The 139,150-nt window shown below is 41.3% G+C and overlaps 1 protein-coding gene across 6 annotated transcripts; it reads left to right on the top strand.

The window, feature by feature from the left end:
• Window positions 1-20,275: 20,275 nt before the first annotated feature.
• Window positions 20,276-101,981, top strand: KLHL13 (kelch like family member 13). Of its 6 annotated transcripts, none has more exons than XM_015626611.1 (9): window positions 20,276-20,338; window positions 23,819-23,912; window positions 37,708-37,766; window positions 77,112-77,253; window positions 78,468-78,600; window positions 78,855-79,051; window positions 85,179-85,974; window positions 93,132-93,245; window positions 95,175-101,981. In XM_015626611.1, exons 2-9 carry the CDS (start codon window positions 23,868-23,870, stop codon window positions 95,660-95,662), a joined length of 1,974 nt encoding a protein of 657 aa, XP_015482097.1. In that variant the 5' UTR covers window positions 20,276-20,338; window positions 23,819-23,867; the 3' UTR covers window positions 95,663-101,981. The 6 variants fall into 6 exon arrangements, with proteins under 6 accessions (XP_015482097.1, XP_015482102.1, XP_015482101.1 ...); XM_015626615.3 differs by lacking the exon at window positions 20,276-20,338 and adding an exon at window positions 30,442-30,506 and having other exon boundaries at window positions 23,891-23,912; XM_015626616.3 differs by lacking the exon at window positions 23,819-23,912 and having other exon boundaries at window positions 20,320-20,338.
• Window positions 101,982-139,150: the final 37,169 nt, after the last annotated feature.

Genomic DNA, 139,150 nt, shown 5'->3' with positions numbered 1-139,150 from the left:
CCGGGCATGGACCGGCTCCGGGCCTCTGTCACCGGGCATGGACCGGCTCCGGGCCGCTGTCACCGGGCATGGACCGGCTCCGGCCGGAGTCACCGGGCATGGACCGGCTCCGCCGGGTGTGCGCTGCCCTGGGGTGCCCCAGAGCCTTTAAGTGATGCACAGCGGCTGCAGAGGACTCCACAGAGCCTGCCTGGCTCCCTTCGACTGAGCCGCACAGGGAAGCCCCGGTATCAAATCCTGCTGGAGGCATTGGGACCACTACTTCCAGTGCGTCTATATGGGTTTGATGCTCCAAGGGGAGAGGTACCATGTCTTGCTGCTGTATCCAACAGCTAAAGCCTTCCTTAGGGGTAAATGAATCATGCCCCATCTCTGGAAGTGCTCAAGGTCAGTTTGGATGGGCCTTTGAGCAACCTGGTCTTTTGGGAGGTGCCCATGGCAGGCAAACTGGAACTCAATGGTCCTTAAGGTCCCTTCCAACTCAAAGCATCCTGTGATTCTATGTCTCCCTTCAGGGATCTGCAAAAGAATCAATTTAAAGCCATTTATTTGCCTCTGCATGAGAGCTGAGCTTAAGCATGCTCACTCCCTTGGGACCTTTTCACTTGCTTGTCTGCAGCAACTCTCAGAGATTGTTTTGATCTTCTTTGCAAGAAATAAGACTCTGGTGGCTTTCCCCAGCTCCTTTTCAATAGTTTGGTTCTTGGGTGCTCATTGAAATACTGGATATAGCGTGTCTGCAATAAAGCAAGCTGAGATCTGCCCTTTGCCTGGTTGACTTGGCTGGTCTCTTTCCTAATTGAAAAATGCAGAAAGCCTCCAGGCTCTCCTGATATTTCACAAAGGCTGAGAGGCAAAATCAATTTTAAATGGATTAAATCTTATGAGTGTACCTCTGTTTTCTTGAATATATATCACAGGACAATTTAAATAGATTAAGTCCTGCAAGTTTAGCTCTGTATCCTGAATACCATGAAATTAAGGAAATCATGTTTTATAACATCTCTGGGAAGGACACCGATTCATTGCACAAAGCAGAGGTCTAGTATAGGCCAGTGTCTATTGGAAAGAGCTTGCTGTGGTTGCTTGCTTAGGTTGCTGTCTTGTGCTTATCTCCCCTCACTGTGTTTTGAAGTAGAGCAAACAACAGTTCACTGTCCCCTTCCTCAGGCAGCAGTGGAAGGGCATTCTGGTACAACAGAAAAGCACTGTTGCTTCTGGGGGAATGAGCTGGATGAACATAATGCTGTGGGGAAACAGCTGCAGTTTGGGGCAATGAAAACAGATCCCCCCTTCCTTGGTGCTGGGGCAGAGCAGACCCTGGGTACCAGGGACAGGAGGGTGTCTGGTATTGGGTGCTGTGCTGAGGATGGCACCCACAGCTCATCTCCCACTCCTGCCATCGGAGTTTGGGGGTTTCCATGGCACATGGCACTGCTGCAGGGGACCATGCATGTGTGAATGCAAGGGTCACTCTGCAGGCAGGGGGATGTCTGCTGCTAGACTCCTGCGGTCCTGCTGCTTCCAGAGCCAAAGCAGCATAAGGCCCCCAAGCATTTGGCACACAGGCTTCTGAATACCTGGTTTGAAAGGCAGTTTGCAAAGCCATGGAAACCTGTCCCTCCCTGGCACAGTGCTTGCAGGGTGATGCTGGCACCAGGAGACTGGGCACTGCTGCAGCCCATGGAGCAATATTCCAGCTGTCCTATTAGGCAGATAAGCTTGCCTGTGCTGGCCTGGATCTGCAGCTGCTGAAGGCAGCGACCCTCTCGCACTCACAGCTCCCTCTGGCCATTGGGGCTACCAGCTCCAATAGGGGCCTGCTCACTCAGTGCTTGCAAACACAAGACAGGATCTTCCTGTCTTGCAGATTTAAACTCCTCATTTGTTTTTACAACAGCCAAATGAGCAGCTGACTCTACCAAGGCAATAACAAAAGACTTGCCCGTTCTGCTTTGAGTATATATCCCAGACAGAAAAGCTCCATGCATGCAGCACAAATAAATATGCCGAGGAACAGAAGAAAACAGTTTAAGAGATATGTGTGTATAAAAAAAGCCCAATGACTAACTGCTAGCATAAACTTTGGAAAAAAGGAGTCAGATCCTTATTGGAGGAGCCATGGCTGGATATGCAGGGGGCAGCCCCCCAGGACATCAGCCCCCAGAAAGACTCTCTGAGGACTCAGAAACACCATGTGGACACTGAGCAGTTGCAGTTTGCTGTGCTATTCAGCAGAAAGGGTGATGTACCCTGCTAGCTTGCAGTAAAGCAAATATCGACATTTTGGAGACACTTGTAAATAGCATCTTGGATAAAACTTCATTTAAGCAGACAGGACCTTTATGCTCACAAGCAATGTGGAATCCAGTAAAGACCAAATGTCAGACCATAGCCTTTAAAGAACAAGACAAATGACCACAGTAAAGCATGCATTACAGTAAGTAAATCTGAAATCAGCAGCAGCCCTCAGAGCATTTGGAGGAAATAGAAGCTCAGCCAGCACCGCCATCTCCCCCTCCCCAAGGTGCGAGGTGCAGGCTGTGCAGCAGAAGACAATTTAGATGCTTGTGCTACTATTGGTAGCCCTGAACCAAAGGCAGAAGATTCCTCCTCCTTCTCCAGTCTGTGGCAGTGCTGTCATGGTGTTGTCTCACAGCTGCACCTGGGGCATTTCCCACTGAGCTGCTCCAAGGCAGAAAAGCAGCATTCCCTCAGGTGTAGAACCATGGGGCTCGCATACCAGCACTGAACACAGCAATGTATCCCCTGGCACTGGCTGAGAAAGGCAGGCACTCACCTACACAAGGGGGGTCTGAGCTGGAAGGAGCCTCTCCTTGTGAAACAGGAATTACAGAACATACTCTAAATGAAAGGGGGCAAGGGAGAGCATGGCATTAAGGCTCTTGGCATCCTTTATGCCTGGGTGGTGCAGTACTGGCTGGATGCACTGGCAGGGCAGGGAAGTGCACTCCATGCTTTGCCAGCCATTCACTTGTGCCTCTAGCTAGCACTAAAAATAGTTCACTTTCATCAGCCTCAAGTTCATCACCAAAAGACAGCATACAGATTTAATTCATTTGAACACAGCTTCGTCTAGTCTTTCAAGGGGAAGATGTGAGGCTGGCTTTTGCATTTATTATTTATCCAAGTTGGAAACCTTTGGGGTGCAGTGGCAGGGCCAGGTGGGGACGTCTGATAACAACTGTGACAATCTGTCCTTTTTCCTGCTAATGAGGATCAGGCCAGATCCAGCCCAGTCTGTGTCAGCAGTTCTGCTGAATCCAGGGATTGCACCAGTGTTCAAATTACTTTCCATTAGTTAAAAACTGAATAAAGGAAGCTCAGTGAGGCTAAAAGCCCATGCAAAACCCTGCACAACATAGGGAACTGTCCACATTACAGGTAGAAATGACTATTTACCTCCATATAGGTGATAGCCAAGTCAGAGACTTTCACCGGGGGTGGCTGTCCCAGAGCTGTGGTCTCAGCAGAAAGCATAGGTCAGTTAGTGTTTTAAAGCATTTAAGTCGGGTGCTGGAAAAAGCAGCTTGTCAGGAAACACAGAGTTTTCACTCTTGTTGGATGCATCTGTCCCTCAGCAGATTGAAATTCAGTCTCCGGTGTCATCTCAGCCACTTGCATTTGATTTACTCCTTGGCCAGGAATGGTATATAAGTTTCTACCTATTGAAGTTCATTAGTTCTAAATAAGAACCATCTTGCTTCAACCTGAGGGCTCATCCATCTCTTTATGCTGATGTTCTCTGACACAAAGTCAGTCAGGAATGTGAAACTATGGCAATATTTGCTTTGAGCCCACTGATGTGAAGTGCTCTGGCATGGAACTGTGCCTGGCTGCTCAGCCCAGGGCTCTCTGGTGCAGCAGTGCTGGGCACAGGCACCCCTGGTACAGCACCATGGCCCTGATCAAGGGGAACATCAGGGCTCTGGCTCAGGGACCAGCTGCTGCTCCTGTGCAGATAACACCACAGTCCTGGCTCCGAGGAGGCTGGTGTGGGAAAATGCTAATGGGACTTTGGCTGCTTATTTGCTGTGGGCCAATACAGGCAACAAGAAACCACAAGTTATACCTGGCTGTAGAGAGACAAAGGCAGCTCTGCAGGGTGACTGCAGGAATCACAGACCATGGCCCACAGATTTTCTGTAATATAACAGTGTACAAAGGTATCCATACCCTCTTCCAAATGTCCTTCCAAATATCCTGGTGAGCTGGCACCCACCCGTCCCCAATGCCACCACACTCTGGGCCTCACTGTCCCTCAGCAAAGCTCGAGCCCCAGTTTGTAGGTTCAGCCTGAGCAGCCCCATGGGAGCTGAGAGCTGTTTCAGGGTATGAAGCATGGGCAGCTCTTTGCCCAGCAAAACTCAGCAGTGATGGGCACAGGTGACTGGGTACATGTAGTGCCTTTGTTAAACGTCAAATTAAAGAGAAAGAAAGAGTACATTGGGAAATGGCAAAATTCTCCAGCACTGCTCTGGGACAGAAATGGTTACTTCCCAGAGCTTGCTCAAAATGAAGTTGCACCATCTTCTCACATATGTGTAGATTTGTCTTGTACTCTTGAAATTGCAGCTTTTAAGAGCAAGTAGAAAACTCAACATGACTGAGAAAAGCAAGCAAACAAACAAACAACCCCCCCCAAAAAATGAATCCTGTCTGGTAACTTGGAAGCTGCTGCTCTGGAGAGGAATGACTCGTCTTTATCTACAGAGGAACAGTTTGCCCTGGCCCCTGGCCGTGGGGATTACAGAAACTCTGGTGATGCTCAGGGTGAATTAATCTGCCCTTCTGGTTGGGAGGTGTGTGTGTGTGTGTCCCAAAGTGCACCAGGAGCAGGTCAGCCCTGGTGGCTGGAGCTTTCCTCACAGTTTGGCTCCTTGTACATCCCCGTGTCACTCTCTGCAAGGTTTTCAGGTACCAGCTGCCCTGGCATCTTTTTTCCCCTCCCACAGCGAGAGGCAGACCTGGCCTTAGACCACAGCCTTGTCAGGGGACTGTGGTGTCCATCCCACGAGGCTTGGGGCACGGAAAAACCCCAAACACTCAGCATCCACGAGGAGCAGAGGGAATTGCTGCAGGGAGCATACTGGTGCCTGAACCCTCCCATTCCCAGGGGTAACACTGGCTTTGATAAAAGACAATTTCCCACACATTCTGCAGTTTACATAGTGATTAGCTTCTATGCTAATTCCCAGGGGAAGGCAGCTGAATTATAATTGGATATATGACGTAGCAAGGGAGTAACTTAACTCCTCAGAAGCCTTTTCCGAAGCAGATGAGTATCCTGATTACGCTGCCTGCATTTCTAGCCAAATGTTTGTTGAACGAGGCGTATTTCTTATCGAGATGCAATGCCCTCCCTGGTGCTGCGGGTGCTGAGGCAGCAGCTGTGAGCGCCGGGGGAAGCCAGGCCAGGACAGGCGGCTCCGGGAGCGGCTCGCCAGCCCCGGGCGTGCAGCTTGCGGCCACAGGAATGCACCGGGAAACAGCCAGGCACAGCTCTGCTCCCTCAGCCTGGGCACAGGCGTTGGGGTTTGAAATATGGACAGCTTTTTTCGGGCTTTTTAAAGTGTGTTCTTCTAAAAACCCTACACAATACCGTGGGAGTTTTAATTCACGTTTTTCTGATAAATTTACCAAGTAATGTAATCAGTTGGGTTTTTTTAACCATGTACAATTTCAATCAACCTTTGCATATATTCTGAAGGGAGAAATGTAGGAAAAAGAGGAAGGGGAAGATTTGAGGTTCACTCTCCCAGCAGCTGCAGAACTGTTTTGCCAGTGGGCAGTGTTGGGGGACAAGCAGGCACAAAGCAAGGGTGGGATGGGAACATCCCCCGATTTTTCCTGGCCTGAACTGGAACTTCCGGGCCCAGAGATGACCACCCCAGACAGCTCATCCCTATTCAGAGGAGACATCACTCAAAACAAAACCCAGTGAAGGCGGTGGCGGCTGCGCTCAAAGCACAGCTCTGTACCCCAGAGCGTCCGGGGCAGCATTTCCCTGCAATCAGGGAGAGATTAACGTGGGATGGAGCACTGAGCTGCGGTGTGGAACAGCAGAAGCCCTTTCCAAGTGCTGGGTTACATCATAAAAGCTTTAATCACTGAAGAAAACAGGGAGGGATAAAAATAGCACAGTGTGTGTGTAACATACTGTGGCACATCTGGTTAGGAGCCACTTTTAGGACAGACTTGTTTTTGAAGGAGTGGGACTTCTAATGTTTTTGTGAATCCTTTGCAGACAGGCTAATAGCAAGGGAAACAATGAGAAAATCATCTGAATACAAGTGGGTATAAAGAAGTATATATGCTACAAATACGTGTATTTTGGCAGTGGAGATTTAAGGGAATCGCATGGCACATCTGATTTCCAAAGAATTACTAAGTACTTATTTTTGTCAGCCAATTCTCCTTAGGGAATCGTTAAGGGAAAAACATCCAAGGGGCAGCAAAACAGTATCTCAACAAACTCCTGAAAAGACAAACTGGGATTTCAAAGTTAGAGGAAACATTTCAAAAGGCGCAGTAAGTACCTGCCAAATGCCCAGATGTATCTGGATTTCCACCAGCCTCTTCTCCCTTTGCTCCCTTGGGGATCCCTCCACAGCAAAGGGGTTCACACCAGCCAGGAGACTGAGATATGTCCAACCCATAGTGGCCACACACAGGGAGAGCTGCAATAAAGGCAGAGTTGGGTGTGACCTGACCCGGTGCTGTCCCCAACATTTGAGGCTCTTAAACGGTTTGTTATCACTGTGCTCTCAGGTGTCAGCACATCTGGTGCTGAAAATGGGACCTATGTCCCCAAAGACATGGACTATTTTGCTTTGAATTAAGCTCAGATAAACAGAATTAAAGACCATCTGGCTGAGGGATTGCAGGGAGCAGTCCAGCAGAGAAAACAAAAGTGAGGTGTTAATGTTAGTGACAGCTTTTGAGCGGAAAAACCCCGAAGGTTGTGTCTTTGTCCTAATTTTACACTATTGGTTTCATACCCTTCCTTGTATCCTGAGGAGAGTTATTACGAGATAAATAGCCGTGGCTGAGAACAGAGCAACAGCTTTGTCTCTTTGGCAGCAGAAACAATAGTTATGGAACATTAAGTAAGCAAAAACCAAACCACGTGAAATAATAAGCAAAACTGATGAGTTTCATTCACACTTGTAAACACAATTACATTCTATGATGGTACCTGTACTTTCAAATGAATCTCAGTCTAAAGCTGATGGGAATGAGAAGGGGCCACTCTTCCCTGATGTCCCTGTGAGCCCCATGCAGATGCCCAAAGCAGCAGATCCCAGCCCTTGCTCCATTCTCCTCAAAGTGGGGCAAATGCTGGGAACAGAGATGTGAAAATATGAGAGTAACTGAAAACACTTCAAATTAATACAACCCCCCAGTATGGATGGAGCTCAGTGCTGGTGGATGGCTGCAGGGCAGGGGCATGTTGGTGCCTGTGGCCATTGGCTTAGCCATGCCTGAGATGAACAGGACAGAGGGAGCAGAGATCAATGCATATTCCAGGTCAGAATCCCAAGGCTGACACTCTACATCCTGTTTCTGATGTCCTGCATTTTCCTCCATAGCCTTCTCCCTGCTTTTGTTGGGCACATCTGTCCTACTTGTTGGACTGTGAGCTTTTAACTCCATTTTCTTTTAAAAATTGCAAGGAATTCCTACTTGAGAGCATAGCCCCAAAAGCTGAAGCCATGGCATAGGAAAAAAAAACACAAAAAAACCTTTGTAGAAATAATTTTTAAAGTGTTCTTTTACAAGCCAAGGCTGTAGAAGAAGCAGCAGCAAGAATTAGCAATGTCCCTGGTGGAGGCCTCAGCATAGTCTATAAAGTTTCTTAATGATTAGCCAGCAACTGGAAAAATGGTTCCTGTTCCAACAGTGAATCAAGATATACTGAGCAAGTTTTGCTCTTTAATATAAGGTTCGTTTTTATACCATTATGACTATTTAAACCAGGAAACAGGAAAACAGGAAAAACCAGGAAAAACAGAAAAATGGCTAGAAAATGTTTTGCAGTGGCACTGCTGGACCTGTAGTCTTTTGAGAATGGAAGTGGGGCAAAGTTTCATGAAGACACAACTTCTTCTGTGACATTGATGTGATTGCACAGATAAGTCACACTTCAAGTCTAAAATAGCAGATATAGTCTTCAAATGCAAATGGAGAAGAGGTGTGCTGGGCTAACTGAGGTGATGGGCAGTGGAACTGTCTGGAAGAAGACAGGTCAGTCCCCACAGAGCAGCAGCCCTGTGTGGCAGGAGGTGTGACAGGGCAGCTGTGTTGCTCTGTGGTGTTGCACCCACTCACAATTTCACATGGACAAGTAATACAAACAAAGCCTGGTCAGAGGGCCACATCCCTGCTCTGCAGATGGTTTCAAAGCTTTGGGAAATAACCTTGACTTTTTCCGCAGGGAAATTTGACTGTTCCTCCAGGCCATGGGCACAGCTGCCAGAGCCCTTCCTCCTCCTCCTCCTCCTCCTCACCTGCTGTCGCACACAGCTGTGGGTGCAGGAGAAGGGCCATCTCCTCCTGCTGCAGCTTGAGGGGACAGGGATGGAGCAGGGGCAGATGTGGGGACTGTAAGTACACCTTGTGGGAAGCAACTTCTGCAAGCCCAAATATCCCTTATTGCTCCTGGTGAGCAGCAGGTTCACATCAGCTGGTAGGTGTGACAGTGACCTCACTTCTCAGATACTACAGGAATCTTCTGTCAACGGGATACTCTTCTTTCTGGAAAACAAAAGCTAGAGACTATTTTTACCATTTTGATTTCAGGGGTCAGTATATTAAAATACTTATTTGATCTCCACTCTTGCAAGGGTGTGCCTGTTTATTTATAGCTGCTTCATGTTTCTGATTGTGTTTTCTCCTGTCCTTATGTTGTTCCAGCTAAAACAGCAACTTTTACAACCCTCCTCTGCACATTTTCCACGTTTGTGTTACACAGAGTAACTGAGAACAACAGCACTCATGGTGAGAGCTAAATCACTCCTGGAGCAGTGGATGCAGTTGCTGTAGCAGAAATTAATGCTAAATTGCTGTTTGGGAGGGATCAGGTCCTCCACTGCCTCCCACAGTCACCAAAACCTCTTGCATATCAGCAAGGTGTCAGGAGGGCACCACAAGGCATCCTCACTGCTCTTTCTCTGGGGTGCTGCATGCCCAAAAACCCCAAAGGCAAAGGGATGGTGAATCATTTACCTTTTTGTTTCTGACATTTACATTGTATTTGGCAGCACCAGGATGGAGTGACATTACAAAACCTAGGCTTTCTGGTAGATTTGGGTAACACTGCCACAATCCCTTGTTAGACACAGGGCTCACCTGGAAAACCTTGTCCTTACGTTATCCTCACTAAAATATAGGAAATCATGTGGGCCAGCAGTGCAGGCAGTGGTTTGGACATGTGTCAGTGGGACAAGGTCTCTGTGACCTGCTGGCAGCTGTACCAGGCTGCTGGCTGGGTCTCCCAGAACTGTGGTGAATACAGAGGCAGGGGAGAGAGCTGATCAGTTATTTCAGAGCTATGGTGGAACATCAACTCTAGAGTGAAACGCTGAAATTTCATTTTAATGTTTTTCCACTTAGCTGCAGGCTACAATTCAATTAAAATTCAGATGCACTCTATTGAAGTGCAATTCCTCACTACCCCTCAGGAGCTGCATAGTAAAAAGCAGGCAGTATCCAGCATACCTGCTGCATTCCTGGGCATCAGCAGCCCCACAGGCAACTAGGAAAGATGTGGTGAGGCAGAAGCAGTAATTTTTTTTGAGACATCCTGGGCAATAATGTGGTGGGAACAGTAAAAATTGCTGCTGTCAGAAATGTGCATTTTTAATGCTATGTCTGCTGGTGAAAAACATAGTCATGGGAAGTACCTCAATGCCTTTTTTCTCCTGAGAAGCCCATGGTATCTGGGAACTGCCTCTGGGTTACCACACACAAAGAGTTCATGCAAGGAGACTAAAGAAAGGGTTAAGTAGCTCTGCAATGGTGCCTTGAGACAGAGAAGCTCTGAAGATGGACATGATTTTTCTCATTTAATGAGAATACTCATTTCATTTTTTAATAAACTGGCTCTCTGCCAGGAGGAGTCACAGAGAAGGCACAACCCCCACTGGGACACATGGACTGGCCAGGAAATGAAGCTGAATATAAAAAATATTACATGTATACTAAAAATAATGTTAAAACATGCTCTAAATCCCTCCCTGAAATAGGAAAAAAAAAAAAGAAAAAGAAGGCGCATAAACCAAGCTCAGCCCCAAAGTTATTTGGGATCCCTGCATGGCCCAGGATGGCACTGAGCATCCCAGCTGGATGGAAACTGTGCTGCAGTGGCTGTTTCCCCTGGCTTCACATCTGCCCACACAAGGATAATTGACTGTTGCTGTAGCCAGGACATGTGAGTGGAAAGAAACAGCAAGAGCCCCTCTGCCAGACTGTGGCAAGTGTGCCAAGGCAGGGAAGGGAGGCAGAGTGTTAAATGGCTGTGATACAATACACCCAGACACGAAGGAGTGTTCAGCATCCTCAGGAAGGCACCCAGGACCTTCCTGAGGGATCAGGTGATCCTGCTTAGCTGTGGAATGGCAAAAGATCATTAACTGCATCCTTAATCATGGACTAGACAGGACAGCCTGCAAGGCATAGCCTGTGTGCTCTGTGCATTGCAACCTCCACTCCTGAAGGGAAATGGAGAACCAGTTTTCTTTTCTCCTCTCTGCCCAACCACCTGGTTTAAAGCTTCACTAAGGAGCTCCCCCTGAAGGGGAGCTCTGAAGGGATTGCTAGAGAGCAGATATCTGGTGCACTTGAAAGAAAATGGAGCATCAGCCTCGTAAAGCTCCACAAATTCCTAGCTGTGCAGGCTCTAGCCATCGCATAAAAAACAGTCACCGAGCCCAGACAACAAAACCCTGGAGAAAAGACACTCAGGACTCGCTCCTGTGCCTCTGGTTTTTACTGGCACAAAGAGGAGTACTCACTGTACTTGCTTGTCAGACTTTCAACTATTTCCAGGAGCCTTTCAAGGATATTTTGAAAATTATATGGTTCTATATAATTTCACGGAAATAATTTTCAGTGATGTGTTGAGCTAAATGAGGCACAGCTTCACTAACCCCATCTTTCTGTAATGCTTTCAATACTACATTTTCCTGTTTGGTGTAAGAGTTTGCCACTATACCCTGTGGACAGATGCTCTGTGGGATCTCCATCCCATTCTTCAAGGGCAATGTTTAGAGCCATCAGAGCCTGCAGCTGGGACCAGCAGTAAATAAGGAGTTTCAAAAGTGATTGTCTGGGTTCACCTCCACTATTTATCCTGTTGCCAAATACCTATGATTTCCCTGCCAATGCTGATGACCTGTTATTTACAACCCCCACTTTATGCTAATTTCTTTGGTCTCCTTGAAGTGAGACACACTGCTGAGAACTTCTGCCATAACACAGAGAATCAAATTTTGATATTAAAATAGTATGTCCCTACTGCCCCACAACATCCAGCAGGGTTTTATCAGCTTTGGGACACAGCCAGGGGAGCTGATGGTGATCCAGGTTTCTGTCAGTACTGTTACTCTTTGCTGTACCCTCTCTTTCTTATACACAAAATTTAGGATAAGCTGTTGAGGGTTATGGAACATGTATATGCACATTCATGAAACTTCTATGTGGCATTATGCTGTATAGAGGATGCACTAGAAGTAGTGAAATCATGATGCTACACTCTGATTGTTGTTGTTTATGATCAAATATCCCTCTCTAAATGAAGCCCACCTTGGAAAGCTCCTGAAGAGAGTAAATCTCTGTGGTCAGCATGGACATTCCTGGGCAGACCTTGCAGAGGCTGTTCAGGAGATAGGCTGTGAACCTTTCAAGGAACTCAGCCTGTTTGTTTTCCAATACATGTTGTGTTGTATTTCTTGTTTATGAATTTTACTTTCCTTATGCCATTTACTCAGGATCAGTTGCCTCTGTCCACCTTGCTGTAACAGATCTTGGTGTTACCTATTCAGGATGCAGTAGCTGAAATGTTCCTCTGTAGATAAAGTATAGGTCTGGACATCTTTGTCTTCTCTCTGCAGTCATTATCCTTGTGCTGCACAGAAAAATAAGGACACAGACTTACACTGCAGTCATGGCCCAAAACTTAGGATTTATACCCATGCAGCTACTGCAGTAAAATTCCCTGTAATGAGATAGCTGGTGTCACTGGGTTCTGCTGATGCTGTGCACACTGCAGCATCTCAAGCACATTTCACAATTTGTTTATATCCATAGGAATACACCCTTCACTATTGTTGCTGCAGCGTTGGTTAGCCTTACTTGAGGTGCCTGAATCTGCCCAGGGCAGATTACCTTGCCTTCAGGAATATCATGATGAGGCACTACATTTTATCCTGTGGCAATGTGAAACTGTTTTTTTGGAGTGTTGTTTTGAGAAATGGCCACTGGGTAGTCCTGTGTTGTTCTCCTGTCCATATTTTGGCTTGGCTCAGAAGGTTTAGTAAGATGCTTTCTTGGTGGGTGAGCTCAGCTGTTGGAGTCATTCCACACCACTGACAGTCACTAGATCTGTTCCACTTGGAACTGTTGAGCTGCTCTTCCTTGGAGATGGATTTGTTAATGTATTTCCTAACAGTGATCAATAATTTATTTTATATTCATTGTGATCTCTAAATGGGAGTGAATCCTGAAGATTGCTTTGATATAAGAACTATCAACTGCTGCAGAAAGTCCATTTAGCAGCTCACATTGTGGAGAATGAGAGCACACAGTTGCTTTCACAGTTTTTGTGATGTTAGGGGTGGTCAGAGGCAGCTCTTCTGCCAGGACATGGCCAGGCTGTGTCTCACCCAACTTTGATCAGATCCTACAGCTTTCAAATGAGCAGTGCTCCAGAGATCAGCATGAGTGTTTGCAAGAGGCAAGTAAAATCCAGCCTTTATTACCTTTCTTTTTGTGATAGGAAAAATAACACACAACAGAAGTTCATATCTTGTTTGGATATTGTAGTGATAAATGATAACTTACTAAGACATGCAGGAGTTTCTAGAATTCCACATTTTCCATCCTCACTGGTAGTTATAAAAAAACAAAGGTGCACTGCTTTCTTCACTATGGGAGGAAATTCCCAGGTATCAAACCAGCAGATGGGTTATGCCATGTGCAGTGAGCACACGAGGAGTGCAGTGCTGTATTGCAAGGCTCCACTGCCTCATCAAGAGCCACTGCTGTCCCTATTGCTCCAGGGGAAATTGTATATATAATCCCTCCATCTGGCACAGGCCACTTCTCCTGCATCCTGCCTGAATTGTGTTGGCTGAAGCAGTTTCCTCTGCTGGCACTTGCTCCGTGTTCATCCCCACCTGTGGGAAAAGAAAGGAAGATGAAAGTGATGTTATTTATCAGTGTTCCTGGCAGTGCTGCACTCCCATTTCCTCTTGGTGATAAGAAAGACCTGTAACACCAGTTTTATGAGTTAAAAGTAAGCTGATTTTACTCAATTTGAGAATTATTATTAGTGTTTTAAAATTCCTGTCATGTTCTGAAAGCTGCCCTGCAGTCATATGAAAGGAGTTGGAAACATTTGCCAGCAGGGAACAAAAGCATAAGTGTGCAATGACAAATTGTTTAGCCTGGAGAATACAGTCTACAGTGGTGGAAGAGTTATCTGCTGGGGTTACTAATTCTGAGCAAAAAGTGTTGTTCTAGCTGTTGTCCAAGCTTGAAGAAGAGTGAGAATTTGCAGAAGACATTGATTAACCCAGCACTTCAGTTTGCTGTTGGAACTTGTATATGGTGAATGCAAATGTAATTATTTCATGAATCATAAAGTATCCCCATGCTGGCACTTCAAAGCTCAGTGCTGCTGAACAGACATTAAAAAAAAAAAAAGAGATTGATGGGAATGATAGCAAACACCTTATTGTAGTTCATTTTGGAAATGTATTAATGAATATTAAAGAAATTACTGCATTATTCTTTTCTCCTCTGATATTTGTTGGTAGCACTTCCTGACTTGTACTACTTCACTTTTTGCCTAACAGTGAGAAAGAATTACATCTGGCTATTTTTTTCCCCATGACTGTAAAAGCTATGAAACAAGCCAAACTTTAGAAAATACACAATGAAGATACAAATCTGACTTTACAAAAACCCAGATAATTGAGACTTTGGACTTGCTGATAATTTATAACTCAAACTTCAAATTCCTACCCCTCATTGGACTGCCTCAAAATGTGTATAGGAAATCAAGATAAAAGCAACATAGAGAAATAATACAACTAAAATACTGAGTTGATTCACTCTTCTTTATAAATTTGAATCTCAAAAAGAGCAAGCAAGAACAGAATTTACAGAAAAATTCTTGTATTAAAAATGAAAGCTATGTGGAAGAGTACCTGAATTACCAAAGAAATGTCTTGACTGAGTCCTGCACCAAGTTCAGGCACAACCTGCAGCCTGTCCCAGCTCCTAAAAGGCTCTCAACCTCAGCTAAGGAAAAGCACTCTGGTCTTTTGATAGTGATATTTTATTATAACATATAGCATGAAGAAATCTATTTTTAAAATAGCTGTTCCTCTAAATCTGAAATTCTGCTTTGCTGATTTTCTCTGGAGGAAAAACATGATAAACTCCAAAATTACTTTGGAGGAAATGGCAAGTTCCACTGCTATTTATTTTCTGAGTGAAATGCTTTGAGGTAAGGGAAGACTTGGGGCTGGGACTGGCAGACTGCAGCTGGCAAAGGTTGTTATTTGTCAATGCTTATGTTCCCAAGGAAGGCTTCCAAAACAATTTAGCCAACTGAAGATGAGGAAGGCCTTGCTACAAATGGAAATGTTGCAATCATACCCTACAAGACAAAGTGGGTAAAACATTTTGTGTGTCTACCACAAGAGGCTATACCCTGGGCAATGGACCTCTGACTGTCTGATCCCTGCTTCACCCTTTTATGCAAAGCTGCCGTGATAGAGAATGTAAAATCTACTGGTATCTCTTGAGAAGAATAAGTCAATCAGAAATCTTAGCATGTATGAGTTCTAAAAATAGCATTAAAATGTTGGTATTGCTTTTATGTCAGTCCTTCATGGCCCCAAACTGCAGAGGTTATTTCTGCACTGGACAATGTAAGGATGTCAGTGGCGTATTTAGGTCAGATTCTCTCTTTGTAGTTGTTGGGTTAAATTTTAGAACCACTCTGAATCCTTGAGGCATTTAAATCTCTGCCTGCTCTGGATGGCCTCCTTTCTGCCTGAATGCTAGTTACAGACTGTACTCCCTGCAGTCATCTTCTCTGATTTCCCCATCCTTCCTTCCACTCCCTTCACATTTCATTTGTCTTCCTGAACTACCAAGATTTGGATCAATTGTAACCTAAGTGTTTTCTGTCTTTTTCTTTTTCCACATGATGAATTTTAATGCTCAGTGGCCAAAATAACTCCCCCTTCCTACATATTTTAATATTTTAACTATGTCTCTCCGGTGAGATGCTCCATTTGCATTGGAAATGTTTCTCTGAGAGTAGCAATGCCATTTATGCTGATTTCTTCCCTGTTCTACAGTGAGCTTGCCTGGTAGAGAAAGGCAGGCAGCCCAAGCTGTCTGTGATTCTCTGCTGCCCCAGTAATTGCCATTTCAGTGGTGGGTACATGGAGGGCAAAGAGAGACAAATCATTGAAAGGGCAAAGAGAGATGAAGCATTCAAAGTGGTATCAAGAAAAAATAATAATTTTTACACTTCTGAAAAGGGCTGTGGATGGTGAAAAAGGTTGAAAATCAAGGCTTGCATATGCAGGATTTATTGATATTATAATTTAATTTAGAATGCTTTTGTGTGCCGGCACATACCAGGCAGAAATTTCCTCTTCCAAGCACTGGAAATAGTACTCTAATATCTGGTACTTTTGTAATGCAAAGGCACTGACTGTGCAAGGAGAGACATTTCAAATACCTTTTTGATAAAGCTTTAATATATATTTTAGTGTCATTAGTTTTTGAGGGCTGCCTGCAGCTGTCTGGGGAGGCATGGCTGTGTCTCTGTCCACCTCAGCTGGCTCTGACCTGACCAGTGCTTGGGTGGTGAGGAAGCTAATACCCATTTCTCTGCCCTAAAGAATAAATCTGGAAGGTGAAATTTCCATTTTTCCTGCTGGACACTGAAAGTGTCTCATGTTTGCACCTCAGGACAGGGAGAGAGGTGGCCAGGCTTTCTTTCTTACAGGAAGTATGTGAAATATTGGGATGTTTTTCTTACTGATGTTCCTGGAAAGTGGCTGGTGCGTCCTGGGCGCTGTTGGAAGTGGAGTAGAACAAAGATGTAGAGCACTGCTCTGCCTTCTAGGATTTTTATTATGAAAACTTTCTGGGGGAAATTTCCCATTCACACCATGGGGAAACACCAAGGACAGGGTGTAGGTACACTCGACTCTGAATGAAGACTTTTTGTGAGGCTTCACCAGCCTCATCAGACGGGGTGTATTGGTGCTCAGATCCCTGTCTCTGCTGGAGCTGTGCTCACAGAGCCCCTCCAGATGGTCAGAGTGCTCTGCCTGCACATCCCAGCCTTTGGAATGGGGTGGCAGCCTGCAGGGAGCTCAGAACTGCCTCTGCTCAGCAGATGTTCCTTTCTACTCCAGATCCATAGGATTTGCCGTGCGTTAACGAGAGCCAGAGTTGTCAGTGAACTTTGGAAATACACTGTAAGTGGCTGGAATCTGTCTTGAGGGGGAAAGTCAGCTTTAAAAACACTTAAAATGAATTATTTTTTTTACCACAAAGCATTTTCAGTGTTTACTGCTTGACAAATATGCACCTCGCCTCTCATTTTAGAATTATTTTGATTTTGTGAGGTTGTTGTTGGCATGAATATGCAGATTTATCCTACACAGAACATTTTCATTACAGAAAAGGTACAAATCCCAAAAGTAACTTTTCTAAATTGTGGAATAAAAAAAGTAAGAGGAATAGAAAAGCATTCATGCAGCAGAGGAGCTCCCTTCACATCTGGAAGCATCTCCACCTGTAGCCCTGCCCTGGGAGAAGGGGTCATGGATGCTACAGCTCACTTTGGCAAGAGGTGCTGGTTGAAAGAGCTGCAGAAATGCTGCCTTAAACTCGTGTGGGTACTCACTACATGTGAGCTGCAGCTCCTCACATGCTCAAATCAAGTTTCACGGTAACTACCTGCAGAACTGAAAATAGTGAATCAATGTTGTCACAAGCAATTGAAACTTAACAGAGCTCAGTTTCTCCTCTACCCAAGTTCTGTGTTCTGTTTTGTAGCAGATTCTGTTACAGTTTATGGCAAATGTTCACAGTGAATTGTTTTGAGCTCAGGTGGCAGTGGATATGTGTTTTCTTTTGAGATAAAATCAAACTGTATAATTTCTGAACAGGAAATACTGTTGCTTAATGGATATTGCTCTCTCTAATCTGTAGTATCAATGCAAAGTGATTGTGAGGTGGATATAAACCTGCTCTGCCTGAACTGGGAACTGTTCATTTTTATACTGTTCTTAGATGCTGAAAAAATGTATTATCACACCAAATTATGTTCAGTATAATTATCAAATAGTACCAGATTTGCCAGCATACTTAGAATGTTGTTTTGAAAAGAACTATTCTGTAAGGAGACTTATGCAGGAATTGCTTGTGAATACTGTCTGAATGTAATATAATATGTAATACATATTATAATTACATATAAAACTTATTTTGCAAATTTCTTTGTATTAGTAATTTTGTGTATTTGTCTTGTGTTGTATTTATACTTTGAGATACCTGACAGAGAGTGTACAGCAAATTTCAGGTGGATTTCTTGCAGAGAAATACATAACAGGCATCAAAGCTTTGTAGAAAAGTATGCTTAGAACAAGTTTTAAATGACAATAGAATATCTAAGCAACCCTAGTACATGTATTTTCAATAAGAACTCCTTAGTGAGAGAGCCTAAGTCTGCTGAAAAGAGCTTTGCAGGTCTCCCCTGCACAGCTGGGCTCCTGGGGGCTTCCAGATGCCTGCTGCAATTTGGTGCTGAGAAGTCCCAGCTAAAGACCAGGAAAACTTGCCTGGTTTTTAAGGTGGAAGAACACTGGACTGCTATAAATACTCGATTTATTTGCCAAATCCTTAGTTAAAAAAAAAAAAAAAAAAGAAGAAAAAAAGGAATATTCAACTGTGAAAGGAGATGGAAGCTAGGCTTTAAAAAAACACTTTTTGCCAGGTAAATGAATAAAGAAGATCAGAAGTTTCTGTGCTGTTGGAAGTGTGGGCTTGAACTTGGGCAAGAGCCCATGTAAAATGTGGAGACATTACTTTGCCTTGTGATACAAAAGAGCAGTAGGGAAAAAGAAGGAATATCTGGAGTGGCATGTGTTTTATAGCTACTGTCCATCTAAATGGCAAATTTCACTTCCTTTTCCAATGGAAAGAAAGAAGGGAAAAGGTGAAGAACCCACTGTTGCAACCTTCTTTTTGTAAAAGGTTGTGACTGAGCACATTCCTATACTGGAGTTATTCTATTTGGGAGCATTTGTGTAATACCTTTATGTCACTCTGTCCATGTCTCTTCTCAGCAGAGATGAATTCTTCCTGAAGTTTTGTAAAGATAAGTCAAGACTGGCACTGGCTCATGTCAGAGGTCATTTTCAAGGACATGAGTTGGAAAAATATACACAAAAAATGTTTTATTCTGCAAGTGAGATACTGATTTTCTTGTCAGCTTCAGAGTAGAGGTGAATTGGTTCCCTGTGCCTGAATTTGCTTCAGTTGCTCTCAATGATGTGAGGAGAACAGAAGTGAACCCAAAACTGCCCATAGCAAAATATGTTAGAGAGTTACTCAACCAGGATATCTTTTGCTCTGAGATTTGCTTTGATAAGCCAATGCCAAAAAAAAAGGCCAGATAAAAATGAGGTTTTAAAGCGAGTGCTGTTGGACATTCACAAGTCTCAAATGGTGTGTTATGGTCTCATGGGCTGTTCAACTTTTCCTCCAGGGTTAAAAGCATGAGGAGCTGGTTGCCGCCTTGGCTGGAAGGTTACTATGGCTTCATAATTAGTTTTGCACCAAGTTCTGCCCTCAACTGCATTGCTAAAATTCCTATAACTTCATTAGGGTTGACTGGGTTTAACTAAGGCATTATTTGCCCTAAGATTACCTGCAGTCAAAAATTTGCTGAATGTTGGGCGTTCAGTAATTAAAGATGTGTTTACAGGAAACAATACAGGCAGAAGGGCAGAAGAACAGCAGTTACCAAATCAAAGAGGTGGCCACATGAAAAAGAGGAGAGGACTGTGAAGAAAATTCAGTGTTATGGGAGCAGGTGAAGCAATTCTGAGCTTTTCAGGAGCCAACACTATGGTTGGGAGAGCAGCTTGGGGCTGGCCTTTCACTTGGTAATCCCAAATGAATCCTCTGGAGAGCACAAGAAGATGTTTTTGTGTATCTGTCACTTGCATTCCCTAAGCCACCAAGGACTTGGCAAGCAGCCTGCCAGTGTCTGAGAGGGGACTACAAGGGAAACAGAGAGGGGCTCTTATTTGGGAACTATAGCGACAGGACAGGGGGAATGGCTTCAAACTGAAAGGGGTAGGTTTAGATTAGACATTGGGAAGAAAATATCTACTTTGAGGGTTGTGAGGCACTGGCACAGAGAAGTTGTGGATGCCCCATTCCTGGAAATGTCCAAGGCCAGGCTGAATGGGGCTTGAAGCAACCTGGTCGAGTGGAAGGTGTCCCTGACCATGGCAAGGGGGTTGGAACTAAACAGTCTTTAATTCCCTTCCAGCCCAAACCATTCTGTGATTTTATGACTGTTGCTGCCTCTTTCTGTCCCTGCTGTTCCAGCAGCTCTTCTGATGTACCAAGCATTTCTTCTGATGTACTGCTGGAGACAAGACCTGCTGGCAGACATGCTACCCCTGTGCATTGTGGCCACTTCCTCTCCCCTCTTTTCTCTCCCCCCCTTCCCCTCCCTGCCCTTCCCTTCCCTTCCCTTCCCTTCCCTCCCCTTCCCTTCCCTTCCCTTCCCTTCCCTTCCCTTCCCTTCCCTTCCCTTCCTCCATCCTTCTCTCCATCTCTCCCTTTCTCTCCGTCTCTCCCGGGGCTCACACAAACCACGCCCCCGTGGCCCCGCCCTGCGCATGCGCGTTGCGCGCCCGCCGTGCGGGTGACGCGGGCCGGGCGGGGCGGGCCGGGCGCGCGCGGGGAGCGGGGCCGCGCTCGGTGCTCGGGGACGCTCCGGAGCGGGGCCGCGGCCGGGGCCGGGCGGCCGCAGCCGCAGGTGAGGGAGAGGCGCGGGGACCCGGCTCGGTTCTGTCCCCCTCGGGGCCCGGGGGCGCTGCGGGGCCTCTGCGGCCGCGGGGGGAGCGGGGCCGCGCTCAGCGAGCGGCGCGGGGGGGCTGCCCCGAGGCTCTCCCGGGCTGCTCGGCGGGGCTCCGTGCGGGCGGGACGGGGCCGGGCTGTCCCGGCTGCGCTTGAGGGGCGGCGGGCGGTCCCCGCTGTGCCGGGGGACGGTGGGGGGACCCCGCTGGGCGGGGAGGGAGGGCAGACGAGGGTGCCCCCATTTCAGCGGGTACCCAGCGAGGGGTGCGCGGTGCCGGGGCAGAGCCGAGGTGCGCCGTGCCCGGCGGGGCAGGACGGGGTCCGGCAGCAGCGGGGTCACCGCCGGGAGTGGCCGGGGACACGGCGGGAGTGTCCCGGCCGGGGTCGCGGCTGGCGGCGTGTGCGGACCGGGCTGCGGCGCTTGTGCCGCTCGCAAAAAGTATCTTTAACTCTCCTTTTCCAGGCTTTGTTGTGCAGCCATTGTAATCGTTCTCTTCCTTCACCCGGCCCGTTCTGCTCGTCAGTGTTTATTGTTCCCTGGTCTTTAAATAGCCTGGATGAGGTCGGGGTGCAGGAAGGGGTTTTGGGGATTAGTTCTGAGATGCAGCCATTAGAAAGGGGACGTAGCTGTAGGTTGTGATTAACTTGTCAGTTTCCTCTTCTCACTGTTCTCATAAAAATTAGGCCAAGCTCTGTTTTTAGTAGGTACTGTTCAGGACTTTTCGTCTCCGAATGAAAAGCGCGATGCCAACTTAGAAACTCTAGGAGTTGGCTCGGCTCCTTTGTATAATTCAGGAGACGCAAGGTGCACATCTTTTTCAATTTTGTATGGCAAAGTGCTCTTCAGTTTGGATGTTTGAGTATTAATGAAACTGATGCTGTCTTGGACCTGCTGTGAAATCTGCATCAGAAATACTTCCCTTACTCATTTAAATACGCCTCATACATTTGAATAGAATGCCACAGAAGAGTTTTCCTTATGCTTTCCCCAGTGAGCTACACATAGAGATAATGCTAATGAATAACCTTCAGGGCACTCTTCCCACTTCTCTGATTTCATGGTAGAGCTTGTTCTGCAGTCCTGTTTAATACTAGAATATGCTGCAGAGTGTTGATAGTAAAAAAAAATTGTGTAGTAACTTGGATTAAATGCTGTCCCGAATGCACTTCTTGTGATCTCTTTGATTCTATAATTTCAAAATTGTGCTTCTAAACATTTTCCTTCACTTTTAAAGTTCAAAAAATTGTAGTGAGGTGCCAGCACAAATTAGCAAGCTGCTCTGCTTCAAAGAAGCAAGACTTCTTCTAGTGAGCCAGTGACACTAGGTGTCAAAAATGAATTAAACTGACTTTGTCCCAGCCAGCTTTTTTATCATTATTACTTTAAAGAATTTCTTCTGCTCTTCTGTAAAAGATTCACTAAACCGAATGTCATCTGAGGCCGTAGTTCAGCTGTACCTGATCTGCAGCAGGAATAGTGGCCTGGAGACTTCTGCAATTCACGGTGTCATTGGCACAACCTCTGGTGATCTATGAAGCAGATCAGCAAATGTACCCAGCCAGAAGAAAAGGGTTATGCCCAGACTCCCTGATCTGGTTTGCAGTGGAGTTCCCCAGATGCCAGCAGAGCACATCTGTGGCGGGATGATGGGCACTGGGATCGTCTCTGGCAGCCGTGGGGGCAAAGCAAGGCAGGGAGTACATGCAGCTGATATCGCTACCGGGGCAGCATGTGAGCCTCAGAGGGGAAGTGAGATGCAGCTGCTGCTGGAAGGGTTCTTTTGCTGGCACATGACCTGTCTAGAGGCACAGTGGGATTGTGCATACAAAGTAAAGCCTTGCCTTTTCCCCCTCAGTTCCAGGCCAGGTTGGATGGGGCATTCAGCAACCTCCTCTAGTGGGAGATGTCCCTGCCCATGGCAGGGGGCTTGGAACAGGATGATCTTTGAGGTCCCTACCAACCTAAATTGTTCTATGAATTCTTGTCATAAGCATGGTTTTATTTTGTTTTGTTTTCCAACAGGCTGAGAAAAAATCTGGAGTTCTTAAAAAAAAAATCAACAAGCTATCTCATATTGAATGTATCTCAGTGTATCACGATACTGGTTTGTGTTTCTTTGACAATGGTGATCAAGCCCTGGTTGTTTCGATCTAAAGGTATAACCTCTGTTGTGTGAAATCAGAGATCACTGAAGTTACCTCCAGGGCTTTATGTTCTTGGTGTGGTCCAGCTGTTAGAAAGGGATCATTAATCAACACTGCAAAGAAAGTGTTGCTAGAGATTCCGAAGGAATCTGCAGTGTGTTCAGTGCTTCTGCTAGCACTATTTCAGCTCCACAAACACCACAAGCAAAGCTGTCAGAAGTGCTTGTGTTTTCCATGGTTGTTGGGTTGCTGAAATAGTTGTGATGCCTAGTATATGGCTTTTTTTTTTTTTTTTTTTCCCTTTACTGTTTTAGATGATATGTCTGTGCTGGCAAAACTTTCTGTGAAACTTCACTATGGCGAAAATGGAACAATTATGAAGTGTTTTAGGAATAGCAGCCTCAGAACATATTCAGTGTTTGGCTGTTTCACTGTATCAATAGTGCAGAACTTTCCTAATGACTCTTAATAGCTTATCAGAGTTGATTTTGACAGCCTGGGGCTGGGTTCACAGGGATGGGTGCTTTTATCACAGATCTGGCATAGTGTTTATGGGTGTCAGTGTGAGTGGGAGGTAAAAGCTTAAATAGACGGGGCAACATATGTTCTGCTTTCCTTTCAAGGTTCTCTACTTTCAGGTTTTTTTTTTTTAATTCTCACAGCTGTATTGTATTGTCAGAGTACTGACTGGAAACATTTTCATGGTTTTCTTTTTAACTATTTGTGATGCAACAGGTTTATTAAAATTGTGAGATTAGAGCTTTGTGGATAAATTAGCAACACTGCTGTAGAATAAATTTTTCTCTGTATATTGGCTAGCCCTAAGCAAAGTGTCTTTGAAGTAATTAAACAATGTTAGATTGTAGTCTCTGGGAGCAAAGGAATGCTTTCAGTGAGCATTCAGGGGAATTGAGAATTTTCCCAGTTTTATCTGAATTATGATTATGAAATTATTCATTATTATGAATTATTTTCATAAAGCTTTGTCTCTGAAGGCCTTACTCAGTAGGAGGTGTTTTGGGGTGCAAGTGTGCCTATGCCAGGTAGTACAGACAGATTATGTCCTGTATCAGGGGGTTCTGACGAGGGAACCAGGCTCTAAGTGCATTGGGGTGGGAGATATAGGGAATTGGAATGTGTGACCTGGTGTTGGTGACAGAAGTGTTTCAGAAGTGGATTTCCTGAAGATAGCTTTTGGATTTTGAGGCTGGAAGGGGTCTGTTTGAATCCAGGAGGAGCTTGAACATGTGACAAAATTTAAACCTGACTCCTTTAATTGGCTTGTGTCTTTCAGAAGCCTAATTAAGAAAATTTGGGTGATTTTCCATGTTCAGTGTCCTGTAATGAATTTGATGTCTTCGATGCCTGTTCTGAGAAGCTGTTTTCAAGTGAGTTGGCTGTACTACTTTTTGAAGAATGCCCCAGCTACTGATTTGTATTATTGATGTTTTTGCTTTAAACTTGCTGTAGGAAATATGTAATTTGATTTCTTTTTGTGGAAACAGTGCTTTGTTAATACTAATGACAATGGTCATATGATTCCTTGGGGCTTTTGTTTTACCTTCTTTGTGACTGATGCAGCTGCTTGGTGTGGTATGTTCTCTAGTTGTGAAATGTGAGATTTGTTCAGCAATGCCAGCTATTCTGCTTGGTTTCTTTAATGTGAAATATTTAAAATATTAACTTGCTTGTGTACAGGAGAAAGTACAAATGAAAATAGCTTGTGAACAGAAGTTTTGCATTTAAATCAGTTCTTAGAGCTTTTGCTATGACTTGCAGTTGCTTAAATTTGGGGGAAAATTTCAGACCTTTCTCCATTTCCTTACTAAAGAGCATCAATCTTACCAGGTGCCCTGTGCCTGCTTGAATTGTCACATTGCACATTTTGCTAGACCCTCTCGAGGGTCCCTTCTCTGGAGAGGGCCCAGTCAGTGATGCACGTGGAAGGCAAAACTGCTGCTGTTGTGTGCAGGTGTGGATGGGACGAGAGCAGAACTGGCTGTCAGTAGGCAAAGCAGCAGGACTATTTACCCATGATGTCAGACACTTGCTTTGGCTCCTGCCTCCTGGCATATGGACTTGTTTGTCCTGCCTCTCAGAAGTCTCTTTATTTGCCTGAAGTGGGAGGTATAAGCTGCTTTAGGACAGAGGTCCTGTCTAAGCTGTTCCACCTCGCAAGAAGAAAAACAGTTGGCACAAAGCTCATGAGAATGTGTTGCATGGATCTCATGATTAAAACTAAGGATGGGGTGATTTGAGCGCCTATCCTTGCTTGCAGGACTTAAAAGTATGTGTTCTAACAAATATTGCAGTGCTCAGCTACTCATCATGTGAGTCTTGTTATGAATGTTAATTTCCATCTTTGCAGGGCAGTGGGGGAAGTACTTTGTTCCCTTTTTCTTGGTGAGGAAAATAAACTCATTTTATCAGTGTATTATTCAGAAATTGCAGACCAGGATTTAACATCTTGACAAGTGAAAACCATGGTGCATGGTAAATGAGCTTAATTCACACCATAACCATCTGGTCAAGTGCAAATTGTTACGAAGAAGGTGCCATGTAATGAAAAAAATCAGCAGAATGAGTGTGATTATGATTAAATATTAGAATCTTATAGGCTGAAAAAAACCCCCAAGGATAAATGTGAATTTCAACCTGGTTCTTTTTTCCTGGTTGTTCTTTGGGGTCTCCATGCGAGTGGTGTATTCTGGTTTAAGTTTTATGTGTTCCACATGCATTTAATTTAGTACTGTGAGAACTTTGATTCCTTTGAATAACTGACCTTATCTGATAATACTAATGGGAGGGTACCCAGCAGTATGTTAAGATGATGATCTGAAATACCCAGCATGTTTTTACTGTACTGGCTTTTCTAAAGTTGAACCTCTGGTTCTGTCATACATCATCACAGTATGCTTTTTACATTTTGAAATAATTCTGTAAGAAAACAATGCAAAATACTGCTTTTAAATTTTAAACTTCCTCATGAACTTGTTAGGGATTGAAAATTAAGCAGAAGATTTACACTTAGACAGCAAAATCTAATGCTGGAGGCTTTGGGGACAGTTTGGTGCTGCAGGTACTTCATCAGATGTGCCTCTGGGTGGTCCTGCCCTGTGCCTGATCTCCTGCTGCAGCTCCGCTGGCAGAGCTAATGCTTGAGTGATTGCAGGATGATTTCTTTCATGCTGCTTAGCTCATGGGAAACTTACCCACTCAGTAATGGTTTTATCAGTTTGCTAACTCACCCTGTGGCTGCACCTTGCTATTGCTGTCACAGGTAGAGGCAGGAATTGTGTTGTCAGGAGGTGAGTGGAGAGAAAGCAGCACGGCTTCTCCCAGCAGATGCTGGGGATGAAGCATCAAACTCAGCTCAGCAGGACCAGGGCATTGCTCCCACTTCAAACTTGTCATGTTTCCAGATGCCTTTAAAGAGCTCTCCCTGGGATTGCTGTTCTCCAATTAGCTTTCCATCTGTGAGGAAGAATGATCCATGTAACGCTTAAATTGATGTTTTCAGGTAAATGTTTATATTAAAGCAGAAATTCTACACTACATTAAGGAAGGGGGAAAACTTTTTCTCAGTTCTGGAGGATTCAAACACTGACCTGCATCCTGGTGACAGATACCTGGCTGTTGAAGGGAGCAGGAGGGAGAAATGGCTTGCTTTTCTGCCTTGTCAACTTCTGGCTTCTCAGTGCTTGACTCTCAACCAGCTTCAGTGTTACAAACCACATGGTTCTGGGCAAGTTTATGGCTGCCCACAGATTTTGAATAGAATTGAGGAAGTGAGTAGCACATCCGTTATTTAAAGAAAGCTGCAAGCAGCACTAGAATCCTACAGACGTGGGCATGTGTTCTGTATATATATATTTCTCTTTTTTTTTAGAAGCTGATTATCCACCATGGTGCCAGAACTGTAGACTTGTGCTAATAGTTTATTCCTACCACCCCCCTATCATCCTTCAGCTCAGTGTTAGTAACTTTTTGAGTAGTAGCAACTATAAGTTACAAAATACATGTGAGGTTGCATTGCTGACACTTAGTAACAACTGTATTTTACTGCATGTTTATGTTGGAAGCTTTTAACAGTAACAGTGTTACCACTTTTGCTCTCAATAATGTTGAATTTATGATATAGCAATGATTTTATGGTTAGAAATTTAATCTGGGCTCTTGTGTTTGCTGTTCTAAGCAAAGCTTGTTTTTATACAGCGGAATTAAAGTATTTCCACCAGGGTGTATGTCCTATGAGACATACAAACAAGAGACTTTGTGAGCTTACACATTGAAGTTAGAAATTAGGAATCAAACGCTTAAACTACAAATGAATTTAAGGATAAATCTAGATAAATCAGCAGTATTAAATTTACCAGGTTGCTTGAGCTGCCTTACGATGCTCCCTTGGTGGCTCTGCAAATCTGACCAGTCTATTGTTGGTTGCTCACATTTGTCGTGGGGAAGTGTCAACATTCACTGTCATTTGTTCCTTATTAGGCTTGGGCAGTACCAAACACTGAAATCTGTAATAATAAAAGGACTATCATGGGGGGTTTTGTGATCCAAATGAGACTTGGTGCCATATTTTACTCCTGAGTCTGAGAATTTAGTCCTTAATGTCCTAACAGAGTTCTGTTTTTTAGAGGATAAGAGTAATGAGATGTTCATTTTATCACCTGTCTTGGGGTTGGTAGAAGTGTTGTTAGCTCATCACTTATCTCAGTGATGTTGATGGTATCACTTGCTACAAGAGAGCCTGGCCTCTATTTTTGCTAATCTTTTTCAGGAATGGTTTAGTACCTTGTCTTACTGTAAATTTTGATATGTGGACGAGTTTGCTGTGAGACTCTAAATGAACCATGGCTCATTTAAAATAACCTCCCTAGCACTTCCCTTTAGAAAGAAGGTAGGGACTCTGAGGTTTTGTGTTCCTACTGCAATTCCTTATAATTTTTTTTTTGTAGTGTTCTAGCTGGTATGTCTGTCTGATGATTATTAAGAGCCACAGTGATGCATCATGACCTTGTTGTGATAGTGCCTCCTGTGTGCAGAACAGAAAGACAGTTTCTGTTCCCAAATCTTGCTATGCTGCTGTAGTCTTTCTTCCACTTGATTATTTTTCTGGTGTTTGGTGGCAGTGGGTGGGGCTGGGTAGGACTGTATAAAGGAACAGTTATCACTGTTGGTAACACCTTAGTAAGCAAGCAGTCTAGCCTGTGGTGGGAATATTTTTCTCTTTCTTGTTGCCTTAGGGTGATGTGGTGGGCTTTACCAGCATCTCTCGCCTTCCTCCAAAGGCACAGGTTTGTGTGAAGTATTATTGTATGTGCTCACCTGGCTGTCCTGTCTCATGAAGCTCAAAGTTACGTCTTTTCTGAGAGAAAGGGCTGAGCAGATGTGCACTGGACTTGCCCTCCTCTTAAAATTGATTTCTTCGGTGATAATGAGTGTGCCAAATGCCCTGGCTTCTTTTGGGATGACAGCAGGGATTTCTTGTCTGCTGCTCTTTCTCTTGCTGTTGGCTATCACTCCTAATTTGTAGGAGGAGAAAATATTTCAGTAAGGGGGTTGTAAACTTTACCTCTGGCAGCTTAGACATTTATGTGAGCTCTTCTGCAGAATGTCAACCAAAATAAGCTGGAGTGGTTTAAACAGCCTAAATAATCACTCTTTGTATTGGTTGATCCTGAGTAAATAGGTTAGAAAGTACTTAAGAGCAGCTCAGCTGGAGCCTTATGGCAGAGAGCAGGGACAAGCAGCCAAGGGTGCTGAGCTTTTCCATGGCACAGCTGTTCCTAGAGGAGGAGATCCAAACCTAGGGCAGAGATTCACAAGCTAAAGGGCTGCTCGGAGGCAGAAGTGTGGCTTCTCCTTGCAAATAACCCTGCGATTACAGCTGAAATAAGAAAATCCCACTTCATCATCCTCATGGGGAATGAGGGTATTTTCTGGTTAGGCTGTAATGATCTGCTGGTGTGGAGTGAAAGAAGTGATTAAATTTAGACATATTTTGTGTGGAAGCAGGGGATGGCAGTGCTGGCACCCTTCTGGTGGTGCTGCCAGGTGCCAGGGCATGTGGTGTGGGGCTGCTGGGCAGCAGTGTCTTGTTTTCCCCATGTGTGTACAGAAGAGTCCATGGTATGGTTGCAAGCAGCTCCCACTACTAATTCAGATTGTTTATTCATTAGTAAAATTAATGGTAGGAGGGAGTTGGGCTGGAAAACGTGAATGTGCAAGTAAGATGTTGCGCGACGATACTTTACAAGGAGTCAGGAATAAATAATGTCAGAAAAAGAAATGGGAGGAGCTAAAAATGAGCTGGTCAGAGGAGAAAATTCTATCTTTGTATTGACTTTATTGTTTCAGTGCCATCCCAGATGTGTCTAACAAGTCTGACGTTGTCTGAGATTGTCATTGCTAAGAGCCCTCCACAAGGCCCTGCAGTGTGGTGCTGGTGTGTGGCACTGGAGCAGCCTGACACGGCTCTGCCACCCTGCAGGTGGGGAAAAATGTGCTCTTAGGGCATGGGGGGAGCTGGATCTTACTCCTAGTTTTAAAGGAAATAAGCCACCAGAAACTACTTTCTAAGTTCATGTCTTTCTGGCCTTCTTCACCAAAACAAACTGTGCAAGAGGCTTCCTGGTGAGCTGTGTGTGTCATTCCTGACATAATGGTATTTTAGTTCTGGAGCTTGAGTCATTCTGATTGATGCCATCCATAGTTGTGCATACATAAAAGCAAAATAATTTGTCACATTTTAAGGAGGAGTGTCAAAAGCTTCATGAATTAAGACTGCCATAGCCTCTCATTTTCAGGTAAACCCTTTGTTTTGGTTAAGAAATTTAAATGTCCCATAGTGCTTCTGATCCATTTTTATTGGTTAACCTGCATTTTCCTACGTGATTTTGTTGTTAATATTGCTTCATTGTTTTAACTGGATGCATAATTTGATTGGCAAGGGCTTGTAATTAAAAAAATACTGTTCCTTCATTGAACTGTAGAAGTGACCCTCACTTACTGGTGCTAACAGTGTGAGAATATGGGTTGCTGAGTGCAATGTTTCCATTTTTCTTCATTTCTGAGAGGAAATGCAGAAGAAACGAAAGCCAGCAGCATTATTGCCAGCATTTCTTCACCCTGCGTTATGTTAGAATGAAAATTAAAAAAATTAATGCCAGTGCAAATAACAGCACTGTTGATTGCTCCTTGTGTTTGGGGGTAACTGTCTGCTGTTTCCATTTCAAATTGGTTGTGCTATATTTTCAGCATTAAAAAGAAATGCGGTGTCTCCTCTTAAATCCCTCTAGCCCATTGTTCATGACTGTAAGATGACTTTTCACTATAACTTTGTGCTATTTCAGCTCTGCTGTGACTGGTGCTCCCTGTGCAAGCCCAGCCAGAGCTTCCTGCTGTGGTAACAGCTGCTGGGGGAATTTGTGAGAAGGGGGCTTGGGGTCACAGTGCAAGGTATTACTTCTGTTAGGACTTTTGTACCTCCTGTGGCTTGTATGCATTTTGTGATTGACGTGAAATGTGGCTGTGATTCTGAGACAGTGATTGCTTGAGTAGCTTCAGAGGAAAAATTAGAGCTGACTTCTTTTCTTTTGTGCTTCTGTTGAAATTGATTTTTATGTGGAGCTGTGATCTTGTGGGATTCTGTATGAAATGTTCCATCACATGGAAAAGAGCAGGATGCCACAGATTTTTAGTGAGTTATGTGAACTTTCCCTTCAGGCAAGAAGCGGGGCTATCCAATTTTCCACTAGCTCTAGAGACAGAGCTCAGAGGGCTGCAGAAGCCAATAGTTAATTCTGTTGGAGATGCTGTACCCTGCAGTTCTTTAAAATAACATGTACAGTAGATAATAGTGTGCAAACGTGTGTGACAATTTTTTTCTCTTCCCAAACCTTGTTCTAGATGTCAAAATTAACCTGGACTACTTGGGAATGGCGAAACATAGCCCTGGGATCCTGCCATGAACAGTAAGAAAGTTGAGATACTTTGTGTATGCAAATAGTTTTCTTTTAGCGACTAAACCCCAGTGGAACCATTCCTGTGGAATCCATGTGGAATTCCAGTGGAATCCATGTTCAGTTAACACCAGCAGGCAATGTGTTGTGTAGCTCGGTGTGGAGGTGCTCCCAGCTCTCCAGACAGAGGCAGCACAGTAGGGCAGAGGGGTGGATCAGCAGGGGAGCATTCCTGGGGACACTGCAGTGGGGAAATGGCTGCAGACAGCATGGCATTGGAGGTGGGAAACTGCTATGGGTGGAGCATTAGGAAATGACTGAGGTGGTAGCTGAAGGATGTTTTCCTGTAATGTGTAATTATACTGTGAGACACAATTGTTACCTGGTGTATAATTATATCAAGACTCCATTGTCATGGGCTATCTTCAGTGCAAATTGGATTGAAATGTGATTAGACAAATTAGTGGAAGGAAAAGAGTGAATTTTGAAGTGCTCAAGGGTGAATTCCTGATGCAGTTTGTGGAAGGAAGTCCCTAAAACCCTGGCAGAGGGAAGCTTCCAGAAGGCAGTGTCCTTTCACTGTCACTGCTCCTGAATTGACTGCTGTTAGACAGGTAGCCTGGCTGATTAGGTCTTCAGTCTGAGCTTTCCTGTCTGACTTTTGTGTGGTGCTTCTCTTATATGAAACTGAGTATGTAGCAGAGGTTGATTAAACAGGTGATGTAGCCAAGAAAGCAAGGCAGCTTTAAAGATATTCTTGAGTGTTGATCAAAATATTCAGATATTTTTGTGTTGTTGGTAGCCTGAGACTTCCTAGTTTGAGGAATACGTAAATATTCATATATGTACATGCTCTGTATTCTTTACATAGCCTTTTCCAGATGTTGCAGTAGACATCCTTAAATTAGCACATTGAAAATTATTCTGATTAATTTTCCCAATACAAAATAGATGACTTGAGAGACTGTGTGGGTGAGTAACACATTTGTGAATTGTCAACAGTGTCTGCAGAAAACTTACACAATTTGTCAGCCTTCACTGGGACAGAAATTAGAAGGTTTTGTATTGTTACATATAATAATTTGGATGTAGTCCATTGGAAATCTCTTGAAAACTCCTGTAATCTAAACTCTTCACAGCAATGTAAATACTTAACGTGCAAATGTTCAAATGAAAAAATATTTGGTTTTGGTTTAAAAAGCTTGTTTATATACTTGAGATATTAGGCACTGTTAATATCTCGAAAATATCAGGACTCTCTTTTGGTGAATAAACTATAATTGTTCAATTCTTGTAAATCAAATGTAGATCATATGTTCTTTATTAGGAAAGCTGACAAAGACACAGGAGACTTAGTGCTTTGTTCAAAGTAGGCTATGTAACTCACACAGATTCTTCTAAGACTGATTACTTTTGGCTTTCTGAGAAGTTTGTTCAGCTTACCTGAAAAAGATAAATTTATATATTTGTAGAATATTGAATGGCTTTGAAATTTTTCCAGAATGCAGCTAAAGCTTCAATTTACTTTTTCTGATTGTGGATTGTCTGAGCTAACAATTTATGCTGTGTTGCTCAGAGGAAAACATTCCTTCATTTTGAGCTGTCTTATTTAGCAAATTCACTACTGTTCAGACATCTGGAATGATCCTGGGTTTTTTGTTCCCTGCCAATCAATTATCTAAAGATTGTGTGGCTTCTCTTCTGGCTTTCCTTTCAAGATGGTTATTGGAGTTAAAAAAGCTGGACTGTTGTTGTACTGGTGTTAAAGATCCTTGTGTTTGGGAGGTTCTTAATGTCCATTTCTAGCATAAGTATCATCAGAAATCCAAATCTCATTTTGCTTTTAAAGCTGTTGTGTTAGAAAATACCTGTGTGCCACTAACTAAAGCTGAATAACCAACATGTGAAGCATATCTTACTCAGATCTCATGTAATTTGTGAGGCTTATGATAAGGCAGTGTGTGGTGTGAGCTGTGTTGTGCTCTGGGTAATTTCTGACCTACTGTGTCCTGAATTGCCAGTTCAGTGTTTGTGCCGTTTCAAGGTCTGCTCAAAAAAGCTTTAGAAAGAAAATAAAACTAATGCCTTTTAAGTTGATCTGCAGCCTGGTACTCCCTTAGCTTCCACCTTTGCCCATAACAGCACTGCAGAATTAGGAAGCTTGCTGACAGTGATTGGTCACTGGAAATCACACTGACTAACTTGATCTAGGAGCATTCTTCTCAGGCCTTTATTTGCATGTGTAGATTTTTCTTCTCCCAAGGATGTAGCTTAGGAGAAGCCTCCAGGTAAAGGACATTGTTGGTGGAAGTAATGGCAGGTGGGAAGGCTTGGAGGAAGACTTGGAAGGTGGAAAGTGATTCCAAGGTGGCTTGCCATAGGGATGCTTGAATGGTAGCAATAAGGGAATACCAAGGATTCAGTTTCTCAGTGATGCAGGTGGTTCTGATATTCTGGTATGTGATACAGGAGAGGGTGCCAAAAGATTTTACAGCAGAAAAAGGGAAAATGGGCTTTAATGTTCTGTGCTTTTTTTGCTGTCATTGCCAGGTAATGTATACTGGCTATCCAGGAGTCACTTGTGAAGACTGGAAGATTTCAGTCTGCTGAAGTGTATGTGCATTGTTTCACTAGGAAGCTTCACAGGCTTTTACTTCCTGTTTTTATCACTTGTTTCCAGTCTGATGTGAACTGGCCTTTTCATTAATGCTTCCAGAGTAGTAGTCAGTGCCTCTAAATCTGTGACACAGACTGTCCAGAATGGACTTCCTGGCAAATGGAAGCAATCCATGGGAGGGTAAGACCCCTGACTGTACTGTCAGCACTCTTGGGAGATAATGAATAAAAACCTTCCTCCAGCTATAAGCACAGAGGCAGAAGCTCACACTGCCTTTAGGAGAGGGGTGGTATGGAAGCTGCTTTACTCTCTGGACATGGGCAAACAGCAGGAGCTGGGCATTGTCACTGGTAGGGGCCTGCTCTGTTGTGGCTGTAGGAGCAGCAGCAGGAGGACAGCAGCATTTTTGGGCAGCTGCCACTGACAGACCATCTGGGTGCTGTGCACAGCTCTGAACAATGCTTGGAGCTGCAGCTGGGGGTGACAGGAGGGTACAGACATTTGAGCCAAGGGCAGAAGAGACAGAGCAGTGCTGCTGTCCAGTGAGCAGAGCAGATGTGAACCCAGGTTAGTCACTAACCTGCCAGGGCATGGTGGCTCTGGCAGGGAGCTGGCTTGTCTCACACTTGCTTTCTTGTGATTTTGGGCACTGATCCCTGCTGCATCCTTGTCCCCCTCTTTGATCCCAGGCTGGGAATGCTGTGTGGGGACATGATCTTGTTAGGGCTCAAGGGAATTGGGAGAGAAGTCCATTCATTCCTTGGGACTGGATTATGCTAAGCTGTAATTGCTGAAGCTCCCAGTGTTGAGAGTGTAATATAAGGGCATTCAGCCTAGGTCTGTTAGGCTTAGCACAGCTATTCAGTATAACACAGCATTTTCTTCTTGCCTATGGTGCCATTTTAAACTACAGGTCTTTTACTTAGGTGTGATTTATTTGTGGTGTATTAATGACTCGATCTGCTTCAGGGAACTGTTTTCTCTTTCTGTATGAGTGAAATGCTATACCAAGAAGCTTGGGTTTTTTTAATACTTGAAGTATTATTGAAGACTTCCAAGTTTGCATGAGCATGCTGAAGCTTGTTTTATTTTGTGTTCTTAAAAATAGGTTGAACAAAACTTTTATCAGACATATTTTTAAAGTACATGAATGAAGGTCATTCTCTAACTGCAGTTGAAAAGCATGGTAACACTGGTTTTGGTGGGTTAGCCTTCTTCACATAATGCAATTGCAAAATTTCCATTAGGATAAGATCTGTTCTGCTACTTAGAGTTGTATTCCAACTCTTGGCTTCCTTTATGACACTGAGTTTTTCAAAATGCAGGACTTTGGCTGACTGAAGCTAATTGGTGGCTTCAGTTGTATTTTCTGTAGTCTATAATATGGGGTTTCTTTTGTGTCTGGACTGGATTTTTATGAAAATTGTTTAAGTACTTATATACTTCTGGTTTGTGGGTGGAAGTCAGTAAATTATTCTACTTGGTAATGATTATCAGGTGATAGTTGATACAGGTTAATGCTGCTCTTGAGTAATGCAACTCTGATGGCTGTTATAAAAACTGGGAGGCTGTACGAAGTTCATGCTGAAAATGCCTACATCAGGCTGGTCTGCATCTAAGATGAAAGTGCCTTTTTAGGCATATATTCTCCATATTTAGAGAGATTCTCTTATTATTGTTTCTTTAGAGGTTAAAGCCATTCTTTTAAGAGCATAGTTCAGTGTCAGATTTGATCAGTTGCTGCTGGAAGGGACAGTGCTGCTTCCTTCTCTCTCTGCACAGTGTGTGCCGGGGATCTGCGGCTGCATCCCGGAGAGCAGCAGCTCCCTGGCCCTCTGGTGGGAGGCAGCACTGCCTGTGCTGGCACTGCTTCTCCCCTCACAGCTCTTGGCTTCTGCAGAAAGGTGGCCTGGTCCAGCACAAGGTAGGCAAGGGGTAGCTGGGTGAAACTAAATAACACGGGACTGTGTCCCTCTGCGGTGTTTCCATACATTAAACCTCTTGCTCCCTAGGATTTCATGAGCACTCTGCTTTTCAGCAGTTGTGTTTTGTTAGTTTTTGGTTCAGGTTGTCTGCTGTGCTGGAGGAAGGACTGTGTTACCACTGAAGGTCAGGCTCAACCCCAGAATCTGCTTTGTGATTTCTGAGAATCATTTAAAGCTAACTTTGCTGCTGTAGGAATGATGTTTGCTGAGGTCTGGCCTCTGACATGACAAGTGTTTCTCCTGTTCCCTGGATGCTCACGTTTGCCCCTGAGGATGTGTGGGCTTGTTCCTTTAAAGGCTTCCTAGGCTGTGCCCTGCACACTTTGGCACTCCTTGGCATGTCTCCTGTCACTAATTTGCTGCTGTTTCTGAAGAGCTGGCTGTAAATGATACAAGTAACCTACAAAAGCAGTTATCAACCCTGAGTAATCTAGAGCTTCCTGACAAATGAATTACAGGCATAAAAATAAATTTCACAGAGCATCCACCACATGACTTGCATTCAGTGGTGTGTGACAATGCATGAAGTATGTTTGTTTTTTGGAGTTGGAGCTAGAAGTAGTTTAACTTCTCATGAATGCTCAGTAATTTTACATGGGTCTCAACCACACCTCTTTTAAATTGTCTTCCTGTATTCAGGCTGAAGATGGTTAGAACAAATGTAATGTTTCATATAGGAAATGAATCCTTATTCATTAATATATGTACTTCTTTTTGCATTTCTGAAAGAATGATGACAAAATATAACAACAGCTACAAGAGCAAACCCTGCAAACCAGAGGCCTTAGGACCTTGCACAGTAGTGAGAAATTCAGCTCCTGGCAGGGGGATGCTGGTTATCAGATTAGTCCTTTCTGTGGCAGAGGTATAAGCAGAGGTGTGAATTTCTGATATTTCTATGCTGGGAATGTAGAATCAACACTGAGGATGATAGAAGCTCTGTTGTTAGAGATGAAAGTTAACTAAATTTTTTCTGAGTATGAAAAATTCTATTTTAACATAGAATTTTTTTTATCCCTTCAAACTGTTGTGTAATGTAGTGGTCTCATTAGAGAAGCCTGTGTAATGTCCACAGAGTGGCAAAACAAGGACTGAGACTTAGGCACCCATCCTAATTGCTGTAACCACACTGCACAGCACATAGGGATTCACAAATAGCGGAGCAGTGATGAGAACAGCTCAGGTGATGTGGCACTTTCTGAATGCTAGTTTTGTGATGGAGGATGGATGAAACCCATCTTTTTTACTCAGCAGACTTCTTTAACAGAGGAGAACCTAGTTTATTTGAAACAAGACAATGTCCTGAGGTGTAGCAACACCAAGAGTTGAGAGCCATTTTATTCTGCCAGCTGCTGTAGTATCAGTGGGGGAGAATGGGCAAGTTCGGTGCTGTTAAACAATTCTGTTTGATGCTGTCTCAGTTGTGGCATGTTTAAAGTATTGCAAAGCACACACTGAATTTATAATTCATGCTTACAAATACTGTGTGCTATTTCCTTCCACTAAATGTCTCAGTCTGCTTCAGCAAAATAAGATTTTAGACAGGCTCTCAAATTAGGAGAGCTTGTGCCTACTCTCGGAAGTCAAAATGTTATTTGTCATGGTACAGAGCAGTTGAAGGTGAGAGGATGATTTGTAGAAACTTTTATTTTCTGTTATAGATAAACTGCCACTGTGACCTTACCTAAAAATTTGCTTTAGTATTTTAAAAGCATTGACTAAGAGAAAGGAATTTCTTCTTTGGTCTGTGAATTAATAGAAATTGCTTTAAAGAAATACCCAAGGCATAGAGGTACTAAGTTTTTGTCATTCAGTTATGCTTATAAATGTAAAATATATAAAAGACCAAAAATCTGAAGGGTGGCTCTTTTCAGTGGTATTGCATAGTTTATATTTTGCAATGTTTGCCAATAAATAAATGTCAGCAAATAGAAATGTTCCAACTTTTTCCTTGTCCCTTCAAGTGGAGGTATGATTTCATAAGCCAGAATATAGTCTGCAATCTTTCATTTTGGTTAAAGGCTGTAAGATACCATACTCTTGAGACACACACACACAAGAAAAAAAGAACTAGGAGTTTGTTTATCAACTGTATTGGATTTTAGAAATGGAAGTCATTAAGATTTTGGCCTCTTCTATACAAATTAATGTGATTACATCTTGCTTATAAATAATTTGAGCTGTTTCCCTCTCTCTTAAAAGGTGGCTTTAATGAGTCACAGCTTCCATTTTAGTAAATTGTTCATGGGATAGGCAGGCTCAGGAACAACTGGGTTAAACCAAGAGATTATTTGGAAAATCTAGGGCATGTGCTCTGTGTTCACTTGATTAGTTTTCATAATTCATCCTTGTTTCCACAGCAAAGAGCAGCCTAATGCATGCAAACAAGAAGCACTTTTCTTGCTTTTGTGCTCCTTCATCTCTGTAATTTTACCAGAGAAAGTAAGTGAAATGGGGAGATAGATAGATAGATAGATAAACAGAAACAGTGTGTGAATGTTTGGAACAAATCTTGGTTTGGGTAGTGAAAGTCCATGGGATCAGAGAGCCAGGTGCTATTTGGGGATGTCTGTCTGTGACTCTGCTTCAGTTCTTTTCTGTTTGACTACAGGTGCATGAAGAACAGAGGAGATATTTCCGCTTATCAGAGATGATGTGGAGAGACTCTTTGTGAGTAACTGACGTGTGTTTTCTAAAAAAGCCCAAAATGCTAATGTGGGAATTATTATTTTTTTTTATTATTCTCCAACTTGGAATAACTGTGCCATTTGTCTAACGGTTTCATTTGGGTCTGCAAAGCTGTGAGTGTAGAGCCCTTCATGGGAACCATGGACAAAGCTCATTGTTGAAGGAAAGAGCTGGAGGACAGAGCAATGTATGGTTTCATAAGTAATTAACCACAATCACTTCTTGTCTGTAGTGATCAGTTTACCAAAGGCTTTTGCTGTTAACTGTAAAACCCCTGACATGGTGGGTATGTGGAACCTTTAGCAGGGTTAACTTGTTACTTACAGAAGATTATTCTGCATGTCAGGTTCTTAACACTTTATAGTCCTTGTCCAATTTTGGATTGGAAATAGTAGCAGACAGTAGAAGCTTTCCTGAAAGTTTTCAGTTCTTGTCTGCTGGAACGAACAATAATATTCTGGGATCAAGCAGCTAAACCACACTCCTGAAATTTTACAGGAAAGGAAGTACCTCCATGATGGAATATAATTTTACCTAAGTACTTAAAGGATTTGCTTTTGTGGAGACAAGGCCATTTTTAGAGAGCACAATTAGGTGATGCAATGTCTTATTTTTCAGATGGAGTCCATAAAAATGCTGTACTTTTAGTGCTGTAGGCTCCTCAGCCAGCTCATTCCTTTGGAGTAATTAGTCCCAGTGTTTCCTTTTTTTTTGCCAGATTTCCAGTAACAGTTGTGAATTAAAGCAGCATGTTATTTTAGGATTTTCCATGATAGTCTTTGTGCTTCTTTTTTTTGTGTAAGTATAATATGAGTAATGTGGTCTTGAGTGCTTTCTTTTAAACCATAAACTTTGATACTCTGGAGCTGCTGCTTTGTTCTAATGATAATTATCTAGGAGAACAGTGCATTTGTGGACAACTTCAGTGCTTTTCTTGGCAAGGAAGAGCTCAAGTTAGAGGAACGGCTTTTACCACAGGCACCTTGATTTCTAAGCTTTCTGATGTTTCTAGCATTAAAGCTACACAGTGAAATTTTTTTCTTTGTTCTTTTCTTAAATTGAAGAAAAATACTTTTATTACAATAGACTAGTAATTGCTTCAACTCCTAGGTTGGAACCAGTTTGGGTTCCTACACATGGTTTGCCTTTCTTCTTACCTAGATCTAAGAGAAAAGTTAAATGGTTTTTAGAGTTCCCTCTTCCTGGAGCCTTTTCGATATTTTTATAGATATGGTTTTGTGATCTGTTTAGTAACTAATTTTTAAAAAGTCACTATTGCTTAATTTCCTCATTCTAGTTTGGCATCTGCAAATACTGCCTGATTTGAAAGCCTGTCTTGCTTTCACTCAAGAGAAAATCAGCTTAAAGATAATATTGGCTTGTAGTCATCTTTCCCTTGGCTTCTTCCCGGCTCAGGAAAGGCTGTGTGAGGATTTCTTTATAACAATCTCCTGGCCAGATGCCGGGTTCTTTATGAAGCAGCAGGAGAAATCCTTGTCCTGATCCAGCTGACTTACCCAGGAGAGAGTGTTGATTTGATTTACTCTGTTCTGTTGAAATCTCTTGTGGACAAAGTCTGTGAAGTCTTAGCTGCAGTTGGCTGAGTAGCAACGATAATATGCAATATTGTTCATTATTTCATTATTTTTAAAATAAGATCTCTTTAATATTATCTGTTTAATAAAATTGGAACTTGATAATTTTTTTTTTCTTTAATTAAACAAGAAATTTAGGCATAAATGTTCCAAGTATCAGTCTATATACCTTGAAGTGTTCTTATGGTAATGCTACAGTTATTGATAATACATATATTTTTCCTGGAGCTTATTTACAGATGTTGACTATATTTTAGTGAGGTCATTTTCAGAGAACACTTTCTGTAAAATAGGCAGCAGTTATTTTGTGGGCCTAGCATTTAATTTGTACAGATGGTCGCTGTTAAGGACCTTTTAGTTGCACAGCAGTCAGCTTTTCATGGTCTTCATCACTGGACTGGGTCAGGTTGTGCCCTGATGCTTGAGTGGATGAGGTTTACAGTCAGTGACACCCAACATGAAGAGTGTTTTGGAATTTTCTTACATTAATACTCCTCTTTGTCAGCGTTACTAGCTGCAATAACAGGTAATATCTTTGTGGACAGATTCCATGAGGTCTTACAGCATTATTGCAAGGGTGAATGTGTACAGAATATAATGGGATAAGTTGAGAATTGAATTTAGTTTTTGGTGCAGGATTGAGCTGAAGGAACTTGTTCCTTTTTCGGTTCTGCATGATCGAACCTTGGCTTTAACCTTTATACTGTAATACCTTGAGAAGTATTTATCAAATTTGTGGGCTGTATAAAGGAAATTTCTATTTGCCTGTTGCTGTTGTTATTTTGTGGTTATTACTGTGTACTTGATGTGTAGAATTTCTGGCGATAAATGGAAAAACATTTCACCCTTTGAATGCTCAAACAGCAGGTTTTAAAGGGCTTGAAATATATACTGCAGCTGAGTCCATTAAGTTAAAAAATAGCTTTGCTCATAAAGAACAAATGTACAATAAAATCTTTTCCATGTAGACTCCTGAAATCATAAACTTCAGAAATATTAATTCTTAGGTGTAGTGGATAATATTTAACATGAAGTTCAACCAAAATGCAGAGATGCACAGCATTCCCAGTGCTGATTTTTTTTTCTGGACAGGCTGAATGAGGGTGCCTTGTTCTGCTTGGCAGCTGCCCATGACTGAGTGAGTCTAATTTGTACAACAGGAAAAGGTACTCGAGCTGTGCCCTTGGTAGTCAGCAGATCAGGGGTGTATGTGGCAAGTTGGACACTGAAGGGACATGCTGTATCTAAGCTATTCAGTCTCCTCATGAATGGACTAATTAATATGTTCAGTTGGCCTTTCCTCTCTGTAACCACATAAAGCTTTATGCTCTTAAAATAATTGACAGCAGCTGGTTTCATTTTTTTTTTGATTTTTTTTTCACTTGGTAGTGAGGAAAAGGTGGGATCCAAGTCTCATGGTCCTGTTGTCTTTGTGGAGCCAGTATGGGTTTTTCTTTCGCTTTGCTGGATTTCTTATGCACAGTTTTTTTCTTACATGCAATGCTTATCTAATCAACCTTTTGTCAGCAGAGTTTATTTCATCACTGTGGATTTATTAAGTGTAGGTGATGATAAATGAGCTTTAATATGCTGAAGTTGTAGCCACAGGTGACTTATATCAGAGAAAGGCTTTATCAGGGTTGAAAAGTGCAGATGAAATGCAAGTCCTTTAGAGAACACTGAAGAGATGGGAAATCTCCAAGTTCACAAACATTTTAAGAACACTTCTAAATTTAATTGATTAAATGCACTTAGTCCAGCTAGTAATAATTTGATTAATTTCACCATAGATATGTGAGTTTAAATTTGGTTCATTATGCAAATCCAGGCATGAAAAAGTTGATCATCTGACTTAAAATTCAGAAGAATATTTCATTTAAGACAGTATTTTAATACACATACCTCAGCATTGTATAACTTCTGCTTTCTGGTACTTTATGTTCAGTGCAGTGGTTTAAGGCTCTCCTTGCACAGAGCCCTGACCTGAGGTCATCTCCTGCATGGAGAAATGGGGGAGTTTCAGGTGTCTGCCCCATCTGAGGTGAGGTGTTGGTGGGAAGAGCTTCTATCCCTGCTCTGTCTTAGACACAAGGCAGAGGATGGAAGCAGTGTCATCTTCTAGGCCATTAATATGGACAGAAAAGCTCATTTGGAGCAGATAAACTTCAGGAGTAATGTACAAAGAGAGGAGGGGCCTCAGATGACTTGTGGCAGACAAGAGATAATGGATTAAAATTTCTGTAAAAGTGTGTTGCAGCTATGTATTGTCCTACATCTCCCTTAATGTATTAACAGATCTGCTTTGAAACTTAAGTTACATAAATCTTTATGTAAAATGCGACCCTGTTTGCTTTGAAATTTTACAATGACTCTGGTATTGTCAGACTTGTCCCTCTTGGAGTTCAGTTTAGGAATTGGCCCCTTGCTGCCAAGACAGGGATTGACTTGAGAGCCAGGATGCCAGTGTACTTAGGCAGTGAAATAATCCTGTTTAGCTTGGGAACACAGAAGCACAGTTGTGTTCCTGCAAATGTTATGCAGGGCTTGAAATTGCTGAATGGTTTTGAGCTTATGGATTAGATTTCATTAAGACTGTAGAAGGGTTTTTCTTTCTCCAAGGAACAGCACAAGAGGTTTATTTTGCTGCTGTACAATGTCTTATTAAAGGTTGCAGTGGCTATGCAGTGAAGCAGTTTGTATTCTGATTTGGTACATGTGTCCTTCTGAGTTGTTTTGGGAAGTGTTTTAGGATGGTGAGGGCAAAGCAAAAGCTCCTTTGGAACTTTACTCTCTGCACATTGGTAATGTGTCCTTTGCTGGGCTGCCTCCTGCTTGCCAGGGTGTGTTTTTCACAAGGCAGGTGTTCACGCTGCTTTAGCAGCGCTCTGCATGCTGTACAAGTTAATTTTGCAGTAGAATGGTGTACATAAAACAAGAATTACTTGCACTGATTTTAAATACAGTTTTGTATTATGGAGTTCATTGTAGTGAATCCTGTTCCATTAGTCTTGCTTCCTTTTTAGTGAATGTGGCATACCTGAAATTCACTGCTTTTAAATGGCATTTCAGGAAGTCTGAACTGATCCAACATATGCTTACTCTGCCTACAGCTGAATTTTGATGAACTAACTCTTCAGTGCAATATGAAGTGTGTTGTTTTTTGGTTTTTATTCACATATCTTTCTTAAAATTTAACCTTTGGACAGTTTTGCAGAACTTATTAAAATTGCTTTTATTTCAAAGGCCCAAACTGATAGTTTGGTTGTTGATTTTTATTTTTATCTTTTTGTAGTAAGGAACAGTGTTGTAGTATTTTCAGTTAAAGAGAAAAATCCATGGGAAATATTTTTTTAAAAGTTGTCTGATGCCCTCTTTAATCCTTGCTCCTAAGCAGCCCTGACTCAACAGATGTTGCATGTGGGTGTTTGCAGCTGGATTGGAATAGCCTCTGATGGGAAGGCATGAGTCTCTGTTGTTACTGTGCCAGCAGAGTGCTCTGGAGGCAGCTTGCACCCCTCCTCATAGTTAGTTTTGGTGGCTTTCATCAGAGATTACCAGGCTTTTGTAATGGGATTGCAAGAAGCAAAGTGTTTCCTTAACGACTGCTGCTTAATTGCACTGTTAATGCTGTGCCTGTGCTGCGCCAGCCTGGAGCTCCCAATTCTTGCTGGAAGAGCTTGTGGATTGTCTGGGATCTGTGGAAAATCAGCTCTAGTGCTGAAGAAGAGATAGTTGCCATATATCATCACTCTGACTGCTGAGTGCCATGTACCATTGCCAGCTTGGTGTTGTTTTGAAGGAGAAATTATTGTTGCTGCTTCTTTTCTGGTGCCTTGTGCGTTAGGGGTGCCATGGAAGAGAACACAGAAGTGTTGTTGGATGCTTTGTCAAAGGCTGATCTAATTGAGGGGAAGAAGTGTTGCAAAACCAGCAAAGCTGAGCCCTGAAGGGCATAAGAAAGCAGCTTTTCATGCTGGATATGGTGGGAGAAGCAGGAGTATTGGATGGATATGCTGTAGTAAGTTAATGTGGATGAAGAGACAAGGCAGGAAGACAGTTGAGTCGTTTCAAAGATTACGAAATGTGAGGCTTGTTGGAAGCCAGAACAATTTAATTTTGTGAAAGATGGATTGTACCTGACCAGATAACAAGGCAGAAAAGGCTGCATCTTGAAGATGTTGTAGAAAAAATTGTGGAAAAATGGTTGTCTCTTTGCCAGTAACTCTTGATACATGCAGCATACACTTCTTGAAGATGGCTTTTTCCCAGTTTATCCTAACTGATGATATAAATTGATGAAAGTAATTCAGCAATGTAGCTGCATTTATTTAAGGCCCTTGCTGGTCTGAATGTGTAAGCTTTTTTGAGAAACAGCACCCTTCATGTTTCCTAAGTCTACTTTCATGCCAAGGGATGGGATCCTGCAAACAAAACACTCTTTCTTTAGTGCTCCCAAACAAATTGCCAGCCAGGCAAAACTGCACATCCTTAGTGATCTACCACTGCAGACAAGATAAAAGGCATAAATAAAGATCTGCCCAAAACTTGAGATATCATGTGGGTAGAAAAGAAGAAATGAGAAGATTATTTTTGGTATAAATACTGTCACTTTCATCCAAGGCTTTATAATACTAAAATGTCTGAAAACCTAGTTCAACTTTTGAATTTCATTTTAATTCTTGATGCTTTGTTGGCAAAGAGAAAAACTATTAAAGTTCAGTAGGTTTTATTTTCCTTTTTTATAATACAGAATATTTTCATTGTCTGAAATGCTTTGTGGTGACAAAAATGACTTAATGTTGATTTTCATTGAAAAGTAATTTGGTTCTTAACATGTTTTTAAGAGAGATTTTTGATGAAGAAGTGAGGTAAGTGTATCCTGAAGGGAACAATTCCCATCTTTTCTACAAGTACATCTTAGATATTGGAAACTTGTGATTAGATGTGATTCTATGCTTTACAATGTCTCATCTATTTTGTGGCTTTCTGTGATGTAGGTTTTTTGAGACCACAAGACTTAATTTCTTATGGCAAACAGGAGATGGACTCACAGATCTTCAGCAGTCATTTAATGCAGAGTTGCTTGCTTTAACCCAATAGAAATTCCAGCAACCTCATTTCAGTGTCTTTACTTGAAATTAAATCCTTACTCAAAACAAAATTGTTCCTTTATAACATGAACATAGAAGCTATAGCATTGTTTATATTATCTTGTGCTGTACTTTGCATACCCAGAATGGTAGTTTGGCTGATCTGGTTAATTTATGGTGACTGGTTTCATTCTTTCCAAGAAACAAGAAAAAGTAATTATTTTTGTAGTGCAGTATGTTTCTGTAGAAAATGTTTGTACTGCATGCTCAAATATAAATATCATGATTAGTGTTCATGCATTTTGCAGTTGAATAGGGACATCATACTTAAATGGAAAAGGTAAAATTGGGGTCTTAAGTTTACCATGAAATGTGCTGCTGGCACAACAGTTTCTGACACTACTTTGTAAAGGAGTTTTACATCCTGACATCGTGTCAGGAATGAGGGTTTTGATTAAGTGTTTGTCTGAGAAAGTGACAGGGATCCATCATGTGCCTTTCTTCACCACGGGATGAAGTGTGACAGCACGGCTATGGGTGTTTCAGTACGTTGGTAGGATTTATTTTCCTTTAGAGGTGATTGAATATTACTGCAGCAAGAGGCATCATTTGGGACTAGGATTTTCTGTTTATGCCATTTAAGTCTTCCGCTTTTTTTCCTTTGGATGGCTAATGGCATTTGAAAACTTTCATTTAACTAGATTAATGTAACTGTTTTGAGCATTCACCTTAAGAATAAATGCTCAATTACTTCTGTTCCAAGGCATGTATTGACATTAAACAATCTTCTTTTAGCAAGTTTAGGCTGAAGAAATCGTAATAGTTTCTGTAGTTTCATTGACTGATTTTCTGTACTTTTGTCTCAAGCTAAACAGATAATTCATAGGACAACAGTTGAAGATATTGAAGTTATGTTTTGACAGTAGGTAAATCAGTCTTGAAGAATGACCAAACTCATTGCTATGCTGCTCACTGCTTTCAGGGGCACTTTTCCTTACATGTTTCATCTTGGATTAGAAGCAATGAATTTTCTGCCTTTTTTTTTGTTTTTCCAAAACAGATAAGTGCCTTTTGTCTGCTAGATGCATTTATGGTGACTTGAGCATATTCAGTCTCAAGTTTGACTTTTCAGACTGGCACTCTGAGTGCAAACAACCTCTTAGCAGTGTTTTGGTCAGCCACATTTCTGCTTAGTGTGAAAAATGTCTCCTTAATGAATTATTCTATGAAACTCTGAAGAAAAAATTATAAAAGCTTTCCTTAGAGCAGAGTTCTTATGTATGCCTTCTCTTCATCTCTCAAAGCTTCCAGTCTCTAGTAATCCCAACCAGTACCTACTCACTCCTATTTCCTTCAAGTTATTCTTTTGTACTTAATTTTATTTAGCAATCATCTCTGTGTTCATAGCAGTGATGTTACAAGTACTCTCAGTCCTCACTAGGTTCATGATTTTGTCCTTTGTTCCCAGGCACATGCACTTGAAAACTTTAGAAGTCCATTGCCATTCATGTGAATGTTGGCATTGCTATGTGAAGCTTTTTAAAATCTATTCATGTAAGAATTGAAATTAGAAGATAAAGAACTAGAAAAAAATTCAGTGGATTTTTTCTTAAAGGAGTTGACAAACTTCTTATGGCTTTTATTGGACACTTGTTTTAGTTACATCTGGTCTCAGTATGGTGTGTGTGACAGTTTAGTCACTGTGTGATGCTTGTTAAGGGGGAAAAGCTTAATTAATCTCAGTGGAAGAATTAACCTCCTCAGTAAAAAGTTTTTCTCTAGTAAATGCTTTTAGCTCTCCAGATAACCTTTGTTTTTAACCAACCACTAAAATGACCTAAAGATTAGTAGAGTGAATACTCACAGCTTTAGTGTTGACTTGTATTAAAATAAAGTATCTGGAATTTTTTTTCAAGACTGGCTAGGTAAAAGCGATGTTTTCTTTGTGATGGAATATTTGATAAAAAAGCAAAAGTTTCTCTTCTATGACTAGAAATTAATATGCAGGCTTAATGAATATATTGAAACATGACACATGTTTTTTGTTTATTTTTTTCCTATGAAGAAACAACAGTGTTTCAAAGCAGAAACATTCTCTTGCATATTTAAAAGCTGGGTTTTGGTTAGGGCATGTTTCTGGGTTAAATGCAGTTCAGTTTCCTCTAGACATGCTGTGAGTCCTGCCATCTGTCCAAGTGCAGCTTTGGTTTGGTTTGTAAGCCAGTGCCTTTTGCACATGAACTGTTTGCAACTTGAACTTCATGTGGGAGGCTGAGAGGTGTGGATAGCTCATATTTCATTCAAAGGAGGTCAACTGCTGCTTTTAATGGGATAGGTGAGCTTGCAAACTGCCCTGGCTGCTTGGAAGGTCTGGCTGGTTTGTAGGATGTTCAACATACTGTAAGCAGGATTTTTCTGGACAGCTCTGGCTTTGCAAAGTTCTCCATCTGATGATACCTGTTAGCAGTGCAGTGCAATCTCATGCTGATTGTCACTTTTCCTTTTGTTTCTTCTGTCTTCTGTCACTTGGGTGGGTGTCTGCTGGTTATAGTTGTCCTCCTGATGAGTGGTGGTTGTAGGGTTATGAGTAATTGTTTCCCTGCTCTGTTTGTTGTTTATTTGAATGCAGCAAGTTAAAAAGAAAGGCTTTAACCAAAGCAACTTTATGCTTATGGTAAGGTGATTTAAAGTCCTAAATCTAAAATAATCTACTCAGTGTGTATATTGTCCCTTTGGGAAAGAGTATGGTATTTGTTTGTCTGCATGTAATTTATCTGTTGTGACCTTATATTTAAACTGTGCGCATCACTTTTAGGTACAGATTGGCATAGTTCTTAAATTGATAATGTACAAAACATTCAAAAATGAATCATTTTAACATGCAGTTTAATCTGTCTTAGCTACCAGATGATCATCTAAATTAACACTTTGAAATAAAAGTTGTAATCTTGACAAGCAACAATGCTGTCTAAATTGCTTACTCACAGAAAATTCTTTTGGTGCTGAAGTTTAGCTCTAATCAATGTCCCTCCATTTAGTCTAAATGGAAGAATTACATTAACTGCTATTCATAAAGGGAAGGGGCAAAAATAAATAGAACTTTTCTTTGTGTGTGTCTGATCTATTTTATTTAATTTTGCTGTTAACAGAAGAAGTGACCTAATTTTGGTAAGAGAAGTGTCCTTTTCTTCATGATTACCAAATAGTTTGGTACTTCCTACATTTAAAATGAAAGAAACAGCACCCCACCCCAAAACAACCGAGGGACATGTACATTTTTGCCTTATTTGAACAGAAACATCCCCCACAACTGAACATGAAACCCCCTTGCACTATAGAACTCAATCAATCTAAAACCTCTTACGTGTACATTCTTCTCTTTTTTTATGCTAGAGGTGTTCTGCCTGTGTGTGTTTCTGTGTGCAGCTTGGTAATACACTTCCCATTATTCCACTGTTATTGGACATCTGGGATGTCTCTGATTCAGGTTGCAGTTCACCTGGATGCAAAATCAGTCATATCTTGGAAAATAATCACACAGTGGTGGAGACTGTGATGGAAAAACGATCTTGCTTGTGTTCATTGTATGGGGAGATCGGTTTTGCATCTGAAACCGATCTGTTTTAATGATCTGCACTGTAAGCTTACTAATGTTGTTAAGGACATCTTGTAATAATGAGAAGTGTTGGGTTATATTTGCATTAATGTCCTGTCCTGGAGAACAAAAGTTGAAGCAACTATTAAGTTTTCGTGTGATCTTCAGAAGTATTGTACAGGGATCCTGCAGGACCAGCGAAGGCTGTTAAAGGGGAACAGTTTTTCAAACACTGTGTTCTACAGCCTAGTGACTTCCAATCCCATCAATAAACACACACTGAAATCCAGACAGCAGTATGATTCCTGCAGATAATGGCAAATTTAACAACTGAAGATAACAGTGCACTCTTTAAATGTCCATGTCTGTCACGAAAAACCTTCAGCTATAACTCCTGCTGTTCTGCCTTGTCACAATATTGCATGTATATTTATGCCTGACCTTCCTGTGGCATTGCTGAAACTTGAGCATCTTGCTAATCTCCTTCCATTTTCCCAAGCTATGTTATCACATCCAGCTCCATCATGTTGGATTCCAAACGTTTTCAGCATGCAACTACCCTGTTCCAAATTTCTGAATTCTACTTGCATTCTTCTGCTCCAGCTCACCTGTTACAGGGTGGTTGAATCCAAGCTGACGGCCAGGTAGGTGGAGGTGGATCTACCAAGGATCCAGGAGGAAACTTAAATTGAAGTGAATGTGTTAAATCTTCAGATGGTCTCATTTTGCTTCTGTTGTCCCAAAGAGCACAGAGGTCATGTATCAGGAAGTCCCTCAGAAGCCCAGCCGGATGAGGAGCCAAAGCCATGTTTGCTGTTGCTTAGATTGATGTGAATTGAGTGAGTCAGAGCAATGTGGGAGTGAAGCGGAACATGAGAGCTGAAGCAGAGGAGTTTGCAGGCTTTGTAAAGCTGCTCTCTCCTGGCTGGAGCAGTGTCTCGGCCTTTGTCTGGGTTCCTCTTTGCTCTCACAGCCAGGTTTTCTCCTCTCTTGTTCTGTCTCCTGCTAATTAGAGCACCAGTGTGACTCTGCTCAGTCCTGTTTTCAGATAATTAGAGCTCGGCCCATACAGCAAAGTACACGGTTGTCAGTGTTGGGCTTTGCTCAGGGCCTTTGCCAGGACATGGCTGGTCTGTCATTGGGAGCTGGAAATCCTTTCCATGGCCGCTGTGCTGCGGGGTGCGGTGCGGCAGGGACCTGTGCTGCTGAGCAGTAATTATGTGCTGCTGCTGCCTTGATGTGCAGTGGGAGCAGCCATTCCTCTGCTGTACATGCTCCAGGAGTAATGAGCAGCCATGCTGGAGAACAGGAATGGCCTTGTTCTCCAGGCACTTAACTGGGTTAGGAGACTGATGCAGAACTCGGGAGCAAAGCGGGGAGGAGGGTAAATGAACTGAATCACATTGCTGGAATTCACTGTGAAAAAGAATTTGTGCATTCAATACCAGAAAGCTAAGGCTCGATAATTTTAGTTAATTGTACTTCTGCCCTTTGGATTCTGTAGGCTTTTGTCAGATTAGAGCCCTGAAGTAAAAGCTTAGTCACACTGCGCCTTGTGCATTGTTCTAGGGTGTCGATAAAAAGCAATTATAAATAGGCTGCTTATCTACCAATTCTGTATTTATTTTACACTCAGCTGCCTGATATAATGACTGAAAATTCTGAAAAAGTTCTTAACTAGTTATTGAACGTAATTATGTAAAATACTTGGTAGTCTTTAAATAGGTGCTTTACATTTAATAAATCAGTCCTTGATTAGTGTCATCTGCACACCTCCTCTCCTCAGAAAAAAAATAAGTCCCTGAATGGACAGTCATTTCAAGATCCAGCAAAATTTTGTCATGTTTTAGAAATTTCTCCCCAGCAGCTGCTTTTTGGACAGCAAGGTGTTGGTAGTTTGCTTATATTTCTACTTCAGTGAAAGACTCAGACAGAAGAAGGTATGTTTGTGCATGTTGTTGCTTGATTCAGGATATGAGCCAGAACACAAGTTCACAGAAATTTGAGGAGAAGCACTAAAGACACAACAGTCTTCTGTAGCAGTGTTTATGTAAAACTCCTGGATTCGTAGTTGCTGTAAATGTGGGTTTCCCTGCAGAGGTTTATTATTCACTGAACAGTTTTTATTTCAGTGTTTACAGAAACTCTTGTGGCAAATGTTCATCTTATCTCAAGCTACCAACTGCATTTTGCTTTGAGTTCAGTACTGACCCTACTGAATAAATATCTGGTTTACTGCCCTGCCTTCCTGCCTTCCTCCCTTCCTAATCTGACCGCTGTATCTTGTGCTTTTGGAGTAGTGTATGGCTGTCTCAGCAGAGATTTCCCACGTCCCCAGAATTAATCACGCTGCCTTTTCATGTTCTCGGTATATGCTTTTCAAAGGCCTCCAATGCTTCAGCATTCAAGGATTTTAGTGTCATGAAAGTGCTGGGTTCCTTTGAGATTGCCTTTGAATCTCCAGACACCAATACTTCTTTCAGTATAAGGTTTGAAATTTTGAATCAATATTCCAAGTGAGTGAGAAAATGCTTTGGTAAATTGCAGAAATCTAGTCAGTTCCAATTCTAAATGTCTGTAGATACATGGGGAGGCAGGAGCAGCTCAGGCATGACTGGTGTTTAGTGCATGGCCTTTTTTTAAAATTATTTTAACAGTTGGTTATGTGGGATTATGGCATTGCATTTTCCTGGCAACACGTTGTGCAATATGCAGCAAGACTTTTTCAGGTGGTTACAGTTGCATTCTGCATGGTCTGAATTACTCCTATGGTTCTCCTGAAGTATTATTGTACAACTTTGCTGTTATATTTGTTATTTCAGAGGTTCTTGTAAAATCAGGCAAATGAGGTATTTGCAGCATGACTTATGGTGTTGCTTATGATGAAAATCATGTTTTGTATTTCTCGTGGTGTGTGTATACCCTCCTGCATATTATCATTCTGTCTTGTGTGGGCAAAATTGTAATTCAGCGTCTCCAGAAAATGAAACTGCCAAACTTGAGAATGATTAAAATATACTGTGCTTGGAAGAGCACATCAAAGTAAAGCTTTGATTAATGTAAGCATTGCTTTGTTTAGAGATCAAGAAAATGATTATACCATGGGACACATACTGCAGAGAGCTGAGTAAACGTGGCTGAAAGAATATGCAGAGGTTTGTGGGAAGGAGTGATGAGCAAGTGGGCATGCAAATAGATGTCCTTGTGTTTCAGCTGTCTTACGTTGTTTCTGCTGTTTGTACATTAGTGCCTGAGCATGCTCTTGGGTTTGTCTGATTCCTACACCGAACTTCCAAATGCTGTTTTAAATTCATGTAGTTAAACTTTGTAGTTCAAAGTTACAGTGGAAAACTATAGTCAGAAATACCTACTTTCTGTGTCAGAGATTATCTAAGATTGGAGAATCACTGAATGTTTGTCTTGGGAGGGGTTGTGAGGTATCAGTTGACACACTTTGGAGTCAGTTATCTACTTAATTTGTTAATGTTATTTCATACCTAATTCTATGCCTTCTTTCTTCATTCACTGAACTTTTTCTGCTTCAGAAACTTGTGGGAATTTGACTTCTAGAAACAGTTTTATATTGAAGGCATAGGTTGGAAATTATTAAAAATTTCTTGAAGTCATAGATTAAATTCATCTCCCTGTGTGTTTTTATCAGTACAGAGTTAATTGCATAGATCCAGGTATAATACAGGAGGAAGGAGTTTATAGCTGTGTTTCCATAACCATGCATGTGTCCCACTACAGTATGAAGGATGAAGGTAGTGGGAGGTAAGGTGGAGAAGTTTGATTGCCAGCCTTGTATTTGACTGCTGGAGTCACCTGTGGACAAACTGGCTACAAACCACTTCTGTTTTAAACTGTTTTTCTCACTCTGCTTCAGTGAATCTGTGTTGTAATAAATGGTTATTGAAAAGCTGCTGCTGCTGGGATAGCTGCAGCATGTTATGGGAAGAGATTTCCTCTGATTCATTTTTTTCCCACCAAACATCTGCTAGTTTCGTGCAAAGCTTTTTCTTTATTGTGTTGGAGAGCTGGTGAATAAGGACCCCACATTTACCATGCTTTTTGTCACACTGTATACTCTCAATGAATTTCTTCTTTCCTCTCTGCTTTCCATGCTGTTAAGTCCAATCTAAAAGTCAATTCTTTTTTAGAAGCCATTCCACAAGTTTTCTCATCCTTTTCACTCTCTGCCTTCCCAGTTCTTCGCTGCAGCTGGTAAGATGGGGTGAAGGGCAGAACAGCTCATGGTAATGTGTGGGCAGAGTGCTGTGTTTGTCAGTAGGTGTCATAGACTGTCCTGAGCTGGAAATGACCCCTAGGGAGCATCAAATCCATCTCCTGGGTAGGACGGGCTTTAGGAGCTTTGAGGCTGGGTACAAACTAGTCCAAGCTAGCTAGCCCTAGCTATGATGTTGCACAGATCAACCAAAGCTTAAAAAAAGTAATATTTTTCATTGGTTTCATAGATAAAGTGAGTTTTCTGTTTGTACTGAGGTATTTTTTTCCATTTAAAATGGGAATGTATTAAAATATTTATCTTATTGAGTAGTTCTTGTGAAAACCAGAAGGTGGCATAACTGGTTTTCTTAAAAGCATTCTGATTGCAAGAAATTCTCACGATGCTACTGTGCTGATTTTAAAGCTGTTGGTGAAATTTGATCTAAGGGAAGCTGGATCAGCTTAGACCATAGCATTTAAAAGAGTTATTTAAAGGTCTACCCATCTGCCTTTTTTTTTTCTTCTTCAAACTGCAAAGCCCTTGTGTGGTAGTTTTTATAGGTAAAGTTTTTGAAGGTGGAAATAGTTTACATGAAAATGCAGGAGGAAAGAAAGGGGTCATCCAGTATGTGTGCAGTGAAATTATTTCCTGAGCTGTTTTACAGAATCCCAGTTTCCCACAAACACACTGTTTAAATAGCTTGCTTTATCAATTTGCAAAATGAGATCAATTCCTGTTAATTTTATGTTCTTTAGCAAGTGCCGTGAAAGAATAAATTATTGGTATGGTAACATACAAATGATAGTTTTGCGTGGTAGCACCTCTAACCACAGGCAGATTTTTAGGTGTACCAATATTAAGTGTTAGAAGCATTATGTGAAAAAAGTGTGCAAAAAAGACCAATGAGCCTTTTAATGACAATCTATTTTCAGATAATATGCATCTTGTTCTATCTGGAACCTTAGTCTTTGTGCAGTGTTGCCCTGCATTTATTGACAAGCTGATGTAAGAAGGTATTAGATACCATTTCATTTGATGCTTTCCTTTTTAGTCTGTCTCTGGGGCAGTCATCTCTACTATGGTGTTGATCAGAAAGTAGTTAAATACACTTTAAATGGAGGTATTGCTGCCATTCAAAGCTGTAGAGGGACTCCCTCCTAGAGCAAGTGCACTGGTCATGATGGGCAGGGTTTTGGCAGTGGGGTGTCAGTGCAGGGATGTCTTGTGCCAGACACAGCTGGGCTTGATTTTACATTAAACCCCCTTTTTGTTAGAGTACATACAGTAATTGTAACCCTGAAACTTTTGAAGGAATGAGATGCATGGGATTTTTTTTTCACTTTCCTTCAGCTCCCTCTGGCAGACAAAGCCCTGAATTACAACTGCTTTACTTAAAACTATTTCAGAGAAGGGCTTGTCCCCATTCAAAGTTATCACGGTTGCTTGGTGTTCTCTGTATATGCTTCAAAAAGATATTTTCAGCTATAGGAAAGTACATTACTGCAGCTGCAGAAGGTGCTGAAATACAGTTATTTCTTGGTTTAGCTGACTCTTGCACTGTCTTCGTGCATCACAGGTGTGCAATGCTATTTCACCCCAAGGACCTCTACATCATGCACATCTATTGATTTTTAATTTTATTTGTTTTTCCTAATGTGGTCTCTCCTGAGCCTGCTGTGACTCACTAGAGATGAGAATGATGTGACCGTTTTGCATAGGAGCCTAGAGTTATTTGCAGAATTTAGACCCTTTTCTTCCTGACCAAATGAGGTGGGTGGAATGAAGTGGCGCACCTGTGCTGGTGGTGGCTGTCACTGGGCTGAGCCTCTCACCCACCTCTCTGCAGTCTTCTCCTCCTCTGAACTTCACTGATTTATTTTCAGGTCTGTGTTCCTGAAGGGGGGTTTGCCAGGTGAAAGGATGTGGCCACTTGTGCAATGCTATAAAGATGTAGGAAACTGTCAGGAGTGTGTGGAGTGCTGGTAAATGACCTGTAGAAGCTGCTGCGTGGACATTGGTGAAAGCACTGAACTGCACTTTGGAATGGGAGTCAGATGTCTGACTTCTTTTATGAGAAGTTTATAATCAAAAGACTTTAAAGTGTTTAATTTAAATAGTTCATGGCTTTTAAAAATGCAAGTAAGATTGCCATTCTTCCATGGGCCTTTCTAAAATCAGCCTGTACTTTTTTTGCTCTGTACAATTATTTTATGCAAAACAGCATGTCCTCATTTGATCCTAAATTATCCAGATTGCCACTAAATAGGGGTATTGCAATTGCAGAGTTCTTCTAGTCTGCTAAGTGACTATCTTAAAACTTCAGATCTGTTTTTGGAAATGAATTAATAGCTTGTGGATTTGCCCACCATAACAAATTTTAAATAACTAACTGGCATCTTTCAAAACTTTGCCTAGGAAATGTGGAATTTTCCTTAAATTTATGTTCTCAGAGCTGCTAAAGATGAAAGCAGTTGTAATTTTCTGTCTATAATTTAATTATTACACAGGAGTTTTGACATTTAGTGATTTAAAAGTAGAACATAGTGGTGTATTTCAGAGAAATGGAACCCGTTCATATGAAGACTTGTTTTTGTGATCATGTTTTTTTGTCTTCTAGACAAATCTAAATGTAAGCAAGGTATGCATTTTGAAAGTTTCAGGTGTTTTTTAAATAGTGATGACCCTAAGATGGGGCTGATTCTGCAGCATGAACACACTCATTGATTGTACAATGAAAATTTAGTACAAGACTCTTTTTTTTCCCTCACTGCCTGTTCAGCTGTTCTGCTTTAGGTACTAATTTCATCTGTTCTCATGGCATTTATTTGAAATTCTGTGGTTCTGAAACTCCTTTTCTAGTGTAGAGAAACTATTTATTTTCTCACTGAATGTGAGAAATTAACACTAGCAATAAACAATTACCATTAGTGACAAATTTGAAATTGAACTTTTTGCTGCTTAAGACTTTCACATGTCCCTGTGTGAAGCCAAGCTGAACTTTAAGGTCAAATTGATTTCTCATAAAGATCTGTAGTTAATATGCTTCAGAGTATCTAATTGCAGGTAATTAAATTGATTGCATCTGGGTGTCTCTTGTGACTCCTTGAAGGAATGCAGCCAGCTGCAGTGCAGTGGGCAGCAAGGTGCAGCAGCTTCAGTTCTCCTGGAAGGAGCATGCCTGCAGTTTTTATGGCTCCCAGGCTGCACACAACGATTTCTGACAACCTGGACTTGAAGCATCAGCATCTTTCTTGAAACCTTTTCAATCTCATTCTCTGGCAGTCTTCCTGAGGGATCCTGGCCTTTGGATAGAGGTGCCAGGAGTGTCCACAGCGGAGATTTTGTGGACTGGATTGGAGACATCAGACGTGACAATGCAGTAGGAATTCCTGTGTTCAGGAAAAGTTTGTATTTTTGGCTTTTAGTGAAACTGGGTCATTACAGAAGCACATGAGCAGTGATCAAGGGCTTTGTTCTTGCCTCCTCATGCCTGCTCTTCTGTTCTTTTCATCCAAGACACTTTCTGTAGGTGTGCAGGACCACAAAAATACTCGAGTGGATAAAGATAGTAAGGTTTATAGAATGCAAGAAGACTAACAGATTCCATGTAAATAATACAAGAATGAAAGAAAAAGCCTACATACTTTCACTTTAACAATATTTCCAAAAACTTTACCCAACACATGACTCCTGTAGTTTGCAGTTTGCTGTTGGTGGTGCAGGAAATACTGAAGTTGCTCGTGGCTGGTGCTCAGTCCTGGCTTCTGTTCCATTACTAAATTGTTTAATATATTTGCAGCATTTGAGTTTGATGCATAAATGTGTTTAGGCATACTTTACTAAAATAAATTAAGCAGCCAACGTAATATAACAACTGTGGAGAAGTGCTTTAGAAATAAATTCTTTGTAGTTCACAGTTTGACCTAATAAAAATAACTGTTGTTTCAGACAATTATCTTCAGCAGGGTCAGTCTGGTTGCTGTGACTGTGCATTCAGTTTTCTGTGTTGATTTATTAAATATAATCACCTGGGGAAGATCAGCCAAGTTCTCTGAATAAATTGGTGCTAATTCAAAAGCATTTCTTCTTAGCCATGTGCTGTCTCAGTAGAGTACACGGACTTGGGTAAAAAATTGGAAACCTTCATTAGCTTACTTTGGTTTTGCCTTCTACTAAGTGTTTCAAGACCTTATTTTACCTAATAACTTTTACATAACAGTAATTTACCTGAGCAAAGCTGATTTTTTTTAGAAAATATTATAACCTGTAACTTGTAATTAAGTTAACTGTGCATCTTGACAAATGTTGCCTCAATTTTAGAAAAATCTCTCTTCAAGAATACACACAAGGAAATGCATGACATCCATAAGTGGTGTGAAATAAAACCCACTTTCATGGTAAGAAACATATACTTCAGAATATTCACAATATTTCTGAGACTGTGTGTAGATACCAAATATACTTGAGATGGGCTTTAATATTTTAATAAATGAGTGCTTCCAAATATTAAAAGTGTGACTACTGCAGGGACTCAATTTGTACATTTGTCTCCCTTTTCCTGCAAGTTTTTGGGAACCTGACTTAAGATTTAAGCAAAATTATTTTCCTTAAATAGTTTTAAAAATAGTTTATTGTGTCCTTATAGGGAATGGTGTGAGGTTTTTTGAATGTTTGCTGTTGCTGAATAATTTCACAAGTGTCAAACTTAGACTATCAGTTTGTTGTGGTTTTTTTTCATTTATGAATGGTGCAAAGACCAAGGTTATGGACATTTGAGGAATGTGTGAAATGGAGAAACGAATTCCTCAACATGATTTCTTCTCAGCATCTTCAGTTTGTTAAAGAACATATACTTATTTTGGTAGTCTCAAAATCATGTGAGAATTTGAATGTCTCCTATCTCAGGTGTGTGAAGAGGAAGTGGTTGTGTCAAATGCAGGGTAATATGTATTTGTCAAGTATATATATATATATATATAAATAATGTGTGTCTATATATAGTGTGTGTATGTATCTATCTATATATATACATGCTATATACACATTCCCATATATATATAGTAAGCATATGTATATTTATATATAATGATTTTCACTGAAATGATGCTTCCTAGAATGTTACTGCAGCAATTTCCTCATTTGTACAGGAAAAAATGCTGAGTGAGTGGATAGAGAGCTGTAGTACTTCTTGTTAAACACATAGGACATGCTCTGACTTCTTAACTTAATATTTAAAGATTTGGGGATTTTTTTTCATGTTTGAGAAAGTGCCCCACATATTGCTATAGAGACAGGAGCCTGCACTGTTTACAGCATTTTGACAGAAGGAGGGGTTGGCTGCAAACCCAGTTTCTCACTTCTTCATCCTTTATGGTTTATGATTGTTCCTTGTTCCATGAGCAGCCCAGATTAAAAGAATTAAATATATTTGATAGTAACTACTTCATAAGCATCTCTGATCCATTTATGAAGTTACTTGATGTCTACAGTACAACTGCTTCTAAAAGCTGCTTATATTTGATGTCTGAGGGCTTTCTTACCCCCAGTTATAAAAAAAAATTGAGACAGCATAGCAGGTAGCAAGTCAAAGTACAGGCATAATTGTCAGAACTGTCTTTAGCAGTTTTAAAGCTAATTTCTTAATGAAATTTGAAAAAAAAAAAGTCAAAGACTGTTTCTTAGTAAGATCTTTGATATTTCTAGAAAAGTTGCCATTTCAGTAAAAGCATTGCCAGGTGCATATTGCCAATCTTTTTCGGTACTTGAGTATTTGGGGAATGTTACAGTGTTGCTGTGAGAGGACTGCAAATGTGACTGCAGTGGTTTCCTTTAGATTCCTCCTTAGGCAAAAATTTGTTTTCCCTTCATATGAATTCTGGTGTGAATATTTTGACAATATATGGTCAAAGAAATTGTATTAATTAACTGACTCATGTATAGGGCAGTACTGTCAACAGCATCTTTTAATTATTCTCTTCCAGTAATTGGAACAGCAGCAGTTTAATAGACTGAAAAGCCAGAGGTAGAGGCGTGAGAAGCACACATGTGAAGTGGAAAGAGCTGAATAAGGAAGCTAATTAAATTATCACACAGTTTTTTAGGGAACCTGTAGAGAAATGTTACACATTCTTATTTGCTTCTCTGCAGTTTCTAGACTTGTGTCTTTGTAGCCATATTTAAACTGCTGAAATGATTTTGATATTGAAATGATTACTGCACTTGAGCTCCATGCCTTTGGGAATATTTTACTGGATTTTGGGGGTTCTGCTTTATTTTCTTCTGTATCGAAATGCTCTTGTGTAGTGTTGGATGCATCAGCTCAGCAGGCTGGTGGTTTGAAGATATAGAAAAGATGAGAGCAATTCCTCCCTATGTGAAACTGATTTTCTGTGCTAGTGCTAATATCATAAAATAGGGATTTTTTTCATATAACAAATGTGCATTTTGAAATGGAAATATGCTTTTGTATCAATGAAGTTTTAGAACACAGGTGTGGGGGAAAAGAATCTCAGAAGTTGGAATATGTTTACTGGTCTTACCACTACTATTTTAAGGTATTTTTCTTGATGTTGAGTCTGGCATCTTTTCTTATATAATCACTGTATCAGTAGGAGATAGTTTGTGACACAAATATTAAGACCTTTCTGTTGTCTACATTTCTAGATGAAAATGGGAGATGTACATCATACTGTCACTGTAGCTTTGACTGTTTTTCTTTCTGGAAAGCTTGAGAAGCTTGAGGTTCTGGAAGTGAGAAGACTTTTCAGGTCATGCTAGAAAGGGTTTGGAAGACTTGAGAAAGCTGTGATATAGCATAACCCTACTTTTCACCTAGTGCTTTCGGTTCCTTTGACACCTAAGAGATGAATAAAAGGAGATAGGTAAGTAGCCTGTTAAAGTGGAACAGCAATTTTTTTAACTGCAGCAAATCACTTGACTGAGCAAGTATATTTTTTTTCAGTTTTGTTTCTAACAGCTTAAGAACTGAGGAAAAAAAGTTAAACTCATTATCTGTGCAAACTGATGAAAATTCAGCAACATCTCTAGAAGTTGACTTTTATTCTGCTTAGTTTTCATGGAAAAATTCAAATGGCATTCAAAGGCTAAGAATAAATACTTTCAGAACTAGTACAGTTTTATATTGCCTGGGCTCTGATACAGCTTTTTGCCTGTGCCTTTTTCTCCTTTTTGAACAACTGTGAAGAGAAGTCTTATGGGAAATTCAGAGATGGTTTAAAAGTTTTGTTGGATGTAGAGATGCCCCAGAAATGTGAATGCTGTGAGAGGACAATGTGTTGACAGTCGGTGTGTTTGACACAACGTGGTGGCAGCTTAGCATTAAAACTGCACAAAGGAAGGAAGAGGATATCCCCAGCAAAGGAAGAGAGTCACAAGGGACATGGTTTTAGCTGCATTCCTGCTCTGAAGGTCAGGAGAGCTTGCAGAAGAAAAGGTGCTGTGATCAGTGCCCTGGCAAGGGGGCTCTGTGTGTGATCAGGTCATGTGTTGGCTGAGTGTGATGCTATGTGCCTGCTCTTCTCATCTGGGGTCAAATTTTGCTTGTTGGTCAATAGTGAAGCAGGATGTAGATGCAGGGATGGAGGAAGAGGATTAGGAAATGCTTTCCTCTGTTAACACAAGCACTTTTCAGTGTTTCTTCTCTTTGTGGGATCAGAGCTGCACTGCTGTGCAGCCCCAGTCAGTAGCTTCTGGCCCTGCTTAACATCTCAGGTCGGTAAAGTGACACCTTGGGATGTTGCCTTTGGTGGCATTATCCCTTTTTTTTCTTCTTATGCCACCTGTTCTTTTCCCTTATGGCTGAGTTTTGTGCAGAAGTTCGTGATACTCTGTCAGTTCCTTCGTCTGTGCTCAGTGCAGCTTCGGAAACACAAGCATGGATAGTTGCTTAAACCCCAAACACTTTCTTGTCTTTTGTACATAGAATAAAGGATGTATGGGAGACTTGGATAATAAATAGAATATAACTTCAAGCAAATTATAAGTAGTAGATGCTTTTAATTTTGAATGTGAACTTGCTTGTGAGTAAACTACAGAAAGCAAGCCCTTCAAATGGTCCCAAAATTGTTTTATCTGTGCACTTATAATATTCAATATTTCAGAGTTTTAAACTTGAAGCACGTCTCCAGTTTGTGTGACAAGTTGGTACATTTTCAGAGCACTTGTCTGGGAATAACTGTTTCCTCAGCAAGGAGGATTCTACACAGAACTGTAATGCTGCTTTTGGCCCTCAGAGTCCTTCATTTGAGGATGAGTGGCAAAGCTATGTGAAATGAGAACAGAAAATGCATATTCAGTGGGTGCAATGCATTCCAGGAGATCAAATTACTTTTCCCATATTTTTAAATGTGCAGTTAAACTGTTATTTTGAAATCTTAATTAAAATATCATAATTATATACTGAGATGTTCTGTTGTCTTAGAAATAGTTTATGTAAAACATAAATAGATAATAGTGTTTTCCTTGTGAATATGTAACCAATCTGTGACTGTCAGGAAGAAAATGGGATTTGATTTATGTTTTTTCTCCTTATGTGCGGATAGGTGAATCATTTCTCACATGGCTGTTCTTTAGCAAGTGACAAGCATTTCCCTATTTTTAGAGTACCTGGCACTGCTGCTTTCTTCAATTCTGGATTTTGTACATGGGCTGTTAGGTGGAGTAGTTGGACTGGACTTTGGGAGGGGATTTGGTTGGCAGTTCTTGGAAATCCTGTACTTTCAAAAAAATTACTGTTTTATTTAAGGTTCTATTTATGTTGTTTGTAGAGTAAGTGAAAAAGTAAGTTGGACCAGGAGCACACAAAGGAGAGAAGGAGAGCAGGTATTTGAGGACTTATGTTGCCCTCTAGGGTGAATGCTGGGGTCAAAATTGAGATGTCACTCTGATTTCTGTGCCTGTGTGGGTTGACTTAAATGCCAGTCAGTGCTTGGGAGTGACTTTGTGGCTTGAGTTGGGTTTTATTTTACTGATCAAAAGGGTATTTCAGGAGTTACTTCTGAAAAAGGGGTCCATTGATTGTCTTTAGCCTAATTTTTTTTTTTTAATTAGTCATGCTGCTCTTAATAAATAAAACATGTGAAGATCTCCTTGGGGGTGGCAGAGCAGTGAGACAGATTTTACAAGCAGTTACCAGTTGGTTGCAGTGGCTGCACTCGGTGTGAGGAAGGCAGTAGCTGCGTTTGCTTATTGTATTGTAAGACACTTTCTGTAAATGGTAAATGCAAAAGCAGAGTTGAGTATGTGAATGCAAATTCCTGATTTTTTTAAACTTTATGATTATAATACCTGCTAACATCTTTCAACCTGATTTCTAGACCTTCAGTGCAGAGCTGACACGATGTATTAGGTGTTGTGTGTGAGAGAGAGACTGGACACAGCATTGACCAAGTGTGCCTGCTGGCATGTAAATATTGAATTCTTTTGCTAAAAGTATGATTGTGCTAAAACAGCATAGATCTTTCTGCAGGACTAGTATTTCTTAATAGTCACAGTATATAAACACTGTTGTCATACACAGTGGTGTCTGTTCAGCATCCCAGTAGCAGCTTGTGAAATTTGTTGCCTGGGTTAATGCTGCTCATTTGTAAATTACAACTTCAGAGAAGTGGGAGAGAGACCCTCAGTTGTTTGTCCAAGGGGTGGATCTGGTTTTGAGTAAAGTTTTCCTGTGTTATTTAATTCCTTGCCTTTGGTTTTGGTAACAGCTTCAAATGCCCAAAACTCTTTTGAGCAAACATTTTCAGTAATAGTGATCAGGAGCATCGGTTATTCCCTGGTATTTCTTCCCAAAATTGAATTTAACACTGTGAAAAACATTTTGTAACAGTGAATCTTAAAGTGTTTCACTGTTACAAAAACCTATCAGAGTGTTGTTAAATGTTACTGGAATGAATAAAGTTATAGAAATTTATAGAAAAAGCTCCTGGTTCAATTCTTTATTGCTAAGTAGCGTGACAGGGTGTTGGCTTTTTAATGAGAGGATTAAGTTGTCTTGATGAATAGAAAAATTGTCATGCTGAACAGAGACTATTCTGAAATCTCTAGACTAAATAATTTAGTGTTGATTTGGTCTGCTGTGGCAATATATTAGAGGTGATGTATTTTTTCTCCTGTAAGGTAATCAGTATAGCTGAATTTCTGCCTTCTTTTCCCTGGAAACGTGCTCTGCTTCTGCATGAGATGCTATTAAATTCCCCATTCCCTTTTTAATAGCTTGCCTTCCCTGCTCCCCGCTGTCGTCAGCCCCGGGAGGTCAGCAGGCAGAGCCCTGAGTTGCGGAGTGGTCCCTGGTGGGGACCTGCGTGACCATCTGCTTCGTCAGCTCTGGAGGCAATTTGGGAGCTGCTGGGGGGGGCGTTGAGAATTAGATTGTTGATAGCGTTCCTACAAAGACTGCTATTAACAGCCTGCTAGTCTCTGCTTCTCTACTGCAGAAGACAGAGTGCGATTTGTGTTCCCATATCGTGTTGTAAAATGCATGAGATTTTGCTCTTCCTCCTTGGAAATGAGAATAGGAAAATGAGAGCATCCTGAACCAGAAGCTATTAGAAGAGCATGCAGAAACCTGCAGCGATTTCTGCTTTATTTTGTCTTCCTAGCTATGGATTAGAAGGACTGATTTTTGCAATGGGCTTTTTTCATAATGGCATTCTTTTATTGTTTGGTCAGAGCTTGCACAGGAGGAAAACAGGCTGCTGAATTTAGTCACTGATCTCTATTAGCCGTGGCCTAAGGCTATGCTGAGATTTATATCCCATTTGTATTGTTGCAGCTCAAAAGAAGAATGTTCAGAGGATGACAAGTGTATTCTGAGTAGGTATGTTGTTTCATTTTCATATGAAACCTTTTTTTTTTTTTTTTTTCTGCTTCCATTGGTCAGAAATGAGGTTAATAGGAAGAGAATATAGTACAGTGCTGCAGTGTCCCTGTTAAGGTAGAACAATAGCATCAGAAACAGTTCTTTAAAAATTAGCTGCTTTTATTAAATAAAACTGCATTATGCTGGTGTGCAGAGTGCAGTCTTTTCTTTTTTTTCTTAACGTATACTGCAGTCAGTGCTTCCCTAACGAGGTGGCACTATTGTTGAGTTAGAAGGATAGAATCATCATATTGCTTTAGGGGACAGCAGGATTTAAAAGGAGATGCCTTACAGCCCTGTTTTACAGATTGGAAGCATCGGTTTAAGGGCATTGGCAGAATCATTTCCTTGTTCTTAGCAGCAGCCACTGCTGTGTCAGTAGTGTGTGGAATGGAAGTCCTAGTTGGTAGTCTGTTATGGAAACGCTGTTTACTGTTATTGTAGTACCGTGGTGACAACATGCCATTGAAATGGAAAACGAGCTCTCCTGCTATCTGGAAATTCCCAGTTCCTGTGCTTAAAACATCCAGGTCATCGCCACTTTCTCCAGCATACATGTAAGTGAGAGAAATGAGGATAATAAGGTGGGAATTCTTTTCGTGAGACTACCCTGTGGCAAAATACCCTGTTACATATTGAATGACATTGGCACTCAGAATTTTATCTTGTTTGCTATGTAGACCCCCTCCCCTGATTTTATCCTGGATGTTTCATGATGGATGTCGTGTCAAGTCTTTCCCTTTCTGTTGAAACGTAGAGAAATTGTGCAGATTGAGCCCTATTCATAATGATACTGTGTATATTCATTTGAAAAGTTTGTGGTGGTGTTAATTTGTAGAGCTGATCTTGAAATGACAAGTTAAGCTTTGAGGCTGGCAGGCTTTCTATATAGTGTATATGTGAACATTTCCTCCTCCTGACTATTTCATTTGGAAATTGAGCTTGAAATCACCTGCTATATTGTACTGCACTTTTGTTTGTGTGAGTTCCTGTAGAGATGAAATCATCCTGCTTTGGTCTTGTTTTATTCTTTAAAGTCTTAGCCTTAATATAAATTGAATGTCTTCATAAAAAGTTACAGTAAAAGCTTAAAACATGAATTTGAATAATTCGTATCTGAATACTTACATAGTTATACAGGTTGTCAGTGTAAAGTAGCTTCACAATATGCCTTTGTCTTGCCAAATCCTGATGCAGCTTTTTTTCACCTTTTGCTGTGAGTTTTGTGTTGGCATATACAGGTGGCTTTTTTTCCTTCTCTGAAATAAAACTACTAAGCTCAGGGTATTCAGGGTACTGAATTCCTTCTGCCTTTGTTTAAGGAAGCAGCTCTTCCAAAAGGAGGAAGAGTTGCTTTAAAATGCACAGATAGCAGTGTAGGTGACTTTTCTATCTGGAAATTGCTGTAAAGGCTACTACTTTCCAATAGTATTCTAGCCTAATGCCTACAGTATTAGTACTTCTAAGCTTGTATTGTCTGTTGCAGATAGGCTTTTGCATCAGCTACAGTAGGTACATGCTGTAAGAGAGGGGTGCACGGGTCCTCTAAATGTCTTTTTTTGTTGTTGTTGCTGATCATGGCATTATTGTGGTGGGGCTGAAAGAATCCAGCGCCATGTGCATGGTCACTATTGTTCTCGGGCAGAAAGGCTGAGGGAGCAAACCTGGCTGTACAAAACCTGCTCTGGGCACACTCACAATTAGGATTAATTAATCTTATGACAAGATGCGGATGTGCTTCAGTCTTTTTATGGGAAGCATCAAATATACTTCAGGCTACCAAAATAAAAGCTATTTCCAATAAACTGCTACCTATTCTGTGTTGTTAAAAAATATGACTTAAATATAAGGAAAGTATCATGATGATAGGAGTTGTGAGACTTTTGAACCTATTTCAGGGAAGCAGTGTCATTAATATTTTATCTTATGTTGTTGTTTTTAAACTGTAGTAGTCTTAAATGCAAGAAAAATCAGAACTAGCCCAGTCTGATCTCTCTGCTGCTGAAACAGAGCATTTCTTTTGTGCGTCACCTTTAAAGTGCTAATCTTAGCCCTGAGAATGCTCCAGCCTTTGTGAGGGGGATCGTGGGGCTGATTATCTCAGTGTGTTGAAAGTATGAACAGGTTTAGTGATCATGTTTAAACTATATGATGCTGAGCTTATCTGGAGCATGAGAAATATGTGATCAGCAGCCTTAATCATCTCTTGATAATGAGTCAATATATCTCAGTGTTTATGAAGACATTTCTTTGGCACACAGACCTGACATTGGGAGGACTCATATATCTGACACTAAAATTATTAATATATTTTATTATAAAGAATGAGAAACATTACAGAGTGGCACCTATTTGATTAAGGAATATAAATCAACTAATTAAAAAATCCCCTGTACTTTTGGTTGACCACTGAAATAGGTAATGGGAATAATTACCTTTGTTGTAGAGATAAAAGTAAATTTGATATTGTTTTATGTAATCTGATGTTTCTCATATTCATAAGTTTTCTGTAAGTAGTACTCTGCACACTGGCAAAGGGCTTATGGTTTGAGTAAAGGGTTGAGGAATAGGAGGTGTGTGAAATGGAACATGTGTTGGTGTAAAATAGATGACCATAAAACTCTAGAATTCACAGATGAACAATTTATTACTAAATATTTTGGATCTAGGGTATACAAAGGTATGATTGAGCTTTTAATCCCTTTAATACTTGACATCTCAATCTTACAAAACAGAGAGCTTAGTGTACTTTGGAATGTAAAGTAGGAAGGTCTTAAAAGTGGGGTTTTTTCTTGTGTTTAAAGTGAAATTCCAGTTTTTCAGGTTCCTCTAGTAAAGTTGACCTTAGCTTTAAAAGCTTCACCCTGCTTATGATTTACAAGCAATTTATCTAGAGATTAAACTGATGATCAGGACACATAGATTTTATTAGAATTTTTTTGGTCTGTGTACCCAACAGCTGAACTCTGCCTTAGTTTCCCTGTCTCAGAATGCTGAGACTGGTGGATGTGAGTAGGTTTGGCTTGGGTGAAGCACCTATGTACAAAGTGCCACGGCAAAATGCTGGCTGTCCTGCAGCTCTGCAGGCTTAGCTCAGACTCTGCTTGGGAAGTTTGTGGTAGTTGCTGACGGGGAAAATGAGTGTGAGGAGCTCATCTCGGGCAGTTCTGTGTCGTGGGGAACTCGTGGCTGGGCAGTACCTGACATGAAGGACCTGCAGAGGTTGAGGTGTGATGAGTTTGTAGGTGAGGATGTGGTTCTGTCACCAGGAAGTCTGCTGGGTTTGCAGGATCTGGTACCCCTTTCCTGGCAATGGGAAGGAGCAGCAGGTGGATTTGTATACCATCAGTTATTTATTTGGGATATTTTCAGGACATTCTGACTGCAAAAGATAATTCCTCACATAATACAGAAGGCAAAGGGTCCTGTTGACAGGGAAGGCACACATTCCCTGACTTCTGCTGAAACTCATCCAGAGTAGCTGGAACTCTCCCCCAAGCTGGAGACATCCAGTGGCATTGCTGAGGGAAAATGAGGCACAATGAGAATTGGAACACTGGCATGTGCCAGTATCTGTAGGTGTAGTGCAGCTGGCTTAGTGCACGAGTCAGGAATGTGCGGCTGTGGGTACATGCACACGCGTTTGTCAGGCTGCATTTTCTGTCATGGCACTTATTTTGCTGGGATTTAGAATATAGATGCTGTTTTTCAAACGTTGTGAAAGCTGTTACAGTGAGTTTATGCACCACTAGTCAAATCATATTCATATTTGTGGCTGTGTTGACTATGTGGAGAGCGACCTACGTGACTTCGTGTATTATGTGGACAGTTTCAGCGAGCGAATAAGAGGAAAGGAGAACAACACAGACAGTGAATAACACTTGAAAAAGTGGTGTCATAATATAAATAAATAATCATAGCTGTTATTTAACATGACTGCCAAATGTTTAAAAACAAAAAAGCAACAGTGACTGACATAAGCAGAGGCTAAGAATTAAAGCAGTACTACAGTGAGGGTGAGGAACAGTTCTCAATTGTATTTAACATTTTTGAGGCATAAAGGAACATGAGTCCCAATTATTGTTCATGGGGCGTGGTATCTCATACATTAAGAACTAAGAGAATTCTTTCTTATTCACACCAGTCATGTCACTTTTTTTTTTTAAACAAAAAGTGCACATTTTCCATTAATACAAATGGAAGAGGTGTTTGTGGAAACTCAGGAGATTAAAGTGCTATGATGAGCATCTACAAAGAATTCAATAATGCAAAAATACTATTTGCAAAAACACTTTGCAGAGGATTGTTCTGTTAAGGTTGTGTCATGCAGGAGTGTTCTTAGCTGCTTTTTAGAAAGTTAAATGTTCAGTTAAGTGGTTTTAGTCACCTGCATGCCAATTTTAAAGATAAGTAAAATAAAAGAATTCTTAATTCAGAATAATCCATTTGTAATCATAGTGCCTTCTAGCCTTTCACATGGAATAATATGTTAATATTAAATGGAAACCATCCTTTGTATGTGTTTTCATAAATATCTGACTGATGTTAGAAGAAATAAACTAATGCAGTATTCCAAATATATTGCTATCAAAGGGTTTGCAACACAGTCTGTCCTGAGTCACGTGGTTATGAAATTTGTCTGATAGGAAATGCTTTTCTCTAATGGAAATCTGTTACTGTGCAGAAAAGTAGAATAAATTCTTAATACTCTGGAGTAAGCAGCATTAGTTTTAGCTGCTTATATTGGTTATATAGGTTAATGCTTTTGTGTCATCTTCCAACTATCTGTTTTGCTCTACAATGAGCTCTTTGAAGTGTGCTGTTGAATTTATACTTAAATGGGAAAAGGTGTGTGTAATTCATCAGACCACCTGTATTAGTTCTCTTTGATGAGGACACCCAATGTGTGTCTGCTGCCTTCAATTGTCATTTTTAGTAAATGAACCCTTTTGTTGGGCTCCTGAGCATTTGACAGAGTACATGATATTCACACTCATCTGTCTTTGGCAACATTTCCATTTCATGGCATTTCTTCCTAGATATTTCAAATTGCAACGTGTTGAAAGTCAATATGCAGCTCACCTCAAATATTTTTTAAACTGATCTGACAGTACATGCAAACAGATGAATTGGATGAGTGGGGAGTAGAAGGGGCTTGTATCATACTAGTAGGAGACTGCTTTTAATCCCAGAAATTTTGTGTATAGAATTCTCCTTTGTGCCAGTTGATCTTTCTTCTGCTCTTGATGTAAGAGGTATTACAATAGATTATTCTAAGTTTGAAATGTAAAATTTCATTGCTGTAATTACTGATAAAAATGAGAAAAAACCTCCAGCTTGTTTGTCATGAAGTCTCCCAGGGCTACTGTTTTTTCTGGGGAGACCTTATAGGTCATGATGTTACCTACAGGTCTCCAAAATTACACACTTCTCTTTATACAGCAGGATGTTGCAATATTGACATTATGTTGTGACATGGTAAAGCATCTTTATTGAATTATCTAGAATATGTTACTCAGCCTGTTCTCCCAACATGTCAGTTCTGTCAGATTGTTATTTTTGCCATTATTTCTTTGTTACTCTGAAAAATCTTGTTCTCCAGTTACATTCTACTCATTGAATTTTCTAGTGTTAAGTGGCATTTTCTGTTGACATTTCAATGGGGCTAGCTATGATTTTCAAAAAGTGCTTGATGAATATTTGGGCTTTAAAATAGTAGTTGCTTGTTCCAAATGGTAATAATGGGAACTGTAGTGTAATAATGTGTAGCTATCACACTGAAGAGGAAGTGCACATCTATATTATTGCTGTAATATTTTGTCCAGTGATGAGTAAGATTGTACCAATGTCTAAATTGCAAAAAATGTGTTTTTTCATGGGATGAACAAGCCACATGCCCCTCTTATCTGGCATGCATGGATCTAAATGTTTTATCACATAAGGGAAAAATATTTTAAAATTGAAAGTAATTCATGACCCTCTACCTCCTCTCTGGCAGTCTGCAATAAAGGAATGCTAAAACATCTGTGGGATGTGACGGAGCAAGAGGAATGATAGATAAGAACCCAAACCCTAACGTCAGAATCTTACTGACTTTTAAGATATCAGAATTATTCTATTCTATAGAGAAAAACCCTCTAACACTCTTGAAAGGCTTAGTTTGTAATTTGGTTACAGGAATACAGTGGGATGTATGTTCCATGACCAAATATTGAATGTGCAGGTGCCTCCTTAGACTTAGTTTTGTCTCTAAGGAGCAATTCTGTTAACTAATTTCTGTGTGTGAAAACTAAGGACACATGTGGTACAACTGTAATCTGCTGGTGCGTGCAGAATGGGTTTTGTGAGTGTTTTGTAATACACATGAAGTATTAAGCTGCCTAGCCAAGTTTCTTATTTAACTCTTGAGTACTTAAGACCAAATATAAAGAGCAGAAAATAGGTGCAGTGTTAGTCCAGCCTAAACTGTGAAACCTCTGACTGTTCTATTTTAGCTTTTTCAACATTAAGGGAATAAAATAGTTCTCCTTATGTAGAAAAGCTAAAAAAATGTGTATTTCCTTTGCTTTTTCTGTTTCTAATAGTAGAAATCAATAGACAAACACCAACTTTGGCAAAAAGTCATTAGCAAACTGTCTCTAAATTAGCATCATTAAACAATGCGAGTCCGCAAATTTAAGCTACGAATGACTCAATGAATGCAAACCCTTTGTCAAGCAGATAAATGTGGATGTGATACTAAGGCTCCCAGAGAGATTAAATGCTGTTAGGAACAAAAGCTTTATTGCACTGACTGAGCCAAATATTGCTTTGTTTCTGTGGAAAACAAATTTGAATTAACCAGCGGGCTGTAATTATGCTGCAAACAGCTTGAGACCCGTGATGGTTTAGTTGTTTAAGAAGGGATTTTGAAGAGAATGTTTTCTGTGTGCATATTCTTGGGAAATCAAACCAAAACAGTTGATGTTGCTCAGTCCTCTTCTGATGGCTTTGGTCTAACCAGAAACTGATACAAAGAGGTTGAAGTGATGTTGGGAGTATCTTTGTTTATGTGTTCTCCTAATTTCCATTGAGATCCACTGGAGCTGGGAACAGCGACAATGTCTTTGATCACCTGAGTTTTTGTTTTTGTTTTTTTTTTGTAGTAGCTCTTATCATTTCTGTTGATGTGGGCTTGTGTGCCTGGACACATTATGGTGATTGTATGTTGAAGTCTAAAGAGACTTGACTGTACCAAAAAAAAACAAAAGGGAAAAAGAGAATGGAAAGGTTGAGGCTTGACATTTAAATACCAGTCTCCAAAACTTTGCTTCTAGAAATAGCTTCAGTTGGTTACCTGGAGCCTGACTGTGGTCAAGCACGTGTCATTGTCCATGTCCTTCAAGGGAGGTTGTGGTTGTTGTTCCCCTTGCAGCCTTGCTGCCTTTGGGGATGGTGCTGGCAGAGCTGCTCAGGCTACATTGCTTCTGTACTGACTTTGCCTTCACCTTCCTCAGCTGGTCACTGCAATGAGCATCTTGTGCTGTGTTTCAGAACAGCAGGTAAAGCTGCTGCACTGCCTGCCTCTGCCCATCAGTGTGTGCTCACAAACAACCTTCGTCCTTCTCTGCTGCTTTTGGGGGACTTGCAAGTCCTGTATCCTCATCTGCTCGCCTTGGCCAGAGCCTTGTAAAAGTAAAAACCCACTTCTCACTGCTTTGGTCTATTATATAGAACCTGTTTTTATGTTCCCCTTTTACAGAACACCTTCAGTTTTGAGGAAAGGTGGAAAATGGGACATCTATTTGCTTTTTAATTTAAGAAACATAAATTTTACTTTGTGCCTTCCTCCTGGAGTGGAGGTTTAGAAGAGCTCAGTATGAAGTTACTAAGCAAATATTTTTAAATGTTCTGCTGTTACTGCTGCCTTTCTAATGTATGAAAAAGACCAGGTGTAAAAAGTGAAATAATAAAATACAAACATCAGAGCATTGTCCAAAGTGAGCAGAATTCGGCTCTAGATGCTGAGGCTGTTTTAGGAGATTTACAATTGTTACAGTGCTATAATTCCCTTGAGGCAGAAGGTTTGTAAACTTCTGGTTGTGGTGGCCCCTTTCAAGTGAATTTAAACAGCATTTTAAAGAAATTCAGTGGCCTGACAAATACCAGGTGATTTTAGTTTCAGTGGCAGGCTCAAGTTCATGTAATAAAAACATGGGGTTTAAGCTGTTCAGTAGAAACAGTGACATCTGAAGCCGATAGTGTAGGACAACTGGTCATAGTGATAAAGGAAAAAAAGGCACAATTCCCAGTCCTAGTGCACTGTGTGTCACAGAGGTGATCCATGCAAAGCAATTTAGGTCCTACCTTCCAGTGTTGCTCCAGTGTTTGTGCTGTGTTGGCTCTTGAGCAGTGTCAGTTCCTGTGTGCCCCAAAGCAAGAACTGAAGTTCCTCTGTAGAGAGGAGTTAACTTGCTATGTCAACCTGTTGGAACAAAAATGACCTATTCTCTTTCTTTTCTCTGCTAGCTGGAATCATGTATCTGTTTTAAAATAGGAACTTGCATTTCCTATAGGTTTTTTTTTGTAATAAGAAATCATTAGCAGTTGATAAAACTGATTAGTTTTACTGGCTTGCTGATACCATAAAAGAATTAAATTAGAAATTCTTGATAAAAAGTAGTAATAAAAGGAAGAGATGTTACTTCAGGGGAGGACAAGTATAAAAGTAACTCCTTTGCCTGAATAAAGGATTTCCTGAAATTGTATGAGTAGGAGATATAGAATGGAAATGTGAAACACCATGATTGCATAATTTTTTCATCTACATGATATTGATATTTGAATTTCTTAAAGAAAATCTCATAATATTTTTAATACAATGCTGCCATATCAGTTCTGCTTACTGAGCTCCAACGTGGCCAGGTGCTTTGTTGGGAAATTCCTAAATTCATTACTCGTGAAGTTAGAGCATCTATTCCTAATGAGAAGATAGCAATATAGTCAAGAATTATTTATTTTTTTTTTTGGAGACTAAGATTACTAAAATATTCTTTGGCAGATTATGCATACAAAGTAAAAAATTATTGTATTTTTAATAAATGAAAATTTCTTTGTATTTCACTGACCTTTTAATTAATAGGTTTATTAGCAAATTACATGCGTAGGTGCATGCATAGGATAGTCCTGGAATGTACTGGGGTTTTTTTGATAGGTCATAAAATCATAAAGATTTGGCCAAAATAAATATATAAATATATTTATAAAAAATAAGAATAACCTACTATGAAATTGAAATCTCTGTCCTTGTTACCTGATAAAAACCAGAATCCTGGCACATGCCAGGGGTGATTGCATCAGAAACCATTTTACCAGTGAGCAGAACACTTGTGATCATGGGTCACTGAATAGTAATTTGACAGAGAAAATAAGGTTATAGTCTTTTCAAAAATGAGTTATTGAGCTTTGCCAAATTAAGAACTCACTCTCTGGCCAATCTGGCTTTGGGAAAGCTTTTACTGAGTTATGTAAAGACTGGGTTTTAAATAAATTGGAGAACATGCACTCTAAAATATCTGTAACTGTAGGCTGATCTCCTTACTTTGTCTTCAAAGAGTCTCTACAATAGTCTGAGAGACTGATGAATAGATTACTGATGGAAATGAACAAATCCTTAATATTCTTGGTTGCCTTGTTTCTGTTGCATCAGAATAAATTTGACTGTTTCTGAAGAAAACATCATAACAGAATATTGGTTTATTTCATTTGTGCCATTAAGCTTTACAAAATGGCAGCTCCATGATTTGGGTATTCTAGTTGAGAATAAAATCTGTCACAGTTTTCACAGATCTTTGCTTACCATGGGTCACCTGGATGCCTCTGAACTGTTTCAACAGCTTAATATTTGTTAAGTGGTTTAGAAAGCAATTTGCCTCTGTGAATCACGTTGTAACTCCAGCCAGTGAAATCTGTCAGTATTTGCTGGAAAGTTAAAGCACATTAATATCCATATAATGAACACTCCATATTTCATCACTACAAAAATAACAGTTGGAAGTACTTGGAGTCGTGCGAAAAGCACATTTGGTTACAGCCTGTAGGAAAAAACTGTGCTGTACTTGAAAGAATCAACATGCGGTTAGAAAGAAAATTCTGATTCAACCTATTTTGTGATAGCAGCTAATTAACCTCTGGCACCTTTCTCTGAACTGCAAGCCACTGCTTCCCAGAGGTCACAGAAAGTCAGGCAGCTCCTCTGCCTTCCTTTTGTAGTGTTAATATTCATTTCACGTTCAACTCCAACATTCCCTTCTTCTTTACCGCTGTGATGTTCAACCCTCTCTGGACCAAGTGTGTGGTGAAGGTGGTTTTAACATCCACGTTTGGAGCAGCTTGTTGTGAATTCTCACTACATGTTACTGTAGTTTGAACTTCTTTTAACTTTTGTTTCCTAACTTCTTTAAACTCTGGTTAAAAATGGTACTGCTGCACTTCTTGTTTAATGATTTCTATTGATCAGAACAATAGAATTAATTAGAAAGTGAATTAACTTTCTCCTTTGGTAGTATGCCTAATTGTGATATACTGTACTTAAAAAAAAAAATCAATATGTTTACATTCATTACTATTGAGTTAATGATAGTGCTTAGTAGACCTATGTTAATAAATGTAAATAATGCCTTTGGTAAGTGTCCAGACAAGACAAATGTACTTACTGTGGTTTTGTTGGGAAGTCAGTTGGACATTCAGCACATTTCCCATCTGTTCTGGGTGTGAATGGCAGAGTTATTTCTGAATCTTAATGTTACAGCCCCTGCAACAGAAGCTACATTCTGACTGCTTTAAGATTTTGTTGCAGGGTATGTGATGTAATGCTTGGGTTCTGCTCCTTGTGTATTGCTCTTAACACCGAGCTTAAGCGCTGTTGCAGTTTCAGTTTGTCTCAAAGACAGGTTCTTTGTGCAGTGTGGAGATGAATGCTGAGCTGCTACAAAGCCAGTGACAAAGGCATAACTTGTGGTGGCTCTGGGAGTGCTCTTTCCCTCTTGGTGAATGTCACAGGGCTGGAATTCAGGGGATCAGGGACTTATTGTCAGGTGTTATTGCTGACTTGCTTTGGAACATCTGCCAAACCCAGCTCCTGAATGTCACTTTCTGCAGAAGAGAGAGGGTGCTCAGCCCTCCAGAACTGCTAAGCTATAGGTTAGAAAGGTGGTGTATTTAACAACAGCAAATCAAACAAAAATACCCAAGTCCCCACACACAAAAAAACCCCACATCACATTTTTTTTGGTCATAGTTGTTTAGATATAAGCTGAAACGTATATAAGATTAATATAATCTGCTTGTTTTTATTCCCATGGAATCATATGCAGCCAAGTTAATGTTTAGGACTAGAATTGTAACAGTTATACTTTGGTAAATTTTTATAGTGTGGAATTTGCAGTTTTTAATGCCTCTTTGACACGTGCAAGTTTCTGTCCGTACATAACAGCAAATGTGGAAGAGAAATAGTGAAAATCGTGTCTGCAGAGGAGCTTCAGGTGGTGAACTGCTGAGCTTATGTGTGTGATATAGAGAACTGATCATTATATATTGGAAGTCAGGTAGAGAAAATAACTGCTTATAGCCATACCAGACATGTTCAATGTCTACTTTTAGGTATTGCAAATATTTTAAAGTGTATTATATCCTTTCTGTTGACTGTGCAGTTTTAACAAGGCGTTGTGTTCTATAGAGGACGCCCTGTAGAGAACAGAGCTATGAGAAGTTGTGTGTCATGTTCTGAAAAAAACACTTCTATTATCCCAGCCATTCTTGGAATAAATGAATCATGCTCAAGGTCTTTGCCTTCATTTGCAAAACTTATGAATTATACTGTCTGTCAGGAAGTCAAGTATGTGGCAAACATGGTAAAAAGCCCACTCCAAACAGCCAAGAAGGTTGGTTTACTTGTCTGTTTCTTTTTGTACTGATTTTAAATTATGTGTTCACTTTCTATTTTCTTCCGAGTTCAGAGAAACTATTTTAAATACTCCTTCATGTAACATCTATCTGATCTGACATTTTGGGAAGATGCTTCAAGAGCAAAGAGTCATATTCATGTTTGTTGAATCCGTTGTTCTTCACACCCACGCTTGCAAGTCTCCTCACATTATTTTGTATTTCTTCTTAGAAAGACATGCACAGATTTAGAGACTGGATGTCCTTTGAAATTATATAAGACTCTTGCCTCCATGCAATTCTATGAAAACTAAAATAAACAAAACCTACCAAACCCAAAACACCCTAGAACTGAGTGAACAAAAATATTTTAGGTTGTGAGCCAGCAACTGCTTGCAGCTCTGTTGCATAGTTGTATTTGTTGGGTGTAGATATAGTCTGGAGAGCCCTTTTCTAAGGTATACCCTGTAAACTTTGTTCAAATGACTCTGGATTTGTTTTCTAAAATAGAGATAATTGTGTTTCAAAAATAGCACAAATCTTGCATGCTGCAGTTCATCCACATTAGTTTATTCAGCTGAATGCATTAAAGTCACAGCTGTTTGGATGTACCCTTGTTCCTGCAATGTTTTGTCTGTGTGCCTACAATCTCACTGTTTCAAACCCATGTACACTGTTGAACGGTGAATTTGTTTTGAATACGTTTTCCTAGCTGACCTCTTGTACTCTTGGCTTTGAAGGAGGCACATTGATGCTATGAGGGTAATATGTGAGTTTCAGAAAGTGCTCTACATGGTCTTTGTACCCAAAGAAGGTGGGGAAAATATTTTTTAAAAAAAGGAAATTGTGAAAATTATTTTTTCCCCACAAAATCCAAATTTGTCTTTACATGTCAATATATGTAAATATATATATCATAATCAAATTTGGGGAAAAGGAGGACTATTTAAGCGCATTTTTGTTACTTAAAAGTAATTTCTGAAACTAGCTTGGAGGCCAATGTTTTAACCTGCATGTGTAAAATTTGGAAAACTTTTTGTAGCTGAAATTTGCAGCAGTTATGTAAAACAGCTATAAACCTTTTTTGAGATAGGGAGTCTTGATTAACAATGGAGATGCCCTCTTCTGTGGAGTAACAGCTTATGTTTGCAAATTAAAATTGTGTACACATTCATCATTCCTCTATACAGGCTCATAGGTAGCACATTAGATCACAGAAATCACAGAAACTAGTTGTTTTTAATATTTCTGTAGGAAAATTTTATTTACATTGCATAATAATTACAGGTCAGCATAGTTAGGCTCTCAGATGTAATCTAATTTACATCTCAAGATTAAAATATTAGGCTAATAATACCGCAGTAATTCTTTAACAATTCTACCTAAAATTAGCTTGTCCTGTCTAGATTTGGACAGTAATTGTTGGAATCAAATCTTAAATTAAAATAATGAATTATTTGCCTGCACAGTAGCAGAATCCTGGATATCATAACCAAAGGAATTCTAATTATGTGTTTCTAAAAGCAGATTAAAGCAGGAGCTTGAAACTCCATGGTGTATATTTTCTGTTAGGAATAGTTGTGCCTGAATGAGGTAATGCAAGCTGTAAGAATGAAAATACTTTAATACTACACTTAGGGTTCCAGTGTTTCACCAGTTTGCCAAGGAAAAGCTAAAATGCTTGGTTTTGGAAACCAGATGAAACCTCTACAAGCATCCTAAAATACTGGCGAATAGAAATAACACAGTATGCAAGTGTCTGAATCTGGGGATGGAAGGGAAAGGAAAAACTTACTAGCCAAAAAGTAGTTATGCCTTTTTGGAGACTGTAAATGCTTCACTTTCTTGAATTAGCTGAAGGGAACCACTAAGGACTGATTCTGTTGCCTGCTGATTTTTTTTTCCCTGTAGCCTCTGTGCTGTTACATTTCATCCCAGGAGACTGTGGGTTTAGAACAAAAGATCACTGAATAAAAAAGGAGTTTGGTCTTAAGGTTTCTCTGTTCCAATTTCCTTAGATCACTGGTGGAAGAGGAGGATCCTCATATGAAAGTATCTCTCGGTAGCAGCGATATGGGCGTCTCTGCCCATCTGCAGTCTTCAAAGACAGGAACCACGAGATTTTTCACCAGCAATACTCACAGTTCTGTGGTATTACAGGTAATTAAATATCCTCATGCCTGTATTGACCTGTACTGAGAATTTTGGCTGCTCTAAACAATGTGTCCACTCAATAGATTTTATTAGTCTGATAATTCCTATAAAGCCTCAAAAACTCTCATGTTCTTGTGCTGCCAATGCCCACAAGCAAGCACTTGCTTGGGACTTATTTTCCTGAGATAGAGGTTCAAGTTTTAGCAGCAGCTTGGGAAAAAAAACAAAACAAAACTGGCCCTTTTCTGGGGTCATATCCTAGTCCACTCTCAAGGTCTAAGAGGTAATAATATTTAAACTCTGATGTGACAGCTGTATCAAAGCAGCACACTTAAATATCATTATGTAATTAAGGCATGTCCCTGAGGTGGCAGAGCCCTACCAGGTTTGGTGTAATGCCCTGTGCTGGGTCTGATTGTGGCACTATGGTGTGGTAGAACATCTACAGAGACAATATTTGCATTCTTGCTAGTATTAGAAAAATACCAGTTTGAAGGAAAATGTTTAATGTTTGAGCTTTGGTTCCACAGCCTTCAGAATGAAGGAGGGAGAGTATTTCATCCATCCTCAAGTATCCACAACTGGGTACATCTTTGGAGGAAATCTTGTTCTAGGATGCTGCTGTAGATGACTTTATTATTACTGTTACAGGTTATAAGTAATTCAGAGGAGATCAGGTGTATAATGGGAGCTTCTTTTGGAATTGTTAGCATGTCAGCTTTGGTAACAAATTTTACGATCATAGAACCAGCTAACAGCTTTCAGGCCACAGACTTTTGTAGCCTGTTAGGTTGCAAGCCCCTTCAATTGCTGTGGAACAGAATTATATATAGGATGCATATGTGATCAAAAGGGGTAGGTCCAAAAAAGATAGCAGTAACTTCCTGAAGCAACTGCTATTGTGAAAGCTTACAAAAGAAACTTCTTCCAGAAAATAACTTAACTATTTAAATAAAAATACTTTCTAAGGCCTGGTGTACTTTGCATTCATCAGCTGCATCTGGAAAATAAGGATTATTCTGCTTGTTTTCAATGAATAATAATCATTGAATATATTACAGATAATGGTTTTGAGATGACAAATTATTTCTTCATCACTTTTTTGGACCTACAGTATACATGTACATAAGAGTAAATGAATATTTACCTAAGGGAAATGTAAGACATTCCTGCTCTGCTCCCAAATCAAAGGGATGCTTTGCATTGTGCTTTTCCTGCAGGGTTTTGACCAGCTGCGAGTGGAAGGTTTGCTCTGTGATGTGACGCTCGTTCCTGGAGATGGTGATGAGGTGTTTCCTGTCCACAGAGCAATGATGGCTTCTGCAAGTGATTACTTCAAGGCCATGTTCACAGGTGGTGTTTTTATTAAAGCCATGTACTGCTGTCTGCAAATTGCCCTCATTCAGACACTCAGACACAAGTTCAGTGCTGTGTATGAGTCAGTCCAGGATTGCAAACAACACTGTGGACTAAACATCTCTCTTTACTTTTGCATGTGGGGTTTTAAAATTAAATTTTAAAATTGTATTTGAATTACCTCTAAATTTATGAAATAATTTCAACCCCATCAAAATGATCATGTACATTTGTCTGTATGTCTGTTTCAGGAGGAATGAAGGAACAAGATTTAATGTGCATTAAGCTTCATGGTGTGAACAAAATAGGCCTAAAGAAGATCATTGATTTCATCTACACTGCAAAACTTTCCCTTAACATGGACAACCTTCAGGACACTCTGGAAGCTGCCAGTTTTTTGCAGATTTTACCCGTTTTGGACTTCTGTAAAGTATTTCTTATCTCTGGGGTAAGACTATTTGTTTCCCATTTACAATGTTTAAGGCCTTGGCATGTAGTTTTGTTTTTTCTTCTGTAATGACACTGTCTTACATAATAGTCCAAGTTATGTCTAAAACTCGCTATTATTCATATTTAGATTCACAGAGGCCAAATTTGCTTTATGGTTTCCTTGAAAAACTTGGTTTTCTTCCGACTATTATGTGCAGTATGAGTTTGACAGAAGAGTTTTACCACATTAAAATTCTTCCCTTACATGGAAAGGAAGGATTGTTGATGTTTCAGGGTCTCCCTGCATGACTGCACTCCCTTTGGCATTATTCTGCTTGCTGCATTCACTAGGTGTGCTTCGGTTGCATTCACTCTGTTCCTGTAGTTACAGCCCTTCCATCTCAAAGGGGGTGCACTCACCTGTTTTCTGACTCAAACACAGTATAAAAGCATCACTCAGGATCCCTCAGCACCTTTCCTTGCCCTCCTGTCCTGCCAGCAGTGAGGAGCACCTGCTCTGTGGGGCTGTAGAACAGCAGTGGTGTGGGAGCTGGGCTGTCACAGCAGTTCTGCCTGGACAGACACTCTGCAGTTATTTTTAATGTTTCCTGGAGGTTTTCTAATGTTGATAAACCTTATAAACCTCACTAGAACTCTGACTTTAACAGGGAGACTGGTGTGTTCCACGTGAGTTACAAAATTATTTAGAATTGTTCATCTTTTCAGTTCTGTAATGAGAAATAAAGAAGCAAGTATTCCTATTGCTCTGCAGAGTACAAGCCTAGAAATGTGACCTTCCCTAACTGGAAATTTATGCAAACCAGAGAACTTCAAGCTGGTAATAACAGCAATCTGTTTCATATGATGTGTTAAGAGATATTTAGGCTTGATAATGCCATTTTGCTTTTAATTTGGAAATATTTTCTAACTGACCAGTCATCTGATCATGTTGTGATAATGTTTTATTCAACTTAATAGTCTGCAGCCCAACCCCATCTATTTTATGTTGCTCAGTGTTTTTTTACCTTCCAAAATGATGCTTCTCCAGGTTTGACATTACTGTAAATACCAACTTGGAGAAAGGTCTTGGTGCTGTTTTGAATCAGGTACTTGAAAAGGGCTCTGAGGGGAGCTGAGCCCTGGGGACACCGTGTTGCCCTTTCCCCTTTCTGGGTAGGGCAGCTGCTTGTTTATTTTGCTTTGTTAGGAAAATATTTTTTTTCCATATTAAATCATGTTATTGTTTAAAATGCTCATTATCTGAAAATGTGCTCACTTGTGATGTTGACTCAGTCACTGCTTTTGTTCAAATAACAAATACCTTGTTTGATACTGCATTTTCAAAGAATAAGGAAGATTTTATTAATTCTTTTAATTTTATTGGGTTTTTTTTTCAGGAAGACTTTCATTTAGAGTGATATCAAAGGGGACAATCTCATTCATGGTATAGCTGTAGAGGAAGTACAAAATTGAGGTTTTTCTGTTAGCCTAGTTATGTTCTTAGCATTCTTATATAAAGAATTTTTGAGTGACTTCTAAATTTGTTGAACCAGGAGTTGGTGAGCAAATGAGCTTCTTTTTGAAGGAGCATTTCTGTAATTTAGATGAATATTCTGAGCAAGTATTGAGCTTATTTCTACTGAAGTTAACTGGCTTGAGAGCTGAGGTAACCATTCCCAGACAAAAGCTTAATTGTCTTTGAATTATCTGGGGATTCCATTATTAAAGAGATTATAGAAGCCAGTTTATGTAAGGCATAATGTAATTGTGTACTTTATAAGAGGGTATTGGAAATATTTACAAAGAAAACCCGAAGCTCAAGGTAACAGCTTAATTTGTGTAACAAAAATAAGGAGACCTTCAAAGAATACTATCTATTGTAGCTGACTTGAAAGTTTTTGTATTTGCTCTACATTTACACCCCTCCTGTCAAGTAGCCCATTGCTCTGATTATCTTTGCTCTGAGAAACAATGGAATACTTCCTGAGATGTTTTCAGTCTTAATATTGGTTTTAAATAATTATAGCTGTACAATAGACTAGGACCACTCTCATGTTCACATCTAACCGAAGTGTAATGTAATTAAAAATCATAAAAATGTTGTGGAAATGTTTTCAGAGTAGTGAGTTCTGGACACAACACAGATTTTGCAAAAGTAGCATTATTGTACAAAATGGAGAAAGATGAGAAACTTACCCAAGTGAATTACAGTACTTAGGAAAATCACAGGGTAATGGGAGAAAGGGTTCTTACACTGTAAATAAAGAAACATTCCCAAACATTGAAAATTAATGTCTTGGATGTACCTGCAAAAAAAATTATTCTTTCTATAATCTGGTTCTTTGTTTTTGTAACTACTAGGAAATAGTCAAATATTGAGGGCTTAATACTTGGAATTGTGTTTTGTCAAAAGAACTTTGTTATCTGAGGATGGAGCAAGTTAATCTGTTTTGTGGGATTTAACCCTGGGACCAGCTCTGACAGCCATCAGAAATTTGAATTTGCACTGTAGGGGTACAATGGATTCTGTTTTCTGAGCTGGTCAAATTTCTGTTTTTTTCTGGGATTCTGTCAATGGGAACCCACATGAAAATTGAGGGTTTCAGGGGTGTGTTTGCTCTTTTACACTTGGACCCTTTGATGTGCTGCATTGAGTGCTTTGGTGTCTCTGAAACAAAACCAAGTGAGGTACCCGATGTTTTTGTGCTCCTGGGTTTGAGGGCTTGATTTTTTTGTGCATGTTCATTTTCCTGAGCTGTTCTCCAAGGCTCCCATACTCACAATCATTTTGCTGTGTCCAGTTTTGTAGTATTTTATAGTCAGTTAAGTTTCTATGAGAGCTTGGGAAGCGATTGCTTCAAAATTTCAAAGAATTAAGTGAAGTGCTTTCTCAAGAAAGTACTTTGGCTTTTGCTTTGGGTTTTTCAGGCTGTCATAACACGGTGCTGTGCTTGACCTTTCTTTTTTCAAAAGCTTTTTAGTATTTTCTGCAACTTGTGCTTTGTAATGAGCAATTACAATGAGTAATGTGAGTGAGCAGCTCTGCTCAGTAGTCAAAGTCCATGTAAAATAGGATTTATTTAAATGAAATTCTCAGCTCCTTGTGGAGCTGCTTAGCTGTTTGAATGTTTATGGTTTTAGCTCTTTCCTTGTGAGTATTTTTAGCAGTTATGGGATACACTGTACAGTTGGTCTTATATTTTCACCTGATATTTTCATTCCTCCTGTTCACTACAGTGGGATTTCCACAATATCAGTTCAAGAGCTCCTGCTTGATTGACTTCCAGACAGAACCATAGCATAAGTCAAACTTGTAAAAAAACTAAAAATCCCCAATGTTTGGGTGACTCAAGTATTTATTTAAATAACATTATTGTTCTGAACTCTGCCAGTTTTGAATAGTCAAGTAGAAGTAGCTATAGCACTTCTTTCTGTGAAGGATATTTTTTGGGAAGGATTTAAGAATTTCTAGAATATATATTTTTATGACTTTTAAGTCTTTGTAATATAATTTAACCTCGTACATTATCTTAGAGCACAGTAAAGAGGGTAATAGTAATTTTGCAAGAAAAGTAACCTTTAAGACAATATTTAATATGGTGCCCTGATTTGAGGTGAGTGGTGGAATTTGTTAGTGAGTCAAACATAGTGCACAATTTCATAAGCATAATGGGAAATGCTTGCAATCATACATGAGAAAAACAACTCTGAGTGCAATACAGCCCCAGAGGATTAATAAAGGCAGTATAAAGTAAATTTTCCGAGAATCAGGGGTTGACTGGAAACTGCTGATGTCATGTTTATCAGTCATTAGCAGTGTGTAATGTGTCAATAAATTTCTCAAATGTAAGAAGTCCAGGAATATGCTCAGTTGCATAGATTTACAGGGTAACATAATTATGGTAATACATAACTCGATGCACTCTGGGCACTTGATAAGTGGCATCCAGTCAGCAGTAGCTCCAAATAATTCATTGCATCCTAAACATGTGCCAATGGTACAGAAACCTGTACAAAACCTGCAGGTTTTGCTTTGATCTTTTAAGTTCAAGCATGCCTTTCCTGTATGCATTAATACCTGCCTGCCTACTTTGATGTGCTACATCTCTCTAGTTTGGTGCCAGTCCATGTATTCCAAAGTGATTTTTAAGTATAATAACTACATAGCAAGAGTTAAGATTTGTGGTACACTGCAAGTCAGCTGTTTCTTAAAGGGTGATTTTTCCATTGCTTTATTTTCTAATACAACTTGAAATAAATTTTAGAAGTAAGAATATTTTTTTTTAAATTTAATTAATTTATGCTATGCTGTTATTTCCATTATGCAATTAATTTCTGTAAATGAAAATACCTAAAAGGAAATGTACAGAAATTAGAATCATAGAATGGCCTGGGTCAGAAGGGACCTTAAAGATCATCCAAAATTTCAAACCCTCTGCTGTGGACAGGAAGCTTCTGCTAGACCAGGCTGCTCAGAACCCCATCCAGCCTGGCCTTGAACACTTGATGGAGCAGCCACAGCTTCTCTGAGCAACCTATTTGATACCTCAAAACCAGTCAGGGAATATTTTATCGGCTGTTGCTAGTTGGTGTGATTATATTTCGATATAAACAATGTCGTCTGCCTTGTAATATAAAGATTATTTCTGTGTATATAAAGCAGAAATTCAGTTCATTATAGAACTCCTGCCAGTCTGCTGCACATTCATTTTATAGATAGGACCTGATTACAGGATTAGTTGGCATTTCAGGATGTGTGAATGAAGACTTTGGATGGCTGTAGATCTTAACTCTAGGGCAAGTTAGATCAGTTTCTAGTGAAACAAGAAAATCTCCTATTCCTGTACTCATTAGACATTTGAATTGTCTGGTATTAAAGGACAATGATCAGATTGAGTTATACAGCATTAAAATCTTCTAATCTCTGTCATGAACAGAAGGTCATTTGAAGGTTTTTGAATTCTTATGCTCCGGTCGGGTCATAGTCCTCAATCTTTATAATCTTTTTTAAAATAACTGTGAGATTTATAAGCTTAAATTCTTCTGGCATTACAAATGTAATGAGAATCACAAAGTTGTGGAAATGCTTGACACTGAGTAGGACTGACATGCAGAGAGATGAGAACAAGTGTAAGCAAAGCTTGGATTGGAGTAAGGTTTGAATGCAAAATGTTGCAATTCTCGACAAGAAGCATTTGAGTCACTTGCTGGGCAGGTGTACTAGTTTCTGAAATGAGCTGACTGGCTTCACTGAAAACCCACTAGAAGTTGTGCCCCATGTTTCTTTCACCCTGTGCCTTGGATCCCAAGTGACCTTAGAAATTCAGGACCCAAAGGTATAAAAAGGTAGATGCAGCTACAGGGTAAAAGAGATGATGACCAAGATACGGTCACTCGAGTACTGAGTTAAATTAGGGTGTGGTCCATACTGCTAAAGCATTTAATGAGCTGAGTATTTTTACAGGAAATCATCCTAGGTTCATTCTTTTAAAAAAATTATGTATAAGCTGAAATCACTACCTTTGTCTTATTTTTGGCATGTATTTAATTTTGAACAGAGTCGGTAAGAACACTGCTTTGATTTATTACAGATCCATTTTTGTTTGTTTTGAGGGAATGTATTCATGAGATTGAACACTGTAAATATAAGTTGTCTGAAATATGTGGCATACAGGGGTTAGCTGTGCCATTCTCTTTGGTTTTGTTATGCCGATGCAATTTTAATAATGTCAGAAAATGTCTAATGGTGAGACTTTTGTTTTGCTCTCTGTGACCTTGGGGTGATCACCTCTCCCTTAACTTTATTTTCCACATGTCTTTCTTACAAAGATGTTTTCAGAGCTTTTCAAAGATGAAGTGCTATATAAGTGCTATGCCTCATCGTTGTATAAGGTATTTGACATAATATATGCCATCTGCCTGTTACTTGTCTATTTTCCTTCTTCAGAATAGGGAATAAATTTGGTCTCCATTTGCAGTCATGAATATATATATAGTGCATTGAATATTTGCTCATGTGTAAATCACCTTGAGCACTGCAAAATGCTGAAATATTGCTGATTCTACAGTATTCATTACATTTGACATTATCATTTAGACACCAAATTAAGAAAGTGTTTTGATTCCTTTCTCTGTTTACTTAATAGGTTTCTTTGGAAAACTGTGTTGAGGTTGGGCGAATTGCCAACACGTACAATCTCACAGAAGTGGATAAATATGTTAATAATTTCATCCTGAAGAACTTCCCTGCATTATTAAGTACTGGTGAATTTGTGAAACTCCCCTTTGAACGTCTTGCCTTCGTGCTTTCAAGTAATAGCCTTAAGCACTGCACTGAACTGGAGCTCTTCAAGGCGGCATGTCGCTGGCTGCGCTACGAGGAACCCCGCATGGAGTACGCTGCAAAGCTCATGAAGAACATCAGGTTTCCCCTGATGACACCCCAGGATCTCATTAACTACGTTCAGACAGTGGACTTCATGAGAACTGACAACACCTGCGTCAACTTGCTCCTGGAAGCCAGCAATTACCAAATGATGCCGTACATGCAGCCGGTGATGCAGTCGGAGCGGACGGCGATCCGCTCGGACAGCACGCACCTGGTGACCCTGGGGGGAGTGCTCAGGCAGCAGCTGGTGGTCAGCAAGGAGTTACGGATGTACGACGAGAAGGCCCACGAGTGGAAATCCTTGGCCCCCATGGACGCGCCCAGGTACCAGCACGGCATCGCCGTCATCGGGAACTTCCTGTACGTGGTGGGGGGCCAGAGCAATTACGACACCAAGGGAAAGACGGCGGTCGACACGGTCTTCAGGTTTGATCCTCGCTACAACAAGTGGATGCAAGTGGCATCTTTAAACGAGAAACGGACCTTCTTCCACCTAAGTGCCCTCAAAGGACATTTGTATGCAGTTGGAGGTCGGAATGCAGCGGGTGAGCTAGGTGAGTCCTCCTGGAGCCAGTCCCTGCCTTTTGCTGGGCCTGGAAATCCCCTGCTGCCCAGGGAATGGGTGGAGAGAAACAAGTTGAAGTGATTGGGGTGCTGCTGCTTTCTGGAAATACTGCAAATGCAGAGAGAAATTTGTCTGGATACTATTAAAAGTTAATTTTAGAAGGCATTCCACAAAAAAAAAATAATTCCAAATACATATGTCTTGTATATTGATGCATAATATTCAATGTCTTGGCCTTTACCACAAAACATGAAGTAAGCATGTATGTCTGCCTGTGTAAGTGTGGGGGAATATAAATGCAGTTTTAAAAAGAAAAAAATTAATCATTGCTTCAGCTGAGAAACAAAATCCATTCCTAAGGGACAAATGGCTCTGGCTGAAACTCACTGTTGAATGAGCATTACATTTTAAAAGACACAAATTTTCTGGAATAGTACTTGAAATGTCAAGGGTTTGTTGTTGGTTTTTTTTGGGTTTATTTTTTGGTTGTTTTTTTTTTTGGTGTTTTTGTCTTTTTGTCTTGTTTGTTTTTTTAGTGAGATTCAAGTATTCTGATGTTTGGGACTTTTTTGTTATTAAAATGTTATATTTCACCTGTGATCTTGTGAGTACACAGGTGCTTGTACGAATGACTAAATGATTTGGTCCTGGTGCCTCTTCTTTTCCCCCTTGAAAATGATATTGAATTTGGCTTGACCAAAAAAAACCTTCAACCCAAAAGAAAAAAACCAAAAAAACCCAAAACAGACAAAAACTCCCACTACAACAACAACAGCAAAACCTTAAAACCAAACCAAACAAAAAAAACCCCAGAAGAACAAACCCCCTTATCAGTTTCCAGGAAACAAGATAGAAACAAAGAGTAAATACATGGTAAATTTTAATTTGGAAAAAATCTGCAGAGGATGACCCCTGTTAATCCACTGCATTGTGCAAAGCCATAGTGGCTAGCATTTAGTCAAATTTGGGATAGGAGACTCAGCTGTAAATTTGTCTGTGCCTTAAAATTAAAATGTCACAGAGATTATGCTTGGAAGTTCAGGATAGTATTCTGTCTAAACCAGATGAAACATCTCATTATTTAGTTTGCTGCTTTCAGCCCAGTACTCAGCTATCCCTTATCCCTTTGTGGTGTTGCTACGAAGAGTTGCTTTTCAGAAATGCAGATACCTGTAAGTGCAGTAGAAACTTTTAATTGAAACAATGCAAAACTTGATTTCTACTGAAGGATCTGCAGCTTCTTAAAACTCCTGCACCTCCATTATTCACATGCACAGGTTTCATTCATTGTCATGTTGCAGATTTCATAGGAAACATACAGTACACTGCTTCCACCATACAAAAGTGGCCTGGCTTTCCTAGAAATTTAAAATCCATTCCAATGTTTGATGAAATGGGATGTTTAAAAATGCCTCCAGTTCTAAAAATATGGAAAACTGCTTAGCAATAACTTGTTTTCCCTAGACAGCTGTTTTCTGATGCAGATCCTGAGGTTTTCAGAATTTTTTACTACGTATCACTTCCCTAAAAATGCACCCTCAACAATCTCAATATCCTCCGAAGGACTAAATGTACAAAGTAACATGTATTGATCTTTGGGCATCAGAAAACCTGATGTATAGCTTCAGTGAGCTATTTTCTAACAGTATGAATTAATACCAGATAATCAGATTGCTGACCTTGTGCACTGTACAATCTGAGCAGAGCAGAGTTATAAAAATGTCAGTGAAAAAGCTGCATGTCTGACAAAATCAATATGAAGTAATATTGTCACCAAGCCAGTGCAACCTGTGTGTGAAGGAGGCTTTGAGTGCTGCATTACCTTAAATTAGATCAAGCAGTAGCATTCTGCTGACCTCAACTCTTCTACTTTATTTAATTAAAATACAAAATTTATCACCTATCTAAAATTCTTTTGTAAAGATATCATTAAATGCTGTAGCAATTTCCACACAGGCCTGAAAAACGCCACTGGATCAGTCTGTGAGAAGAGCACTCTAAATGCTAAATATTGTAGCTATCTGATGCTTTGATTTGGGGCTTCAGGTTCTTTCCTTGTTAATTGTGAGGTGAGTCACTTTTCATTTTCATATTTCTTTCATAAACCTTGACAACTGGAAGATGCAATCCAGCTTAAACTTCCCATTCTGTTCAGAAGAGAAAAACTCTCAGGCTTTTCATAGAAGAGAAGGTCAAATGTATGTTGGACAGATATTAAAGAAGTTGCCCTTGGGTTCAAACTAATTTCAGTCTCCTGTTAAGAGAGGAAAAATTCCCAAAACCCGAATTGAGCTTTCTGGAAGATTGGCTCTTATGAAAAAGGGCCAAAGGATTAAAGTTACTAAAATGAAATTTTTTTCCCCCCTTGGCTCTTATGAAAAAGGGCCAAAGGATTAAAGTTACTAAAATGAAATTTTTTTCCCCCCCTGATATTCACAGGAATAAAAATTATACTTTTTGAAGCTTTCTATCAAACATTCTGAAAAGAGTTTTCAGATACTTCATCTTCTGAGAACTTTGTAAATGCCACTTTCTACATCTGTAATACTTGCTTTAGTGTAATAATGAGCTGCAGTTTTACCAGTTCATGCCACTGAGAAAAGTTTGGTTCACTGGACAGGACGAGTGAATTTCCATGTATGTGGTACATGTATTGGAATGTGGTAAATGTACCCTTTTGATATTCTGAATTATGATATTATAATTCAGATTTATCAACCCTGTGACAGCTTAGGGCTATGCAGAATTAAGCAGCACTCCTGGAAGGATTGTAGATAATTCTGGTTAATTCCCTTTAAATGTCAAGGCAGGCACCTGCTGGAGGTATTCCCTGAAGGCAGGAGAACAGCGCTTGGGCTGGGGAGGAGCCCAGCCTGGAGAAGGCAGGTGTGCAGAAAAAACAAGACTTTTGGAAAAAGAGACAAAGAGAAAAGCAGGAGTGGCTCACAAAGATACCTGTGAAGCACAGCACATCAGTGGATTCCACTGAACACTGGAGACTCTTTGCTCTTCTGACAAGGAGATTTTTGCAGCTCATTGTAAGAGTTCAGTTGTGGTGCTTGATGATGGCAGAAGCTATGTGTGTGTAAGTACTAGAAAACTTGTGCATTTAGGTATTTTCCAGATACTCCAGGCTCTGCTGTTGATAAGCTTGAGTAGAGTTTGGGGTTTTTAATAATTGGTTTTTCCTAACATCCTAGGGGATGTTGGGTTGTGACTAAATTACAGATTCATTCAGCACTCTGCAATAAAGACAGAAAGAGAAAACCAGCAGGCCAGTTAGCTGTTCTTTTGACCCTCTGCCCGTCAAGTTGGAAGGTATTTATTTTCTAGATGCCCTATATGATGTTGAACACTCCTTGTTTATGTAAAAACATCCCCTGTGTGTGTACATATATATATGTATATATATGTATGTATATGAAGATATACTTAATATATTTTAAATGTTGTTGATTGATATGCACCAGTATCCAGTTGAGCTGTTTACTGTCAGAATTGTATCGTGAATATCAGACCAGAGTGTCAACTCGAGGACCTCTTGGTGCAGAAACTTATTTTGGAGTGGCTCCTTGCTATGCTAGGACAAAATTAGTCAGAACTATTTAACCAAGTGAGCTTAGAGTTTTACAGGAACAAGCTGTATTATAGAAATAATATAACAAAATGAAGAGTCTGGGTTTTGAGACTTCACAGAGTTGCTAAGTGCTGCTGTAACAGACCTCAAGACACTTTAGAAGCTACTGACACAGAAGTGTTAAATATCTGTATACTCCTCAAATAGCATCACAGATGGCACTATAAAATGAGTGCAGGCTGAACATCCCTCGGGGCTGCCAAAACTTTGAGTCTTTTTAAGATTGCTTAATTCTGTTAAAATGAGGCCTGTCTCCCCTGGATTATGGTAATGAGCACATCAGAAGTTCTACTGTTAAACATAAATAAAGCCTGTCTGAATCATTCATGGTGTTGGAAGACTGAATCCATCACTCTCACTTAGGTGTATTAAAGTAGCAGTTTCAGAGTGTTTTGTGAACTCTGCTCTGTCTGGAGATTTTCTAGAAATGTCTCTCTAAAATTATGGGCAGCTTTAATAGCTGGAATTTTGAATATTTTTTTCTTTTCAGTGCAGAGGAATATCTTGCTAAAAGAGAAAAGTTGAATGACCTTGCAAGGTAACAGGGAAACAAGTATATGGATCAATCTAATAGAAGAGTAGGGTTTTTTGGCTGGAAAGTGGTTAGCTTTGTTTTAGAGCACAGTGGATGTGAGATTTGAGTTGGAATGGTTTGTCTGAAATAGTGCCAGACAGTACTTTAGCTGTACTGGGAATGTTTGAGACAGTTTTGAAGTCACATCAGAAAGTGACGGCTCTTGGACTCAGCATCATCCTTTCTCAGATAAATGATGTCTTTACAACATGGTGATAGTGATTGTAGTAATGGGTACCAATTCTACATGTTTTGTCTTCTGCTAAAGGGATATTTTTACTGTGGCTTCTCTCTCAAATGCAGTTTAGAGTGCAGAGTGAGATAAAACTGTCCAGCATTGAATGTCACGTTCATCTGGGTGCTGCTGGCTCTGCAGCTGCTTTACACATCCTCTGCTCTTCCTTTGAGCACCCTCTGCTCTTCCTGTCCTTGGAGTGTGTTAGAAATACAAGTTCCTCACCTCTCTGCAGAGTGAAGCACTTTGGGAAGGGGGATGCAGTTTTTGTGGGAGCAGCAGAGCTGTGGTTTTGGTGCAGAGGAGCAGCGAAGGGCGGGTTGGAAGGGGCTGCTCTAGGGGTGGAACTGGGACAGCTGTAATTACTTGCACATCAAATCTGTTTCTTTCTGGTTTTGAAATTTCTGCACATCTTTGCTTCTGATTGCTAAATAGAGCAGAGTGGAAAGGAGCTTTCCTTTTTAAAAAAAGAATATTGGAATGGATGAATATGTTTACAAGAGTGAGCATGGGTTTATTTGGGGATTGGGCAAAAACTGCCTGTGATGCCAAGGCGGCACTGCACAGAAACACAGCTCAGATTTAATTCTAGGTGTCATTTGTGGAATCAGTTCTTTGTGCCTACAGACCTTTCTTTGGGCAAAAGAGCATCTCCAGCATTCACTGGATTTATGGCTAAGTCCTTGGGATGGGATACAGAAGGCCTGCAGCATATTGAAAGGAAAAGAATACAATTTCTTTTTAAGAGGAGATTTCTGTCCTTATTCAGAAAACCCAAACAACCAAGGCAGATCTCTTAGAGTAGACTTGGGAACTTGCCCATATATTGGCCAGATTTTTTAAATAAAAAATTTGGTACATCACCAGTACTGTGGACAGACACAACTTGAGTTACTTTGCATTGGTTTATTATTTTTTTTGTCCATCTTACACATTCCTGAGATGGAAGAACTGGGAGTCCTTTTGTGAGGCACTCTCACAGAACCAGATGCATTTCAAGATTTCATTACGATTTTGAAACAGTTTCAAGAATATGAAATTAATAATTTTATACATGCAAATCAACATATATAATATTGTTTAGAAAAAAAGCAGAAATTCAGTGTGTTTTGCCTTATTTCATGAGCTTAACGTTCGGGACTGGCACTTTGCTGCATTTCATAAATTTAAAGTTCGGTTCCTGGGTGGGGAAAAGCTGAAGCAAATCCAGTGTGCTGGAACAATTTAACAATTCTTATGTGCAAAATAGATCTTTTAATTTTTCACTTCTAGCCTTAGGTGATGCTGAACTGGCTGTCAGTGTTTCTGACAGAGGAACTGGAAGCTTTTATTTTCAGTGTGTGTACTTGAGACACTAATTGCATGGAGTTAGGTATTATCACCCGTTTTGCAACAATAAGGATGTTACACAGCAACTAAAAGAGAATTCAGAAGGTCACTCTAATGTGCTCTATACTAACTTTTTCATGACTAAGGATTTTTATTGTTAATGTAGTCCAAGACCACAGCTATATTCTTCCAAAATGATCCAGAGGATTTTTTTAAAATAGCTTTGGAGTTAGGGTGTATATTCACTATGTTTTACTATCTGATGTTCTTTACTGGGCTGGTCTATAATTCTGTAATTAGGCTTAAACTAACACTAACTTTTTAGTTAGTTAAAGGTTCTGCCTTTATAATGGCAAGTGTCTCAGATTCTAAGGGTATTTTCTCTCTCAGTTGATGTGTAATCCTGCACTGTTAAGTCACCATCGCGCATTCCATAGATTTGACTCATATTTTCTACCCTTGATTCAATAAAAAACTTGTTCTAGAGCAAGTAAAATGCCACTTTTAAAGACAGATTTGATTTTCCCATGTATAGTTCATAAAAAGAGATTAAGCAATCTTTAATTATTTAAAATTAGTTTTAATTTGTCTTTAAGATAATTATTGACAATTGTTCTGTGCATCATAAAGTCATTATATTATAGGGTTTTTGAGGATCTTGTGCCTCTCTGATCTGCCTTCTATTTGTATTCCCTGTGCTTGTTGCACGCCCTTTTCCTGCAGCCTGCATCTCTCCCATCTTATGTCAGAGAGAGATTTCCTTCTCAGGAATCCATCCTGTGCTGACTCCTGGGCTTTGCACTGTCCTCTTGATTCCTGATCTGATAAAGCCCTTGATCATTTTAACATTTTTAACTCACAGAGAAAACTGCACAAATGGGGTTGTACAGGAGTTGTACTGTGTATCAGCACAGGCACTGCCAAACTCTTTTCCAGATTCAGAGATGTTTCATTTTTTATTTTTATTTTTTTTTTAAGCTTGGCTTTTGTAAATTGATGTAGTGATGTGCATATGCTGTGCTGTATGTTGCTGTGCAAATCCTTAATAAAACACTGCAATACAATAGAAAATTAGTCAGCAAGTGTTCTCTCAGCAAGTTTGCTGGTGGTACAATCCAGCTGGACACAATCCTATGCAACCTGTTGTTGGTGAGCCTGCTTTAGCAGAGAACTTGGAGTAGATGATTTCCAGAGGCCCTTTCCAACCCCATCTGTTCTGTGTTTCTGTGGTGGTGCTCAATAATTCCCTTGAGACTGAACAGTGTTACTTGGTGGTACTTCCTCTGTGAATGATTCTGCCACTGCACTGAGCTCAGCACCAAACTTCCATGCTGGTTTCAACACTTCTGTGCTCTCATTTGTCTCCAACAGCCACTGTGGAATGTTACAACCCCAGAATGAACGAGTGGAGCTACGTGGCAAAAATGAATGAACCGCACTATGGTCACGCTGGAACAGTCTATGGGGGATTAATGTATATTTCAGGTAAATCATGCCTGTGATATCATCTCTGGGAAACAATTATTTATCTAACTTTTTCTGTTTCAGCAGCAGACAGTACAAATTAGTCTGTGGTTGGAGTAGGATTGCCATGGTATCAGTAGTGATGCAGTTTCATGTGAAGCCAGTCAAACAGCACATACATTGCAGGCTCTGACAACATTATTGTAGATAATATTATGCTTGGTAATTTAATAGCTCTGAATTGCAAAGCACTTACTCACTTTACCGATCAGAATAAAGTTTTCTGTAGCCACACATATAAAATATATAGCAATATAATTAAATATAATATTGTAATAATATATAATTATAATTGTGTATAACAGTATTAAATAATTATAACATGTATTATGATATAATATAACAATGTAATTAAACATACCTTCCCTATAAACTTTGGAATGCATTGGGAATTTTATTACTTTAAAGAGCAGCATTTGCCTTCATTGAGGTAATGGAAAGAGCTAAGTTCTCATGTTAATCATAGTATATAAGTGATAACTGTACTTTCATTTTTTTTTTAATTTGGAATATGCTTGGTCCTGTATGTCACTGAGGCTGTAGTTTCATTGCATTTTTTTTCCCAAATGTGTTGCCTGAAAATCTGCTAATAGCTTAATTTTTAAAGAAGATTCAATCTGTCTGTCAGTGATCACTGCAGAGATCACAGGCCTATATTCTCCTACTGAAATTTTAAAGGGTGTCCTCTTAAGAACTAAGCTGAAATTCAGAGCAGGAGGTGGGACAAGGTTGCTTAGCTGACAAGAGCTGGTGGGGAGATGTGCTGGAGCAGCTTCATTTAGGGGCCCTTGTGCCAGTAGACCAGGAGGAATTTGCTTTAGAATTTACTGTAAGGTACAGGTGTGGCAGGGGATTGAAGAGACAGGACTCACTTCCATGCAAGAAGTCGATTTATTGATTACAGAGCTTAACATTTATACCTTTTCAGCTGTAGCTAAAAATAGCTCACTTGCTTAAGCAATATTCACTGTAACAACCATATCTATGTTTCTTAACAGTGTTGCTTCACTACAGGCTAGCACAGACCTGGGTGTGCAGGTCCTGCATAAACTGAGTGTGCCAAGCTCACACTGCCTGGTCTTCCTCCTCAGGGCACTGCTTTCTATGGCCCAGCAGAGTTACCTTGTCCATTTCTGCCACCAGTTTAGCAGTGCTCTCACTTCTGCTCTCTAGCTGTATTCCCACACAGGTGCTTCTTTTCCTGTGAGCAAGTCCATTGAGCTCCTAATTGCTGTGTCATTAAGTGAACTGTTGTCAGTTTGTGTTTTTCCCATTTCACTTGTTTTACTGCAGGTGGCACATGGATATGGTGTCTGCTGTGCTTTTTTCATGTAGATCCCACAGATTTTTCTTTTCTTTTTGTCCTGAAACCTCTCCAAATTTGCAGGGAGCTATGGAGAAGGTAAATGTAGAGGGAACCATAGGTAACTATTAACTGAAGAATATTTGAAAAGTGTCTTCTTTTTATTCACTTCAAGTTGATGAAAAATGTTTTCTGATGGAAATTCTACTAGGTGATACTTAAACCACAGTGGCATAGTATCAAAATTTGAAAGGGAAATGGATCCTTGATGGTGAGAAACAAAACTAGCAAACTGAATGAACGTATGCAAAAAAATAATTTTGCAAAATAGAAGCACACGTAACAGTATTTTTTTTTCTTTTAATCTGCCAGTATCAATTGTATAATGAGATGAGTGAGACATGACTTCTGTCCATATTCCTGTTTAAAGGAACAAATGTCATTTCAAGTGGAGTACTTCTGTGATAGGAATCTAAGCTAGAGTGAAGGAATTTTAAGGAAGATGGGATTCTTTCAGTAAAATGTATTTTTGTTATTTAATGCTTATTAGGGTGAGCACTACTCTAACATGTGTCTTGTTTCTTTAGGGGGAATCACCCATGATACTTTCCAAAAGGAACTCATGTGTTTTGACCCTGACACAGACAAATGGACTCAGAAAGCTCCGATGACGACGGTCAGAGGTCTGCATTGCATGTGTACTGTGGGAGACAAGCTGTATGTTATTGGTGGAAATCACTTTAGAGGAACGAGTGATTATGATGATGTTCTAAGCTGTGAATATTACTCACCAACTCTAGACCAGTGGACTCCAATTGCCGCCATGTTACGTGGGCAAAGCGATGTTGGGGTTGCTGTCTTTGAAAATAAAATCTATGTTGTTGGAGGATATTCTTGGAATAACCGGTGCATGGTGGAAATAGTTCAGAAGTACGATCCAGAAAAAGATGAGTGGCATAAAGTATTTGACCTTCCAGAATCCCTTGGTGGCATTCGAGCCTGCACTCTCACTGTTTTCCCTCCGGAGGACAATTCAGGGTCACCGTCTAGAGAGTCTCCTCTTTCAGCACCTTAGAACCATCCCTTGACTCACCATGTTGTAGTTACACCTCTGCACTGCACCACGAGGTCTATTATTTTTCTTCAGTAGTTTCTGTTAGGCTTAGCCTACGGCATTTCATACAATTACTGGAAAAAAGAAAAGACTTTGGCATTATTTGTGCTGTTTGTTTGGCCTAGAATGTCTCTCAAGTGGTTAACAGAAAAAAATGTACTCGCCCGAGCCAAATGTTTAACAAATGAGAGGATATTGTCTATAAAATGTATGAGCTAGGTACGTTATAAATGTTGTATGTTGGGTGTGAGGTACCTTATAGCTTACATTTGGGAGCCTAGTGAGTCAAATTTGTATTGAACATGTCACTAAATTTCATGTTGAAAACCTTTTTCCTTTCATTTTTGGCTGCAGATTACAAGGGTAGGTAGACCACATCAATGTGAACTGTCTGAAAGTTGCCAAGGGGCCTGAGCTACCTCCCTCTTTACACAGAGTATTTTTGACATATCTGTTTACCCACCTGACTTTGTGGGTGCTTTCAGAGCATATGAAGTTTCTTAGGCAGAGGGAAGAAATAAAATAATTTTAAAATATTAGCACTGTACAGGAGCGGACCTTGTAGAGGCCGGGAGTTTTTTATAACAATATATCAAGTGTTTTTCCTGAGTCAGTTGAATGATGCTTCAAACAAAACATCCTTAACGTGTTTGTGTTTTTTAATTTGTTTTTTTGTTTCAGGAATTGGCTTCCATTTTCATGGGAGCACACACCATTAACAGATGGGAGTTCAGTGCAGTAGTGTATTCTGTTGTATGGCTGTACTGAATATGGGTAGTTAAGGGCTAGAAACAGTAACTTAAGCCACTGAATTTGACCAAAAGGTTCCATCCAATCAAATTTAATCTACCTTTTCTCCTTTGCTGTTGAGATAACTTGCATAATGTGTCCTCTGTATAGTCTCAGTTAATAAGGTTATTTAGCACAAAGTGCAGCTTCAGTGAGAGAGCTGCTTTTCCTCAGTGAACCTGGACTACCACGTTTTACCTTCTTTTGTTCAATAAAACTTTTAACTGCAGTTACCCAGTCTAAGCTACCTCATTAATGTATTTGGTTTTCTTCCTCTGCCTCACTGTCTCCAGGATACGCATTACGTATATCCATGTGGGTAGATGAATTTGCTAGGAAACCAATGCAGAAGTGATCCTGAATGGGTATTTTTGACCTACTTTTAAGAAACTATTTTGGTCTGATGTGTTAATTTTATTGTTATGGACTGATGAAAAAAACAGTCCTAATGTTTTTTCCTTTTCCTGCTTATGTGTGCAGCCTCGCAGATTCACAGGAATCTTTGCCTGCTCCAAAATACAGTGCCCTGCTGACAAACTGCAGCTCTGATTATGTCATTGTGCTTGTTCTGAACTTCCCATCACGTTACAAGTCATTTTGCTGATGAACACAGTCACTGGGGCATCCTCTGGGGAAAACTGTTTAAACCAGCTTATTGTGTTACCTATTAATAATAACCAAGTAAAACTTAGAAGACTTTTGTTGGGAGTTTGCTATTTGTGTTTTGTCCCTGCTTGATGCATCAAGCAGCAGGATTTACTGTGGTGTCACTTTTGGATAATGATATTTATTCCTTGTGCAGGTTACTAGTAATGTGTAGCATGCTGGGCCCAGATGGTCTGGCTGGGTGTCACCTTGGGATCCTTGGTGAGAGGTCCTCGAGAGGGTGATGAATAAATGAGGGATTGGCACGATTCAGTGACTGAAGAATAATACTTTAATATCCAAAATAACAAATGCATGTATAGGGTGACAGAAAAGGCCAGGGTTCAGGGTAAGAGAGTAACTCATATGAGGTAGGTAGAGGGCAGAGCCTGAGGGAAAGGATCCAATAAAAAAACAAGTATTAGGAACATGTAAAACAATGCAGCAAATCTAAACCAATAATAACAAAGAAACCATAGAACTTTCTAGTACTATTAATATGTAACTTTCCAAGGGGCATTGTGGGTGAGCAAAACTAAAGGAGATTCCTCTTCTCTGGGCCAAAGTCCCTTGCCCTGATGGACTCCAACAGTAATGGTCACTACCAAAATCTACATGTAAGCTTTAGGTTTCATAATTGTTTTGGTTAAAATCAAAAGCAATTCTTCTTCTATAAAAAAATTTAAGTCAATTCCATGGGGCTGTGCAAGGTTGTTGCAGGTGGAATTAGTGGCACCAGTGCATAGTCCTGGAAACTGGCCAGTGAAGATAAATTAACTCATCACCCTAAGAATACTGTTCTTATGCTGTGCAAAGCACTGGATAGAAAAATGTTGCTCTGTTGTTTAAGGATTTGTCAGTCATTTAAGTGTCACATGCTACTAATTTTTTTTCCAGACAAGATTTTAGACCCTACTTGAGTTTAAGTCCTCTGAAATCCAAATTCAGTGTCTCTTATTAATTAAACTGAAAAGTACTTGAAGGAGTTTCAATTTCTTTAGGATAATGTAAATATATCCTGCTCTTTGTATGCTGGGATGAGGGACAGTGTTTAGAAGTGAGTATCTTCACTGGTATTCTCTGTTTGAAAGAAGCTTAACATGGATTCTGATCATTCTGAGGTGGTTTAAAGCCAGGATGTCAGTTTTGTTTCTGAGCATCGAATAGCTAGGAGCTGATATGTGGCCACTATGTTGAGGCTTTTTTGGTTTTTTGTGGGTTTTTTTAAGTGACTCATTATCTGTTATACATGAAGTGGAAGAATTATTTTTGAACATTTTGTCATCAGTGGATTAAATGTAGTGCTTCAATCAAATTAATTGTTGGGGTTTTTTGTTGTTTTTTTGTTTGTTTGTTTTGTTGTTGTTTTCTTAAACCTCCCATGGATTAAAATATTTATAATGATATTAGTTAACATTTACTCACTAGGATTGAAAAGCAAACATCAAAGACTTGCCCCAAACTGCAAACTGGTTTCTTCTGTAGTGTAGTATAAAATGACTTGGTGCTCATTGCATCTTTCTTAACCAGAGCATAAGAACCCCTTTCCATCTCTGAATCCACAGCTGTAGGTGTATACATGGATACAGCAAATTCTCATCTCCATTTCCAGTCAGGCTGCTTCTTCATAAGTCTTGGATTCTCTCATGTTGCAGCTGTAGTACCTAAATCAGAAAAGCATCTGGATAAAAAGCAATTACAGCTATTTGACTTGAATGAAATTAAGACTACATGGTGTGCCAGCTGGGAGAGCCACAGGAGCTGTCTGTCCTCTCCCAGTGATGCAAAATATTGGTGCCAAATTAGCACCAAATGCCAAAAGTGCTCACTTCTGTGTACCATTTGCCCAAAGGCCCATCTGATATCCCTGCAAAACTCAGCACTCTGACTCCAGACATCTGAGATTCCATTTTCCTTTGTCTGTGTTTTGAGATAGAACAGGAACAATGGGGAAGAAGACCTGGGAAAATCCAGGTTATCAAAAGTTTCTTTGCCCTGTTAACATCAGTGATTTCATCATCTGCAGATATCCATTTTTCTGTAATTCCCCTCCCCTTGGAACGTTGTCAAGTCCAAGAACCTGGTCCAGGGAAAGCAATTCCTGCTAGGATCCAGCCAGTTCTGTGGCTTCTTGGGATAATGGAGTTGTGCTGAAGGGATGAGCACTAGGGCAGCAGAACACAGCTGACAGCCTGGCTGTGGCTCTACAGGCCCCTGGGGTGGAAAAATCACTTTACCTGTTCTCAGGACAAAAGTGAGTTGTTTTCTTATAAACAGTGCTATTTTTAAATTGCCCATTCTGTTTCTGGCAGGGGGTGGGATCTCTGAGGAATAGCATTTTAGTTACAGTCAGAAGCTCAAACCAGGAGTCTGCTCCTGTAGTGGAATAATGGCAATCATGGATTAGGGTACTTTGCATCCAGATAAAAAAAGTTCTCCCTAAAGGTTTATAGTCTTAATCTGATGGGCTGGTTGGACATCAAAAAATAATTCAATACCACAGCAACAAGTGCAGTACAAATATCTGGAGAAGTTTTAACCAAAGAGTTGGGAATGATCTGGTCAGAAAAGATCATGGCACTTTTCTTTGCAAAATTCATTCTGCCTACCAGAACTGTTCCTTCTTAATTTGCCCTCCAGCTGGTGATTACCTCAGCTTTGCACTGGTGTCTGACTCTGCTGGTCACTGGTTTTTTAATCCTTTGCTTTTGTAGCTGACATCTCTGTTACTTTGCTCCTGATCAGGACAGATAAAGCTGAAGCTTTTTTAGTGGAACTGTCCTTACATCAAGGGACAAAACAGCCCATTGTTGATAAATGTATTCATCATTCAGTTTGTGCATTCTTGGAAATACAGAATCAGTTTTAAGCTAGTGAAAGGTGTGTGCATGTTGCAGGAGTAATGTGTGTCCTGTTTCCTCGTGGCTTGCAGGGCTGTGTGTGGTGGGTACCCAGAGATCTGGAGGGAGAGCAAAGCTCTCCTGTGGCACTTTATGCTTTCCATGCTCTGTGAAAGTCTTCTTTACTTGCACACCATATGTAGCTTATTGGGTATTTTTTCTTTTGTATTTTAGTTTAAATGTGAATAATGATTCTTTTTGTGCAAATGCAGTCAGAAAAAAAGTCTTAAAGGGCAAAGTTATACTTTGCTTAACTGATGAAGTTTTTAGCCTGGTGAGTATTGCAGGACCAGTTCAGCTGTGAAAAGGTGATTGCAGTTCAAGAGCAAGCTAGGAAATCCGAATGGCTTTCCTGCCTGTCACCAGTTCAGCTGTTCCTGTTGACAGTCTTTTCCAGGTCATTAAGTGAACTTCTTTTCTCAGTCCATAGGCTCCATATTTTGATGTCCAGCTCTGTTGGACCTGCTGATTACCCACTCTGGGGAAAACGTGGTGGGATGTGTTTTCACAACCTGAACAACATGGTTGTTTTTTTCAGGAATTCCACCATCAAAGACATACAGGAGTCCTTCAGAGTTCTTTAATGACCTGGTAATTTGTATAGAAGATGTAGCCCAGATAAGCTGGGAGTGGTGCTACAGCAGGAGCCATAAGTGGCTGACATTCCTGAGGGGATGGTCTCCTATTATATGTATTACTTTGGCTCAAGTGCTGGTTTTTTTCCCCATCTTTAGGAGTATTTATTGCTGCTGTTTGAGTTTTTAACTTTTTATTCATGAAATGAGTAAAAATGCCTCTCTGAGTCTGCAGTGGGAGCAAAAGGTTCAGGTGTCTCTTTCAGAGCTTCATGGTGTCAGGATATTCACATGGTTATTAAACCCTTCCTATTTGGAACCCTGTTCCCTAAACATTTAGGAGAAATCATTTTGCAACGTGAAAAGATCTCAGATGAAAATGTGTTTGGGACTGGAAGAGAAATGCATCTTGGTTTAGAACTTTGATATATATATATTTATATATATATATATATATATTTAAAATAACTTTTAGTTGGCTGAAGTGAGTCAAAGCCCAGTTGTTTGTACCTGCTTGCAGTCTTGGCTGGCCTGTTGCTGTATTCTCCCTCAGACCACAGCATTCTCTACTGCTTCCTTGTGGAATAGCACCTCCTGTCTTCCCTGCTACCTGTTGATTGAGTTCCAAAGTAAATCTGAGCTTGGATTCTTTCAGCTGAAGTACCTGTGGGGCTGAAGACATCGTGGATTCAAGCTGTGGATTGAAGGCCATGACTTTGACATTTGATTCCCCACCAGCCCCTCACTACTTTGCAAGATATTCCCAAACCCAGGGAAATCTGTGTGCAGGAGGCAAATCTCTCAGGCTGGAAATTTTAGTAACCTGGGCTTCTCAAGACCACCAGAGTGTCCTCGTCCCCTTTGCAAAGAGAGTTGTGCACACGAGCTCCTGAGTGCTCTGGAAGGGGGCAGACACAGGAGCTCCTTGGGTGACCACAGCTTTTGTTGGCCTTTGGTTCTGCTCTTTCTTCTGTGCCCAGATGGAGATGGTGGGAGGGTTGGGTCACACTTTCCAGCTCTCAGTATACAACAAGTTTGTTTATTCTCATCTCTCTGCACAACACTGCAGGAAAAACACCTGTAGGAACATTTCAGATTTTAAACATTGTTTCACAGAACAGTATTCATTAATAAAGGAGACTTACTCTGTTTTAACCAGTGTTCCTCATAACCAGGATTGTTCCAAAATACTTAGCTTCTGTTGAATTAATAACTTTGCCTTTACCTCCCTTGTTCAGTGTTACTGTAAAAAAATTTGCTTGGTTTCTTTTCCATTTGTTTTTCATTGCTTGTAACCTTTTCTTAGAAATGTGGAAATAATTTTCCTTACATGTTTTATGCACCGAAATAAACGCACCACTGATCACCTGAGTCCCCTCCCCATGTTTCTTACTCAGTGCCTACCAGTGTATCTTTCCATATTTTTACCCAAATGTTTGACAGCTGTCAATAAATACCATCACAGACTCATAAAATTCCTGCTGATGGGTGTTGCATTGTTAGTTGGGGTAAAGAGGGGTCATTCTTTTATTAAACACTTCTGGAAAAAGATTGCTTTGAAGAAGAGGTCTGCCCTGTTTAATATATTTAAATGCAGATTGCTTTGGCCTGTGCTTGCTAATTTAGTTTTGAATATTTGACTCTTTCAGATAGGTAATTGCAAGGAGTGCCTACTGTTTATTATAGAATGTGTATTCCCTGCTCCTAAGTGCAGGTGAAGCACTGATGCTGAGGTTTCCTTGGCCCCTGCCTTTGAGCTTCCCTTCCTACCCAGAAAGACTCCTTGGGACTGTTCTTCCGTCTTCAGGGGAACAACCTTGTGTGACCAAAGCGCCTCTCCCAGGGTCAGGAGCAGTGCACTTGGAAGGAAAATCAAAGCAGCTTCCTAATTGCAGTTAAAGCACAGCCCAAGTTTCCAGAAAGGGGAGAGAGAGCTGCTGTCCCTTAGGCATGGTTTGTCAGGAGTTGAGGATATTAACAATGAAAGGATTGTTGCTGTAAATAAAGACAATAAAATAATCCCTACGTCTGTCCCCAAAACAGAGAGAGATTATTTCTGTTGATATTCCACACTATTAATACTTTGTGTGTATATGAGATGTCTCAAGTGCTCATATCACATAAGTGATGCCCTAGTTCCCCTAAGTCACTGTGTTTTCCATCTAGTCAATTCTGAATACTGTTTTAAAAATGCATAGAATATTAGGGGATACACTTTTCTGGGTTTTTTTCCTAAGCCTTTTGAAAAATATTTTCTGTTATTTCAGCATTACTACATTTAGTCAAACCTAGGAAACATGAAATGTCAGGTTTTGGTTCATAATTCAGATATTTTTGGGGTTTCTGCTTCTTTTCACTTTACAGAACTTTTAAGGAGAGGATGTTTCTTCCCATGGCAAGCAGAAACAAAGAAAAGGAAACATCAGATGCAACTGAATGATAATGTCTGCTGTCGGCAGCTCTGCCATTTAGGACAACTTTGATTTACAATCCTGTCAAATTTATCTTGTGTTATAACCCAGGAGATTTCCATTTGGCCTGCAGAGAGACAGTGCTGGGAAAGGAAAATCCAAACATCTCTGCATTATTCCCTGCTCTGTGGCTTTTGTCTTACACCATGGAATAACAAAGTGTACTTGTCTGCACCAAGGCACTGGAGCCTCAAATCCCATCCCTGCTCCTGCTGGGGGATGGGTCCAGTCCCCACTGTGCCAGAGCCAGGGGCCATCTGTGGCCACCTCTGCCCCAGCTGGGCTCCAGCCCCCGGCTCTGGGAGGCTGGAAGGATGGAGTGTGATGTTGGGAAGGCAGGTGCTGCTGTGCTCCTCTGGGCAGGGACCAGCAGGGCCATAAAAATACCTTCCCCCAGCTGCATGGAGGAAGGATTTTCTCTTTTATCTTTGGTTGTTCATCAGAATACTTTGAATCTTGGCTCTCCAAAGCATAGGACAAATTAGAGCTGCAATCATTGCATGTAGAACATGTCTGAGTGATCTCACCTGGTTTTAGCACTCATCAACCACTGATTTTGGAGAGAGTGGGGATTTCTTTGTCTCCCCCCTACCCCCTCGTTTTCTGCCAAGGCTCTAAATATTTCTCAGACATTTTGTAGGTTTAATTCCAGGCAGGCTGGGCCATGCAGAGGTTTGAGTAGTTAGGGACATGACTGAGATCTCTTCATGTCACCAAGTGTGTGTCCTGTACTCAGGAATGGTGACGAGAAAAAAGCTGTGACTTTGTTTGCTCTCCCTATCCTTACTTCCTCCCCAGAGAAAACCCATCCTCATTGTAAACCAGTATTTTCATTAGAACAGGCATCAGCTTGGGAGCTTTAAAATGCCTCACATTCTTCATCTCACTCTTCATTTGTGCTGTCCTTTTGAAATTAAGATGAATTTTTTTGTCTTAACATCATGTGGCATGAGAGACCAATGCCATTCAATAAACAGCTGCAGCTTGGAACTTAGGGTTACAGCAGAAACTATGCTTCTTAAAGAATCACATTTCATTTTCCTCTTCCATATTTACATACTTATAAATGTGGACTTTGTGGAATTTAGATAACTTGATAGAGATGACATGTGCCATATGGTCTTTAGGACAAATTCCAGCTTCATTAACAGCTCACTGGCTGAAACGAATAGCAGTTAGTCTTTCATGCCGTCTAAAATCAGCTTGTCAATTAGCAAACAAACTAAAAATTACTGGAGTTGCTTTTCACAGAAGCCTTTCTGCTCTGAGTCTTTTCCCTACACCCCATGTAGAGCTGACTTTGCAGCACCAAACCATTACACCCTGTGCTCATTGTTACTGCTTTGCCACTGGAAGTGGGTCAGGATTAAGCAGAAGAATCTCAATGTGTACGATGCAAACATGAAAGCTAAGAGGGAAGTGAAACCTCTGTGCTGGTAAATCTTACAGGCACAGTGCTGGGAGTGGAGGGAGGGACCTGCTGGGAGAAGCCCTGAATGTTGGAGCTGGTGGGCAAAAGCAGTGCCCTGAGAGCAGGAGTGCCATGAAGCTCCAGGGAGAGGTGATGCCCAGCAGGATGGCTCCTCAGCTCCCCAGTAACCAGCACTGCCATTTCTTCAGGTTCTGGTTGGGGATGTGGGGAGAGCAGGGCCAGAGTCTGGGGGTGCACCCTTGGCCTGGCCTGCCCAGGGACTGGATCAGAGGGTGTGACACATCTTATTTTCCATTTGAACACATCTAGTTCCATTTGCTGGAGGAAGACCTTTCTCTTTCCTGTTTCTTTTCTAAGCCACCTGGGAAGCCTGTATTCCCTTACACATAAAGTGAAACAATTTTTTATTATTTGTTATTACAATTATTAATAATCTATTCTGAAGCCAGTTATCAGCTAAGGCTTGAAAGATTTGTTTTCTTCATCTGTTTATTGATACTACTTTTTGTTTTTTCTCAAAAGCCCCTAATGCCTTGTGATCTACCTGAAGGAGGATGGGGGTGGGGCAGGTGACATGTTTGATGTCAATAGCAAAGACTGTGCTGTCAAGTGGCTGCACAGGAGAACCTCCTGACCACAGGTTATTTTATGAAAACAGCTCTTGAACTGCTGCAAGTAACTGGGTTCATCACAAGAGTAAGTGAATGAAAGTCTGCTGTGATCAAGTATGTAGTGCAGGCTGCCCCTCCTGGCTCTGAACCATCCCTGTTGGTTAATGCCTCTGCAAAATGCTGTGCATGGCTGCTGTGGTGGGAGCCATCAGCCCCTGAACCCACCTGCGCTGCTCCTGCTGAAGGTGGGATGCCCCTTGTTCAACTTCTAGTTTCTACTCTCTGACTGTGGACTTTTATCCATGTGATTTGACAGCCATCAGTGAAAACACCTCACCAGAGTAAGTAAAACCATCTGCAGAGGCTTGTGACTGTTTCCTGCAGATTCTGGACAGCTCAGATGTGTGGTACTGCGGGGTGGATGTTGGATGGTCTCGTGTGCCTTTCAAAACTGGGGAGTAATATTTTGGAAAGACCCCATCAAATGATTGTAGAGCAGCTTCTTCTCTGGATGTGTTACCCGTTGCTTGATTGGGGGGTGGTTGTGAGAAACCAAAGCATTGTAATGTACAGACCCTGGCAAGAGAGACCCCAGGTATCTGAATTCACCTACACCAGAAATGCTCATTTGGATTTGTTAGACAGTTCCTCAGTTTTCTCTTTTCCCTCCCAGTCCTGACAGCTTTTCTTGGAAAACACACAGATGACCCCATGTCTGACAGCTCTGAGTACTGGAGGGTTGGGTTTCCCCACAGGCAGCTCTGCTCCTGCAGCTCAGAGCAGCTGTGGGACTCTGCACCTGCTCCCATAACACTGCTGAGGTGGCACCAAGGACAAGGTCAACACACAAGCTGAACTTCCAAAATTATTTTATTAACTCTGCTAAATGATAGTGGAACTGAGCTGGAAATGCTCCTGTCTGAATGAGCTGGGCTGCAGAAAGCCACCTATTTATAATTCAGCAGAAACTGAGTTTACTCCTGAGTGCAGCCCGTTTTGAAACCAACCCTTGTGTGGATTTGCAGGGGTTAATGGCCATCCCCACTGTCAGATGGAAACTTGCAGGGCTGGTAGGGATGATGGAGCGTGCCGAGGAGCTCGCAGGCCCCTTGCGTGTTGTCTGCTGTGCTGTCTGCTCTGTATTTAGGCTGTCTTGTCTTGCTAATCACATCACATCTGTCAGCTCTCTGTGGCTAGAAACAAATTGTAAACAAGATGTCAAGGTGGAGTGGGATGAATTGTTTTAAAAAAGGGACAAAAAATCAAACCATCTTGAATGGCTAAAAAAAAAATTGATTGGATAAATAGCGACTGAATGTTTCTTTTTAGAATTATCTTTAGTGCATGTTTTACCATAGCTAATGGATGATGGTTTATACATGAATATTTGGTTGTAATGTTGTGTACTACAATGACAAATCTAAAGGAGTTTCATCCCTTCTCCTTCTCAAGGCCTGTAGCACGTTTTTACCATTTTCCCACCATTAGAACACTGGAAAGGGCTGCAGCAGTTCAGTAGCAAGATTTTCTTGCAAACAGTACAACCCCAGCAACCAACACCAGCAGCGTTTGCCCAGGTCACACCTTGCAGAATGTCTGATATTTCTGTGTTTGCCCAGGTTTGCCCAGTAGCAGGACTCTGCTGATATGATCACAGACAATATAAGAGAGAATATGTCCTGTAGGCACAGAGGAAAGATTTACAATTTACTTATTCAATAAAAGTTACTTTGGTTACTAATTAGAACTAATTTTATTTACTTCTTAGAATTTCTATCACCAATAATTGTGTGTTCTCACCTGAAAAAGGTGAAGAACAGGAAGAATGTAACAGAGGAACTGTTTTTCCCCAGTTGAAGAAGATGCAATGCTAAATACTCAGATGCTTTTTGTGTTTGTGTTCATTAAAGATCCATTTTCCTTCCAGCTTCAGTGAATAATGTGGAACCAGGTGAAATGTTTGTGTGTGGGTCACAGATTAGATTTATATGTCTTGATGGAAAGTGATTTCAAATAATTTTAGGCTTAGAAAAGAAATGTGGAGCATATTCCCAGCATTACTATGGGCACATTAACAAGTTTTGGTTGTGGCCATCACCAAGTAGGGAGTGAACAGTTTTCACCAAAACAGTTTGATAAAATTACAGGCAAAATTAGTTCTATAAAAGCTATAGTCATTTAAAAAAAAAAGGTTACAAAAAAATGCTGCTTATCTTTCAGCCTATTTGGAAGGTTCTTAGGGTTTTGCTGCTTAAAGGATGGTGAAGGCCAGGGAAACATTCAGGTCTTTGAATGCCCTTTGGCAAAGCTGCTGGTACCTGAGAGCTTCATACCCCTCTTGGGCAGAGCTTCCTCCAGGCAGGAGAGCATCTCACCTGCAGACTCTGCTTCCAGCTGTGGCAGGGGCTGGATTCAGCAATTTTGGGCTGTCCCTGTGTTACCAGCTGCTCCTCACTGAGCTGAGATTTGGGTTGGGTGATGGACAGAGGGGGAGAAAGGGAGATCCTGACCAGCCCTGTTGCCAGCACCATCATGGGAAATGCTTTGTATAGTCTTAAGAATATCCTGTTGTTTGCTGTAACACTTCTGTAAACATATTTTTTTGGCAAGTGGAGCCTTTATGTGAAAGGGCAATGCAGGGTTCATGCTGCGTCTCACAGACTGGAGAACTTCTGCAGGAGTGATGTGGCAGCATGGAAAAATTCAACAAGAAACCACATGTAATTCAGGGCCAGCACCTTGTGACAGAGACATTGGAAAGCTGTGCTTAAACAAGAGCTGAGCCTGAAGCAGGTGTAGAGCTCTTCAGTGAGGTGGTAATTCCAGGTGGCACAACCCTGCCTCAAGGACCTCCAAGACATGCCATAAAGGGAATAAAAGAGTGTAGCTGTGGGTACAATGCATGGTCTGAGCACAGGGAGGGATAGGGGCTAATTTATACCTGCACAAGGTTATTGCTGAGTTTTGCATGTAGCAGTCTGGTGGTTCCTTTGTATTCTCACAAGAAAATAACTGATTGCTCTGTTTTTACCCCTCAGAAAGGCAGAAAGCTATCGTTTAGTTTCTTTGATGTATTTTTAATGTATATTAGTCTGTGCTGTTGTATTAAACAAGAGTAACCATGATTTGCTAATGAGAATCACTGTATTCCCAGGGACAAACCAAGTGTATTTTTAGCAAGGGGATAGACTAACGAGGTCACCAAGAGGATACGTGGTTGAATTAACTATTGCTACTTAATATACAGACATTTTGCAAAGGATTAGACATTGTAAATCCAGTGGTCTTCCCAAGTAGGATAACTATCACTTTGAAATTATATTTAATTGTCCACTCTTGACTTTTATGTCATTTAGTGTGTCTAGCCATGCTATTAGTGATTTACGTCAGGGAAGACCTGCTGTGACCTTACAATACACAAACCTCTAGACAGTTCTTCTTTATCCTTCTCTCTAGGCAGTCAATGCCTTCCTGTTGTTCAGGAATAAAGGCTTGGCATAAAGGAAAATAAAATGTAGCTGTACCAGTGGGGGAAGGAGGGGCAAAATCAAAGGCTATTTTTATGTGTAGAAGAGCCCTTGAGGCTGATGGTTTTGGAATACCTGGATGTATCTGATGGCCTGGAGGCCCCTGAGCTCAGAATCCAACCTATCTCAGACAAGGTTCTGAAGCTGCCATTGTAGAAATGAACCTGCTTTAAGGCCAAGAGATCTCTGGGGAAAAAAAGACCTAGGAATGGGGATTAAAATACTTTCTTAAAAATCATTAAACTCAGAGGTTTAGCAGTAACTGCAAAATGGGTTAATTCCCAATTGGAGTTGCTTCTCAGTAAGCATCTGATGGCGTGAGAGCAGACACAGAGTGCTCCCATCGAGCTGCACTAAATGAACTCCTGATGGCTTTTCTCCTCCAGCAGGATTAAAGCTGCCTCCCCCAAATTAAAGCTGCCTTTTTTCATGTAAGGAGTGCAGCAGCAGAACTTGCTGGCATGGTGAGCAAGCTGATCAGATGACTAATAGCCCTTGGTCATGGAAATTATCCTTGAGGGCTGGTTGCAAATGCTCAGCAGTGATGAATGCATCTACCTACAGCAGCAGGACCACCAGAGCCCTGGGACACCGTGGTACGACATTCCAGAGTGAGGCCTCAGGATCCCAGCTGTCCCTGGGAGGAACAGCTCTGTTCCTCTGAGGCCCCAGTCCTGGGGAAAGAGGCTGCAATTAAAACACCCATCCCTGCCCATGGGGAGCAAGAGTCCCGGCTCTGGGAGACAGTGGAACATGAAGATCACTTGCATGGCAGACTCAAGGCAGCAATCCACCACAGCTGCCATCATGAGGGGCACAAGCAAAGGGAGCAAAGTCACCGGGAGTGTGAGTTTTAAATAATGTCAATATGTTCTCAAGGTGAGAATTTGCTTTATATGATCGCTCTGGGCCTCCAGTGGTCTTTTTGCTTAAGGTAGAAGCACTTGTCATTGCTAATCAATTGGTAAATACCACTGCTGTGATTTATTTTTTTTTTGTCTACACAGGCACAGACAGACCAAATTTTTTTTTTGTCTGCTCCTCTGCACTGCTGACTTGGATGGAGCCTGAGACTTTAGCAGGAAAAATGATTAAAGGACCTGCACTGCCCAAGCTACTCTTCAGGTAGCTCATGGGTACACATTAAATCAAGAAAATCCCAGCAAGCTGCCAGCTCATGCAATGCCCGTGGGATCTCTGGGGGTAAAGTGCCATGATCAGTCATCCATCATTGTGTAGGGTGCTGCTAAGATAATTTTAATTCTCCTTCTTCAGGTGAGAAGACCTGAGCTCATGAGAGAGATGGTGTGAACAGGGTCACCTGCTGCCTGCAGGAGGGAGAGCTGACCCAGCTGTGCAGCTCCGCAGTGGGAGGCAAGACTGAGTCTGCCTTGGTGGGAAGGAAAAAACAGAATACGTTAGAAATCTAAAAAAGTGAAGGGAAAAGGAGAGCAGTAACAGAAGAAAGGGAGCATTCAACAAAAGGAAAAGATGTGCAGGAGAAAAGGTTCTTTGATATCTTTCCAAGAATGTCTCAGGTGATGGACACATCAGGCAGCATGCCCTCTGCCCTCGGATGCTCCCCCTCTGGCACAGCACCAGCTCCCAAGTCATGCTTTGCAGAGTCTCAGTGGTCTGGGATTTCTGATCTGTGTGTTTGCAGTTCTAGGGAGGACAACCACTGTGGGCACACACAGGGCAAGCTGCACCTTCCCACTGCTGGAACTGGGAGCAGAGCCGAGCTCTCTGGTTCACTCTGGTTCACTCTGGTTCCCTCTGGTCTCTGCACTTGCCATGGTTGTGGATCTCAAACCTCAAGTCACAGTGATATTGTCATAAGCAACAAAAAGTGTTAATAAAGAAAATAAATCAATGTCAAAATCCATGGTTGTGATTACTCATATGCAGTGTGACACCCCAGAATTGTAATTTCCAATTTCATCTTCTCTGGCTGACCACAGATATGAATTCATTCAAGTAGCAAGGAAAGAATTAAGTGTTAATTTTATAAAAAGGAAAGGCTATTAAGCATTTAAATTAGATTTTAAAATTAAGTATAAACCCGTAAAAAGTCTTTCTGTGTGTTCCCAGCTTCTGTCATTGATAATTCCCTACAACAATAAAACAAAATGGTATCAAGTGTCTGGCAAAGTGCCAAGGCACTATCCCTGTGGAGCAGGACAGGAGCCAGCCCAAGCTGGGAGCATCTGGAAGTGCTGGCAGGAGCAGGTGGGTTCAAGGTATGGCCTGGGCTGAGCATCATCCTTCATCCTCCACCAGGGCTGTGCCTGGCAGTGAGTTATTGAGGCTGACATATCAAGTTTTAAATGGGGCTTTAAAAATCCTTTCTCTAATGGAGCAGCCGATTGTGCTCCGTAATTAAAGCTCACGGTCCTGGCGGCTCTGCCTGTGGAGAGGGAGGCAGACTCCAAGTGCCTCTGCTCACTGCCCTCTTATCTTCCTGGCGTGGCTGAGGAGGCTTCAGAGACCTGTCACAGTGCAGATAAGGACAGAAGCAAATTAAGATTTAGGAATTTCTTCTGGGACCTTCCTAGGCAAAAAGAGGTTTTTAATTGGTTTTCAATTCTGTGGCAGCCAAAGGTCTTTAATTAGGTTTTACATCATTCTCCGTTATCGCTCGCCTTTTCTATGTTTAGCCCACTGTGATTTGGGTTTCCTTAACAGATAAAAATTCACTATTTGTATTTTTTTTCCAAAAATCAAGGTGCTGAGTGATTTCATGTAGATGCTAATCAGCAAATGAATTGCTGAAACTTAAGTGTGCTAAAGACAATGCTTTAGTCTAATGCTGCTATATTTAGCTTGTCTTGTAAATGTAGTATTAGAAACCTGATAACTTTATTTTTCCCCTTGTACAATTTAGCTGGCAAACTGGCTTTAAAGTTTTCATCTGAAGCTCCCTTTTTTAAACTCACTTTCCCAATTTTTAAAATCTTTTAAACAGCCTTACAGATACCCTGCTTTGCAGAGCTCTGCTGTAGCATTGACACTTTACAGAGTTAATTTTGACAAAAAATATAAAAAATAAAGTATGCTTGTATAAGCTTTAATCAGTTGGGTTTTTAAGTGGATCTCCTGCTCTGCAGAGTGATACCTGAGACTGGTGGGTGCTGGCTTTCACCCAGGCTGGTGAATGGACCAGCTCCAAATCCCACAGCCTCTGGGAGGTAAGCCCTGACCAACACCTTCCAAAATCAGTAAATCAGTAAAAATGGTACTTCTGTTCTGAGCAGATTCAGGGCTGGACCAAAAATCCATCAATACTCTGCTAAGAGTCCAGGTGGTGGATGACTGCTCAATTCTAGATAATATACTTGTTAAAAACCAAGCTACCAGCCAAGGGTGGAACCACACTGTCACTCATCCTGTCTGGCTGAATATGAATCAATTCCTGAAACTAAATTATTTTATTTTCATTGATTTAACTGGAATTGCTAGGAGTGAGTACTGCTCTGCTACATGCATGTTGTCAGGAAATAAACTTAAGGTAGATGGGGAGATTTGTCTCTGTATGCTGATTTTCTCTATCCCCAAAAGCATTTTTATGCCCAAAATCTGGAATGGTTTTGAAAGTTGTTCTCTCCCCTGTGTTCACATGTGCATGTGGATAATTAGTAGTGCATTTGTTCTTAATCATGGTAAAGGCAAAAAATGTGCATGAATGTGTGAGTGAAGATGAGCCTGGGGAGTTTCTCAGGACAAATGCCCTGCTCAGGGAAGCATATTGTCTTCATCCAGAAGATGCAGCACCTATCTAGGGTGAAACTGCATCTGTCAGCATCTCTCCAGCACCATCCACAGGCACCATGGATGCTGTTTTCCTCCCTGTGACCAGCATTGCCATTTTGGTAACACTTCCAGTCCCCACAGCTTACACAAAACCCTGGATTCCTCGGGCATGGGCTCCCTGTGCTGGATCCACATCCCCTGTGCCTGTTCAGTTCCCAGCAGTTCAAAAGAGGAGGTTAATCCCAATTGCAATAAGGGCTTATGTTAATAAATAAATTATAGTACAAGGGCTTTATCCAGGGGGGGGAAAACCCAAAGCTGTGGTTAAATCTCATTAGTTCCACTATTTCAATGATTATTTAAAATTATTGTTTCATTTGCATGGTAGAAGTTGCTGGCTTTGCTAGTAATTCCCTTGAAGAAAAGCCTTTACATGTGCACCTGGGTGCTGCAGGGTATGAAGGGAGATGCTGCTGCCTCTGGCTTGTGCAATGAGACAGGCCTTGTGCTTTAACACTGTTGAGCATGACTTAGATAATGAATCTGTGTTCATTAGTCAGCATCCATGGCTATACAGTTTGTTTGACCCTCTCTCCAGGGTCTCGTTCTCCATGCTGTCTGATGGATTTTATTTCAGGATAGCCCTGGTTCAGCACAGCTGCCTGCTATGCTGAACACATCTGGGCAGCAGGAACAAGTTCCCTGAGCTTTCCCCACTCTTGTTCCGAGGAGGAGTTCACGTCCCACCAGTGATCTCTGTGAGATTCAGTGCTCCACAACACCTCGAGAGTGGCTTTGTTGCTGCCTCCCTGCCCATTTCAGCCACTCATTACTGCCTAGGGGCTGCAGGGAGGATCAGCATTAAAATGGATAAAAATGTGTACTTGGAAGGAAAAGGCTCTGGAGTGTCTGTGCAGTGTGTTGTACAAAGGGCTGATGGGAACAGAGCACTGCTGGTCTTCCTTGGGACTGCTCTGTCTAAGACATGAAGGGATCAGTTTGGAGGGTAGATTTCCTTGGACAAAATTAGCAAATTGAGTGTGCTGAGAAGTTCTGGGTGTTTTGCTTTCTATCCTGGGAAATGCTTCCAGAGGAGTGGATGCTCAGCAAAATCTGTTGCTCGATGCTGACTCCACAGCTGATCCAAAATAGCAGTAATCTTTCCATAGATATTTACAAGAAGGCTTTCAAGCTTAAAAAAATCCTGTGGAAATACTTCTATTAATTTCTCTTTATGTTCTGTCTTGTAATCTATTTTTTTTCAGCCTTCTTTGAAAATTGTGGTATTTTCAGTTTAAAAATTAAATGGGAAAGAGTGAAAAATGCCACCTGTTTTTCTTCTTTTTCTCTGTGAAAACTGCAGTTTCAGATAAGCAGATGTTCTCTACCAGATGAGAGAGGCTGGGTGGCTCTGCCTGCCCTTGGAAGAGCTCAGGAGTCTCAGCACCCCAGATTTCTGCAGTTTGGGATCCTGCTCAGGTCCCTCAGACCACCTTGAATTTGCAGAGAGATTGGAAGAGAGATTTTGGAAGCAAAACCATCACCTCCCCTCAGCCAGGCACTAATCCTGCTTTGGGGAAGTCCTGCAGTGGCAGTGAGCAGGGTGTCAGCATCGCTAATGCTGCATCGGGGTGTCAGGGAGCTCCTTTCTGAGCTTTGGTCCCCCAGCCCAGGGCTTGTGGGGTGCAGAGGTGCTGCTGCTTTAGGAATTAACTGCTGTTTGTCTCAGTGGACACTGTCAGGTGAGGGAGTGTGGGAGCACCAGCATAAATGGGAGACCATTAAAATTAATGGGGTTTGTTCCTGTAATAGGTAGCATTAGGGTTAGTGCTAAGCTTGTCTCACTGTGGTGCTCTGATCCAGAAGGTGCCCTGGCTGAGCCTTCCTAGCAGTAGGGCAGGACTTGCCTCAGCCCCAGGTGCCTGTCCTGGCTGTGCCACTGCTCCTGTTCATCCCTGTCCCAGCTGAGCTGAGGAAATCCTGCAAACTTCCAAGGGTTTGGTGACCACAGACAGGTCACTGCAGGGCCTCCTGGCGTGGTGCAGGAGTTGCTGTCAACCCTGTACAGACTGAACATCTGAGCCTTTTTGGTGTACCCTGTGAGAGAGAGCCCTTGAAGACACAGAACCCCTTTTTTCTCCACTGCTTAATTATTTAGAGGTGAAATGTTTCTAGGAGGCAAATGACAGCATCTCATTGTCTTTGTCCTGCACAGAGAAGCTCAAAAGTCACCTGGCCCCAGGCTCAGCCCCAACAGCAGCAATACACTGACCTGTGCAGAGCTGTTTAGGCTGGCATCAGCCTGGGCAATGATTGAATGCTAAGTTATGTGCACTGAAGACACTTCAGAAGCAATTCTGATGGCTCTTCAAGAGCAATGGTTCTGGTAGAGTGGCTTTTGATTTGTTCCTGGCCCATACATCTCTCCTCTTCAGTGTGGTGGTAGAAATTGCTTCATTATGAACTATTTCACTGCAGCAGCCTTCAAAAGTTTGGGAATTAGAATCAAATTGCACTCTTGATTGCTTTTCTTTTCCCCCAGATCTTGAGTCTTCAGGAGATGAAGTACATTTTTTATTCTTCCTTCACATGGGCCTGTGTCAGTGATCACCTGCTCAATGTCAAGCAGAGCTGAGCCAAGCTGTGCCTCTTTGCAAGGCATTCTCTGTTTTATCTGTACCAGTCCCTCTGATGTCACCTTTTCTCTGACTCCCAGCCTGACCGTTTCAAGGTTTTAGAAAAAGAAAAGCCTGGTAATATAGTGCAATTTTACACAGGTTTGATGTTATGTCTCCCTCTGTAAGACTGCTCTTGCCTTGAACATGAGCCTGGCATGTTCTCTGAACACCACAGCTGCTTCATGGACCAGGATCCTTAATGACAACCATGAACTGGATCATCATCACAGATGATGCCCTTGCTCTGGGAAGTCTCATTTCATCACAGCCTGCTGGTAATCCCAATGGAGCTGGTTCCTGCTCTTAATTCCCAGCCACTCTGTCTTCAAGCAGTAACTCACTTAAGGAGATTTCACTGACTGCACACTCTGGATGGGTGAGGACAAGTATGCTTCCCCAGCTCAACAAGGAAGCTTTCTTATAAGGAATCATATACTATTGATCAGGCATGATTTCCCATGGATGAAAACACATAGCATTTTATTTTGTTTCACACTTGTTTTATCCTGTTGTTTTACAGCTGATCATTACGTTCTGACAGAGCAACAGAAATGCTGTTCCGCTAATCAGACTTATCACAAATGTCCAGGCTCCCCAGTACTGACAATTAGCAAGTGTTCTTCAGATGAAGGTGATTGTCCAATATGGGAACATCAATAAAGCAATACGGTGATTAACAAAACACTGAAAATGTATGGATAAATCTGAAGCTGTCTGATCTGGCTCTTCACAAAGCAAGCAAGCAAATAATAAGGTTAGTCAGAGGACAGATTCATCACCATCATGAAACCTAATGGTTTTTATAGGATTGTGTAATTGAAAAGATTCTTGTGGGATGATCTGGCTGGAGGCCAATGAGATGTGTCTGAAGGTGTTTGGGAGACTGCAGCTTCTTCACTGTAGCCTGCAGTAATTACTCGGAGCAAGAAAGGTTGTCAATACCCACGTACATCTGTTGTTCACGCTGCCTGTAAGTCATCCAGTCTCATGTGTGCATCTCTTCAATGGTATTTTTTGGTTCTCTGCACTGTGGCAGAGGAACAACAGAAAAAGATATGCCTTAATAGGAGTTTGTATTGATTCCTGCACCAGAGAACTGCTGAGGGGATGGCAGGCTGTGCTGTGCAAGCACTTCTGTCCATGAAGAGTGGTTTGGGCTGTTTGGGGGAGCTGGTGTTGGTCAGCAATAGGAAAAGGATTACAAGGAAGCCTGGATTAAACTTCTCCCAGGATAAAGCTAACAACTGTATCCAAGCATAGTGGAATTTCACAGTGCAATTTTGCCTTGTTACTGCCAAGTTACTGGCAATTTTATGTGATACTGTAGCAGGTATCTTTGGCCTTGGGAGAGCTGGGCATCTTCCCTTAGAGCCTCTTACTGTTCTACAACATCCTGTTTAAAGCATGTTTCTGGATCTAGCCTATCTCTGACCAGTTTATATATTTCAGTCTGTAAGATTTCCTAGATAACTTCCTGGCACAAATGAGAAATTTGATGATACACAGACCACATGGGTTGTCTGATCCTAAGCTTTCTCACTCTAGAAAGCAAGGAGGTGATTTCAGGTATCAGCTATTCTTGCTGTTGTCTCTGTCTTGATTTGTTTCTTGCCAAGGGCTGGAAGAGGGTTGCTATTGTCTTAGGCTGCTGTTTGGAAGTATCAGTTCCATACCTAATTATGTATGAAATCAGGCTGATTTTTTAGACACTTTGAAGTTTTTACAAGCATGACATAGAGTAAGAATAGTACAGAAATAGACCAATATTTCCTCTTACTTTGAAGTTACTAAATGTACATCTAATTACAAAGTGATTAAGACAAAGTCACCACAATATGTCTCTTCTGAGCATAGTTTTCAAGCAGTATCAATATCCTTAAATATAAAGCATTTCACAAATAAGAGAGAAGGAGCTGTGAAGTTGGGCTCTCTGTGTAGTCTGAATTTTATACTGAACCTCAAGTTGCCTTTCAGTGAGTGACAGCATTACATAAAACATCAAAGCCTTTTTGCGTGCTGCATGGAAAAAAAGATCTACCTGCTTAAAAAAGCAGAATCAATTATGGAAGACATTGCTTAGTTGTCTGTTTCTGCAACTTTTCCTAGTCTTTTTTTAATATTAATTTATTTATAAGTTGTATGATAAATACCTGAGTTGCTTTAAAAGGAGGACCTGGGGATGCTCCAAGGTTAACAATCACATATTTTTCATTTTCATATTGTTCTATTTCAGTTAATAAAAGCTATTGCACCCAGTGATAACAGTTACCCAGAACAACAGTTAATTGAATAGGTTTAATGGAGCTCTGATTTCAAAATACTTGCCTTGAATGACAATACACAAAGTTAAATAAATGATGGATGAGCAAGATTAAATGGAACAGAACTCTAATCTGCCTTACATAATATAGGAGACATTAATATAATTCTAAATACCTGTAGTTAAGGGCTATGAATGTCATAGTCAAGGAGAACGTGATGCCACTGGCAAACCTTAATTTGTGGTCTGGGCACAGTTTTGTACAAGCAAGAGTCCCTGAGCAAGCTGAATTAGGAAGCTGAATGCCTGAACACATCCATAGGAAAGGACATGCCTGTTCTGACTCAATGGTGGCAGCAGCTCATGGACATGTGGGTTAATTTTGGGTTAAAACACGGGTCTTTTTGGGTTCCTCTAGACTTTTGCTCTGCCCCCCAGTCCACTGGGCCCTCAGTGTTACAGTAGCTGTGTCCTTCATAATGGCCACTTTAGGAAAATGGATGAGATTTCTGCAAAAATCCTTAAATTACCTTTTTTAAGCACTTCAGGTGTGAAGAGAGCTTCTGGGACAAGGTGCTCTTACCCCACTGCTGATTTAAGCAAAGGCTCTCAGCATCATTTTGGAAATGATGCAGGGTTGGTGAACTTGGCAGTGCTTTGAAACTATTTTAAAGAGATCCATGAAGGTCATTCAGGGATTTATAAATCTAAGAGATGTAAGGTAAGACTTTCTGCTTGTGTACAGCCCGGTCAAGGGAAGAAGCTGATCACTGCTCTCCTCCCAGTAAAGCTGTCTGCAGCGCTGGCTGAAATGATGGACTTGCCCCATGTTACTCTCATCTCAGGGAGGTATTTTCATTCTATCTCTGCCCAGAGATACTATAGAAAAACAGGCAACCTCTCCATATCAAATTTGTTCTTTGCAGTGTTTGACAGTGCTCAGTAGGTACAACAGAAGCAATTAGCAGAGTAACACGGGGTTAAAAAGGCATTCCTGTCATCTAATGACCCAGAAGAAAATAGTATCAAAATAATAATATGGTTAATTTAAAAATTAACAAGTCTGCCCTGATCTGATTATGCGCTGTTAAAAAGTAAAAAGAGACTGAGAAATCAAGTGCAGTTGTTTCCCAACATTTTTCAACAGGAAATCCCAAGTGGGCATGCAGTTAGGAGTGAAGCCAGAAGTGCTGGGGAATGGAGAGCTTTAAAAAGGGAATGGCATTGCCAAGCAATATGTTCATTGTGATCTAAGAGAGAGGCCATGGCTTTATGCATTTGGAGTTGTGTTTGCTCATGATGTGGAGATGATGCTTGCAGGAAACCTGTTCTGGGTTTTTTTGTCCTGATCCCCCAGACTCTCCATGCATCTCTCTGCAGGAACATTGTGAACTTGGTGTGATCAGGGAATCAGGTATCAATGTCTTCTAGTAATTTTGTCTATTTTAGGACTCCCAGTTTGTATAAGATTGGCTTGAATCCAAAAAGAAAGATATATTATATGTTCCTCCTATTGACCCAGCTTTCCTCCTAGACAGAGCACAGCTATCCATGCTCATACACAGCTGGGAGAGTTTATTTCAGACTCAGATTCAGTTTAGAGACATATTGCTTCTGCTCTGAGTCTTCTGGATCAAGAAAAGGACTCTTTTCAGCCACCAGACTAGGATGATAATCAAATCTCATCAGACAATATCAGGGTCATGGGTTAGTAAGACTGTAAATCTCAGGGTAATTTCTCTGAAAGCTGTGGTGAAGTCATAGACTTTGGCAAAAAATGTCAGCTGTATCATTCCAACCTTATTTATCTGAGAAAAGCAGTTATAGGTAATTTGTGAATTGTGCAAAAACATGAACTCATGCATAATAATCTTAATGGAGCTTGTTTACGTCTTCTTCTTATGCATAATTAGCAAAACATATGATCTGAGTTGTTCTCCTCGTTTAGAGCCCGTTTTGGCTGGTTGACACAGTGGAGTTGGTGTTGCCAAGAGCTACAGTGGGTAATGTTTTCTGATAGATTTAGTGTGGGATGTCTGTGCACAGCAGTAGGGTCTGTGAATACACAACAAAAAGATCAAGGCAGTCATAAACAGTAATGTCTGCTGCAAACCAGAGCTGCTAGTCCAGCACTGGCATTTCCTCCATGCCCTCCACAAGTGAGTGCCATCAGCTATGTCTCATAGAAAAGCCTAATGCTGAGTGACTGATTGTATCACAGCCTTGAGACTGTGTCTTCTCATTAGATATGCAGTGAATAATTTTAGTTCAATTAGGTGTTGCTCACTGGACAACCAGCAGTGTAATGCATATCTACACTAAATGTTATTATTAACCTGTTTCATGTCCTTGGTTACTGACTCTTGAGCACTGGAAATTGGTATTTTGGATTGTTTGGGATTTTGTGGTTTTTTCCTATTTTGGCTTTATTTTACAGCAACCAGCTAAATTAAAAACAGCATTATTATTTTTTTTAACATCTTTCTACAAACTTTATAGGAAAGCAGCATTGTTTACATATGTGGAGTTGTATTGGAGGTTAGGATTGCTCCTTTCGTTTCTTTCTCTTGCATCTGTTGCTAAGAGACAATAACGATCGGTGCATGAGAGAGACCCAAGAAGTTGCCATGGTTCAAAGGAAGGGTGCAGCTGGCCACTCTCGCTGAGGGGTTTCTCTTGGAGGGCCAGAGATACCTTGAGATTTGTGCTGGGGGAAGGTGCTGGGTGCAGCTCCTATTTCTCTCAATGTTGAGGGGAGACAGGCTGTGGTCACTGTGGGGAGAATTCACCGCCACAACGACAGGGCTCTGTCTTCTACCGTGAGTGAGGCTCTTCTTGTCCGAGTGGCCATTGAACTGGGACCTTATTAACACCTGATCTCACTGGAAGGGACCCTCACCATCTACTCGGGTTCCTCAGGGAGAACCCGGGGCCCTGAGCCTCTTCCCCCTCCGAGGAGCCTCTCCCGGCCGTGTTTGGGAGCCGGGCTGCCGCTGCCCAGCCCCGCCGTTCCTCTGCCACTGCTCCGGGCTTTTCACTACAGTGTAACCCCACAGCCCCTGCCTACCCGGGCACCCCGCGGCTCCTGCTGTGGCTGAGGAGTTTCTGCCACATTTCCTTTGCCACCCCGGGGTGTTCCCGTCCCTGCGGTGCCAGCTCCGCTCCGAGCTTCTGCCGCAGCCCATTTCGCCATCCAGCCCGGCCGCCATCACCGCCTGAGGGAGCCGCGGCCGCGCCACAGCGCCCCCTGCAGGCGCGGGGGAATCCTGGCAGCGCCTGCCCGGCCGGGAGCCAGCAGCGCCCCTGGCGGCCGGGAGCGGAACTGCAGCCAAGGGGAAGGTGCCGCAGCCCAGAGCGGCTGGGGCTGGCTTTGGCTTCTGCTCCTCGGGGCTGCCGCGCCCGCTGCTGCCTTGCCTTGCTTTACATCTACACACTGGGAAAGAACTGCTGCTCCTGTCCTGTAACTGTGCCTGAGAGCCCCGTAATTTCAAAGTTATAATAATTTGGAGGGAAGTGGGTCGTATTTTCTATTCCAAGGCATATTCCCACCTTCCTTGGCAGATGCCAAGACAAGTTGTTATACTAGCTCTGAGGCTGATCACATGGTTGTTACCAATTAGGATTCAGTGAACTCTTACCTTTTTGTGCAGCATTCAAGCCAGTAGTGACTCATGCAGATGTAATAAGTTTCTGACTAGTTGTTTATGTACCTTGCTCCAATGGGAAACTTATTTGCAGATAGATCTCAACAAGTTACCCCTCTCTATTCACTCTTCATCATATTGCAGTGTGTAATTTGCTTGCTAATTACACTGTTTGCTCCCTTCTTGGATTTATGAAGCTCTTTTAAAAACCAGTAGGTTTTTATAACAATGCACCTACACAGAATAGATGAAAAGAGTGTAGCTGAAAGGTAGGAGAAGATCAAACTTCATAGTCCCAGGACGACCCCAATTAAACCCCCACACTCAGTCCTGCCAGTTGCAGCTTCTCCCACTGCCTGGAGTTGGTGAGATCCTTGGCTCAAGGCAGAGCTGAGCCAGGAAAGAGGAAATGCTGGGCTGTAGCTGTTCCATCTCCAGTTCATCCACTTCCTCATTACCTTCAGTGGTAACTCTCATTTCAGCTGCTTTTCAGGATATGCTGTGACAGCCTTAGTGTGAGAGTAGCCTGATTCTGAAGGGAAGGTAATCATCCTTCTCCCTGACACCTCTGTGTTTTCACCCTGCTCCAGGATTTCCTTCCTTTGGCTTTGGTGCTTCAAATAATGACATTATTTGAAATAAAAATCATTAGCACAGCAGAGCCAAACCTTAATTTCCCCAAATCAGAAGTTTTTTCAGGCTTTGCAGTTTGTATGATCTGTCCAGAAGGTGCATGTACTGGAGCTGCAGAGAACAGGTCTGCCTCACCTGCACCAGAGTTCTTTGTGAGTTGGCAGAGAAATTGCTTATCATGTCTTTGCTAGATATGAGCTTTTGTAAACAGCAAGTGAGCTCAGCATGGACTTAGAAACTGAGAGTCTCATCTGAAACCTTTCAGTTTTGGAGCTTGCTGATCCCATTGAGCCTTAGTGATGCTGTCCTGTAATATCTGCAGCACAGGCTGCTCCCATCCTGCAGCTTTGCTTCAGGTGCTGCTTGAAGCAGGTATCCAAACCCCTTAGATGGGCTCTGTATCATCCTGTACACTGTGGGGGTTTGGCACCTTATTAGTTCCTAAAAAAAAAAGATAATTTTCCTTGGTATTTCAGATATAGGGACAAAATTTTGCCAGTGAGGTGCAGTTCAGCTAGGGGTGCTCTGGCATTACTGCATTGTTACTGTCCACGGGGGTGGAATTCTGCCGGCCAGATTCCTTATGCTGCAGTGCAGTGGCACAAACCTTGTCTTGGCTTATCTCCTCAGCACATCTTAGGACCTGCAACACATGGTGCTGCTGCAGGATTGTCCCTGTGCCTGTGCACCACCTCTGCTTCCCCCAGGAACACCATGACCCCTGGGGTCTGATGCCCATGGAGCCAGCAGGCAAGTGTCCCAGAGCAGAACAAGGGATGAGGAGTACACTGTGGGATTTTCATTCAGATATCCCACGGGAGGATGAGATTTCCCCCAGCATGGGATCATCAATACTCTTCCTTTGTGCTACCACCATGCTCCCTCCTAAAATTGCCTGCTTCCAATCCTGCAGTGTATTTCAGGAGATGTCAGGCTGTTTCTTTGTGGTTGTTTATGGCTTCAAATGTTTTTCCTTTTACTGCATATTTCAGATGCAATAAAAGAGAAATGAAGAGGCCATTAAAGGAAAATGCTCTTCCCTGGATTATCTACTCTGTGGGATGTTTCCAGAATTGCTCCTGAATGAATGCTGCCTGTATCCCTGCATCATTTGCTTTGTTACTTACAGGATGCTCTCTTTGCTAGCTGGTGCCCCTCGCCTGGGCTGGTTTCCCACCCCTCCAGCCTGCAGTGCACTGAGGTCTTGCCCACAGGTTGCAAAAAGAGGAGATGCTGGAGACTGTGGCTGGGGGCAGCTGCAGCCAAAGTGCAGCTCTGGATACTTCTGCATCCTTTTTGAGCCAGGCCAGCTGGTCTCAGCCCTTGCTGAAAAGCTTGGCAAGGTGCTGCTCATTCCTGAGCTTTCCATATTACTACTAAAGATTGGATACTCTAGGAAGCAGACCTGGAGCATAAACCTCATCCTTATGGTTTATGAATAGAACTCCTTCTAAGTGTGTAAATCATGAACCAGCTCTGCAGCATGTCCAGCATAAGTCTGGGAATCTGGTAGGAAAAAAAAGAATAATGTATTTAAAATTGGTCTGACCCATATTCACATAGAGCATTTGTTGGAGTGCAGGGTTTCTGCATACACTCCCCTTAGTGTTAAAGAAATATCTGGCCTGAGCCTGGTACCTTGTCAGGGGGGTGCCAAAGGCACAATCCCACTGTTAGTGCCCTTTCCATGCCAATCTTCATGAATCAGCTCCACAGGCATTAAAGAAAAGCAATTGGGGACTTACTAGCAGGCAAAGTGACACATCTTCCCCTTTCCTTGGTCCTGGAAACAACTGAGCACTTTGGAGACTTCCAAAGCAACTCGAGTGGGATGTTACCATTCTCTGTGGAGGCCAGGGACAAGGAGCATCAAACTGGAAAAGGGGTGCCCTCAGCACCAACAAACAGACCCCCCCTCTTTTTCTCTCCAGCACTGATGTAGCAGCCAATAAATGATGAGACCGCCATTGATTTTCCAATTAGAGCTCTTGCCTTGTGACTTCTGCCATCTGCTAGGGGTGAAGGTACCTTGAAGGCATCATTATTTTAAAACCTACTTCATAACGAACAGAGTATTAAAGGAGGGCAAGATGACCTTGTCAGACAAATTTGATACTGGTTTTCTGATTGTTTTCTTCATAGCAAGTTTGTAACAGGTTTATAGCAAACGTGATTGACTAAGGTAAAAGGATTGTAGGAGAGTCCCTCCCAGACTTGTCGATCTTTCCTACTTTGAAAAAAACATCATGAAGAATTTATAATCATCAGCAGTATACTTTGTAGTCAGCACTGGGCTGGTGTAGAATAAGCTGATTTTAATGCAGCTAAATACAAGGCAAGGTACAAGGCAAAATAATGTAGGCTGTGTAGGAAAGATAGTGAATTTGTTGCTCCAACAGAGTGCTTCAGAGGAAAATTTATGGTTTACAGTTACCAGATGCTTTAGTGTTTGCAATGGCCCTGGGTGTCTAACTTGGGGGTCTGGTGTCTGCTCAGTGAGAGCCAAAAAACTGAACTGCTCTCTCATTTGTGCTGCTGAAGTGAGAGGTGGCTGAACAGCTCCTGGCACCACCAGTGCTCCCACAGCATCATCCTGCACCTTCTCTGGCCTTTACAGATGCAAGAACTTCATCCTTGGCTCTTCCTTAGCCCAGAGGTCACCGTCACCATGTGTTGTTTTTGTTTTCAATCTAGCAAACTCTTACAAAGCCTTCTGCTGGCAGGAACAGCTCTCTCTGTGCTGATGCTCAGAACTGTCAGTGGGGACTTAATTTGTCTTTTACAATTTGCAGCTCTGTGGTCTCACCACTCCACACGTCACCCTGTGGCAGTCAATAATTTTAATGGGTGGAATTGGCAGTGCTGTTGCTTAGGCAAGGAAAAATCTGTCTCTGAGACTGTCATTAGGAGACAGCTTTAATAGTGCTACAGGTGAGGTCACAGGAGAGAAAGAGCTTGCACTGTATGAAAAACCCGTGTGAGTCTGGGGGCTGCAAGCACAAGACTGAGCAGCAGCTGTGGGTGCTCAGAGCAGACCTCTCCTGATGGGACTGTACTTCACTGGCCAGAATTTGCCTTTCTCTTCATCCATGATTTGATCCAGCCCTGGAACATTGTGGTGACAGCAAAACCTGACATTTTCTGTCTGATAATGGCAGAGCAGTGGCCCTGGGCTGTAGAGATGTGTTTGGCTCTCCAACATTTTCTGTGATCTGTCCGCATATTTTTGTGTGGGGGAAAAAAGCCCCAAACCCACATGTTCATTTTTGGCGAGTGTCTCTGTTGTTTATAGGAAAAGTAACGAAGGAACCCTCCCTCCCTCCCTCCCTCCCTCCCTCCCTCCCTCCCTCCCATTAGGGGGAATTTGTGAAATGATTGATTAGCAGGACTGGCAGACAATGTAGAAAGACATTTTGCCCTGTGTTTGCTCCAAGGCAGGAACTGCTTAGGCACAAATCTCTGCCCTCATCTCAGGACCCCTTCCTGGGAACTCTGAGGGTCCAATTTCCAGAGATTACAACTATTCATCCCTGTGATCCTGCCAAACCCTCCTTTCCTCTATGAGGAACAGGCATCAGAAGTGTTAACCCTTTTCAGGTTCCTCAGGGTCTGTCTCACTGCCTTTTAATTTGCATTTTCCATCCTTTCCTATTTTTGGTTGTTTTCTTGAAGTCAGATTTCATCCCAGTGCTTCTCCCAGGCTCCTGCCAAGCTCATCTGAGGTGAACCCTTGAATTCATGAGCACAGAATCACTGCTTCCTTGCCTTGCCATGTTCCCTCCTTGCCTTGCACTTCTGATTCCTGCCCTGAAGTCTTAATTTTGAAGCTGAGGCTTCTGTGGGTTAACTGGAAAAAGAAACTGGCATCTTCCACAGCTTGTGCCCACCTCAGGAATTTCTGCTTTCATTCCTTCCCCTCCAGCACCTTCAGCTCACCTTAAAAGCTGGCAGTGGAAGCTGTTCTGCAGCTTGAAGCAGTGTTTGTGGCTGCCACTGTGTCACTTGTGGATGTGGAACCATGGAATGATCCCAAATTGCCCCATTCTAACCCTGTCCTCAGCTTCAGAGAAACAAGGAAAGCAAGGCACTAATCACTTGGGGCGACAGGCACTCAGATTTGTTTCAGCAGCTTCCAGCACAGGCTGTTATATCACAGGATAAAATTAGACTCTGACCTTGAAACCTATATGTGGCAAAGCAGGAGCTATAGCCTTGAAGCCACCCACATCCCATGTAATTCTCGGGGAATTATGCACTTTGAAAATACTTGTCTTTCATTCTGACAAGCTTAAATCTTTTCTTATGGCACAAAGTCCTCCTGCCTTCTTTTCCAGACTTTGTCTCCCTCCCTCTCTCTCCACTGTGCACCATGCTTTGAACATTTTCTCCTAAAGCATCTTCACCAGAAAAAAATCCTTTTTATCATGCATATAGCAGCGTGAAAGAGAGCGCTGTGCCAAGCCTCAGTTCTGCTCAAGAGTTACTGCAGCTGATATATTTATCTCCCAGGCTCAGCTCCCCCTGGCAGTCCATTCATGGGGAAAAAACCCAACAACCCCCACCCCCCGAAAAAAACCCAAGAGGAAAGCAAGACTGAAGCCTTGATTATAAATAGGTTTTGTGGAGAGGCAATATTATCTGCTTAAGAAGCAAGCAAACAAACAGGAATGCACACAAAGAAAGCCTGTCTCTCCTTTTGTCCTCTGAAAGCCACCTTGCTGTTCTTGGTGTGACGGTAGAAATTAACAAACCACAGAATGATCAAAATAATTAATGTTTTGGTACTTGTATTTAGTGAGAATGTGACTGCCCCTTCATTAACAATATGTGTGTTTTCAGTTCAGTGAAAATGTAATAAATCTATGGCAAGTCTGGGTAGATCTCACTGATTTCCACTTCAGTGGAAGAAGATAGCAAAGTCAGGGCTATTTGACAGGTGTTTTATGACACCTAATCAATGGCAAACCACACAATAACATGTGTACAAAAAGCACTAGAAATTTCAATAGCCTCTGGAAGCCTAAACCAGTCTGGCTGAGCTTCAGTCAAGCAGGAGTTACTGCCAGGTGTGTACTACCACCACTTTATTGAATTTTATGCCAATTGTAATGTGCTCAAAGCAACAGGTTAATGCAGCGTAAATTAGGATGGGAACTCTCCTTTCTCATTTGCATTCATGCTATTCCATGCTCAAGTTTTTCATTAGCAGTTATCATTAAAAAGTCAAGTTTTTAAAATCAAATATTGAAAAAAACTTTTAAAAGCATATGCTTACAACAATTTTTGTAATTCCTCTCAGAGGTTTTTTTAAGATGTATATAGTAACTACTTACACCTGTGGTTTGGTAGAAATATTATTTGCATATAACACGTTAATAAACCACATTTGTTGTGAACCTTGAAAGCTAGAAACCCTTTTCTGAAATATTTACATTTTAAAGCTCAAGGTAATAGTAATGAAGTCTGCATAATTAAGAAGAAAGAATTTACTCTCAGCAAAAGCCTTTGATTGTTTTCCCTTGCAAAGAGAATGCTTTCAGTAAGAGTTGTGTCTCTCCAGTGGATGCAACACTCACTGTAAAATGATGGAATGAATCCAGTGCTTGAGTATCAGCATGTGAATCCATTTCTCCCTTTCTTCCTCAGTGACTATCATGTTGCTGGCAAGCACTCTTGATAATGCAGTTTCTGGAGGTGAGGACTCTGTCTCCCTCATAGACCCCCAGATAAGAATGAAAAAGGTACTTGAATGAGACTGGGAAATGTTTGGTCTTGTGCTGAAATGATTAAAATAATCCCACCATACATAATACATAATGAAAGTGTAGGTACCCTTCTGGGACAGCTGAGGAGCCCTTTAATAATGAAACATCACACCTCTGACAATGATGGGCCTTTTGAATTACTAGGCCTTGGAAGAACTAATTTCTGGTTTGATTGGAATGGTCTGATTTACACCCAGATAAACCCTGGGCCAGACTGAAAATGTGCCTTTGCTTGATGGAAGATTTTGGACTGAAATGCAGGAGAGAACATGGCTCCTGGGGCTGTGCTTAAAGGTGTTTTAGTGTCTCTTGTCATGCACAGCAGTCTAGGGAGACTTCTGAAAGTTCATTAGAGGATATGTTCCACTCCCACTTTCTCTCTCTCTCCATCTCATGATTTCTTCTTGTCTATTCTCTTTTCTTTCATTAGCACTTTATATCATTTGACACTTCATCAGGATGATGGTCTGTTTACTGTATGCAAATAATCCCTGAATTATGCATGAATAATTACAAATTTGCGTATTGGTTTCCTGAACTGGCATATTGCCATGTAAAATTAGCTTCACTTTAATGTGAGCACAAAAACACACCGACACGTCCAATTAAACTTGAAGGAAGAGCTCACCTTGAAGGGAACACAAAGCATTGAACTCTGCTGGGAAAGAGCAAAGTACAGCTGGAGCCAGGTCTGTGCAGCCATGATCCCCAGAACTGGGGCAGTGGTGTGCAATGGAACAGAGTCTTTTTGTGTTGTAGCACCTCTTCTGGACCCAAGGTACCTTCCAGGCACCACCTCCACATGTGGCACCCTGAGCTGGCTCAGCCACCCTTGCCAGTGCAGGGATTTGGTGCATTGCTGGCTGTGGGACCCAGCACAGCCCTGGAGAACAGTCTGTGGTGCTCAGACTGTCAGATGGGAAGGAGACACACTGAGGATTTGAACCCTTCTGCATTTCAAGGTTTGTGTTCTTCAGACTGGATCCCAGCTGAGTTTCTGGGGCTGACTGGGTCAGTGTGGGCACTCTGAGGTCACACATGTCTGTCTCTGGTCTGCCAAGGCACCCTCTGTGCCATCCTGGCAGAATTGTGGATAAAATACCCTGCATAATTGCAAATCAATTAATTAAACTTAAATGTGGTATTTAAATTTTATTTCTCTGCCATTTTAATTGCCTATAAAATCTGAGTAGCTAGCCTATCTCTGATCAGATGAACCATCCTGCTTAAAAGAAGACTTCAAAAGCTGAAGGCACCTTGTTTTCTCTTGCTGCCAAACAAAGGCCAGGGGTGAGCCCACTGCCCTCATGCTCTGGCATCATCATCTTAAGAAGTTTTGCTATGCAAACCCTCTCAGCAGGGCCACTTTGTGTAGCAGATCTAAGAAAGGGGCTAGAGGTGGTAGCAGCCCTTTCACAAGAAAGAGTACAAGTACTGAAGACCTTTTTTTGCCTTTCTAGTATTTCTCCCAACATGACATGGAATATATTTAGAGAAGGGCTGAAGACAGACATTCAGTAGGCACAGAGGAACTATTGAAGAGCTCTTTTCAGTTGGCAATAATTCTGGTTTGAATCCGTGGTGCTCCTTTGAGTAAGCTCTTTGGTAGGTTTGTATTTAATAGCTGCAAGCTCACGTGTCTCTGCATAAATGTATTAATTGTCCTCTCCTCTTTGAATTTCCTGCCAGGACAAAGTTGTTAATTGAACCTGTTTGAGCAAATCTTAAAGCATCTGCACCAGTCTTGGTATTACAGTGCTTTGTTCTGTCATGTTTGACAAGGGCTAATTAAAACAATTGTTGTTAGCTATTCTATCTGAAATATTATCTGAATTACTCCATCTGAAGTGTTTTGTGTGTATTGTAACATAGGAACCCCAGGACAGAAGAATATTGCTGCCCTGTAATTGCACTCTTGGCTCTGCTCCATGTTTAGTGAGTGTTATTTTGGATTTTTTTAAGTTTGATTTTTGGTGGGGTCTGTCTAAACTCATGACAGCAGTGAGCAAAAGGACTAGTTAACGTAAAAACCCACGTCCCTTCTCTCAAAATCTAATCAGTGGACACACTATTCTCCCAATAAGTTTGTTATTCATCAAAACCAGCTTAAATAATTCACTAAAGTAACTTTTTTTTTTCTATTAAAAAGAGAACCAGTTAACAAATCATAGCACTTTTTTTACATTTTAATGTGAATCTGATTTCTTAGCAAATGAAGGCATAATATTTTTTTGTGTGCCTGGCCTTCCTAGCACATGGGGCCATAAACTCCGTGACATCTATAGAAAGGTGAATTGGTGCTCCTTGTTCCATCCAGCAAACAACAAAGATGATTAAATAAATCCAAGCATATCCTTATCTATGGACAAAGTCAAAGGAGAATTTAATGACTAATTTTTTTGAATCAGCAGAGATAAGGCTCCTGTATGAGTTTGTTTTTCATTGTGCAGTATCACATTTCCTTCAGATTCAAAGATCTGAGTAATTCCAGGATGCTTCCTCTTATCTCCCTCCTTTTTAAACTAGACTCTCTTACTGGGGTTTGGGACAGGGACCATCTTTCACCTGCATGCACATGGATCATCCTGAGCTGTAAATGCTATTGGGGTGCTCTGGCTGAGTTTTCCCAGTGTCTTGTGCTGTGGTGTTTGCTGGAGTCTTTCCACCCTCCCTGTTTCAATGCATTCCTTGCTGTCTGCCTGGTTCAGGCTTGCAGGATGCTGGCCAGTGCTGGCCCTTTGCTCAGCCCTGAGTTGTGCTGGTTTTTAGGAAGGTGATCTGATCCATGTTCCTCCCCTGGCAGCTGCACAGGCATTGCACAGGGCTGGTGCTGTGCTGCCAGAGGCAGGCAGAGGTGCATCTGCCCTTGGGCAGGAAAACAGGCAGGGGAGCTGGCAGGGCTGTGTAAATAGTGTCTGTGGTTTGGTACTGAAGCAGTAACAGTGGGGAACGTGGGTGCTGGGCCTGCAGCACCATTTCATTGCATCGTTTTCACCCGTATGATTATTTACCTCCTCAGTGGTGAATATCCTCTTGATTCCAGCTCAGAAAGTGATTACTGGGGTCTGTGATCAAGCTGCTGCTTCTACTCACAATTCTCCCTCTGCAGTTTGTCCTCTGACTTCTGATAATCCCTGTGGCTGAAGCAGAGCTGTGGATTCAGGAGGGCTTTGGGCACCCACCCCACCTGGCTCACCCACCCCATTCCCTGGCTCCCTTCCTGCCAATTCATGTTTCACCTCTGCCAAGTCCTGTGGGTGCTCTGGGCCAGCGTTACAACCTCACCTCTTGATCTCTGTGATGATTTCATTAACAGAAGCTTGGGATGATCCTCTTGGTGCAGACGTGTCTAATCATCTGCTTGGGGATTTGAAGTGGGCAAACACAGACATCTGGCACCAGATCCAACCCACAAAGCTTAGTGGATCCTGAGGGGGAGAGAGCAGAAAAGGGAATTTTTATTCCCCCCTCTGAGGATGGAGGAAACAGGCAGGCTGGGAGAGACCTCCTCCACCAGTGCCAACAGGCACAGCTCACTGGAGGGCTGAGTTTTCACCTGCTGACTGTCTGTGCCTCTCTGCCAAAGCAAAAGGATGTTTAATTGGTATGGAAATAAGCCAGCAACATCCTACATCTTCTTTTCTCTTCCTGGAAGCTCATAGAGAGGGTGATTGGGGATTTGAGCTTTGCAGCATTCTGAGATATTTTTCCCCAAAACACACATTCCAGCCTACTCTGCTCATGCTCTGTTTTTTAAAATTTTCCTTGCTTTTCATCTGCTCTCCATGTTTTTCTTATCATGACAATGGTGGTGAAAAATAAACACTGCAGCCAACAATGCTCTTCTAATAAAGCTGCAGTTAAAATAGCAAAGGGAATGCAAATTAAATACCATAACCATTTAGAAACTGTACTTTTTATTAAATATGAGTACTTTCCATCTCAGCTTTAAAACGTGGGTGGATTCTATTAAATTTAATCATTTTCCTGGAGGATTGCAGAGCAAAGGTGTTGCACAAATGCAGAGAAAACAAACGAGGGTGATTTTTAAAAACAGCACAGAAAGGTGCAGTTGTTAAATATATGGATCATAAAGATGCTCTGTTATTGACTCAACCTCTCCCTTCTCTTTTCAAGTCAGCTTTCTTCTGATGTTGCTGTTCTCCATGGCTCCCAGAATGAATTTTTCAGAAACATTAATTATATATTTATAAACATAAACACCAGTAAACTTGGCTTTTTTAGTGCATTGCAGAGAGATCTCCTAGCTTTCCTTTTGGCTTCAGTCAGAGCAGGATTGAGCATCCAGGAGCTGAGCCTTTGGGCTTGGGCTTCAGTGACTGACATCCAGCCCCTGCTCAGGCTGCTGTCTGTCTCCAGGGACTGGAGATACAACATTTTTCAATATTTACAGCTTGCACCTGGACATGTGAATGCTGTGGCCAAGTCTTGGCTAACAGGAGATGTCTGCTTTTCTTTCAGGTTCTTGCATGCAGCTCTTGTGTGTAACCACCCAGGTGTTGTAGAAACCATCCTGTGGCCACCTACTCTCCTCAGGTGTCAGCTTACATTGCAGTCAGTACTCAGATCCTTCTGTGGATCTGGACTTTGGTGACCATTCCCCAGGTAATTCCAGGAAATTGCCATCCTGGGGCCTCTTCAGAGCCAGTAGCTAATGGTACTGCTTTACAGCAATACTGAGCAATGCTGCAGTTTTGTGAGTGTGGCTCAGGGTTGACTGTAGTACGCCACAGCTTCATGCTGCCTTCCAGTTTGTTGTTGACTCTTCTAGAACCATCCTTTTCTTGGCAATTTCTGTTGTCAGTCTATTCCTCTGGAGGACTCGTGAAACTCCAGCAGTGTACAGACCTGATTTTGCAAAAAGCCATGATGATCCTGTAGTTTGCCTACCAGTGGGTCTGAATCACCCTTTCCATTTCATTTGTTCTGAATTTCCCTTCTGAGAAAAAATCAAGAAAGAAGAGATGCCTGGGGGAATGCTCTTGCCTTTTCCTCTGTCTGTGCTGTGTGTGCTGCTCCTGTGAAGATGGATTCTATCCAAGATCTCTGAGCTCTTCCTTTTAGGCCTCATGGAGTGCTCCAGTGCTGGGAATGGCTGCACTCCAGAAATGGCCATGCTGAGCTTGGGATTGCTGTAAGTCTCTCATTTTGCAGCTGTTTGGTGCAGTGTGGGAAGGCACAGCATCACCTGCATGGGAGCAGCAGCACACCAAGAATCAAAGGACAACGCAGAGAGACATTTGCCATAGGAAGTTATCTCCAGCCAGAGCTGGTTTTCAGACAAAAATACACTGGCTGGATGCTGCAATGAAGTTATGAATTATAGGGTGTGCTGGTTTAGCACAGCCTGGTTTTTGGCAGCCGGGGAGAAGCCGCAGATACGATTTCTATGAGAAGTTTGGGAAGGTCTCCTGAATACCTGAAAAAATTGTACACATATCTCAAACAAGGACCCAACTCCAGCAGACACTTTGATTTAATTTTTTTTAACAGTGCACAGGTGCTGCATGGAGTAATTGCATCTGTGTTCTTTCCCAGCTGGGTTTAAATGAAGTACAGCAACTCTGCTGACACCAAGCCTGAGATAAGGAGGGGCATTTGAGAAGAAAATTACCTACCATAAACTTTCATTCCCTGTAAGCAAAACAGTAAGGAAGCCTAAGGATATTTTTTCACTGTTTTATGACAAAAAAAGAGTGAAAAATCAGACAGTGGGGACTGTCAGTGCTAAACATCATCATCTGTATATGTGAAGTTTGGAGACTAGCAGTTAGTAGATCTTTCAAGGTTAATGTAACTGATCTTATTTTGTTGATTGAATAAATGATTATTTCCAGAGGGATTAGTTATAATCCAGAAGTTAACATGTCATTTCATCTTTGACTGTGCTCCTACAAATCTTCCATATAACCTCTCAGGCAGACAGCTCTGCAAGCTTAGCACTTTTTATAGAGGGATTTGCTGCAAATCAAACTATTGTGGTGTATATTTGTACGAGATCTGAAGAGAAATATTGTGATGATGCATTTTCTCCTTTGAAAATGCCAATTCATTGAAAATGAAAGGTTTCACAGAACTTTGGCCAAGACATATGATTTCCTTATTGCTCTTCCAGTTGTCATGATGCTGAGATTCCTGGGTTTCTACACCCACTTTCCTTGGAGCCCTGGCTTGCATGAATCCTTTTAGATCTCTGTAGGAGGTGGTAAAGGGCAAATTCTGTAAACCTGGTGCTGAACAGTCCCCCCATGGGACTGTGCATAGACAGATATGACTTAGAAAGTGTAAGGAATGTGAGGTGGGGGCTGGAAGGGAAGAAAGATAAAGGGAGGCTGAATGTGTATTTTCCTCACGAACGCCTGCTGTGCTATCAGCCCATTTCTCTGGAGCTCAGCTGGAATATGCTGCAAAGTGGAGTCACCTTTGGCTCCATGCACAGGGACAAGGAAAATATTTTCAAAGCAAGGCATCTTTCCAAACTTAATCATCCAAAACATTTTTAAGCCTCACCAATCCAGCTTACACAGCTTTTTAAATTCAATTGGCATTATTAAGTTTTTTAAGGAGGAGAAAGATACACCATAAAACAAGTGTGAATATAGAGATAGCTTCAAGATATTTAGAAGTGCATCAATTAGCCTCTGAATAGAAATATTAGTGTAAGAATGTGACCTGCATAATGCAAAACCTTTGCTTTCTCACCAGGAACTGTGGGAGGAATCACAAACATTAGATAAGCTCAGGAAGCCACAGCATCCCTTTCTGTTTTTCAGCTTTGCAGAAGTCCATGTTTTCCAATGTTGTAATATACTCTACTATATATTATCTTTCTATTTATGTTGATATAATTCTATTTATATTAATAATTTATATAATAAATATGATGTGTATAATTTTATATATTAATATTTTCTATACTAATGCTTAATTTTTTTAGTGTGATGGCACCTTGGAGAGATAGTGAGTACACGTGGGTTTTGGAGTGTTGTGGCCTGAGAAAGGGATCTGCTTCTGGTGATTTGTTTTCAGATGCATCTTGGGACAAGAGCAGCAGTGCAGAGCTCATGCACAAGCCCAAAGGGATCAGGGGGTGTTCAGCACCTGGAGATGGGCTGCAACATGCACTGGGACTCTTGGCTAATAATTTGCCATGAATGGCATGTCCTGAGAGGCTGCTGAGGTGTGTTCTAGGATTGACAAGCTGCAGACCCTCCTGTTCATCCAGGGGCAATCATTGCCTCTGTAGTAGCAGGTTTTGCTCCTGGTAAATCAACATTTCTCTGAGTACTTCTCCCCCTGCACTGCCTTGTTGTGCAGGCCCCCCAAGCCACCAGCAGCACCGTCTCCCTCTCTGAAAAAGGTTTCTCTGGCGGATGTATTCCTTCCCTCATGCCCTGGGGATGCTGCCATCGCTGCCACCCCTCTTCACATCTCAGACACCTTCCTGCAGAGGGTGAGGTGGGAAATCTTGTGCATGGCTGGTGCTCCTCTGCTGCAGTCTGGATCAGGCAGGAATCCATAAAGAGGTGTGCTGCAGAGGTGAGGCTGCAAAGGGCTGCTGGGGTTCAATGTCCATGGAGAAGTGAGACCCTCAGGTGGATTTATAACTGCTGTGGGATAATCAACCCAAGGGGTGGGATGTGCTTCTGGTCTCCATCCCCTCACCCTTCCCATCCCTTCCTGTGCAAGGTGCCCACTGAAACCTTTGGCACAGGCAGGATCTGTCTGCCTCTGCTGTGGCTCTCTAGGGCTGCTGGGGCTGGCTTTAGATTGCAGTCTTGGATTTAATCACTGTTTTGACAGGCTGCAAAAAAATATTGCTGTTGGCACCAGGAGCAGAAGGAACATGAGCAGCCCCAAACAGAATGAACTGAAGAAAAAGAGCTTGTCTAGCTGGGGGCTTCTCTCCCTGCTAAATTTCAGTGTCTGGCAGCAAGTGGCAGAGGTGTGAGACCTTCTCAAAAATAGGTGACAGGCATAATTTCTAATAGGAAGTATTAGACAAACCCCAGAAATGGGTTCAAGGGAAAGGTGAGTGCTCTGGGCTGGTTTGCTTTCAAGCACAGTGCCCATAAATAACAGCTTCTGAGGCATGAGGTGGGGTAATGATTCCTGTGTTCCTGTTAGGGACTAAATGATCTGACACCCCTCAAGCTTCACTCCCTAGTCTTGCATATCTAATATTTTGTAAGATGTGAAGTTTCCTCCAGCCCTTTCTATTTACTTGTGCACATAAATAAGCAATTATATTGAGCCTGTTGTATCTGTCAAGACACGGTCCTTGTGGGGAAGGTGCCCCTGTGTGTGTGTGTGAAGATGCACTGAAGGGAGGCATACCCAAGCAGTGTTAGCTTGCTGCTTCTTATTTTCTCTACCAAAATTTATTTGTTTTATGCTCAAATTTCTCCTTACTGTTCAGGGATATTTACCTAAACAAATCTGTACATCTGCAATGCAGAAAGGAGTGGAAGCTATACTCACTTCTGTGTTCAGCAGTATGTTGTACAGGATTTTCCATAATTAGCTTCTTTCAGCTATAGTTTTTCCTTACAGTTTTCTGTCATCCAAATGGCATTGAAAGTATCTTCACATTATTGTAGATAGACAGATTTTTTTTTTTATACCAGTGGTACAAATTAAGATCTGTAATTGTGCCTGTAGATCCTCTTCTATGATATATTCATTTTTAGTACCTGTTATGGAATTCAGAGATGGGGAAATAGGTATTGCAGATTACTTTTATTGGCACTGTGGTGTGTTTCACTCTTCTTAGCAAGCTTGTGGGCAGTTTTGTTTAGATATCTATTATTCATCATTTGCCTGATATGTGCAAATGGGGGTGATTTTCAAAAGCTCAGCCATTTAAAATCAACAGGTTTTAACATTTTGCTGCTGGTTTCCTGAGAGAAGCTGATTCAAGGAAAATGAGAGGAACCAGCCAAAGAGTTAACAATTCTTCCTGTGGGATGATCACTCTTTCTCAAATAGAATTGTGGCCCTTGGCATGCATAAATTACTATTGATTTAATGGTAAAAAATAAATTTTTATTAGTTTTTATTTTATTTGTCCTTTGCACTGAGATTCCTCAAAACCATAAGTATTTATACAAACAATTTATGGTCATATAATAAATAGTCTTCACAATTTAATTAAAAAGTCAAGCAGCATAACTATTTTTCAAGCTCAATGAGTAAAGATCCTGCCATTTTTTTGTCATAAATCAGGATATTGACTGTCAGTTTAATCTCCTCTGTTCTTAGCTGATGCACCCACGACATAGTACTGTGTTGATATGAGCACTTGAGCATTTTCTCAAATGCTTCAGAGTTAGCCCAGAAGCTGTAGCAAGCCCAGGCTGTGTTTGTATTTTTTATTGTCCTCAGGAGTGGATTCCCTGCTCCTCGCTGATGTGCTTCTGGCTGAGCTGTGTGTGGTGGCAGATAATGATGAGTGTGGCTGTGGTCCCTAAATAAACCCCTGGCTCTTGCCACAAGGCAGGGACATTTCCTGGATGTGGACCTGTTGTTCAGTGGTACAGAAACCCACCAGTGCCTGCTGGCATATTGCCATTTCACTGTTGTAAAACTCTCCATTTAATGCATTCTATCATTTGTCACAGACAGGTTGTTGTGCCTGTTCTCCCATTGTCCATGGAAAGGTCAGGGATGTGTGGCTGCCTCACCAGGGTGTGGTGAGGGGTGTTCTGGCTCTCCCTCCTTCTGCCAGCACTCATTGGGGTGCTGTTTACTACACAAGGTTATGAAATTATCTTCTGCTTCAGGCTTGGACAGAGTGGCCCTTTCTGCAGAAACCATCTCTTAAATGCGTCTGTCCTTTCCAAAGGGACCCACAGAGCTCTGCAGGACTCCTGGAAAAGGGTGTTGGAACACAGGGCCTGCCATTAACTGGGACAGAGGGGACATTGCAGCCTCTCTGTGGGAAGAACACTGTCATCTTGGCTGTGGGTGACATCTGTGCATCCTTTCAGCTGTGATGACCAAGCTGGGTGCCCTGTGTGGCACCGGCAGCGCTGAGTGGCTCCTGACATCATGGCTTTGCTGGGGAGTGCAGCTGTTCTGGCACTGTCAGATTCAAGTGACTGAATAAGTTTCCATTTAAAATCATTCTGATGGCTGTGGAAAGACATTTGAAGAAAGACTTGTTGCATGGCCAGCCTTGCCTTAACCTCCTTTGCTGCACTCACCTGAATGCAAGGATTCTTCCCAGCTGCAACTGACCCATGTAAATGCCTGGGTCCCTGCTCTTACTTGTGTGTCCAGTTCAGCTTTATCATTTCAGAGATTTTAAACTGAAAATAGGAATGTGATTTCTAAGGTCAGATACTGGGCTGAAAATGGCACATGTGGATACCTGCACATGAGCTCTTTGGGACCTGCTGGTGTACAGGTACCAGTGACCGCCTGGATCAGATGGTGTGGTTTATAATGGGAGCTTCAAGAAGTTTTCCAGATTTCCCTTGGACTGCTGGAAAGCACCATTCTGACAGCCCCTTAGCACAGGATTTTATCTGGAGAAGAATGATTTGGGGTCTGATTAATGCACTAAAATGTCTCAAAGGCAGGTACCAGAGGATGGTGACAGACTCTTTTTAGTGGTGTCCAGTGACTGGACAAGGAGCAGTGCCATAAAGCATAAGAAATTTCACCTCAACCTGAGGAGGAACTTCTTTACCTTGAAGGTGGCTGAGCCCTGGAAGAGGAAGGCTATGCAGTCTCCCTCCATGGAGACCTTCCAAACCCACCTGGAATTGTTTCTGTGTCACCTGCTCCGGGTGACCCTGCCTTGCTAGGGGGGTTGCACTATAAATGGTGAGTGACCAGGTAGAAGATGCTGCCTAGAACCCTGCCAGCCTGATCCTCAGAAAAATCCATAGCACTCAACGTGCAGGGAATTGAAATGAAGTTCAAGTGAGGCTGAGCAAGGTGATTGTTCAGCAGCTTGTTTAGACTTTAATCACGGTTAAATCTTTTAGTTAGATAATTGTTCTATCAGCTGATAATTTGAATTGTATTGAAGAACAATATGCTAAAACATCTTCAGTGAGAAGCAGCAAAGGAGATGAGTCTGGATTAGTTCTTGTTCATTTCTTGCATATCCTCATGTCAGTTCCTGTTTTCTGATTACCCGAGTTGCATGGTGTGCATTTTCCTCTACAAACACAGACTCCAAATACACATTTACCACCACTGCCTGACGTGATAGCTTGGGAAGCCAGGACTCATTATCAAAGGCCAAGGCCTCTGTGTAATTTGCCTTGGATCAGGAGTTGTTGTTACACTTCCAGCTGTGCTATGGGAATTGGGACTAATTTCCTAGTGATGATATGCCTGAGTTTTCCATTTATATAGTTTAAGGATTCAGGATCTGTGTTTCTCACAGGCTTTGCACTAGTAAATGCAAAGTTGCTAGGTGGTTTCAAAGTCCTTGAAGTAAAGATACATACAATATCTTTTTAAGAAGAAATTAATTTAAGCTGTGCTTCGAGCTATGTTTTCTTCATTTTATGGCATTGCTGTGTGCTGGGACAAAGAGCTTTACAAGTCTAATGGCTTTTGTGTAGTCTTTCTGTAGGACACAAACCATCACAGGAGGCTGTATCCCCCCAAAGCTGTTCAGTGTGTAGCAGTGGGCCTTGACCTGTGCTGATTCATCCTGAGGGATGGAGGCTTTCCTGTTTCCAGCAGGTTCCCTGCAGCTCCCTGGGCTGAGGCTACAGTGAGGAAATC

Source organism: Parus major, chromosome 4A, assembly GCF_001522545.3.
Source record: "Parus major isolate Abel chromosome 4A, Parus_major1.1, whole genome shotgun sequence".
NCBI classification, from domain to species: Eukaryota; Metazoa; Chordata; class Aves; order Passeriformes; family Paridae; genus Parus; species Parus major.
Note: the sequence above shows the minus strand (reverse complement) of the source record. Positions and strands in the feature narration are given on the sequence as shown.

What these genes read in the sequence shown, in the direction of transcription:
- KLHL13 (XM_015626611.1), top strand. Translation starts at nt 23,868, where the DNA reads ATGAATTTGATGTCTTCGATGCCTGTTCTGAGAAGCTGTTTTCAA. An exon ending in CTTCAAGGCCATGTTCACAG is followed by an intron (nt 78,601 to 78,854) that starts GTGGTGTTTTTA and finishes TGTCTGTTTCAG; the next exon opens with GAGGAATGAAGGAACAAGAT. An exon ending in GAATGCAGCGGGTGAGCTAG is followed by an intron (nt 85,975 to 93,131) that starts GTGAGTCCTCCT and finishes TGTCTCCAACAG; the next exon opens with CCACTGTGGAATGTTACAAC.